Source organism: Hemiscyllium ocellatum, chromosome 35 (assembly GCF_020745735.1).
Source record: "Hemiscyllium ocellatum isolate sHemOce1 chromosome 35, sHemOce1.pat.X.cur, whole genome shotgun sequence".
NCBI classification, from domain to species: Eukaryota; Metazoa; Chordata; class Chondrichthyes; order Orectolobiformes; family Hemiscylliidae; genus Hemiscyllium; species Hemiscyllium ocellatum.
The window spans coordinates 44,188,500-44,332,678 of NC_083435.1; the positions used below are offsets into that span (position 1 = coordinate 44,188,500).

At 42.6% G+C, this 144,179-nt stretch overlaps 2 protein-coding genes across 5 annotated transcripts; one reads left to right on the forward strand and one right to left on the reverse strand.

The window, feature by feature from the left end:
• Positions 1-14,269: 14,269 nt before the first annotated feature.
• On the reverse strand, positions 14,270-72,591 carry LOC132832517 (zinc finger protein 271-like). Of its 3 annotated transcripts, none has more exons than XM_060850593.1 (3): positions 72,567-72,591; positions 66,983-68,841; positions 14,270-20,360 (listed from the first exon to the last, which is right to left on the reverse strand). In XM_060850593.1, the coding sequence occupies exons 2-3, from the start codon at positions 68,392-68,394 to the stop codon at positions 19,409-19,411; spliced, it is 2,364 nt and encodes a 787-aa protein (XP_060706576.1). In that variant the 5' UTR covers positions 68,395-68,841; positions 72,567-72,591; the 3' UTR covers positions 14,270-19,408. The 3 variants fall into 3 exon arrangements, with proteins under 3 accessions (XP_060706576.1, XP_060706574.1, XP_060706575.1); XM_060850591.1 differs by lacking the exons at positions 66,983-68,841; positions 72,567-72,591 and adding exons at positions 22,983-23,088; positions 28,675-28,700 and having other exon boundaries at positions 14,270-20,919; XM_060850592.1 differs by lacking the exons at positions 66,983-68,841; positions 72,567-72,591 and adding an exon at positions 28,675-28,695 and having other exon boundaries at positions 14,270-20,919.
• On the forward strand, positions 48,076-51,439 carry LOC132832518 (zinc finger protein 271-like). Of its 2 annotated transcripts, XM_060850595.1 has the most exons (3): positions 48,152-48,169; positions 48,756-48,825; positions 49,480-51,439. In XM_060850595.1, exon 3 carries the CDS (start codon positions 50,007-50,009, stop codon positions 51,045-51,047), a length of 1,041 nt encoding a protein of 346 aa, XP_060706578.1. In that variant the 5' UTR covers positions 48,152-48,169; positions 48,756-48,825; positions 49,480-50,006; the 3' UTR covers positions 51,048-51,439. The 2 variants fall into 2 exon arrangements, with proteins under 2 accessions (XP_060706577.1, XP_060706578.1); XM_060850594.1 differs by lacking the exon at positions 48,756-48,825 and having other exon boundaries at positions 48,076-48,169.
• Positions 72,592-144,179: the final 71,588 nt, after the last annotated feature.

The following is a 144,179-nucleotide window of genomic DNA, read 5'->3' on the forward strand; positions in this document are numbered from 1 at the left end:
TCCCAAAAGTAAGTTAAGTTGTGCACCTTCTCTACTAGGTATATCCACATGTTGAATCAGAAAATGTTCTTGTACACACTTAATAAATTCCTCTCCATCTAAACCCTTAACACTATGGCAGTCCCAATCTATGTCTGAAAGTTAAAATCCTCTACCATAACCACACTATTATTCTTTCAGATAACTGAGATTTCCTTATAATTCTGTTTTTCAATTTCCCTCTGACTATTAGGGGGGGTCTATAATACAATCCCAATAAGGTGATGATCCCCTTCTTATTTCTCAGTTCCACCCAAGTAACTTCTCTGGATGCATTTCCGGGAATACCCTCCCTCAGTCCAGCTGTGATGCTATCCCTTATCAAAAGCGTCACTCCCCCTCCTCTCTTGTCTCCCTTTCTGTCCTTCCTGTAGAATTTGTATCCTGGAACATTAAGCTGCCAGTCCTGTCCATCCATGAGCCATGATTCTGTAATTGCTATGATCTCCCAGTCCCATGTTCCGAACCATGCCCTGAGTTAATTTGCCTTCCCTGTTAGGCCTTCTGCATTGAAATAAATGCAGTTTAATTAATCAGTCATACCATGTTCTCTGCTTTGTCCCTGCCTGCCCTGACTGTTTGACTCGCTTTTGTTCTCAACTGTATCAGTCTCAAATTGATCTCATTCCTCACTATCTCCCTGCCTTCCCCCCCCCACCCCCCACCTTACTAATTTAAATCCTTCTGAGCAGCTCTCGTAAATCTCCCTGCTCTTCTATTCATCCCCTTCCAATTCAGGTCCAATCATTCTTCCTGTATAGGTCACTTCTACCCCAGAAGAGTTTCCAATGATCCAAAAATGTGAATCCTTCTCCCATACACTAGCTCCTCAGTTATGCATTCATATGCTCTATCCTCCTCTTCCTGCCCTCACTAGCTCGCAGCACCGGGAGTAATCCAGATATTACTCTCAAGGATCTTCTTTTTAAATTCCTGCCTAGCTCTCTAAAATCTCCCTTCAGAATCTCATCCTTTTCCCTTCCTATGTCATTAGTTCCTATGTGTACAATGACCTCCTGCTGGTCCCTTTCCCCCTTGAGAACATCCTGCACCCTCTCTGAGACATCTTTGATCCTGGCACCAGGGAGATAACACAACATTCAGATTTTTCCCTGCTGGCCACAGAAACATCTGTCTGTACCTCGGACTACAGAGTTCTCTAACACTCTTGGAACCCACCATACCCCTCATTGCATTAGACCCAGTCTTGATATCAGAAACTTGGCTGTTCTGGCTACATTCCCCTGAGAATCTATCGCCCCCTACATTTTCCAAAACAGCGTACTTGTTTGAAACGGGGATAGCCACAGAAGATTCCTGCACTAGCTGCCTACCTCTCTTACCTGTTGTGGAGTGAACCCATCTACGTGACGGTATCTGCAACTCTTTTTTCACTTCCTTTAACTAATATCCATCACATCCCCTTGCTCTTGTAAATTCCTTATTGCCTGTAACTGTCTCTCCAACTGATCCATTCGATCTTATTGTGATGGAAGTTTCCCATTTTTATACATATAATTATACAATGGGCTTGACCAACGTACACAACATCTTTGACAAGAACACGTTGGCTACCCTGACAACAAACATCATCAACCTTTAGAATTAGACTCCAATTTCATTTGCATAATTGTCGTTCCATTCAAAGGGGTGAAAATGTAGCAGCCTCCTGGTTGCTAAAACACAGATAGATTGTTAACTTGACCATACCGAAAAGGATGCTGGGGACATTGGCCAGGTAAAAACTCTGAAGTCACAAAAACCCACACACCAGGCACAGTGCAAAGATAGCCACTGGGTGCTAATGATATTAGCATAATGTAAAAGGCAACGGTTTTCCTGGACAGATATGCCCCAAACAATTTATCCACCAAACAAGGGCCCAGTCTGAAAGGCACCAGGTACTGCTACACATAGACACCATCAGTAACAAGCTATCCAAATGATTGGGAATGTTTCAAACTATTAGGCGTGTCTCCCTGATTGGACAGAATGAAAGAAAAATTCCAGAAAACCATCCAATAACCATATAAAAACAGGGTTCACCTGCAGACCACACTCTCTTGAATCTTGGAAGCCGTCTGAGGAAACCACTGACGATCCAGAAAGCGAAAGTGAGAGCAAGAACGAGAGCGAGAGCAAGACTCCAGAGCGACAGAGACAGAGACAAAGAGAAAGACATGGACAGGGACAGAGACAGAGAGGAAGCGGCTGTGTAAATCTATAATAGACTCAGGAAGTATTGTAAGCTTAAGGGACAAAATAGGATTAGAGATAGTATGTTTAGTGTCAAAGGTTATTCTAATTTTTTTCCAAATAAAGTTGGGACTGTTTTACATTGATACCTAAATTTTAGGTATCAATTTACATTGATACCTAAATTAGATTACTTACAGTGTGGAAACAGGCCCTTCGGCCCAACAAGTCCACACCGACCCGCCGAAGCGTAACCCACCCATACCCCTACATTTACCCTTACCTAACACTATGGGCAATTTAGCATGGCCAATTCACCTGACCCGCACATCTTTGGACTGTGGGAGGAAACCGGAGCACCCGGAGGAAACCCACGCAGACACGGGGAGAACGTGCAAACTCCACACAGTCAGTCGCCTGAGGCGGGAATTGAACCCAGGTCCCTGGCGCTGTGAGGCAGCAGTGCTAACCACTGTGCCACCGTGCCGCCCTGTTTGTGTTCATATTGATTTGACTGCTTTGGTGTTATGCGACACCTGGACAAATTCATTGGCTTGAAGGTAGAAGACAGAATGTGATGTTGGAAAGTTGCCTTTCAGACTAGAGGTCTGTGACCAGTGGTGTGCCACAAGGATCAGTGCTTTTTGTCATTTATATAAATGATTTGGATGTGAACTTAGGAGGTATAGTTAGTAAGTTTGCAGATGACACCAAAATTGAGGGTGTAGTGGACAGTGAAGAAGGTTATCTCAGAATACAACAAGGTCTTGATCAGATGGGCCAATGGATTGAGGAGTGGCAGATGGAGTTTAATTTAGATACATGTGAGGTGCTGCATTTAGGAAAGGTAAGTCAGGGCAAGACTTATATACTTAATGGTAAGGTCCTGGGGAGAGTTGTTGAACAAAGAGACCTTGGACTGCAGATTTGTAGCTCCTTGAGAGTGGAGTCGCAGGTTGATAGGGTCGTGAAGAAGGTATGCTTTCTTTTATTGTCAGAGCATTCAGTATAGGAGTTGGGAGGTCATGTTGTTGATGTACATGACATTGGTTAGTCCACTTTTGGGATATTGTGTGCAGTTCCGACCTCCCTCCTAAAGAAAGTGTGAGAAACAAAGCTCACTCACTTCAATAATTTCAGTCCGAGACAAGATCTGAATCAGTAGTGTCATTTATTTCACACTTGCAAGTGGTTGCGATGTCCACTGTCCACAAGGCAGGGACAAACACACCCTGAATTCAATGAATACACGGAGAGGGCGGAGAGGTCGATGCTGCCTGGCCTGCTGTGTTTTTCCAACACATTTTTCAACTCCGGTCTCTGGCATCTGCAATCCTCGCTTTCTCCTAGGAAGGAACTAGACAACACAATGCTGAGACTGTGTGTTCAAATCTTTCTGCATGTATCCTAAATTAACCAAGTCGTGTTCACTCAGACCTGTTCACTGTCCTGTTGTCACTCCAGTCTTGACAATATTTCATTTTAAGATTCTTATCCTTGTCTTTAAATTCCTTCATGCCTGCACTTGGGATAGTGTAGGGGGACGAGCTGAGAATAGTTCACAGGTTGGCGCAATATCAAGGGCCGAAGGGCCTGTTCTGCGCTGTATTGTTCTATGTTCTCTCTTCCTCCAGGGTCCTGAACAAAGATGAAGGAGGTAAAGCCATACTGAGCGTTTTACTTCCACTGACGAGAGAATGGGATGACAAGGGACCTACATTAGTTTCCACCAGTCTTTTTCTCTTTACATGCCTACAGAAACCTTTGTAGTCTGTTCTTATGTTCTCTGCAAATTTAATCTTATGCTGTACTTTCCCTTCCTTAACTAATCCCTTTGTCCTCCTTTGCTGACATCTAAACTTTACCCAATCCTCAGACATATTGTTTATCTTGCCTGTTTTTTTGCATCAAAGACTATCTTTAACTTCCCTTGTATTCCATGGTTTGGTCACTTCTTTTTGCATTCTTACTCCAGGGAGGAATGAACAATTTTTGTCATTCACTCATTCTCTCTTTGAACGTTTGCCATTGCCTATCCAGTGTTATTCCTGTTATATCCAGTGGTAACATATCCCAATCCATCATGCCTAACTGACCCCATCCATACCATCGTCATTTCCTTTATTAAGCTTCATGGCCTGAGTGTCAGAATCAACCGCCCCACGTTCCATTTTGATAAAGAATTAAAGGAACCACACAAGATTGTACATTTTAAGATTTACTGATCAAACAGCTCGAAGCAACTTTGATTAAACATTGCCAAGGAGACAAATAATACATTAAACTAGAGAAAATGTACCTCGTTTTAAAATTTTTAACAGAATCGAATACCCTAGATCGATGTTATGCTTTATTTCCTGCTAATTGCAGAATCACAGTTTTTCTTGAAATCAGTTTCACCACACCCTGACCTTCCAATTAATTTGCTGCTCCCTTGTCTTGCTCAACTGTAACTTTCAGTGACCATCAAAGCCATGTCTCTGAATTCCTACAGCAACTCTGAAATGACTACCAACACAGAGACCCTCTCCAGGAATTCCTTTTACGCAATTGCCAGGACGAATCTCCTGGAATCTTTAAATTGTCTCAAGATGCGCCTCTTCAACCAGAGACTGTATTTCTTTCCATGTTCTACCTGGTAGCCCATAGGAAGTACATCCTCTTCTCTCTGCTGACAATGCTGGCTGCAGTCTCTCTCTCTCTCTCAGACTTGTTTCTAGTGTTCTTTCTTTTTCTGCCAAAAGGAAGTTCTGTCTTGTCAGCCCCAAATCATCTTCCAGTTATGTGTTTGCATTTTATATCTTGCTTCGCAAGTCCCACTATATGACCATCCATTTTGGCCTCACAAAATTTCTCCCTTCCAAGGCATTCTATTTCACCTTTAATCATAAACATATTTTTCAAAAATTCCTTAACTCCACAATCACAACACTGTCCTGACTTGAGCCTTCCCAAGAGAGGGGGAGATTGGAGTGATCTGGAGGGGAGTTCTCCAGCTCCTCAGGAGGAGGTTGAATTTGATCATCCACTTGATATTTTTTGGCTGAAGATACTTTGACCTTGTGTCTCACTCTCCTGAGCTGGGTCTCAACATTGTTGTGAATGGATGTGTTATGCAGTTGCCATCTTTTACCGGACTGGTCATCCAGAATTATCAAGAAGATATGGTAGGATGACAGTTTTGTTCTGATATGTTGGGTTGAGGGCTTGGTAAGCTCTTTCCTATCTTCTACTTTTGTTTAACTTGCACGTAGCCCCATTCACTAAGTTTACTTCTGTGTCTAATTCCTGGTGATGATTAGCATGCTCAAGTCCTCATTCGGGAGGTAAGTGGACATTTTCATTGAACGTATTTGACCTGAAACCGTGAGGCCACATGGAGTTAATATTCTGGGAAAGGATATACCCAGGGAGGTGACAGAGGAGTCTGGGATGTTTCTGGATTGACACAATTCAGTGACACATGCTCACATTGAATTCATTGCATGTTTTACACTCTGCCTGACTCAATTTTCTATTGCCCTCACGGTGTCTGGAAAGATGTGGGACGAGACAGAGCAAAGGAAGTATCCATATTGTCTGCTCCTAGTCACTATCCAGTGTCCTTGCTGGAAACAGAGGGTGTGTGACAATCAAGTGAGGAAAAAGAAAAGACTTGTATCAGATTCCCCCAAACAGGGGAGTAACAGGCTGGCACTCACTGTGGAACAGTCCCTGATTGAGGAGTTAGTCCTTTGACAGGGGAGGAGAAAGAGTTGGAGGAAATTATGTTCCCTTTTCTTGTGTTACAGAGGGATTGCACTGTACTGCACCAGAGAATACAGAGAGGATTGATACAGCAGAAGGATCCTGACCATCACCCAAGGGACAACTGCAAAACTGTAGGAAGACATTCAGTCCCTTCACATCATTGCTGAACACAGAGAACGTCAGGCAGAGAAACCATCATCTGGAAATCGGTCAGTTCAGGGAAGCTTTGACATATCACCAGATCAGAAACTAGTCAGTGGTGTGGAGCATTTTATCAGAACTAGCCTTTCTGAAGATTGCGATGCGTGCGAGCAGTCAGGGTGGGGCTGGGAAGAAGTGTGAAAGGGTTCCAAGTGTGGTGAGAGCTTCAATCATTCATCGAGCCGCAGAAACCGCTGACTTATTGCTAGAGGTAAGAGGCTGTTCCAGTGGAACGTTGTTCTCACTGCCTGGGGGTTACTCCAAGTTCTGTTTCACTGACATCACACTGCAGGGTGACTCCATTGTTACATCATCATCCCTCAGCACTGGTGATGTCATGCTCAGTTTGGAAGAACCTTTGCCCGAAACATCGATATTCCTGCTCCTCGGATGTTGCCTGACCTGCTGTGCTTTTCCAGCGCCACACTCTTGATTGGTGATTTCATCACTAGTTGTTTGATGGGAGTGAAAACTGCTTCTGTCCCAGTCCCACTGAACATCCTGCATGATGAGACTGTGTATATACTCTGAGGACAAGATGGGCAAAAATGTAGGTTGATGTTCTAGGAAGTATAAAGATTTTACTACAGAACTCACACTAATAAGCTTCCTCCCCTGTGTCAAGGCTCCCCTGGATCAAGACATACCCTGACGATGGAAAATAATGCATCTGAAGAGTTTCACCATTGTGTGAATTGTGTTTTTTTTAACCATTTAAGTCAGTGTGAAACGTCATAAACGTCACACTTAACCCCCTTACCCGGCAAGATGCGTTAACTTGTCTTCACCTAATTTGTCTTTTTCAGAGTGCGACGAGTAAACTCGTCTGAAACATATAATTTCTAAAAGAGCACAGATGAGTTTATACGTCAATTCTTGGCATTTCTGGCCCTTCTCAGCTAGAAACGAGCATATTCAGTGACTCATACATCTGGTAGCTGTGTCTCTTCTGCCTCAGGCATTGCAAGTAGTGTCGACGCTCCGCTTTTGGGCACACATATCATTCGGTTTTTTTCTGGTTTTCTTTTTACAATTTACGCCCAGATGTCGAGCTCAGAAGATGACAATGAGTATGAACCTTCTATTAGAAGCTTGGATACATCAGATAAGAGTGCGAGCTCGTCTGATAATGGCTATTCTCTCTCAAGTGAAGAGGAGGAGGAGGAGGATGGACAAATTTGGTGTCGACATGTGGTGTCGGAAGAATGCATGCTTCCTCCGCCACCACGCTTCCCATTCACTGGAAATTCTGGAATATCAATTGATCAAGACACAGCTGATATGACTCCTTTGGATTTTTTTAGTCTTTTATGTGACAACAGAATTATTGATCGAGTTGTGGACGAAACTAATCGCTTTGCTGAAAAAACTGGAGAAAGAGATTATATGTGGCGCCCTGTAACAAAGGCAGAAATTTGTGTGTTTTTCGCCGTGAAAATGCTTTGGGGGTATTGTGAAAATGCCAGATCAAGAAATGAACTGGTTGAAAGATGAACTACTGGAAAGACCAAATTTTCGGAAGCTGATCAGTTTGAAATGCCATAATAAGATAAAACAGTATCTTCATTTTGTGAATACTGAAACTTTTGATGCAGAAACACATCCCAACCCATGAAATTGTATTAAGTTTATGATGTGTTTATGATGTTTAGTGAGAACTTTATGAAGTGTTATACCCTTAATCAAGATTTATCTATAGATGAAAGCCTTATGCTGTTCAAGGGGATGGGTGCAGTACATATCTCTAAAAAGGAGAAGGTTTGGAGTGAAGTTTTTTTTGTGTGAAGCAAAGACTGGATATGTGTATAGAGTAATCATTTATTTTGGCAAAGGAACACAGTTTGATTCAGAATATAGTGAATATCCCATGAGATCTCATGTTGTGTTGTCTCTGATGAAGCCTTTACTTGGTAAAGGTTATTGTGGTACTGTGGATAACTTTTACACTAATCCGCAATGAGCTGATACTCTGGTTAGTCACTACACTGATATTTATGGAACTCTCCTTTTGAATAGAAAGGAAGTGCCTGAACAGCTGAAAAGGGCAAAATTGAAAAGTTGCAGCATTTCAGATAGGTAAGGTAATGATTCTTCGTTGGAAGGACAAGAAGAACATTGCAATGCTTTCAACCATTCACAACCCCACTGTGAAGGATGTTGAGACAAGACAAGGGCCTGTGAAGAAAGCAACAGTTGTATATGATTACAATTTTACAATGGGTGGAGTTGACAAGGTGGACCAACAACTAGTAGATTATCCCATCACAAGAAAATGGGGTAAGAAATATAACAACAAAGTCTTATTCCATTTAATGGATCTTGCGGTATGGAATTCTTACATCTTGTACAATGTAGCAGTCACTGAGGCAGGAATAAAAGCCCTCACACACCTGAAATTTCGTATGCAGATTATCCGAGATATCATCGCAAAATATGGGGCAGATTTACAATCTACTAAGGTAATAGGGAGACCTTCAACTTCACCAGGATGTTCACGTTTTACGCCAGGACATTTTCCAATGGAAGTCCCAGCAATAGAAAAGAAGTCAAATCCAACAAGAAAATGTGCAGTGTGTTGTCTGAAACGCGACCATAGAAGGAAACCAGTCAGGAAGGAGTCACGATATATGTGTAAACTCTGTAATGTACCTTTATGTGCAGTACCATGCTTTGAAAAATACCATACCAAATAATCATTCATAAAATGCCAGAGAAAATAAGATGTATGGGAAGATGAGGTAAAATAAAAGACAAAATAAATACAGTATTTTATTTACATTTACTTTTGGTTATGAAAATTGAAAAAAAAAGATTTTTGAGAAGACATGCTAAAAAAAGAGTAAAATAAATGTGTGATTCCCCTTTACTTTTGATGATAAAGTTGGAAAAAAAAGCAATAAATAAAAAAAATTTAAAAATATGGGAAGACGAGTTATCTCGTTTTTGCCGAAAATGGTATATTTAAAATAAAATTTCAAGTAAAATATTGGAAATAGATAAAAACAAAAATTGTTTCCATAATCAGCATTAAAAATACTATAAAAGAAAGCAATAAAAAAAATTGTCTGAAAATGAAACGTTTTCTCCAAAAAATGTCGCCGGGGAAGGGGTTAAAACAGTTACTCCCACATGTGAATTTTCCAATGGAGCAGAAGACTCCATGATCTCAAGATTGATTTGTCACACACCTCATACATGAATCCTTCCTTCTTGTGTGAACACATTGGTAAACAAGGAGGATTGCTGACTTAGTGAATAGTTTGTCACATACCTCCCACCTAAACAGATTTTCCCCAATGTGAATATGCTGGTGTTCACGGAGGGTTGATGACTGCAAAAATGACTTGTCACACTCATCAGACATAAATGATTTTTTGCCCATGCAAAATGATGCACCAGACCTGACAACTGTGTAAAGCTCTGGTTACATATCTTGCATGCGAATAGTTTCTCCCCATGTGAATGAGTTGATCATTAGGAGGTTCTCTGTCCTTAAGGATGATTTGTCATACACCTTGAATCTAAATAGTCTCCCCTGTGTGAATGCGTCAGATGTGAAGATTCTCTGACAGAATGATTTGTTTCACACCTCACATGTGAATGGCTTTTCTCCTTGCATGAATTCATTAGTGCATGAGGAAGCTGGATAACCATGAAACAGATTTTGCACAGACCTCATGTCTGAATGGTGCTTCCTCTCTATGAAAGGGCTGGTGATTCAGCAGGCCTGATAGCTGTGAGACCCTTGTTACATAACTTCGATTTGAATGGCTTCTCCCCAATTTGTATATGTTGGTGATTTGTGAGTGTTGGTGACCTTGCAAAAGCTTGTTCACACACCACACATTTGAATGGTTTCTCTTTCATGTATCTGCCTTTCTCTTAACAGTTGTACTGCAGATGTACCTTGTCTGTGCAGAGACTTTGCATGTTTGTGTAGCCCTCCTCACACACCTCTCATTTGATATGGAGATGTCTGTGTTGGATTGGGGTGGACGAAGTCAGAAGTCACACGACACCAGGTTATAGTCCAACAAGTCTATTTCATGTCATAAGCTTTTAGAGTACTGCTCCTTCATCAGGCGAAGTGCAAACACATGGGGACCTCTCACTTGAAAAGCCTCACACCTATAGCTGTAAGTCACCGACTCACAAAGTCCCTACTGTGTGGGAACAGGCCATTTGGCCCAACACGTCCATACCAACCTTCTAAAGAGTATCCCACCCAGACCCATTCCCCTACCCTATTATTTTACATTTCTCCTGACGCATACATCTAGCCTACACATCACTGAACACTATGGGCAATTTAGCATGGCCAATTTGCCGAACCTGCACATCTTTGGATTGTGGGAGGAAACCTGAGTACTGGAAGGAAACCCACACAGACACAGAGAGAATGTGCAAACTCCACACAGACAGCCACCGGAGGCTGGAATTGAACCCGGGTCCCTGGCATTGTGAGGCAGCAAAGCTAACTACTTAGCCACCATGCCACATGAATCAGTGGCTTTTGATACATCAAAGTTCCTGTGACTCAACTGACTTCCAGACAGTAGTTTCACAGCACAACCTTCTCTGTGTTGAACAATATTGTTAAGAAATTGGATGTCTTCCCACAATTGTGCAGTTGTTTCTTAGGTGATGGTCAGGATCTATCTGTGGTGTCTATCCTCTCTGATGCAGTGTGATGCAATCTTCTGTAAAACAGGAAAAGGAAAGATGATTTCCTCCAACTCCGTCTCCTTCTTTGATGAAGGGGCTGACTACTCAGTTCTTTCATATTCTTACTTTCAGAGATTCTTGGATGCATAGAATCACGGATATTGAAGAGACCCGTTGGCCTGAGTGTGTGCCGCCAAAAGACTATGCTCAATCTATACGAGTCCCACTTTCCAGTACTTGGCTATACCCTTGAAGGCTATGACACTGTGGCTAACTCAGCATTGATTGCCCAACCCAAATTGCCCTTGGTAATGATCTGCCTTCTTGAAACACAACAGTTCACTGAGTCACAGGTGTAGGTACACCCACTGGCAGTTAGGAAGGGAGTCCCAGTCTTTCCCCCCAGTGATAGTGAAGGAATGATGGAGTAGTTCCAACTCAAGGTATTCTGTGGCTTCTCTGGGAATGTCCACAGGATGGTATTGGTATTCATCTGCTGATCTTGTTCGAGTCACAGAGATTTACAATGTGGAAAATAGCCCTTCGGTGCTCGTCATCAAGGGCTTATCTGCTGTAATCACATTTTCCAGCACTTACCCCATACTATTTTAAGTGTTCATCTAAATATTTAGAAATTCCCATCTCAGGCTGTGAATTTCACACTCTCTAGGTTTTTTCTTTCCTGTCAAATCTTCTCTCAACCTTCTACTTCTTACATTGAATCTCTGCCTCCTGGTTACGGAGTTCTTTGCTAAGTTTCTTTCTATCAACTCTCTCTTTGGTCCTCATAATGACATACAACTCAGTCAGGTGCACTCTTAACCTTCTCTGCTCTAAGGAAAACAAATACAGCCCATCAAGTGTCTCCTTGTAGCTGAAACACTCCAAACCAAGCCCACATCCTGGTGAACCTCTTCTGCATTCTCTGTTGTGCAATCACACCCTTCCTATAGTGGGGAAGCCAGAACTGCACCCAGTACTCCAACTGTGGCTTTACAAATGATTTATAGAGCTCCATCAAAACTTCCCTGTTCTGATATTCAGTGCCTCAACTAATGAAAGCCAATATCACACATGCTTTCTTGACCTGTCTTGATGTCTTCAAGGATCTATGGAGATGCACACCAACGTTGCTTTGATTCTCTGCACTTCCAAGGGTCCTATCATTCATCCTGTACCTACTTGGCTTTTTAATTCCTCCCAAAATGCACAATTTTCAAGATTAGATTCCATTTACTACTGTTCAGCCTATCTATATCATCTTATGGTCTAAAGCTTTCCTCCTCACTGTTTGTCCAGTCAGCAATTTTCATGTCATCTGTGAAGTTATACTGACATACCTTCTCCATTTAACAGCAATGGACCCAGCAGTGAACACAGGCTTCTAGACACAAAAACATCTTTGAACCATAATCCTCTGCTTCTTGCCATTGAGGCAATTACTTCTGAACAAGTCTCCCATGCGAAATCTTGCAAAAAGATTTATCAACTGCATTAGCTTCATCGACACACCAAGTCACTTCCTTGTCAAGTTCAATCAAGGTTTTTGGTCATAATCTCCCACTGACAAAGCCCTACTGACCATCCTTGATTAATCCATGTTTCTCCAGATGGAAATTAATTCTGTCCGTCAGTCATTTTGTCCAGTAGTTTCCACAATGTTGATGTTACTGGCCTATAGATCTCTGATTTATCCCTCCAACCCCTCTTGAATAATTGTACAATATCAGCTATCCTGCAGTCCTCAGTCACCACTCCTGTGTGCAGAATTTATTTGAAAATTAAAGTCAGAGGCTTTGTAATCTTCACCCTTGCCTTACATAGCAGCTGAGAATATGTCTCATCTGAGCCTGTATATTTATCCATCGTTTAACCCACTAATAATGAGTACATCCTCCCGTTCGATATCGATTTGTTAAATAGATTGATCCCCTTCCATGATTTCTATACCTACACTGGCCATCTCTACATGAACACTGAAGCAAAATCCTCATTTGAATCCTCACCCTCATCTTCTGGCTCTACATGATCGACTGTAAAGTTGAACAGTATTTCTTTATTTTTTCTGCTTTTATGTTCTAATTTTTGGTTTATTTTTCTGTGTTTTAAGGTGGCACTGAAGAATGGGAGCATAATACAGATTTTTTTTGTGACAAAACACATGACAATAAAACAAATCCAATCGAATTTCTAATTCGAAAGACAGTGCACCTCCCAAGTAATTGCACCTCACCGTCTTACATTCAGGAATAAGCCATCAATAAAACTCAGCCTGTAGATTACACTCAGTATCCAACACAAAGCTTGGATCTTCTCACTAATCATAAGGGGCATTTCCACCTTGACTGAAGATTGATGTGGATACTATGGGATACAACTTGTAAAACTGCTCCTTCACTCATTATCTACTCACTTGGTTTTCAGTCCCTATAGTCAGTGAATCAGCTCTGGAAGAAGAATAGGAGACAACGGACAGAGTGGGTGAACTTTCTGTTTGATGTATCTCACAGTCATAGCGTCATAGAATCAAAGACATATACAGCATGGAAACATTTGGTCCAACTTGTCCATGCCGACCAGATTTCCCAACCCAATCTAGACCCATCTGCCAGGTACCCGGCCCATGTCTCTCCAAACCCTTCCTATTCTTATACCCATCCAAATGTCTTTTAAATGTTGCAATTATACTAGCCTCCACCACTGCCTCTGGCAGCTCATTCCATAACATGTACCACTTCCTGCGTGAACAAGTTGCCCCTTAGGTATCTTTTATATCTTTCCCCTCTCACCCTACCAATCCAAATATTTCTGGAACAAAGTGAGTTTTCTGAGACTTGGTAAAGTGACCTGGGAAATGGAGGTGACTTTGAGCAGTCAATCCCATTTCCTGTCAACTATTCACTATCCTTTCCACTGAACGTTCTGTACTCAGCAAAGTTCTCAGCTTTATCCCTCTGCATTAATGAATCTCGGGCACGACATGACATCAAACTCTCCTTCAGTCATCTTTGCCTCCATGCCCATTTCTTTGGACAAGAGTCCTGTCCCTATCCCACAGACCCTTTCACTGAGCTCCAACATTTCCCCTTCGACTGGATCCCTCTCTTTTACCTTCACTTATCTGTTCATTGAGAATTGTTGTTGTGACACGGGTCACCTCAACTTCTCTGCCCCCTCCTCGCCCAATCTTCCTCTGTACTAACTGTACTCCGTGTGCTGAGGTTCATACCTGGCAAAAAAAAACTGCTCCGAGGAAGGGTCACCAGACCCAAAACGTTAACTCCGATTTCCCTTCACAAATGCTGCCAGACATGCTGAGCTTTTCCAGCAAATTCTGTTTTTATTTGTGATTGGAATGTGTCGGTCTGCAACACTAGGATCTCACAGGTTGTGTGCTTCTTACCATCAGACAAAAGACTCTTCCCAGACTGCTTTACTTTATTGCAAAAATATCTTTGTGTACATATACAGTCACAAATGCAGTTTGTTTCTGTACAGTAGAATATCAAGGAAACAAACACTGGAGTTTACTCAATTCAAACAAACCAAGGACATTTCTTACATAAACAAGATTATATTTACGTGCATTGAGGCACTAGGAGGTCCCGATAACTGAAAGGGCCCCCTCTTCAGCAGAAATGCTTCAGATAATGGTCTTTCGCTACTGCACCTTGGCAGCAGCTGCCTCAAGCTTCAGTGCTGGACCTTGGAACGTGCCAGTCTGCAACATTGGATTGCGGTCAATTCCTTATTTGAGAAGACCAACACGTTTTGGGCAGACCAGAGAGCATCTTTCACTAAGTTGATGGTCCTCCAGAGGCATTCAGTGTTTGTCTTGATGTGTGGCCCAGGGAACACATTACAGTAGACCCCTTCACCACGGAGCTGCTTGGGATGAACCATGACAAAACCACTGGAACTTTCTCAGACTTACTTTGTAAAGGAACATTTGTATGACAATCCCTCATCCTTCTGCAGCTGCTTCACTGCAATGCTGACCGTGGGACACCTTTCCCAGGCTGCTTTACTGCAATGCTGAGTGTGGGACACCCTTCCAGGCTACTTCACTGCAATGCTGACCGTGGGACACACTTCCCAGACTCATTGTTATTGTACTGATTCCTGTAAAAACTCAGAATCTGCAGATTAAAGAAATGCAGCGCAGGGTGTTCAACTGTGTATTTAGTGTTTTTAAAAGATTAGATTACTTACAATGTGGAAACAGGCCCTTCGGCCCAACAAGTCCACACCGACCCGCCGAAGCGCAACCCACCCAGACCCCCTATATTTACCACTTACCTAACACTACGGGCAATTTAGCATGGCCAATTCACCTGACCAGCACATCTTTGGACTGTGGGAGGAAACCGGAGCACCCGGAGGAAACCCATGCAGACACGGGGAGAACGTGCAAACTCCACACAGTCAGTCGCCTGAGTCGGGAATTGAACCCAGGTCCCTGGCGCTGTGAGGCAGCAGTGCTAACCACTGTGCCACCGTGCTGCCCTTCAAAAGTTACAGGATCCTTTTAAAATTGCCCAATAAGCACCAGCATAAAACAGACTGTCTGGTCATTATTACATTGCTGTAATGGAAGCTTGCTCTGCACAAATCATATGTTTCCAACAGTGACCGTTCTTAAAAAAAACTACATTTTTGGATATACTGTACTCTGAGATGACTCAAACCTCGCTTTTGAAACCTCAGTCTATGGACGACAATGCCATCTCTAATCTCTCAGAAGAGAGTCATCAAGCCTCGCTTAACACTTGTGCAGAAGTATACAGAAGAATTGGTCGCAGCCTTACTCTCAAAAATCTCTCAAATCCTGAAGCAACCTGTCACAAGTCAAGTTCCAGTCCTTTCTTCCATTACGATCAATGGATAAATCTTCTAAAACGTGGAACAATTCTCCCACCTGAGAAGGTACTCTCATCCACAGCTGACATCAATGTGGAGATTCAACATTCCATCCAACCTGCCAGCCTTTTAACACCTAAGGATGAGTCTTCGACAACTGTGACATCTCTGCTGATACCAGAATATTCCCCACAAACTATCAAGGAATCGAGTCTAGTCTGAAGAAGGTAAGAGATATGATCTACTGGCCAAATGTGAGAAATAAGATGAAGGATCACATCAGCGAGTGCAATGCTCAGTAGCAAAAATATCCCAGCCCAGAATGACATTGACCAATTTATTATGTGCAAAACTGTTACGTATGATCCTGAATCATTCATGAATAGGAACACACCATGTTGATGGATGATGAAAAATTGTGATTTATTATTGATTATAAGTATATAGAGAAGATCAGCCATGATCTTATTGAATTGGGGAGTGGGCTCAAAGGGCCAGATAGCCTATTCCTGCACCTGGTTCTTAAGTTAGAACATAGAACAGTACAGCACAGAACAGGCCCTTCAGCCCACGATGTTGTGCTGACCATTGATCCTCACGTAAGGTAAATCTAATGTACGAACCCTCAAATTTCTGTGACCATATGCATGTCCAGCAGTTTCTTAAATGTCTCCAATGACCTCGCTTCCACAACTGCTGCTGGCAACGCATTCCATGCTCCCACAACTCTCTGTGTAAAGAACCCGCTTCTGACATCCCCTCTATAGTTTTAAGCCGTTTGGCGGAAAGTATGACCCCTCGTGTTAACAATTTTTGCCTTGGGAAAAAGTCTCTGGCTATCAACTCCACCTATGCCTCTCATTATCTTGTACACTTCAATTAGGTCCCCTCTCTTCCTTCTTTTTTCCAATGAAAAAAGTCCAAGCTCAGTCAACCTCTCTTCATAAGGTAGGCCCTCCATTCCAGGCAGCATCCTGGTAAACGTTCTCTGAATCCTCTCCAAAGCAACCACATCTTTCCTATAATAGGGTGACCAGAACTGGACACAGTATTCCAAGTGCAGTCTAACCAAAGTGTTATAGAGCTGCAACAAGATCGCACGGCTCTTAAACTCAATCTCCCTGTTAATGAAAGCCAAAACACTATATGCCTTCTTAACAACCCTGTCCACTTGGGTGGCAATTTTAAGGGATCTATGTACCTGCACACCAAGATCCCACTATTCCTCCACACTGCCAACAATCCTGGCTTTAATCCTGTACTCAGCTTTCAAGTTCGACCTTCCAAAATGCATCACTTTGCATTTATCCAGGTTGAACTCCATCTGCCACCTCTCTATCCATCTCTGCATCCTGTCAATGTCACAATGCAGCCTACAACAGTCCTCTATACTGTCAACGACACCTCCAACCTTTGTGTCGTCTGCAAACTTGCTAACCCATCCTTCAATTTCCTCATCCAAGTCATTAATAAAAATTACAAAGAGTAGAGGCCCAAGAACAGAGCTCTGTAAAACACCACTCACCACTGGCTTCAAGGCAGAATACTTTCCTTCCTCTGCCACTCGCTGTCTTCTGTCGACCAGCCAATTCTGTATCCAGACTGCTAAATTTCCATGTATCCCATTCCTCCTGACCTTCTGAACAAGTCTACCATGGGGAACCTTATCAAATGCCTTGCTGAAGTCCATATATATCATATCCACTGCTCGACCCTCATCAACTTGTCCAGTAACATCCTCAAAGAACTCAATAAGATTCATAAGGCATGACCTGCCCCTCACAAAGCCATGCTGACTGCATTTAATCAAGCCATGCTGTTCCAGATGGTCATAAATCCTATCCCTCAGAATCCTTTCTAACACCTTGAAGACGACAGACGTGAGACTGACTGGTCTGTAATTGGCGTGGATTTCCCTATTTCCTTTCTTGAAGAGAGGAATTACATTTGCCTCCCTCCAGTCCTCAGGTACAACTCCGGTGGAGAGCGAGGATGCAAAGATCTTCGCAAGCGGCGAAGCAATCACATTTCTCGCTTCTCAAAGTAGCTGAGGATAAATCTGGTCTGGCCCTGGCGACTTATCAATCTTAATGTTTATAAAAATTTTCAGCACATAGCTTCCTCAATCTCTATCCGTTCCAGCATGCTTACCTACTCCTCAATGGTTTCATTCACTACAAGGTCCTTTTCTTTTCTAAAGACAGAAACAAAAATCTCATTTAGGGCTTCCCCTACCTCCTCAGACTCTATACACAAGTTCCCTATGTTATCCCTGATCGGCCCTACTCTTTCTTCGATCATTCTCTTATTCCTCACAGACGTGTAAAATGCCTTTGGATTCTCCCTAATCCTTCCTGCCAAGCCTTTTTCATGCCCCCTCCTGGCTCTCCTCAGACCATTTGTGAGCTCCTTCCTCGCCTGCCTGTAATCCTCTAGAGCTGAGCAAGACCCTTGCTTCCTCCACCTTACGTAAGCTGCCTTCTTTCTTTTGACAAGAAGCCCCTCCGCTCTCGTCATCCAAGGTTCCTTTATCTTACCCCTTCTTGCCTGTCTCAGAGGAACGCATTTATGTATCACTCTCAACAACTGTTCCTTAAACAGTCTACACATGTCTATAGTGCCCTTTCCATGGTACAATTGCTCCCAGTCCATGCTTCCCAACTCACGTCTGGTAGCATCCCAATTAAATATCCTCCCATTGTGCCTGCTTCTCTCCTTCTCCAGAGCTGTGTAGAACGTGAGGCAGTTGTGGTCACTAACACCAAAATGCTCTCCCACCGCAAGATCTGACACCTGCCCCGGCTCATTGCCGAGCACCAAATCCAAAATGGCCTTTCCCCTCGTTGGCCTGTCAATGCACTGAGTTAGGAAACCCTCCTGAACACACCTTACAAAAACATCTACTTCCAAACCATCTGCTCGAAGGAGGTTCCAATCAATATTGGGAAAGTTAAAGTCACCCATTACAACAACCCTACTACATTCACACTTTTCCAAATCTGCCTACCTATGCTTTCTTCAATCTCCCTGCTGCTATTGGGGGGCCTGTAGTAAACCCCTAATGTGGTGACTGCTCCTTTACTGTTATTTCCAACATATTAATGTACTAATTTCCACCATACTGACTCAGTAGGCAGACCCTCCTTGACAATGGTAACTTCTCTAGCTGTGAAGTTGTTAATGCAAGAACAGCAGGCAAGCAGAACAATATTCAGCTTGTATCAAAACACAAAAGCATTTCAAAATGATTCAAAATCCCTCTCAGAACTTTAATTTAAACTTGGAAGAAGGGGCACAGCATTAAAATTAGAACAAGGTTGTTCAGAGGTGATGTAAGCAAATAGGTCTTCACAAAAAAAGTGACTGGGATTCTGGAATTCTGACACCAAAAATCAGTTGTGGCTGTGGTCAATTGAACCTTTAAACCCCAGATTGATAGGAATATTGTTACCGTTTCAATTACAGATTGACAAGAACTTGGCAAGTTTTGATGATGTACCATGAGGTCCAACAACTGTATGAACCCTTTATTACTCAACTCAGATTGACAGATTTTCTCCCCGTTTGAGTAAAGGATTGTTTAATTATCTGAGAGCCTTGCCACAACAAATGTAACTGAAGAGCACTTTGTGCATCTCCTGCATGTCCCAGGAGATTTGAAGATGTTAGAAAAGTTTTGTTACAAACACTTGAATGGTTACTCTCTTGTGTGAATTCTCCAATGAAGCAGGAGATTTGATGACCTTGAGAATGATTTGTCACATACCTCGCATGTGAATGGTTTTTCCCCTGTGTGAATGCGTTGGTGGAGGCGAAGGGTTGATGACGTTGAGAATGATTTGCCACACACATCGCACCTATATGGCTTCTCCCCCGTGTGAATGCGTTGGTGTACACGGAGGTTTGATGACTCTGAGAACGATTTGTCACACACTTTGCATGAGAATGGTTTCTCCCCCGTGTGAATGCGGTGGTGCACAAGGAGGAGTGAAGACGTTGAGAATAATTTATCACACACTTCGCACTTGAATGGCTTTTTCCCTGTGTGCAACCTCTGATGGACTAGGAGGTTCGATGACCTTGAGAAAGTCCTGTCACACACCTTGCACGTGAATGGTTTCTCCCCAGTGTGGACACGTTGATGGACAAGGAGCTGTGATAGTGTGGAGAACAATTTGTCACACACTTCACAGGTGAACGGTTTCTCTCCTGTGTGAATGCGTTGATGTCCGCGAAGGTTTGATGAATCTGAGAATGACTTGTTACACACCTTGCACACGAATGGCTTCTCCCCAGTGTGAGTGCGTTGGTGTCTGCAGAGGCTTGATGAGTCTGAGAATGACTTCTGACACACCTCACAAGTGAACAGTTTCTCTCCTGTGTGAATGCGTTGGTGTCCATGGAGGTGTGATGATGATGAAAATGATCTGTCACACACCTCACATGTGAATGGCTTCTCTCCTGTGTGAATGCGTTGGTGTTTGCGGAGGTTTGATAAGTCTAAGAATGATTTGTCACACACCATACATGTGAATGGTTTCTCTCCTGTGTGAATCCGTTGGTGTACCCGTAGGTTTGATAAGATCGAGAATGATTTATCACACACCTCACATGTGAATGGTTTCTGCCCTGTGTGCATTCTCTGGTGCCTCAGCAGTTGGGAAGAAGAGGTGAAAGCCTTCTCACAAACCTCACACCTGAAGGGTTTCTCCCCCGTGTGAATCATCTGGTGTGCCAGGAGCCTTGTAGAAGTCACAAAAGATTTAGCACAAACTGCACACTTGAATGGTTTCTCTTCCATGGATGTGTCTTTGCGTTAACAGTGCAACTTGGTTGTCACGAGATGTTATGAACCTGTGGAGCCTCAGGCTCGACGAATGATTGAAGCTTTCACCACACGGAGTCCATTCATACTTCTTCCCAGCCTCACCCTGACTGATCACCCACTGCTGAACCTTCAGAAAGGCTGATTGTAATGGAAGGCTATACACCATTAACCACTTCCAGACTGATGATATGTCAAAGCTCCCCTTACCTAACCAATTTCCAGGTGACGGTTTCACTGCATAAACTTCTCTGTGTTCAGCAGTGCTGTCAAGGGACAGGACGTCTTCTCATAGTTGCGCAGCTGTTTCTTTGGGTGAGGGTTAGGATTTACTGTGGTGTCTATCTTCTGTATACTCTCCAGCATAGTACGGTGCAATCCTTCTGTAAAACAGTAAAAGGAAACATAATTTTTTCCAATTCCCTGAGTGACAATCTCAGTTCAGTTTGGTCAATGCCATTGTACTGCTTCACACGAGCCACCCTGCACCCTTCCAGCATACCCTTCTGACCCTTTTCCCTTCATGTGCTTATCTCTACTTTCCCCCTGAAAGGCATCTCTGCTGTCTGCCTCAACCATTCCATGTGAAGGTGAATTGAAGAAATTTTGGAATTTGCTGAATATATTCAGAGCAAAAACATGAGAACTTCCAGCTTGTCCTAAAAACCCAAATATTATCCTTCAGCGAAGGAAACCTACAACAAACCACCTGGTCTCATCTTCATGCAACTCCGGTTCAACAGAACCTGGTTGACCCAGCACTGCTCCCTGAAGTGACTGAACAAACAATGTTAAACAATCACTACAAAGCCCAATAATAAGAGGAAAATCAGACAGAAGTTTGGATAATCTGTCAGAATATGAAGATGAACCTGATCTCAGTTCCAAGAAATCTGTTACATCTCTCCTTCCAAGATCTGAAGACAAGTCCTTAAGTGAAGGAGAGTTGCTCACAGACTCGTCAAGTAGCAGAGATACTCAGATCAATCTGGAAACATCCTACATTCCTCCGTCACCATCCCTGGATACGTCCCATTTAACAAGCAGTTGGGGAAGTCCTCAATATTGAGTCCATGAAGTCTTATGGCTTCAGGTCAACAAGGAAAACTATCACACCCACCACTACCAAAGATGTATTTTGGCAGGATGAAGCAAAAAAATAAGCATATTATCATCAAAATGTTGACAGATTGCAGAGCTCTGAGATAGAGGGCGCTGGGTTGCTTCATGCATGAAATGCAAAATGGTCCTCTGCAGGCACATCGAGTAATTTGTAATAGACCATTATCATTCACCATGATGGGAAATGAACGCAAAAGTAGGGAGGGTATGCTTCAGTTATACATAACCAGCACACTGATAAAATCACATCTGCTGTCCTCTACATAAGAGGTACAGTTAGTAGGTTTGCAGATGAGACCAAAATTGGAGGTGTAGTGGACAGCAAAGAGGGATACCTCCAATTACAACAGGATCTTGACCAGATGGGCCAATGAGCTGAGAAGTGGCAGATGGAGTTTAATTCAGATAAATGCGAGATGCTGCATTTTGGGAAAGCAAATCTTAGCAGGACTTATACACTTAATGGTAAGGTCCGAGGGAGTGTTGCTAAACAAAGAGAACTTGGAGTGCAGGTTATTCACTCCTTGAAAGTGGAGTCGCAGTTAGATAGGCTAGTGAGGAAGGCGTTTGGTATACTTTCCTTTATTGGTCAGAGTATTGGGTACAGGAGTTGGGAGGTCATGTTGCGGCTGTACAGGACATTGGTTAGGCCACTGTTGGAATATTGCATGCAGTTTTAGTCTCCTTCCTATCGTAAGGATGTTGTAAAACTTGAAAGGATTCAGAAAAGATTTACAAAATGTTGCCAGTGTTGGAGGATTTGAGCAATAGAGAAAGGCTGAACAGGCTGGGACTGTTTTCCGGAGAGTGTCAAAGGCTGAGGGGTGACCTTATAGAGGTTTACAAAAGTATGAGGGGCATGGATAGGGTGAATAGGGAAAAGACTTTTCCCTGGGGTCAGGGAGTCCAGAACTAGAGGGCATAGGTTTAGGGTGAGAGGGGAAAGATATAAAAGAGACCTACGGGGCAACTTTTTCACACAGAGGGTGATACGTGTATGGAATGAGCTGCCAGAGGAAGTGGTGGAGGCTGGTACAATTGCAATATTTAAGAGGTCTTTGGATGGGTATATGAATAGGAAAGGTTTGGAGGGATATGGGTTGGGTGCTGGCAGGTGGGACTAGATTGGATTGGGATATCTGGTTGGCATGGATGTGTTGGACCGAAAGGTCTGTTTCTATGCTGTACATCTCTATGACTCTACAACTGATCACATTCTTTAAGCAAGGATGTAAACACTTTGGAAGCAGTTCAGGACCAAGTATTACCAGACCAATAATGGAATGGACAGGTTTTTTTAGGAGAAGATATTGGACAAACTGACCTTGTTTCTTCTAGACTTTAGAAGAAATGGTGATTTGATTGAAGCCTGATGACTCTTGAAAGGGTGGATGTGTAGAGGATGTTTTCTCTTGTTGGAGAATCCAGAACTGGAGGACATTGTTTGAAAACATGTGAGAGAATTATCATGTGTCTTTGAACTCTCTTTCGCAAAAGGTAGTGGTAGTTCTTGAATATTTAAGATGTGGAGGTCTTGGACTGGGGTGGACAAAATCAGAAGTCACACGACACCAGATTATAGACCAACAGACCTATTTTAAATAACAAGCTTTCACAGTCCCCTTTGAGCTGAATGGATGCAGGACAGACGAATATATGCAGGCTAAACACCAACAATAACAGCTAATAAACAGAGCTAAACACCCCTTAAAATCACAGATCAAAGCTCTTTCACCCGACCTCACCTTGTTGAAAACTGTAGACAACCAGTCCAAAACAGTTACCTCGTTGATTTTAACCCTACTGCGAGTCCTCTTGCAAGGATGCCTGCCTTGAAGAAGTTTTCCTCCTCTCTCTACAAGAATCTCAGGGAGCCCCTCTCCCACTGCAACTCCCAGGTCATTTCCTCTGCCCTGAAGCTCTTCAACCATGTCGTGAAACAAACTCGCTACCACAGCCACATTTGCTTCCTCAGTGCCTGCCTCCGTAACCAACTCATCCCACATGGACTCCGGACCACCTTTAAACCAGCAGAGTTCGGACCCGAACAGGACAAACAGTACAGACTACAGATTCAAAACACCAGCAACAGTTCTCCAGTCCTCCACTCCACGCTCGCAGCAATGCGCCGGCATCTAACCTCTCTCCAGTCAGCCCTGCCTCAGCTGAGGGGCCACACTCTCTCAGAATCGCAAAGGGCCCACTCTGTATTACATCCTCAGGAGAATTCATACTCTCAACAAACAGTATTTCAATTCCATCTCAAACATCAAAAACTGTAAGTACAACAAACTTTTATCGCCCCACCTCCATAACCAGCGCTCCTCAACATTCCAGAAGATTCCCCTGGCCTCGGAAACACCATGAGCCACGCAGCTGATGCAGCTACCACCCCCACGCTGATTGATGATGTCACTTCCGCCCCCATCATGGCCGCTCCCACAGCCACTTCCACCCCTCACAATTCCTCATGCATCGCACGTGACATCACGTCCGCCTCTCACATCATCGCTGATGCCACACAAACAATGACTTCCGCCACCCCTACTGCCGCGGTCACCACCACTTCCGCCCCCAGCAGCGCCACTCACCTGCATTCTGCTGACACGCCCCCCACAGACCCCACTGTCACTATCCCCACCCCCCCAGAATCCCGAGGGGAACACTACCCCTGCTCATGACTCCACCCCACTATCACACCCACTCCAGGTACTGGCTCCGACCCCACTCCCAGCTCCACACCCACACCGATCCCAGCTCCCAGCCCTGCTGAGTTTTCACCATCCCTCCAGACCACCCCCTCATGAGCACGAACATTCAGTCCTCAGCAAAGGACTCACCTTTATCCCCCTCCATCCACGCATCAATGAATTTAATACACGCCGTGACATCGAACAATTCTTCCGTCGCCTCCGCCTCCGAGCTTACTTTCACAATCAGGATTCCCGCCCACCTTTCGAGGACCCCTTCGCCCACCTCCAACACACTGCATCCACCTGGACACCCCGTGCTGGCCTATTACCTGCCCTCGACCTCTTTATTTCCAACTGCCGCCGGGACATTAACCGCCTCAACCTATCTACCCCCCTCCCCCACTCCAACCTCACCCTCACAACGCGCAGCCCTCCAATCCCTCTGCTCCAATCCCAACCTCACCATTAAGCCAGTAGATAAAGGGGGCGCAGTGGTAGTCTGGCGCACTGACCTCTACACCACTGAAGCCAAATGCCAACTTGAGGTCACCTCTTCCTACTGCCCCCTCGACCATGACCCCACCCCCCATCACCAAACCATCATCTCCCAGACCATACAGAACCTCATCACCTCAGGAGATCTCCCACCCACAGCTTCCAACCTCATAGTCTGGGAACCCCGCATTGCCCGGTTCTACCTCCTTCCTAAGATCCACAAGCCTGACCACCCAGTGTCTCAGCATGCTCCTACCCCGCTGAACTCATCTCTACCAACCTCGACACTGTCCTATCCCCCCCAGTCCAGGAACTCCCCGCATACATTCGAGACACCACCCACGCCCTCCAGCTCCTCCAAGACTTCCATTTCCCCGGCCCCCAATGCCTCATCTTCACCATGGATATCCAATCCCTCTACACCTCCATCCGCCATGACCAGGGCGTCCAAGCCCTCTGTTTTTCCCTCTCCAGACGTCCCCAACAGTACCCTTCCACCGACACTCTCATTCATTTGGCCGAACTGGTCCTCACCCTTAACAATTTCTCCTTTGAATCCTCCCACTTCCTCCAGACCAAAGGGGTTGCCATGGGCACACGTATGGGCCCCAGCTATGCCTGTCTCTTTCTTGGCCACGTAGAACAGTCGATCTTCAGTAATTACACCAGCACCGCTCCCCACCTCTTCCTCTGCTACATTGATGACTACATTGGCGCCACCTCGTGCTCCTGCGAGGAGGTTGAGCAATTCATCAACTTCATCAACACATTCCACCTTGACCTTAAATTCACCTGGACAATCTCTGACACCTCCCTCCCCTTCCTGGACCTCTCCATCTCCATTAATGACGACCGACTTGACACTGACATTTTTTACAAACCCACCGACTCCCACAGCTACCTGGATTACACCTCTTCCCACCCTACCTCTTGCAAAAATGCCATCTCGTATTCCCAATTCCTCCGCCGTATCTGCTCCCAGGAGGACCAGTTCCACCATAGAACACACCAGATGGCCTCCTCCTTTAGAGACCACAATTTCCCTTCCCACATGGTTAAAGATGCCCTCCAACGCATCTCGTCCACATCCCGCACCTCCGCCCTCAGACCCCACCCCTCCAACCGTAACAAGGACAGAACGCCCCTGGTGGTGCTCACCTTCCAACCTACAAACCTTCACATAAACCAAATCATCCGCCGACATTTCCGCCACCTCCAAAAAGACCACACCACCAGGGATATATTTCCCTCCCACCCCTTTGCGCCTTCCGCAAAGACCGTTCCCTCTGTGACTACCTGCAACCCACCCTCCCATCCTGGCACTTTCCCCTGCCACACGCCCCCCTACAACCCACCCTCCCATCCTGGCAGTTTCCCCTGCCACCGCAGGAACTATAAAACCTGCGCCCACACCTCCTCCCTCACCTTTATCCAAGGCCCTAAAGGAGCCCTCCACATCCATCAAAGTTTTACCTGCACATCCACTAATATCATTTATTGTATCCATTGCTCCCGATGCGGTCTCCTCTACATTGGGGAGACTGGGCACCTCCTAGCAGAGCGCTTTAGGGAACATCTCTGAGACACCCGTACCAATCAACCACACCGCCCCGTGGCCCAACATTTCAACTCCCCCTCTGACACTGCCGAGGACATGGAGGTCCTGGGCCTCCTTCACCGCCTCTCTCTCACCACCAGATGCCTGGAGGAAGAACGCCTCATCTTCCGCCTCGGAATACTTCAACCCCGGGGCATCAATGTGGACTTTAACAGTTTCCTCATTTCCCCTTCCCCCACTGCACCCTAGTTCCAAACTTCCAGCTCAGCACTGTCCCCATGACTTGTCCTACCTGCCTATCTCCTTTTCCACCTATCCACTCCACCCTCTTCTCCCTGAGCTATCACCTTCTTCCCCTCCCCACTCACCCACTGTACTCTATGCTACTTTCTCCCTATCCCCACCCCCCTCTAGCTTATCTCTTCATGCTTCAGGCTCACTGCCTTTATTCCTGATGAAGGGCTTTTGCCCGAAACGTTGATTTCGCTGTACTTTGGACGCTGCCTCAAGTGCTGTGCTCTTCCAGCACCACTAATCCAGAATCAGGAACAGGAGAAGGCAGCCCCAATAATACGGGGTTAAAAACAAGGACAGCAAATGCTGGAAACCAGCTCCAATAATACCTTCATTTACAGGCATGTTGGGCCCAGTACGTGAGAGTGAGGTACAATTTTAAACAGCCTTCAGGAAAAAAACATTGAGTGGATGATCAAACTCAGCCCCCTCCTGAGGAGCTGAGAGAACTCTCCTACAAACCACTGTTCTCCCCACTATCAAGGCGGCACATATCAGGACTGCATTACTAATACAAAGCTGACAAGACTATTATGTTTTAAACTTTCTTTAGAATGTTAGGAAAAACAGGATACCCCCAAAACAGGGGCACAAAGAAATTGCAAAACTCTGCCTGGGAAAGGTTAAGGAGTCCGGTTACCATCAGGATACGTTCGGACTTTGAGCAAAATACAAAGTTATCACACCTGAAAACAAAGGTAAGAGCAGTTAGAGTTAACTGGATAGTCTTTCTGTTTCTGAAATTACAGAGAGAGACAGACAGTCAGGTCTACGGGAGAGCAAAAGGACTGCAATGTAGTCACTGGGAAGAAGAGGGTGTCCTTTCTGTGGCCTGCAAGGTAGAATATGGGAGGGAACATGGTCTCTGGTTGAAGAAACATATCCTGTGACAATCAAAAGTCTCTTGAAAATTTGTCTTGGGGAGGCCAAGAACGAAATTGCTCGAGGTGACCTCACTGTTGGCAGTCGGTTCAGAATTTCTTAGGAAATTCAGAATTATGGCTTTTGACAATTTTTGAAACAACAATTCAGCAAAACAGGGAGAAACAATTGCAGAATTTGAGGGTGATGTTGGATGAGTCTGCAAAAACTGTGATTCTGTAGTGAGCAAGACAGAAAGTATGAGAGAGGTGTGGAGTATTTGGTCATGTTAAATTTGAAGGGGATATTTTTTCAGTCATTTCAATACGTTGGTTGGTATAATTTAGCCAAATTCCTTTCAGTGGGTTTGTTTGATTGAGTTCTGAAGTTTTTTCATGTGATTCCTTCATGTTAGTCACTGGGAATACACACCTGTTTTATCGTTTTTTAAAGTCGACATAAGTTATTATCGCTCAATTGACAGCATAGAAAATGATCTGATCACAATCAAATCGCTATTGATGGGATCTTCCTCTGCACACTTTGGCTGCCATATTTTCTTTATGACAACATTGACCACACTTAAGATGTACTTCATTAGTTATAGAATACTTTGAATTATGTGGGGTTGGTAAAGAGATGTCTGTAAATGCAAATCTTTCTTTTTGTGGGGAGGTGGTTACAGAGGTGTTGGGCGATCATGGAGGGATTTGGAAAGATAGGAAACATCCAGATCCCATCACACACTGAGTGCAGTTCACACGATAATAACCAGCTCCCAACTCAACAACAGAAAATCAGTCAGATTTCTCAGAGCCTCTGCACGTCCCAGATAATGACACCTCACTCTCTCACATTCAGGAATGTGGCATCAACAAAACTCAGCCTGGGAATCAGAGGGAAATGCTTCCAATAAACACACTCAATATCCAACACACAGCTCCAGTCACACAGTTCAGCTCAAAGCACCGGGTAAACAGCTCTCTCAGCTGGATCTTCTCACACAGCATAAGGGACATTTCCACCCCTGATTACCCACAGGATAGTCAGACTGCCTGAAGATTGGTGTGGATATTATGGGATACAATTTGTATAAAAGCTGCTCCTTCACTCACCATCTCCTCACTTGGTTTTCAGTCCCTATAGGAAGTGAACCAGCTCTGGAAGAGGAAGAGGAGACAATGGGCAGAGTGGGTGGGCTCTCTGATTGACGTCTCTCACAGTCAATACAAATATTTCTGGAGCAACCTGATTTTCTGGAAGTGTCTTCCTGATTTCCAGTGGCTGCGAGTCCCGTGCAGGTGAAGCCAGGTTCTCACCACTCCGAACTACAAATCCCAGACGGCATATCAAACTCGCGACTGCGCACTGACGGGCAGCAATGTGGATTTCGCGGTCCACGTGGCCGCGGTGCCTCACGGGAGTGGTAGTTCTGACCTGCGCAGTGGCGGTTGCCGGACAGTGTTCAAATCTGAGCGCGCGAACCCAAGCAACGATGACGTTGGCGTTGCTGGAATGGGAGGTGCGCCCCTGGAAGTGGCGACACGAGCCAGGGTTGCAGCCTCTTCCCACTTTCTCTTTCACCCTTGACCCTCCTCCAACCTCCTCCTAATTCTGGTCTCCCTCCAGCTCCTTGTCATGATCGTCATCACTCATCCCAATTTGTCCATTAGGAGAAAGTGAGGTCTGCAGATGCTGGAGATCAGAGCTGAAAATGTGCTGCTGGAAAAGCGCAGCAGGTCAGGCAGCATCCAAGGGGCAGGAGAGTCGACGCTTCGGGCATGAGCCCTTCTTCAGGATTCCTGAAGAAGGGCTCATGCCCGAAGCGTCAACTCTCCTGCCCCTTTGGATGCTGCCTGACCTGCTGTGCTTTTCCAGCAACACATTTTCAGCCCCAATTTGTCTATTGTCTGGTTACATATTCTCTCTCCTATTGGTTCTCATTGAATTCGATCAGGACATAATGAGACCATGCAGCCAGCCGTCTGTGTGCTGACCTTCTCAAATTGCATTTCATCGCGTGCAACTCCGCTGCTTCACCCTTTATATTTTCAATAATCATCTAATTCTTTCCTCAATGTTGCAATGGAGTCTGACTGTGCCAGAGTTGTTCCAGTTCCTGACTACTTGCTATATGGAGAGGTTTCTCCTCAGGTCACCATCGATTCACTAATTCCCTGACATCTCAGCCCTCCAGCTCTCCATCATCCATCAGTCAAACCAGTTTCTCCCTCCCTGCTCTGTCCAAACCCCTCCAAGGGCAACAGTCCCAAATTCTCTACTCTCTCTAGAGCCAAAATTCCTCATCCCTGGAATTATTCTCGTGAATATTTTCTGCATCCTCCCAATAACTTCATATCCTTCCCAAACAGTGCTGCTCAGAATTAGAACCAATACATTACTTCAGTCAAGACCAAGCCTGATTTTTCTACAGATTTAACATAACTTCTTGTTTTTGTGCTCTCTGTTCCTGTTGATAAAATCTGTTTGCTGTGTGTTTTATTAATTTCTCTGTAAACTGGTCCTGCTGCTTTCTTCTGGAATTGATGGGGAGAACTATCATTTCTGTGTGTCTAGTACACTTTATTGTTGTAATGCTTAGTTGTCTTTTGGTCTGATGCCTCAGTCTAATCTAGTTTGTTTGACACAATAACCATGAACTTCTTTGTTCAGTATTTTGAGTACAGGAGTTGGGAAGTCACGTCGAGATTGTACAGAACATTGGTGAGGCCTCTTCTGGAATACTGTGTCTCGTTCTGGTTGCCCAGTTATAGGAAGGATATTATTAAGCTGGAGAGAGTTCAGAAGAGTTTGTGGGTGGCATGGTGGCACAATGGTTAGCACTGCTGCCTCACAGTGCCAGTGACCTGGGTTCAATTCCGGCCTCAAGCGACTGACTGTGTAGAGTTTGCACATTCTCTCCGTGTCTGCGTGGGTTTCCTCCGGGTGCTCCATTTTTCTCCCACAGTCCAAAGAATGTGCAGGTTAGGTGAATTGGCCATGCTAAACTGCTGTAGTGTTAGGAAAGGGTTATATGTAGGGGAATGGGTGGGTTGCGCTTCGGCTGGTCGGTGTGGACTTGTTGGGTCGAAGGGCCTGTTTCCACACTGTAAGTAATCTAATCTAATCTAAAGAGATTTACCAGGATGTTGCAGATTATAGAAGGTTAGACTTCTAAAGAAAGGCTGGATAAGCTGGGCTTATTTCACTGGAGCACAGGAATATGACAGATGACCATATAGAAGTTTATAAAATAATGAGGGATGTAGATAGAGTTAATTGTAATTGTCTTTTCCCTAGTATGAGAACTTTCAAGAATCGGGGACACATTTTTAAGGTGAGAGGAGAAAGATTTAAAAAAGAAAAAGGAGCCAATTGTTTCCACAGAAGGTGGTTCCCGAGGAAGTGGTAGATGTGGGTACAATTACAGCGTTTAAAAGACATTTGGATAAGTACATGAATAGGAAAGGTTTGGAGGGATATGGGGCAGGGGCAGGCAAGTGGGACTAGTTTAGTTTGGGATTATGTTCAGCATGGGCTGGTTAGACCAAAAGGTCTGTTTCGGTGCAGCATGACTCTATGACCATGTCATTGCTTATTTAAAATCCATCCCAATCCTCACATCACCAGCTTTATCAGTTACCCACTTTGTAAATCTCATTGTACATATACAGATATACTCAGGTCATGAACCATGCTCCTATGATGCCCACACCAGTCCAACAGCCACCATTTACTGGTGATTAACTCGACGCATATGATATGCGGGAGGCTTTTCTGTTTCCACACCTATCCTTCATGAAACTGTGATGCCTCATGTGGCTTCATTTCAACTGCTACTTGATTCCATTTGATGCAGCCATTGTGATAGGCTGAGAGCTCGCCCCATGAAATGCAGGAAGAAACAGACCTCAGGGAATAGGAGATGGTGAGGAAAAGGATCCACCATTTGAGGAGTTTGTCTTACTTACTGAAACTGAATAAGTATTTTGCGAAGGTTTGTAATTTCTGTGATTGCAAATATTTGTTTTTGAGGTGCAACTTTGGGTTCAATATGCTCCCAGCAAAGAGGTAGCTGCTCCACATTAGCTGTAGGATCCAGGGTGGAATGGGAACAGGAGGATTTGCACAATCAGCTAAGATCCTTCATACCAAAAGCAGTGATTGGTATTAATCCAGTGATCTATGCTCTGTTCTGCTACTATCATTGCCCATTCCTCTCCTCACCATGTAGTCTGAGGATTTCACCCCAGTATCTCAGGGACATGAGCTCCACAGTGAGGGGAGAGTGGAAGCCCTTACCCAGACCCTTGCTTAGTTTATGATTCCACAGCTCTTTACAGATGATACAGTAAAATCACCACACTGTTGAATGCGGATTACAAAATCCTGTCAAAGGTAATCGCCAACCGGGTCGGGTCTGCTCTGGGTCGGTGATCCACCCTGACCAAACCTGTGCTGTGCCGGGCAGGAAGATCGCTGAGAGTCTCGCACTCCTCAGGGATACGATCGCCTACGTGCAGGACAGAGGGTTGGACACCTGCCTGATCAGCCTGGACCAGGAGAAAGCCTTTGATAGGATATCACTCAGGTATATGAGAGATGTTCTCTCCAAAATGGGCTTTGGGGAGGGAATCTGCAATTGGATCAGACTGCTCTACACCAACATTGTCAGTGCAGTCTCAATCAATGGGTGGGAATCAGATAGCTTCCCAGTCAGATCTGGAGTCAGGCAGGGCTGCCCTCTCTCTCCTGCCTTGTTTGTGTGCTGCATAGAGCTATTTGCCGAGTCCATCAGAAAGGATGCGAGCCTGAGAGGGGTGACTATTCCTGGCAGCGGGGGCCTGCAAGTTAAGGCCTCCCTGTACATGGATGACGTCGCCGTTTTCTGCTCGGATCCGCTGTGTGCGCAGACGCATGTGCATTTGTGACCAGTTTGAATGGGCCTCGGGGGCCAAGGTAAACCGAGGCAAGAGCGAGGCCATGCTCTTCGGGAACTGGGCCGACCAATCCTTGATCCCCTTCACCGTCAGGACCGAGCATCTTTGGTTCGGAGGTGGGCTGCTGGGGCTTGCGCCAAGTCTTGGGAGGAGTATATAAGCAAAGTAAGGCAGAAACTGGGCAGATGGAAGCTACGGTCGCTCTCCATCGCAGGAAAAAACCTGGTCAACAGGTGTCATTGCTGTTATATGTGGCACAGGTCTGGCCTATTCCCAGAACCTGTGCTGCTGCAGTCACCCGGGCCATCTTCCAGTTTATATGGAGATCAAAGATGGACCAGGTCTGAAGGGACTCGCTGTACAAAGATCTGGGCAATGGGAGAAAAAATACACCCAATGCCACCCTCACCCTGATGGCCACCTTTGTGTGTGGCTGCATCAAGCTGTGCGTGGATCCCCGGTACGCAAACACCAAGTGTCAGTACGTACTGAGGTTCTACCTGTCTCCGCTTTTGCGAAGGATGGGCCTGGCCTCGCTGCCGCGGAACGCTCCGAATAGTTGGACCATTCCATATCACCTGTCCTTCGTGGAGAAGTTTATGAAGAAAAACATCTTTGACCACAAGTCCATCAGGAAGTGGTCAGCACGTAGTGTCCTAGGGACCCTTCGGGAAAAGGAGAGGGTGGATCCTATCGAGCAGTTCCCTGAGCAGACTGTCAAAACCATTTGGCAGAATGCCTCATTGCCAGAACTTTCCAACAAGCACCAAGACATGGCTTGGCTGGTGGTGAGAAGGGCTCTGCCTGTGAGATCCTTTATGCACGCCCGGAGTCTCAGCCTCACCACACGCTGCCCTCGAAGCGGCTGCGGGGGGGACGAGACTGTCACCCACCTCCTTCTGGATTGTGCCTATGCAGAGGAAAGGAATACAGTGGTGTTTGTTGAGGTTCGTCCCGAGCAACGCCGTGACGTTGGATTCCTTGTTCTACGGCCTGTTCCCCGGGACGCACACTGAGATGAACATCAACTGTGCCTGGAGGATCATCAACTCGGTGAAGGACGCTCTCTGGGCGGTCCGAAACCTGATGATCTTCCAGCTGAAGGAGTTGACCCCGACTGAGTGTTGCAGACTGGCACATTCTAAGGTCCAGAACTACGTGTTGAGGGACGCGCTGAAGCTTGGGGCAGCTGCTGCCAAGGCGCAGTGGGGAAAGACCACTGTGTAACAGCTGCCTGCCTAAGAAGAACAGGGGGCCCACGTAGTCTTTTGGGCTCTGCTGACGCCTCAGCTAAATATATGGATATATGATAGATAACGTACAGACCTGTATATACAAATGATAAATTCTGATCTCTGTATGTAAATGTTTATGTATGTATAGCATGACCAACTGTACAGACCATCAAATTATTTTTATGAATAAAGTATATTTTTGAAATTAAAAAAAACATATCACCGCTTCCCAAACCTGTCAAAGGAAGAGGCTTTCTCTAGTTTTTCCCAACTGTCAGTTCAAATTCCTGACCATTATTGAATGAGTGTTTTCTGGATATCTCTCTCACTCACCATCTTTGATCTGTCCTGTATCAATGTCAACTCTTTCTCCTGGATAGACTGAGCATCTGGAAAAGCTCACCTCATCACAATGCTTCTCAAAATTATAATCCTCTCACATTCTGTTATTCGATACCATATTCCCAACTTTAAACAATCTTTCATAACCCTGAGCCTTCCAGGAGGAGCACTGCTTCGGTGAAAATGGCTTCTGGAGGGCTGATCGTCAGTGGTGAGCGAAACAAAGAGATCTGAGTTCATATTAGTTCCTCTGTGTTTCAGCTGGTTCTGATGAGATTTGCTTTGGGTAGATCAGTAAAGGTTATTTAGAGCAAATCCCAGTGACAATCATGTCTGAACAAATGAAAACAGCAAAAGCCAAGAAAGTAGGAAATCCAAACTAGAAACAATCAGTTGAGTTGCTGGATGAAACATTTGGAAGAAAATCTCAACCATGTTGAGGCAAAATGTCAAGCTGAACAAAGGAAAATAGTCTAGGCCAGTCCTGATGGTAGCTTCGTCTACAGCATTTGTGCTGAAGCTAAAATATCAGCAATGTCATTCTTCACAATAAATGTGGGGTGGATAGAGGTTGGACCAGGTGAACAGGCAATTATCGAGCAGGAGTTATTCTCACAAGTAGAAATTCTCAGCTACTGGGATTTGACCCACAATTCATTGTTTTAGAATAATGAACTATAGACAGAAGAGATTGGAATTGATAAAAGGAGCATGTTCAAAGCCAGAGGAAAGCAAGGTTTGCCCAGACAGTGTTCTGCCTGCGGTACAATGAGCAGCTCCATGAACGGTGTAATCTTATGGCAAAATGTCAGCATTTCCCAGAGTGCTGGCATAACATGAAAATACTTTTGAATTTTGGGAGTAAACGTCAGTGTTGCCCATGAAATCAAAGAGGCTGGCCTGGCTGCTGTGGTGTATTTTATAATTACATTGGACTGTCACTTTAAGAGTCTAATCACATGATGACATCATCACCCATTTTGGATGGATAAAGTTAAAATTCACACAATACAAGGTTATAGTCCAACAGGTTTACTTGGAGCCACAAGCTTTCAAACCCAGCCAGGTGTTAGATTTGGAGGTGAGTGAGCACTTTGGTGATAGTGACAATAATTTGGTTATGTTTACTTTAGTAATGGAATAGCTATAAACTGCAGGGCAAACGTTATACCTGGGGAAAGGCAATTACAATGCCACTAGGCAAGATTTAGGATACATAGGATGGGGAAGGAAACTGCAGGGGATGGGCACAATTGAAAAACGGATCTTATTCAAGGAACATCTACTGCATGTCCTTGATAAGTATGTACCTGTCAGGCAGGGAGGAAGTTGTTGAACATGGGAGCCGTGGCTCGCTAAGGAAGTTGAATCTTGTCAAGAGGAATAAGAAGGCTTATGTTAGGATGAGATGTGAAGGCTCAGTTAGTTCACTTGAGAGTTACAAGTTAGCTAGGAAAGACCTGAAGAGATAGCTAAGGAGAGCCAGGAGCAGACATGAGAAGTCTTTAGCGGATAGGATCAAGGAAAACCCTAGGGATTTCTGTAGGTATATCAGGAATAAAAGAATGACTAGAGTAAGATTAGGGCCAATCAAGCAGAATGGGAAGTTGTGCGTGGAGTAAGAGGAGGTGGGGGAAGTACGAAATGAATACTTTTTGTCAGTATTCCCACGAAAAAAAGACAATGTGGTCGAGAACAATACTGAGATGCAAGCTACTGGACTAGATGAGATTGAGGTGCATAAGAAGGAGGTGTTAGCAGTTCTGGAATGTGTAAAAATAAATTAGTCCCCTGGGCCAGATGGGATTTATCCTAGGATTCTCTGGGAAGCCAGGGAGGAGATCGCAGAGACTTTGGCTTTGATCTTTATGCCATCATTGTCTGCAGGAATAGTACCAGAAGACTGGAGGATAGCAAATGTTGTTCCCTTGTTCAAGAAGGGAAGTAGAGACAGCCCTGGAAATTATAAATATGCGACTCTTACTTTGGTTGTGGGTAAAGTGTTGGAAAGGATGATAAGAGATAGGGTTTATAATCATCTAGAGAGGAATAGGCTGATTAGGGATAGTCTACACAGTTTAGTGAAGGGTAGGTCATGCATCACAAACCTTATTGAGCTCTTTGTGAAGGTGACCAAACAGGCAGATGAGGGTAAAGCAGTTGATGTGGTGTATATAGATTTCAGTAAGGTGTTTAATAAGGTTCCCCATGGTAGAATATTGCACAAAATACAGAGGAATGGGATTGAGGGTGATTTAGCAGTGTGGATCAGAAATGGGCGAGCTGAAAGAAGACAGAGGGCGGTAGTTAATGGGAAATATTCATTCAGGAGTTCAATTACTAGTGGAGTACCGCAAGGATCTATTTTGGGTTCACTGTTGTTTATCATTTTTATAAATGACCTGGATTATAGCTTAGAAGGATAGGTTAGTAAATTTGCGGTTGTCACTCAGGAGAGTAGAGTTGTGGATCGTGACGAAGAATGTTGTAGTTTACAGAGAGACATAAATAAGCTACAGAGTTTGGCTGAGAGGTGGCAAATGGAGTGTAATGTGGAAAAATGTGAGGTGATTCACTTTGGAAGGAGTAACAGGAATACAGAGTATTGGGTTAATGGTAAAATTCTTGGTAGTGTAGATGAGCAGAGAGAACTCGGTGTCCAGGTACATAGATCCTTGAAAGTTGCCGCTCAGGTTGAAAGGTTTGTTAAGAAGGCATATGGTGTGTTAGCTTTTATTGGTCGAGGGATTGAATTTTGGAACCATGAGGTCATGCTGTAACTGTACAAAACTCTGGTGTGGTCACATTTGGAATATTGTGTATAGTTCTGGTCACCACATTATAGAAAGGATGTGGAAGCTTTGGAGAGGGTTCAGAGGAGATTTACTAGGATGTTGCCTGCCATGGAGGAAAGGTCTTATGAGGAAAGGCTGAGGGACTTGAGGCTGCTTTCATTAAAGCAAAGAAGGTTGAGAGGTGACTTAATTGAGAGATGTAAGATAATCAGAGGGTTAGATAGGTTAGACAGTAAGAGCCTTTTTTCCTTGGATGATGATGGCTAGCGTGTAGCTTTAAACTGAGGGGTGATAGATATAGGACAGATGTTAGAGGTAGTTTCTTTACTCAGAGAGTAGTAGGGTCTTGGAATGCACTGCCTGCAACAGTAATAGACTCGCAAACTTTAAGGGCATTTAAATGGTATATGGACGAGAAATGAATCGTGTAGGTTAGGTGGGCTTCAGATTGGTTCCACAGCTTGGGCAACATCGAGGACCAAAGGGCCTGTCCTGCACTGTTATGTTCCATGCTCCTCAAGGCAGATCTGGAATGTGTTTTGATAAAAGGAAATAAAGAAATAAAAGGACACGAGTGCCACACCAAAGCAGATACAATCAACGAGGATAAGAATTTCCCCTCCAGTGAAGAGGAGAACAGTGCCGAAGAAGCTCATCATATGGTTCAGTCTGGAGGACTCAGAGGGAAATATCTTGACCCATAGTTGTAGACTCAAAAAAGAATCAGGCAGCCTGAGGAATACCTTGTTTTAAACAACAGGGGCATGGTGGTGCCAAAATCTTTGTACGATGTCATGCTCTGCAGGGACTTCCTATTTCTAATAACGCATAAGGTGACTGGGAAGGTTTGATGCTGTAGGACAATATGATAAAAACATAGAACTGGAACTCTATACATAATGTTCCATGATTTTGTTCTAGCTACCAAAATTAAAGCAGACGTAGTTCTCCCTACAACCTGAGGATCGTGGGGATGAAATATTAGCCTCTTGAGGAATTTGGTGTGGTTGGAGTAGCAGAGTTCATAAGAAAACTTATGAAAAAAGAATCCTACAGAAGCCTTTTTCATCAAACCGTTGGTGATAGCTGAAAGCTTCAGGTCAGCCACCAGTATCACGGTGAATCTTTTTCCTACTTTATGGCAAATATTAAAATGTTGGCAGAACTTTACAAATTCAGGGACACCTTAAACGATGCTATCAGAGACAGACTGGTGTATGGTTTGAGATGTGAAGAAATCCAAGAGAGATTACCGATGAAAAGTAACCGAGACTTCAAGAAACTTTAGTCTTAATGCAATTAGCAGCCAAGGAAGTTCAACAGCTAAGCTTGAACATGCGAGTTTATGTGTCGATGGTCAATGACCTTGCAAATGATTTGTCACACACCTCACATGTATATGGTTTCACGCCTGTTTGAATCCTTTTGTTAAATAGATGTCTTGGTGATTCAGAGATTAGTTTGTCACACACTTCACATTTAAATTGTTTTTCCTGTGTGCGTGTACTGCCATCTGCAGAGCTATCTTCACTGTGAGAATGATTTGTTACACAACTTACACCTGAATGGTTTTTGCTGTGGAAACACATTAGTGTATCCAGAACTCTGATGATGATGCAAGTAATTTGTCTCAAATCAGGAAGGGCTGATTCCTGATGAAGGGTTTTTGCCCAAAAGGTCAATTCTCCTGCTCCTCGGATGCTGCCTGACTTGCTGTGCTTTTCCAGCACCACATTCTCGACTTTGATCTCCAGCATCTGCAGTCCTCACGTTTTTCTAGTGGTTTATAAGGACTTCAGTCAGGCATTTGATGAGGTTCTGCATGGTAGACAGGTTAACAAGGTTACATTATGTGGAATTATGTGGACTCCCGATGAAGGGCTCTGGCCCGAAACTTCGAATTTCCTGTTCCTTGGATGCTGCCTAACCTGCTGTGCTTTAACCAGCAACACATTTTCAGCTACATTATGTGGAATACAGGGAGAACTATCCATGTGGATACACAACTGGCTTGAAGGTAGGAGATAAAGGTGGTGGAGGGTTGCTTTTAGGACAGGAGGCCTGTGACCAGCGGTGAGTCACAAGGGTCGGCACTGGGTACAGTTTTTTTTATATAAATGTTTTGGATGTGAACATCGGAGGTATAGTTAGTAAGTTTGCAGATGACACCAGAATTGGAGGTGTAGTGGACAACCAAGAAGGTTACCTCAGAGTACAACAGGATCTTGATGAGATGGACCGATGGGCTGGGGAGTAGCAGGTGGAGTTTAATTTCGATAAATGTGTAGTGTTGCATTTTGAAAAGGCAAATCAGGGCAGGATGTATACACTAGGAGAAAGTGAGGACTGCAGATGCTGGAGATCAGAGCTGAAAAATGTGTTGCTGGAAAAGCGCAGCAGGTCAGGCAGCATCAAAGAAGCAGGAGAATCGACGTTTTGGGCATAAGCCCTTCTTCAGGAACCTGTCGAGGGAGGAGGAGGATGTATACATTTAATGGTAAGGTCCTGGGGAATATTACCAAACAAAGAGACATTCTTTAAAGTGCAGTTGAAGATTGACAGGGTAGAGAAGAAGTATTTTGTACTCATGTATTTATTGGTCAGTGCATTGAGTGTAGGCATTGGGATGTAATGTTGCGGCTGTATAAGACATAAGTCAGGCCACTTTTGTGATACTGTGTTCAAGTCTGGTCTCTCTGCTTTAGGAAAGATGTTGTTAAACTTGGAAGGGGTCAGAAAAGATGTACAAGACGGTTGCCAGAGTTAGAGGGTTTGAACTGTAGGGAGAGGCTGAATAGGCTGGGACTGTTTTCCTTTGAGTGTTAAAGGCTGAGGGATGACCTTCTAGAAGTTTATAAAACCATGAGGGGCAGGTATCATCTGAGCAGCCAAGGTCTTTTCTCTAGTGTAGTGAAGTCCAAAACTAGAGGGCACAGGTTTAAGGCGAGAGGGGAAAGATTTAAAAGGCACGTAAGGAGCACCCTTTTCACGCAGAGGGTGGTATGTGATGAAATGAGCTCCCAGAGGAAGTGTGGAGGCTGGTGCAATTACTACATTTTAAAGGGCACCTGGATGGGCACTTGAACAAGAAGGGTTATAGGGACATGGGCCGAATGCTGGCAAATGGGATTAGATTAATTTAGGATACCTGAGTTGGTATGAATGAGTTGGACCGAAGGGCCTTTTTCCATGCTGTACATCTCCATGATTTCATAATGGTACAATTCTAAAAGGATGCAGTAATACTACGCTAAAATACTGAAGGTGGCAGGAGGACAGGTTGAGACAGTAGTTTGTGGCCGGATATCTCAGGGCCTGAACGGCTAGGCCCAGAGCCAGAATGGGCCTCATTGTCAGAAGTTTCCAACAAGCACCAAGACAGTGGCTGGTGGTGACAGGGGCACTACCTGCGAATCCTTTCATGTGTATCCAGACCCTCTGTGCCTCTGTATGCTGCCCCCAAAGTGGCTGTGGGGAGGGTTGGGGGAGTGGACGGGGGAGTTAATGACTGGGTCACATCTCCTTCTGGAACATATCATTGCAAAGGAGGTGTGGAGGGAGATGCAGTGGTTTCTCTTGAGGTTTATCTGAGCACGACTCTGGGACGAACATCGATTGTGCTTGAAAGACCATCATCTCAGTGAAAGATGTTCTTTGTTCTACCCGAAATGTGTTGGTCTTCCAGAGCAAGGAGTTGACCTCCATCATGTATTGCGAACTGGCATGTTCCAAGGTCCAGGACTGCATGCTGAGGGATGCACAAAAGCTAGGGACAGCTGCTGCCAAGGTGCAGTGGGGAAACTCTGAGGTCTTTCTGTCAAAGTATAATTGTGGTCTGTTCAATTGTCAGACGATGTCATTGTCTCAAATATATGTAAATAGTATCCTGCATAAGTAACTCGGAAAAATTGAGGACTGCAGATACTGGAGAGTCAAGCACAGCAGGTCATGCAGCATCCGAGGAGGAGAGTTGACGTTTCGGGCATAAGCCCTTCATCAGGAACGTGGAGGGGGAAGGGGGCTGAGATAAACAGAGGTATGAGGGTGGGGCTGGGGGGAAGTTGGGTAGGAAGGTGATAGATAGGTGAAGGTTGGAGGTGCTGGTGGAGATAGGTGAGAAAGAAGAGGGACAGGTCAAGAGGATGGTGCCGACTTTGAGGGATGGATTTGGGATGAGGTGGGGAGAGGGGAGATTTGGAAACTGGTGAAATCAATGTTGATGCCGTGTGGTTGTAGAGTCTCAAGGCAGAAGATGAGGCATTCTTCCTCCTGTTTGGCGGATGGCTTTCATTTGACAGTGGAGGAGGCCCAGGACTTGCATGAGCTTGGGGGAGTGGGATGGTGAGTCAAAGTGGTCAGCCAAAGGACAATGGGGTTGTTGGGCGTGTGTATCCCAGAGATGTTCCATGAACTGATCCACGAGTTGGTGTCCTGTCTCCCTGAGACCACACCGAGAGCAATAGTCACAGCAGATGAGGTTGGTGGATGTGCAGGAAAATCTCTGCTAAATGTGGAAGGATACTTTGAGTGGTGGTGAGGGGGGAGGTGTGGGTGTAGGTTTTACACCTCGTGATGGCAAGGGAAGGTGCAGGGTGTGGAGAGTTAATTGGTGGTGGTGGTGATGGTGATGGGGTGGGGGGGGGGTTGGCCTCTGCGGAATGCAGATAGGGTGGGGAGGGAAATATATATTTGGTGGTGAGATCTAACTGTAGGTGGCAGAAATGATGGAGGATAATGCACTGTATCCACAGATTTCTGGGGTGGAAGGTGAGGACTGGGAGGGTTCTATCCTTCTTGCGGTTGCAGGGGTGGGGCTCAAGGGTAGAGGTGCTGGAATTGGAGAAGATGTGCTGGAGGGCATTGTTGATCACGTGAGAGGTGAAATTGGGAAGTCTTTGACTGGAATTGCTCCTCCCGGGATTAGGTACGGTGGAGGCACAGGAATTGGGAGTAGGGGACTACGTTTTTAGAGGGGGGGTGAAGTTGGGAAGACATGTAGTCAAGGTAGCTGTGGAGTCAGTGAGTTTGATGTAGATATCGGTGTCGACTTGGTTGCTGGAGATGGAGAGGTCCAAGAAGGGGAGGGAGGTGTTGGAGAAGGTCCATGTGAACCTGAGGCCAGGGTAGAAGGTGATTATTAGGTTGATGAACTGTTCAACCTCTTCATGGCAGCATGTGGAGGCACCGCTACAGTAATCAATGAAGCTTTTAAAAAGGTGGGGATGTTGTGGGTCTCCTCCATCGCCAAATCAAAGCCACCCGGTTTGATTCATCTTCCGCCTTGGGAACCCAAAACCATGCGGCATCAACGGCATCTCTACTAGTTTCTAAATCTCTCCTTCCCCCAACACATCCCAGATCCAACCATCTGTGGGATATAGGAAATTTATGTTTCTTCTGCAATTCTAAAATTCATTTAATTCTAAAACATAACTGAACTCCATCAGTGCGTAATTGTTTCAGCCAAGAGCTGAGTCAACAAGAATGTGAACTCTGTGGAGGAAATACTAATTGGTTTGCTAAGAATGTAACAAATGGTAACCCTAGTTAGAAGGGCTTCGTGATAAGATGCTGTGAAAACAGACAGTTAAACTCAATATGCCTGTATAAACAGTTGATATAAACATCTGTTTCCCACTTTTACAGAAACACAGGAACAAAACACAATTAAACGAATCTTAATAATAAGATGCTGAGAGGAGCAGCACCAATGGAAGGAGTAAATAATGGTTAGGGAAGCAGGGAAAGGGCAAACAGCCCTGAGAATAGGAATGAGCATGTTTTTCACAGACAAGACCGGATAAGACATGAGGTAAGCAGGAGGGTCTCAGGGAAGTGGAGGATGTAAACAGGGGGGAAACAATGAAATAAGAAAAAAACATATAGGAACCAAATTGTATAAATATCGAGTATTTGTTGAATTTGGGGTGTGTTTTGTCCCTGCCTTGTGGACATCACACCCACTTGCAAGTGTGAAATAAAAGAGCTCTGCTGATTCAGATCTTGTCTCGGACTGAAATTATTGCAGTGAGTGAGCTTTGTTTCTCACAATTGGCGCCCAACGTGGGGCTGTCCGGGATGTTCTTCCATCGCCGGGGGGAGTGGCTGGCCCTGGACACTGGGAAGACGCGTCCCGTTCCCCATTGAGGAGCGGTCTCGTGTCCCGGTTTGGTCCACTCCCTTGGGCGACTGGTACGAATCCCACAAGAGAGACATCTGAATCAGACAGTGACAGGCAGTTGATAGAATATACGGCGGAAAAGGGCAGGCAACTCTGTGCACAGACCAAGGTAAGAAAAGTGACTTTTAAGTATTGCCTTGGTGGCTGGGATTGAGTTTTAGTAGTTAATAAGGCACTAACGAAGGAACTCAATATGGATTGTGCCGTGGGTAAGGGACAAGCCTCTGGGGATAACAAGGCAATGAAAGAGGAGGCGGGGTCCCTTGCAGTATACCTCCTGAAAGTTCGTTGGGGAGGATGTTGCGCGAATGGACACGCAATACTTGTACAAGGGTAAAGGATAAAAAGAAAATGATTAAATATTGTTGCTTTGTATGGACTAAGGAATCCATTTTTCGTCCCGCCGTCTTCTGGCCAAAGTATGGTTCAGACGAGGATTGGGTATGTCAGTATTTAGGATGTATGTGCATGCAAAGCAATCTTTTAGCCAAGAGGAGGCGGACTATGCATCCTGTTGGAAAGGCAGTTTGGGAATGCTGGTAGTGAAGACAAAGGATTCCCCCTCTGCCCCACCCAGTCCCTGGGATCCTCTTAGCTGTTTGCCCCCCCCCCCCCGCCCCCGTACCATAGAGTCAGATTAGGTGAAGATGGGGGAGGAGGGAGACAGACAGACAGGGACAGGGTCACAGGGGAATTGTTGTATATCCCCGATATAGGAAGTAATTTATGAGGGAGAGATTTAATTATCCTCTTAGGACTGGAGATTGGAATTCAGGAAAAAGAATTAGTTGTATAAATGGCAATGTTGACAGAGGATATGGAGAGAGAGATAGACCCTATTGTATGGGCTAGGGAAGGGAATCGTGGAGAACTACAGATCCCTCCCCTTGAAGTAAATTTAGAAAGGAAAGGGGACATTGTCTGTGAGCGACAATATCCCATTTCCACAGAAGGTAAACGAGGACTGCAGCCAGTAATTGAGGGACTGATTATAGATTGAGTAAGATCCCTCATGACCACAAATGGTTTAGTGTGATAGATTTAAAGGATGTCTTTTGGGCTTGTCCCTTGGTGGAGGAAAGTAGGAATTTGTTCACCTTTGAATGGGAAGACCCCAAGACAGGACAGACACAGCAATACTGGTGGACTGTGCTCCCCAGGGGTTTACAGAATCCCCAAATTTATTTGGACAAATGTTGAACAAAATGATGATGCGAGAGATTATGGCTGTCCTACACCAAGGCAGTCATTGGGGAGTACAAGCAATGTGTGATTTAGTTCTTAGGGAATATGGATGTAAAGGAATATATACAAGTGATAATCAGCAGAAAAGTAAATAAAAAAGTCTTGAGAAAACAGACCCCAGGAGGAAGAGACCCAGGATTGAGACCCTTCCAGAGTATACAAGTAGATTATACTGAGTTACCCAGGGGAGGGAGACTAAAATATATGTTGGTCATAGTAGATCATTTATCCGGTTGGGTTGAGGCATACCCCCTAGCTACTGCCACTGCGAGTGGGGTATCTAAAACAATATTGGAAACACTCAAACGACAGCTCTCTAACTTGATAATAAAAACCAGACTCCCTTGGACCAAATGTTTACCTATAGCTCTTTTGCGAGTACGAACAGCCCCAAGGAAAGATTTGGGACTATCCCCCTATGAAATCTTATTTGAATGACCTTATCTGGGAACGAATGGAGAATTGCCAATTCCTGAAACTAAAAATTTGTTCTTAAAGAAGTATATACTGGGCTTGTCCTTCTCTTTGTCTTTCCTCAGGAAACAGGGTTTATTGGCACAGACTCCACCCCTGGAATTCACCGTTCATCCCATCCAGCCGGGAGATTGGGTCTGAGTAAAATCATGGACAGGGACTAAATTGCAGCCGGACTGGGAAGGGCCGCACCAGGCTCTTTTGACCACCGAGACGGCGATACGGACAGCGGAGAAAGGCTGGACTCACTACAATCGGATCAAAGGGCCAGTGGAATCTCCAGTTGAGGAAGAGGTCTGGACAGCCGAATCAACGCAAGACCCGCTGAAACTCAGACTAAAGAGACTTTGAGTAACTGATTATACAGCGGCGACGCGAGCGCGGGATTATTTCTGTAGGATTGTATATTAAGTTGTTTTGTGCATCAGCATGATGTTTAAAGTACCGGGACTGTTTAGAGTTATGATGCTTGCCCTCTTAGTATTGGGATTTTGTCAAATATCCTTTTCATATGTATTATAAATGGTTCCTGAGTCAGATAATCCACAAGTAATAGACGCTGATGCATGCAGCTTAGTCAATTGTGGGAATGTAGATAATCAAAGGCAGTACCACAGCTCTGAGATACATCTTAAGTCCTACGGGGATGGCCTTGGGGATGGTCCTTGGTATAATGGTCTCGTTACAGTACACCGGACCCCCTTTCCACCAGCTCACGATTGTCCCGATTAAAAAGTGTAACCCGATATACCTAACGATAAAGAAAACCACAGGGCACAAGGCAATTCTGGTGCGGCGGGGGCACCTCTCAGATACAATTAAATGAAACATTTGGGATACAAATGAAAGCAAGTGGAAAACATTTCGTGGGCTGTTGTTTTCGAATTAGCGTAGGACAGGGAACATGGGCGGAATTACTGGGTAATGAGATACAACCTTTCACCCCTCCCACTGATCCGAAAGTAGTAAAAATTATAGAGGTAAAGGAATTGAAACAGACTATCGAAATAGAAACTGGGTACGGGAATGCAAATGCCTGGGTTGAATGGGTAAAGTATACTGTAAAAAAGTCTGAACAAAAGCAATTGCTATGCATGTGCCTCCGGTAGGCCAGTGGCCCAGGTGGTTTCCTTTCCGCTCGGGGTGGAAGCGAGACAGGCAGGGCATGAAATGTATGATAGCCCTGTATCAGGATGAAACTGCATGGAATGATAGGAACTGTACCTCCCTATCTCTGACGTTCCCTCCCTTGGAGAAGAAAGATGCAAAAGTTCCCCCCACATTTTCCTCCACAGTTGGAAATCACACGACGTTTGTGCATAGACGAGGAACAAGTCGGTCTAGAGATTTGGGGGAGCTGAAATTGTGTACAGAGATTAAAAATGTTACCAAAACGAAGAAAGGAGGGAACTATTCAGCACTAAAGGTTCCCCGAGCGGATCTGTGGTGGTACTGTGGAGGCAAAATGTTGAGACCCACCCTCCCTCCGGATTGGAGAGGGATATGTACAATTGTACAATTGGCAATTCCATTTACCCTGGCATTTGAGAAGGAAAAGATAGTAGGGAAAAAGGGAAGGGGTAAGAGATCACTGTTAGACACTTCTTTCGATGACAGGATTTATCTCGATTCGGTAGGAGTCCCTAGGGGGGTACCTGATGAGTTCAAGGCTCGTAATCAGATTGCAGCAGGCTTTGAGTCAGCTCTCTTTTGGTGGGTAACAATTAACAAAAATGTAGATTGGATAAATTACATTTTCTATAATCAACAGCGATTTATAAATTATACAAGGGATGCGGTTAAAGAAATATCAGACCAGCTTGATGCAACAAGTAGGATGACATGGGAAAATAGAATGCCCTTGATATGATTTTAGCAGAAAAAGGGTGTGTGTGTGAGATGTTAGGAGGAAGCTGTTGTATCATACCCTGTATACGAGGGCTCACCCAGAGACTGATTGAGACAGCCTTAATGAAACAGATGTCCTTAAAAGGAAATCAGACAGAAGAACTTTATCAACTAAATATTAAGGAGATGAGTGAGACCAAGATGGATGAAATTTCCTGAATGTGGCTTGCGAATTTCGGGAGCAATGCTTAAAAGAACAAAATGCAGAAGGTAACAAATGGTAAAGAATGAAAAAGGGGCAATTGTGGGATATAGGAAATTTATGTTTCTTCTGCAATTCTAAAATTCATTTAATTCTAAAAAATAACTTAACTCCATCAGTGCGTAATTGTTTCAGCCAGGAGCTGAGTCAACAAGAATGTGAACTCTGTGGAGGAAATGCTAATTGGTTTGCTAAGGATGTAACAAATGGTAACCCTAGTTAGAAGGGCTTCGTGATAAGATGCTGTGAAAACAGACAGTTAAATTCAATATGCCTGTATAAACAGTTGATATAAACATCTGTTTCCCACTTTTACAGAAACACAGGAACAAAACACAATTAAACGAATCTTAATAATAAGATGCTGAGAGGAGCAGCACCAATGGAAGGAGTAAATAATGGTTAGGGAAGCAGGGTAAGGGCAAACAGCCCTGAGAATAGGAATGAGCATGTTTTTCACAGACAAGACCGGATAAGACATGAGATAAGCAGGAGGGTCTCAGGGAAGTGGAGGATGTAAACAGGGGGGGGGGAAACAATGAAATAAGAAAAAATATGTGGTAACCAAATTGTATAAATATCGAGTATTTGTTGAATTCGGTGTTTTTTGTCCCTGCCTTGTGGACATCACACCCACTTGCAAGTGTGAAATAAATGACACTACTGATTCAGATCTTGTCTCGGACTGAAATTATTGCAGTGTGTGAGCTTTGTTTCTCACACATCCAACTCAGCACAGCCCTCTTGACCTGCCTAACTTCCTTCCCACCTTCCTGCTCCACCCTCCCCACTGACCTATCACAATTATTCCCCACCTGTATGTATCCATCACCTTCATATGTATCTTCCCCCAGCCCCAACCCTCTATTTATCTCTAAGCTCCCTCTCCTTTCACATTCCTGATGAAGGGCCCCCGTCCTTCAATTTTCCGGATGAAGGGCTTATGCCTGGAATGTCGACTCTCCTGTTCCTCGGATACTGCTTGACCTGCTGTGTCACACATTTTGAATTCAGCAGAAGAAAGAAATGCATTTGGCTTTTGCAACTGCGAGGAATATCAGATCAACATTTGTCTTTCTTGATATGCAAAGATTATAGAGAACTTCCCTAGCACCTGTGTAAGATTTGTGTTACGCATATTTTTGCAGTAAAAAAGTTGCTCCAGAAATATTTGGATTGACTGTGAGAGACGTCAATCAGAGAGTCCACCCACTCTGCCCATTGTCTCCTCTTCCTCTTCCAGAGCTGGTTCACTTCCTATAGGGACTGAAAACCAAGTGAGGAGATGGTGAGTGAAGGGGCAGCTTTTATACAAATTGTATCCCATAATATCCACACCAATCTTCAGGCAGTCTGACTATCCTGTGGGTAATCAGGGGTGGAAATGTCCCTTATGCTGTGTGAGAAGATCCAGCTGAGAGAGCTGTTTACTCGGTGCTTTGTGCTGAACTGTGTGACTGGAGCTGTGTGTTGGATATTGAGTGTGTTTATTGGAAGCAAATCCCTCTGATTCCCAGGCTGAGGTTTATTCCTGAATATAAGAAGGTGAGGTGTCATTATCTGGGAGGTGCAGAGTGTCTGAGGATTCTTACTGATTTCCTGGTGTTCGGTTATATGTGTGTTGGGAGCTGGTTATTCTCCTGTGGACTGTTTTTTTTCTCTGGGGACATTTCCGAGAACTTCCTTCCTAGCTGCGTTTAGGGTGGAACTGTTCTGTTTGTGTGTGTAGGATCCGGATGGTTCCTGTCTTTTCAAATCCTGCTAAGTCCTCCAACCACCCAATCTCTACCATCTCATTAGAAAAGAGAAAAAAGATGTGTGTCTATATATTTTCGCTCAGCTCCTTGCATCCAATTTTCATTTTTCATTCACAGAATGTGGATGTCGCTCACTATGGCATCATTTGTTAAGAATTAACTAACCACTGTGGATCTGGAGTCACATGTAAGCAAATATCCTTCCCTGAAGAAGGGCTTGTGCCTGAAATATCGATTCTCCTGCTCCTCGGATGCTGCCTGACCTGCTGTGGTTTTAAGGCACCATACAAAATTCAAATGTTGTTGAATATATTGAAAAATTTCACCTGAAAGCCTCAGATGTATCCAAAGCTTGGGTTTGGATTTATTTGTTTTCCTAGTGCTGTACCTGATAGATTGCACGCACCAAATTCAGCTAAAAGGGTGCAGTATGTCTACTTTCCCGAGTTAAAGCAGAATCTTTGAATCTGTTGCACTGAAGCAATATTATCCTCAGCGTCTCGGCACTTCCTGCCCAGTGTGTTCACTTCAAATAATATTGGGAAACAAAGGAGAAATTTCTAAATCTGCACTAAACTGTCTTTCTCCTGAGTGTTTTTTAAACTGAAATGGTGAAACTGGTCTTTGCCAGTATGACACAAGATCATCATGAATTGAGAGCCCGTTTTACAGTCTGTCCAACTGTCTCTTCCATTGTCCTCATGGCGTCTAGGAAGATGCAGTCTGGGCTGAGGAAACAAAGTAGCCACATTGTCTGCCATGGTCACTATCCAGTGGCAGGCCCTTCAGCAAAGGGGGGAAGGAGTTGAAGGAAATCATGTTTCCTTTTCCTGTTTTACAGATGGTTTGCACTGTGCTACACCACAGAAGAAGGACAGGATAGACCTTGCAAACAGAGGTTGATCATCACCCAAGGAACAGCTGCAAAGCAGATAGATACTGACCACTACCTAAGGAACAACTGTGGAAAGGCATTCAGTTCCTTCATAGCGTTGCCCAACACAGAAGGCTAGGCAGTGAAACATCATCTAGAAATCTGAAGGGTCGGGTGGACTTTGACACATCATCAGATCTGAAACTGGTCAGTGGTGAGCAGCTTTCTATTCGAACCAAGCTTGCTGAAGGTTGGGCTGTGGGTGATTGGTCAGGGTCAGGCTGGGAAGAAGTGTGAGTGACCTCAAGTGTGGAGAGAGCTTCAGTCATTCATCGAACCTCATGAACCACTGACTCACTCCTGCATGTGAGAAGCTGTTCCCAAGTGAGGAAGACTCCACAGGCTGATCAGATCTCTGACCAGACAAGCTTCCTCCGTTATTCATACAAACTGACCAGACAAGCTTCCTTCGTTATTCATACAAAGTTAGCAACATGGAAGGAAAACCATTTAAGTGTGAGGTGTGCAATAAATCGTTCTCCCATTCGTCTTACTTTCGCATACATCAACGCATTCACACGGGAGAGAAACCATTTGAGTGTGGGGAATGCAAAAAATCGTTTGTCCAGTCGTCATACCTCCGCAGACACCAACGCAGTCACACTGGGGAGAAACCATTCACGTGTGAGGTGTGTAACAGAGGATTCTCCGAACTATCAAGCCTCGTGAATCACCGACGTATTCACACAGGAGAGAAACCATTCATGTGTGAGGTGTGTGACAAATCATTCTCGAGGTTATCAAATCTCCTTGCACACCAACGCACTCATACAGGGGAGAAACCATTCAAATGTGAGGTGTGTAACAGAGGATTCACAGAACTCTCAAGCCTCATGAATCACCGACGCATTCACACAGGAGAGAAGCCATTCACTTGCGAGGTGTGTGATAAATCATTCTCGACATCATCAAACTTCCTTGCACATCAACGCACTCATACAGGGGAGAAGCCATTCAAATGTGAGGTTTGCAATCAAGCTTTTGTGAAAGCATCCAATCTCCTGATACACCAGAGAATTCACACAGGGGAGAGACCTTTCAAGTGTGTGGTTTGTAACCAATCCTTTTTGAAATCTGGGAACCTTCGTGTCCACCAACGCATGCACACAGGGGAAAGACCATTCAAGTGTAAAGTGTGTAACAGGGACTTTGCGCAGTCATCGGCTCTTGTAGGTCACTACCGCCTTCACACAGGTGAGAAGCCATTCAGGTGTGAGGTGTGTGACAGATCATTCGCAAGATCATCAACGCTGCGCACCCACCAACGCATTCACACTGGGGAGAAGCCGTTCATGTGTGAGGTATGTGACAAATCCTTCTCGAGGTCATCACAGCTTCTGCTGCATCAGAGGATTCACACAGGAGAGAAACCCTTTAAATGCGAGGTGTGTGACAAGGCTTTCACACTGGCATCGACACTCGGGAATCACCGACACAGTCACGTTGGAGAGACGCCGTTCGGATGTGACGTCTGAGAAGACTCTTTCCTGAAGTCGTCACACCCTGTGTGTGTACCAGTGCATTCACACAGATGGGAAACCATTCAGGTGCAATATTTGTGATGCAGTTTTCACCCTCTCCTCCGTTCTCCCAAATCAGCAGCGGATCCACATGGGAAAAGCAATTCAAATGTGAAGCATGTGACAAGTCATTCTCTTACTCATCAACAGACCGCGTGTTCACATGGGATAGATGATCATGGCTGCGTATGCTGCGAATCTTCCCTTCTGGGAGGCAATGGCCAAGTGAAATTATTGCTGGACACCCAGCTAGAAACCCAGCTAATGTTCTGGGGACCTGGATTTAAAACCCACCATGACAGATGGTGGAATTTGAATTCAATAAAAATCTGGAATTAAGAATCTAATATTGACTACAAATTCAATGTTGACTGCTGGGAAAAATCCATCTGGTTCACGAGTGTGCTTTATTGGAGGAAACCGCCATCCTTACCTGGTCTGGCTGGCATGTGACTCCAGACCCACAGGTCTGTGGTTGACTCGACAATTAAGGATAGATTAGATTAAATTCCCTACAGTGTGGAAACAGTCCCAACAAGTCCACACCGATCCTCCAAAGAGCAACCCACTCAGACCCATTTCCCTCTAACGATTAGACCTAACACTATGGTCAATTTAGCATGGCCAATTCACCTAACCTGCACATCTTTGGACTGTGGGAGGAAACCAGAGCACCTGGAGGAAACCCACGCAGACACAGGGAGAACATGCAAACTCCACACAGACAGTTGCCCGAGGCTGGAATTGAACCTGGGTCCCTGGTGCTGTGAGGCAGCAGTGCTAACCACTGAGCCACCGTGCTGCCCATAGACAATAAATGTTGGCCTAGCCAATGAAACCCTCATCCTGATGTAGGTTTGCTCACTGAGCTGGAAGGTTAATTTTCAGATGTTTTGTCACCACACTAGGTAACATCATCAGGGATCCTCCGGATGAAGCACTGGTGGTATGGCCCACTTTTTCTTTATGCTTGTAGCTTTCCTTGGGTTGGTGATGTCATCTCCTGTGGTGATGTCATTTCCTGATCGTTTTCTTAGGGGGTGGGAAATGAGATCCAAGCCAATGTGTTTGTTGATAGAGTTCCGGACTTTATCCAACTGGAACTCTACCAACAAATACATTGATTTGGATCCCATTTACCACCCCCAGAGAAAAAGATCAGGAATTGACATCACCACAGGAGATGACATCACCAACCCAAGGAAACCTAAACCCATAAATAAAAAGTGGGCGATACCACCATTGCTTCATCCGGAGTCTCAATGATAATGTTATCTAGTATGGTGATGAGCCATCTGAAAACGAACCTTCCTGTTCAGCGAGTGAACCTACATCCAGAACCTCAACCTGAGCTACAAATCTTCTCAAATCTTGCGAACATCCTCATCCCATGATTACATTTAAAAAAATTAAAAAGGTGATTGCTGCAGAGGATCCACATGGGGGAGGTATCTTGTGGTCTGAGATTTGTGCAAAAGCATTTGGAACATCTTTGACCCATCTGGGATATGGGCTAAGTGACAGATGGATGAACACATCCAGTATGATCTTTGTGGTAAGATTTTCACTCAGTCTTCTGGTCACCTCAAGCATCAGTGGGTCCAGATTTCGGAGTGAAACCATTCAAGTATGAGGTGTGTGACAAGACTTTCACAAAGTCAGCATATCTCCGGGTCCATTAAACAGGGGAGAAATATTTCCAGTGTATGTTCTATAATAAAGCCTCCACATTGTTGCCTGACTTCCTGAAACATCAATGAGACACACAGGAGGTAAACCCTTCCACTGTGACATGTATCAGGATTGTTTCCCCTCGTTTCTCACATGTCACACAGAATTGGAGCCAAGTCACTTGATTCTATTTCAGTGAGAATTGTATGTGTTGTTTACCTTCCAATGAGGTTCCAAATAACTCTCTGAAACCTCTCCAAACATCAGTCCAAATGTTTAAAGAATACCGTTTTAGCCTTTGACTTGATCACGAAACACCAAGAGAAGATATCAATATACATAGAAGCTCCTGTACAAACTGAGCACTTTTTCACAGTAGTATCAGGTACAAATAAGAGGTACAGTCAGTAGGTTTGCAGATGACACCAAAACTGGAGGTGTAGTGGACAGCAAAGAGGGTTACCTCAGATTCCAACAGGATGTGGACCAGATGGGCCAATGGACTGAGAAGTGGCAGATAGAATTTAATTCAGATAAATGTGAGGTGCTGCATTTTGGGAAAGCAAACCTTAGCAGGACCTATACACTTAATGGTAAGGTCGTAGGGAGTGTTGTTGAACACAGAGACCTTGAAGTGCAGGTTCATAGCTCCTTGAAAGTAGAGTCGCAGGTAGATAGGGTAGTGAAGAAGGCATTTGGTATGCTTTCCTTTATTGGTCAGAGTATTGAGTACAGGAGTTGGGAGGTCATGTTGCGGCTGTACAGGACATTGGGTAGGCCACTGTTGGAATATTGTGTGCAGTTCTGGTCTCCTTCCTATCGGAAGGATGTTGTGAAACTTGAAAGGGTTCAGAAAAGATTTACAAGGATGTTGTCAGGGTTGGAGGATTTGAGCTACAGGGAGAGGCTGAACAGGCTGGTGCTGTTTTCCCTGGAGTGTCGGAGGCTGAGGGGTGACCTTATAGAGGTTACAAAATTATGAGGGGCATGGATAGGATAAATAGACAAAGCCTTTTCCCTGGGGTCGGGGAGTCCAGAACTAGAGGGCATAGGTTTAGGGTGAGAGGGGAAAGATATAAAAGAGATCTAAGTGGCAACTTTTTCACGCAGGGGGTGGTACGTGAATAGAATGAGCTGTCAGAGGATGTGGTGGATCTGATACAATTGCAACATTTAAGAGGCATTTGGATGTGAATATGAATAGGAAGGGTTTGGAAGGCTATGGGCCGGGTGCTGGCAGGTGGGACTAGATTAGGTTGGGATATCTGGTTGGCATGGACGAGTTGGATCGAAGGGTCTATTTCCATGCTGTACATCTCTATGACGAAGTCACTGACTCTCACTCTTGAGCAAGAAGACAATCAGATAGAAATACTTCAGCTTCTGATCAACCAACATAAGGGCCCGGGGAGGAGTAGCCATTCTTGTGGTGGTAATGGAATTGACTTCAGTGTCTCTGGTCTATGGAGGAGGAGAATCAGCCAGGAATCCTGTTCTTCATCAGTTGGGAAGGTAGGGAGAGGGCAGGATGTGTCTCGGCTGTGAAGCCAAGTCAATATCTAGAGCTGTCTTCCAGGACAGAATCTTGAGGATTGGATGGAATGTGAGAGGCCAACAGTTGTCCTTTATTTAGGAAGGATATGGACATGTCAGAGTTGAACTGGGGTGGACAAGGTTAAAAATCAAACGACACTATGTTATAGTCTCTGATAGAGAGGTCGAAGATACAGTCCAAGGGCAGCTAGTTTTAAAGTAGTCAACATTTTGCTTATAAATAGTGTATTTTATGCTTCTCCGTTATACCAGGCCTGAGGAAGGAGCTCCAAAAGCTTGCAATTTCACATAAACCTGTTGGAGATATAAAAAGTAGTGAAATAGATGACGACACCTTGCAAAATGTCCATATTGCAGAGGAGGAAGTGCTGGATGTCTTGAAATGCATAAAGGTGGACAAATCCCCAGGACCCGATCAGATGTACTCTAGAACTCTGTGGGAAGCTCGAGAAGTGATTGCTGCTCCTCTTCCTGAGATATTTGTATCATTGATAGTCACAGGTGAGGTGCCGGAAGACTGGAGGTTGGCTGACGTGGTGCCACTGTTTAAGAAGGGTGGTAAGGACCAGCCAGGGAACTGTAGACCGGTGAGCCTGATGTTGGTGGTGGACAAGTTGTTGGAGGGAATCTGAGGGACAGGATGTACATGTATTTGGAAAGGCAAGGACTAATTAGGAATAGTCAACACGGCTTTGTGCTTGGGAAATCATGTCTCACAAACTTGGTTGAGTTTTTTGAAGAAGTAACAAAGAGGATTGATGAGGGCAGAGCAGTAGATGTGATCTATATGGACTTCAGAAAGGGCTTTGACAAGGTTCCCCATGGGAGACTGATTAGCAAGGTTAGATCTCACGGAAAAAGGGGAGAACTAGTCATTTGGATACAGAACTGGCTCAAAGGTAGAAGACGGAGGGTGGTGGTGGAGGGTTGTTTTTCAGACTGGAGGCCTGTGACCAATGGAGTGCCACAAGGATTGGTGCTGGGTCCTATACAGCACCAATTTGTCGTTTACATAAATGATTTGGATGTGAGCATAGGAGGTACAGTTAGTAAGTTTGCAGATGACACCAAAAATTGGAAGTTCAGTGGACAGCGAAGGTTACCTCATTACAACAGGATTTTGATCAGATGGGCCAATGGGCCGAGAAGTGGCAGATGGAGTTTAATTCAGACAAATACGAGCTGTTGCAAAATTTGGGAAAGCAAATCTTAGCAGGATGTATACACTTAATGGTATGGTCCTGGGGAGTGTTGCTGAACAAAGAGACCTTGGAGTGCAGGTTCATAGCTCCTTGAAAGTGGAGTCACAGGTAGATAGGATAGTGAAGAAGGCACTTGGTATGATTTCCTTTATGGGTCAGAGTATTGAGTACAGGAGTTGGGAGGTCATGTTGTGGCTGTACAGGACATTGGTTAGGCCACTGTTAGAATATTGCCTGCAATTGTGGTCTCCTTCCTATCGGAAAGATGTTGTGAAACTGGAAAGGTTCAGAAAAGATTTACAAGGATGTTGCCATGGCTGGAGGATTTGAGCTATGGGGAGAGGCTGAACAGGCTGGGGCTGTTTTCCCTGGAGTGTCAGAGGCTGAGGGGTGACCTTATAGAGGTTTACAAAATTATGAGGGGCATGGATGGGATAAATAGACAAAGTCTTTTCCCTGGGGTCGGGGAGTCCAGAACTAGAGGACATAGGTTTAGGGTGAGAGGGGAAAGATATAAAAGAGATCTAAGGCGCAACGTTTTCACACAGAGGGTGGTACATGTATGGAATGAGCTGCCAGAGGAAGTGGTGGAGGCTGGTACAATTGCAACGTTTAAAAGGCATTTGGATGGGTTTATGAATAGGAAGGGTTTGGAGGGATATGGGTCGGGTGCTGGCAGGTGGGACTAGATTGGTTTGGGATATCTGGTTGGCATGGACAGATTGGACCGAAGAGTCTGTTTCTATGTTGTACATCTCTATGACTCTGTGACTATAACCTGGTGTTGTTTGAATTTTGACTTTAAGTAGTAAAACATCTCAAAGTATTTTATAGCAATGTAATGAGGCAAAAGTGAACACCGAGACTGAGAAGGCAATATTAAGAGGGGATGACAAAAAATATAATGAAGAGCTGGGATTAAAGGATCCTCCTAAATGAGGACAGAGAGACGAAGATGCAGAATGGGTTAAGAAAACAGCTCTTAAGCGTGGAGACTGGGTGTGGCTGTTAATGTTCAGGCTTGGAGGGAAATTGGGCTGGAGGTGACAATGATTGGGAGGGGGTGATGCCAAGGAATAATTTGTCCTTTAACATAAGAATTTTAAATTAGAGGCACTGAGGGCCTGGTAACCAGTGTTGGCCAGTGAGCACAGGGGTCATAGGTGTGTGAGTTAAGTCAGAGAGCAGGGTGTTTGAGCTGACCCGAGGAGAGTGGAAGATGGGAAGCTGACAGAGGATTGGAATGGGCTCATTGAGAATCAGCAACAATCTGAAGGAGAATTTCAACAGGAGTTCAACTGATGTGGGGCGGGACTGTGTAGGAAATGGCTATTGTTACATGGGAGGAAGCAGGTGATCTTTGGGATGGAGAGGGTGTGAGGCCGGGAATTCAGGGCCAGGAAGTTAAAGTGGAAAACACTGACCGATTGTTGTTGGAGTGAGAGTGGAGAGAACATTCAAGAATAACTTAAGGATAGGAACTGGATTAATCCCTTGAGTGTTGTTCATTATTGATTAGAACATGGTGATCCACAGCTACACTATCTACCTACCTTGACTTTAAATATTAATCCCCTTTTCTAAGAATAAGGCTGCATTTGCTGACATCAACGCATATGCTTCAAACATTGTGTGTCTGCATAAAGCTTGGTGGAAATTGCATTTCCGGGAGGGAGAGATTGGGACCCGGAAGAGGGGGGAGATTGGATAGAGATGCCCCATCAATTTATCCCCCCCCCCACCGTCACTCTAACTGGTCAGATCACCCCCTGAACATGTTCTGCCCTCCAGGTCTTCCACTTCTAACTCCACCAGCTCAGTCTGATATCCTGATGTCAACCCCTGCTACACCCGGCTTCCTGGGTCCTTATCTCCCACCCCTCTCTGTCCTGAGTTCTGTTCCACTTCCTGATTTGCCTTCCCTTCCTCTCAATCTCTCCACCCCCTCCAGCATCGAAATTTTCAGTCTCCGAGATCCAGATTGCAAACCCCTTCCCCTCCTGGGTTCTGATTGTCCCACCTCACTCTAGGTAAAGGTGAGATCTGGGGATACAGGTGGGGGGTTAGGAGGCTGAGTGATGATGGAGTCCTGGGAAGACAGGGATGAGGGTGGGCATGGAAACACTGGAGAGAACTGGAGGAATGGTGAAGGTTGGGGGGGTGGGGGGGGGGGGGGGAATGCAAGGATATCTAGGGTGGAAAAAGGATCCTGGGGAGAATGTGAGAAGCACCTTTGATTTCCCTCAGCCACGGGTCTGTTCTGGAACCGTGTGCACATGCAGGCAGAGTGGCAATGCAGTGTCAACAAATACTGCCTGACAATAAACCTAATAATTTCAGTTTTGAAACTTCTCCCAGCCTCCACTGATTTGTGTGGTGAGAATGTTCCGGATCTAGGCCCATTTTAAGACCATAAGAAATAGGAACACAAACTGGCTGTTTGCTCCCTTGAGTCTAGTCTGCCATTCACTAGGATCATGACTGATCTGACATTCCTCACATCTACTTTCCTGTCCTTTCCCTAGAACTCTTGATAATGAGTCTCTGTACTTAGGCCTTAAATATACACAAGGACTCTGTCTCCACAGCTGTCTGTGACAAGAACTTTCATAGACTCAACCCTGTGTGATTAGAGTCTTAAACTGGCAATCCTGTATTCGGACATCATGCCCTCTGCTCCAAGGCTTGAAGCATTAGGGGAAACATCCTCTCAACTTTCACCCTGTCAACCCCGCTAAGAATCCATATGCTTCAATAAAATCACCCCTCGTTCTTCTCAACTCCAGTGAGTCCCAACCTGTTCAGCCTTCTTGTGAAGAAGTGTTTACTGACATCACCTCTGAGCAACCTCGCTCTAACTTTAATGTTCCAACCCTTTTTCTGGATTTGTCCCTAACAGAGGAATGTGATATTCTGTGAGAGTTTCCCTGGATGTGAGTGAGTATGTGTGTGTTAGTAACACAAGCCAGCTGTCTCAGGAGTGGGTCTGGGATAAAATCAGATCCTGCGTTAGTTGGTGATGCAAATACTACAGGGAGGAAGAGGTTCTTGTGTTGCAGTGATAATGTCCATGCCTCTGAGCTTGGAGATTGGGATTTAAGTAATAGCGTCTCTGAACAAATATAAGAAATATCAAAACTACAGGCAATGCTTGTACTCTGCTGTCTGAGAGGAAGGCTATCCTTTTATGAGGGAGTCAGAGTGAGTCTCTACAGATCTGAGTTCCCTCAGCTATTCATATCTTGGTGTAATAAGGGAGTGATAATTTTACTTTACACTCTTCCAAGATGTTGGCCGGATGAAAAAGAGCTTGAGTTATTGTCTTGTTGTTTTGATGTGAGCTAAACAATGTGTTTGTGTTCTTTCAATCCTCTGAATTTGGTTTATTATAAATCATATTTATAAAGAAACAATCTGATCTACAGCCTGGTGTGTTCCTATTCACTGAAAAACTCAGGCTCATACAGGAAGAGTTTTGTAGACAATTTACTGTGGGCTGAGACATTTTCTTGATAAATGGGTTTGTAACTTCTACTTCACACCATCATGTTTGCTGATGATACAAAGAGTTTTGTTTAAATATCAACTTGCTTAAATTCAAGGTGTGTGCAAACACTTTCCAGCCAATGAAATGCTTTCATAGTGTGCTGCCATTGTAGGAACGTAGGAAATGGGTGTGCACAGCAACATCCCAAAATTAGCAATATAATAATATCCAGATAATCTAATTTTGTGAATAACTGCAGAATCTATATGCACTAAGATATTAGGGATCAATCTGCTACTTATCTTCAGCATGGAATGTTTTACATTCGCCAGAGAGTGGATGGAAATTTGGATTCACTAAGCTGAAAGACAGTACACCACATAGTACAGCATTCCCTCAGGTCTGGACTGAAGTATCAGCCTCTGTATTCATGTCAATGGAGTGAGGCTTGAAGTCACTACCTTTAAGTCAGAGGTGAGATTCATTACTGAGTCAGATCTGACAATACTTACAATATTTCATAGGAACTAATAGCAGGCCTTTCAACTCATTGAGCCAGTTGTTTTAAACAGATCATGGCCAGTCAGCTATCTCTCTGCCTCCCCGCGCCCTCTGCCCCCTCCAACTACACCTTTGATGTACTTTGTATCCAGAAGACTATTGATGCTCATTCTCAGTCATTTCAGTTGTATTCATTTCAGTTTCTTTGGAGTTCAGTCCCACCTGTGTACAGATCCTTTCCTGCAAAAAATCAGCAGCTTGAAAGTTTGATTTGATTTGACGTGGTTACTACTTAGAGCTTAGGTGTCAGTGTGGTCTTTCTGTCTGGGTTCATGAAGCTGTAAAAACTGGTCAAGTCCCTGGGGTCAGTTGGAGTCAACATCTTAAGGGATTGTCTTCAATCAGTACTGTTGATGCACCATTTCATTTTCCTTCAATTAGGCTGAATCCCAACAGTGTGGAAACAGGCCATTCGGTCCAGCAAATCGACACTGACCCTCTGAACAGCATCGCCCCCAGACTCACCCTTCAACCCCATCACTGTAACCTTATATTATCGGCTAATCCACCTAATCCACACATCCCTGGATGCAATGGGCAATTTAACATGGTGAATCTCCCTACCCTGCACATCTTTGGACTGTGGGAGGAAACCGGAATACCCAGAATGGCAGCACAGTGGGACAGTGGTTAGCACTGCTGCCTCACAGTGCCAGAGACCCGGGTTCAATTCCCGCCTCAGGCAACTGTCTGTTTGGAGTTTGCACATTCTCCCTGTGTCTGCGTGGATTTCCTCCGGGTGCTCCGGTTTCCTCCCACAATCCAAAAATGTGCAGGTTAGGTGAATTGGCCATGTTAAATTGCCCGCAGTGTTAGGTGAACGGGTAAATGTAGGGGAATGGGTTTGGGTGAGTTGCGCTTCGGTGGGTCAGTTTGGACTTGTTGGGCCGAAGGGCCTGTTTCCACACTGTAAGTAATCTAATCAAGACCTGAACGCATAACCCTCTGACTCAGAGAACAAGGATTTAAGGTTGTTGCCAGGGTCGCACAAGCAGTTCCTCAGGTCTTGGGCCCCTGAATAAACATTCCCCAGCATCATTTATTGAAACATGTTATAAAATGTGGAAAAAATTAACCAATTATTGTTTATATACTGCATTGGTCATTAGGCAAAAGTGCAGATGCTGGAAACAAGAGTTTAGATTAGAGTGGTGCTGGAAAAGCACAGCAGGTCAGGCAGTATCTGAAGAGCAGGAAAATCGACGTTTCGGGCAAAAGCCCTTCATCAGGAATGGAGCATCATTAACCTAATCAAAGTTGCTTCGTTAGTCAAATGATTTTTTTTCAAAGTTTGCTTCAGAAAACCTCCTTGAAGAACAAAAGGTACAACCACAAGCGCAGGTTCTGACTCGGTGCTTACCTGATCTTGTGTTCGTTTTAGCAACATAATCCAACTGAATTTGACTGCATCAAGAAATTTAAATGTAAATTACATCAAGCGTAAATTGAGTTTTTGTAATCTTTGACACTGGTTTATTAAACAGAAGCCAGAAAGCTTGTACTAACCAAAGAAATGATCACAGCGCCAGATGGGAATAATGAGAGTGAGGACTTCCTGCCGATTGCACCTGTTTGAGTTAGCTCTTCAACTAGTCTGGGTTTTTGGGTGTTCAGCCATATTCATGACTCTAGTCTACCTGCTGAGGCTAACAACTATTCCAGCAAACTACAATCCACAGTCAATAGTTTATGTCAGTTGTGTTGTCTGGCCCAATCCAAACCCCGTTAGGGCGGCACGGTGGCTCAGTGGTTAGTACTGCTGCCTCACAGCACCAGGGACCCAGGTTCGATTCCAAACTCGGGCGACTGTCTGTGTGGAGTTTGCGCATTCTCCCCGTGTCTGCGTGGGTTTCCTCCGGGTGCTCCGGTTTCCTCCCACAGTCCAAAGATGTGCAGGCCAGGTGAATTGGCCATGCTAAATTGCCCGTAGTGTTAGGTGCATTAGTCAGAGGGGAATGGGTCTGGGTGGGTTACTCTTCGAAGGGTCGGTGTCGACTTGTTGGGCCGAACGGCCTGTTTCCACACTGTAGGGAATCTAGTCTAATCTAAACAAACCCCCTCAATTTACATTAAGAATATAGCCTCAACTCTAACTTTTTAAAATTTTAAATGTGAATGCCAGGCGTTGCATTCTGGATGCAATTCAATTGGTCAGACTGCCAGATTGAAGCAAAACACACTTTATTCATACACTGTAGTTAAAATACATCAAAAGAAAGAAGGAATTGGAATAAATTTTCAGAAAAGTTAACAAAATAATCGATTATTTACTACGATTCCACTGTTTCAGTGTAGTAACATCCCATGAGAGCATCCTTGACACAGGCAAATTCAGGAAAATGGATTATCTTATGTGTCATTCTAGCAGCAGGAAGAAAATCCCCCAGGTTTTAGCTGTAACTAAGAGGGGAAGAAACACAAGATCCTAGCAGCAGCTGCCACCAAAAAACCTAAAACTGAAAATCCCTGTTCTGACGGAGCTTTCCCCAGCCATTCAGGCTGCTTCTATACTTCCAACTTTGTTAAAAAAAGCCCCAAGCTGTTTATGAGCTTTCAGTTAACAGCTGAAACCTTTATCTAAAAACCTCTCTTCAAACAAAAGGACAAAATATACCTCTTAAACCTATAGTTTTGTCACAATGTCCCATAAATAGGAGAAACAGTTAAAATTAGTATTGTTACATTATTCCCTTAATAATGTAGAATGTTTTCTGCTACGTATAACTTAATACAGTGCATATTTTATTAATACCAATCATCTTTACAACAGTAGATGACACTGGATTCGGAAGAGGGGAGATAGATGAGAACAAAAGAATCAGGAAGGAGGGTTGACAACAAGGCGGGGGGGGGGGGAGAGGAGTAGAAAATAATGAGAATAGAGAGATAGAAGTGAGAGAGAACATAGAGGAAAGAGATATATGAAGGAGGATAATGTGGAAAGAAGACAGAGGGTGATGCCTAGGAAATGAAGACGCAATAGGAGGTGGAGGAACAGAGCAAATTAGCTTCTGATGAGAAACATCTACTCTCATACAAGAAATTTCTGTCAAACGTTTCCCGGGGGAACTGAGCAAAGCTGCACTAGGTGGGTAACATTCAAATGGGACATTGTCAAACTTAAATCCTCATCTTATCCTTGGTCACCTCCATTTAGAGTCATAGAGGCCTATAGCACGGAGACAGGCCCTTTGGCCCAACTGGTCCATGCCGACCAAAATGTCCAGACATGCTAATACCATTTTGCTGCTTTTAGCCCATATCCTTCTAAACCTTTCTATCCATGTATTTGTTAAATGCTTTTTAAATGTTGTTAACGTGCCTGCCTCAACTACTTTCCACTGGTAGCTCATTCCATATGCATACAACCCTCTGTAGAAAAGTTGCTCCTCAGGTTCTCTTTTATTCTTTCGCCTCTAACTTTAAACGATGCCCTCTAGTCCTTAATTCCCAGCCCTGGGAAAAAGACTGAGTGCATTCACCCTATCCAAACCTCTTATGATCAATATATCTATATATCATAACCTCAAGATGGTCCTACCTCAGTTTCGTATGCTATAAAGGAAAAGTCCTAGCTTGTCCAACCTCTCCCTATAACTCAGACCACTGAATCCTGGCAATATCCTTGTACATTTCATCTGCACTCTTTCCAGTTTAATAACATGCTTCCTATAACAAGGGGACCAAAACTGAACACAACATTCCCAAGTGTGGCCTCACCAACGTCTTGTAAAACTGCAACATAACTTCCGAACTTCTATACTCAATGCCCTGACTGATGAAGGCCAGTGTGCCAAAAGCCTTCTTCACTGCCCTGTCTCCCGTGACTCCACTTTCAGAGAACTGTGCACCTGAACTCCAAGGTCCCTTTGTTCCACTACACACCTTAAGGCCCCCCCCCATTCACCATGAAACTCCTGCCTTGATTTGACTTTCCAAGATGTAAGATCTCACACTTATCTATATTAAACATCATTTGCCATTTCTCAGCCCACTTCCCCAGCTGATCAAGGTCCTGCTGTAATTTCTCATGACCTTCCTTACTATTCACAATACCGCCTATTTTAGTGTCATCTGCAAACTAATTAATCACGCCTTGTATATTCTAATCAAAATCATTGATATAGATAACAAGCAGTAAAAGGCCAACACTGACTCCTGAGGCACTCCACTAGTCACAGGTCTCCAGTCCAACAAGCATTCTTCCACTATTACCCTCTGCTTCCTACAATTAAGCCAGTTTTGTATCCAATTTGCCAGCTTGCCCTAGATTTCATGCGATCTAATCTTCCAGAGTAGCCTATCATGTGGAACCTTATCAAAAGCCTTACTAAAATCCATATTGACTATGTGTACTGCCCTGCCCTCAATAACCTTCCTGATCACTTCTTCAAAGAACTCTTAACAAAATTGTGAGGCATAATCTCCTACTCACAAAGCCACGCTAACTACTCCTAATCAAACATTTCCAAATTTATGTATGTCTTATGTCAGAATCTTGTCAAGTAACTTATCCACCACAGATGTTAGGCTTACTGCTCTATAATTCCCAGGTTTTTCTTTGCAGCCCTTCAGAAATGATGGCACAACATTCGCTACTCTCCAGTCTTCCAGGACCTCATCCATGGCTAATGAAATGCAAAATATCAGCTAGGACCCCTGCCATTTCTTCTCCTGCCTCTTGCAGTGTTCTTTGATATATCTGGTCAGGGCCAGGAGATTTAACCACCTTCATAGATTCTAATACATATAACACCTCCCCTATTGTGATATGGACTGTCCCCAAGATATCGTCACTAACTTCCCAAGTTCCAAAATCTTCATGTCTTTCTCCACAGTAAACATAGAGGAGAAATATTCATTGAGGATCTCACCCATCTCCTGTGATTCCACACCCACATGTCCACTTTGTTCCTTGAGGGGCCCTATTCTCTCTCCAGTTATTCTTTTTCCTTTAATATTCTTAAAATACCTCTTTAGATTCACCCTAATTTTCTCAGCCAAGGCTATATCCTGCACCCTTTTCACCCTCCTGATTTCCTTCTTCAGTAAACTACATTCCCTGTATAGCCCCAGGGATTCCCTTGATCCCAGTTGCCTGTACCTGAGCATGCCTCTTTTTTCTCTGGTCAAAGCCTCAATATCTCTTGTCATCCAGGGTTCCCTATTCCTGCCAACCTTGCTTTCCACCCTCCCAGGAACATATAGACCTTGACCTCGAGCTAATTCACTTCTAAAGGCCTCCCACTTGCTGGAGGTCCCTTTACTTGAAAACAAACTATTGCAATCAACCCCTGCTGTCTAATTCCATCAAAATTCGCCTTGTCCCAATTTACAGCTTGAACGTGTCAGTTTCCAAAGTTTCAGGAAACTCTTGCTTTCCATATTTTGAGCAATATGAATTTCAAACATTTCATCGAATCCCTACAGTGTGCAAATAGGCCCTTTGGCCCTACAAGTCCTCATTGACCCTCTGAAGAGTAACCCACCCAGACCCACCCCCCTACCCTATTATCCTGCATTTACCCCTGACTAACGCACCTAACCTACACATCCATGAACACTATGGGCAAATTCGCATGGCCAATTCACCCAACCTGCACATCTTTGGATTGTGGGAGGAAACCGGAGCACCTGGAGGAAATCTACACACTACAGTGTACAGAGAAATTTATGCAAACATAAATTTATTTGTATAAAAAAAAGAAAATAATTGCATTCCCTTACGTTTAAAATTTATTTCATCTTCATAGTCTGTAAAGAAAATGGTCAAACATGAAAAACAGTCAATATTGTTCTTGTATTTCCCAATGTCATCCTTCCCTACAAAAACATTGCATACATGTAACCTTGCACTTAGTAGGATGTTCTTATCGTAAGGATGAGAGCTGTCGGAAACTCAGCTGGTGTCAGCTGGTTACTGAGGTGACTTTGTCTCTGGGGAATACTCTGGCAATGTCAGTACTTCTTTGAATTCATTCTGGGATTTGGACATCTGTGACTGTGCCTGAATTTGTTGCTGAATCACTGATATCTCTTGAGAAGTTGGTGGTGAGCTGCCATCTTGACAGTCTGCAGTGGTGTCAGGAACGGATTGTTACTGTGATAACTGCTTGCATTTGTTGGAGGATGGATAACCTCTGGGACTGATGGTCATTCAGTTTCTCACTTAGTCAATGATCTGCCTCATCGGCAGTCCGCAATGAAGGAGCTTCTCTGGCTGCATGCTGGGGACTGCTGTTTCGATAACAGGTGTGACAGTTCCCTTTCCCCCTGCATGATCACAGTGTCCAACCACTTGACACAGGTCTCAAATTACCACACTGGCTGGCTTTTCGGGAATACATCGAACATCTGCACTCTGGCTCTCCAACTCTCAGTTTTGGCAATCATATTTACACTGGATCAGGTTGATTTTGATGATCCCTTTGACAATTTTCACCAGTTCCTCATTCTTTCTGTTTGACTGGAGATGATGTGTGGTTCTGAATTAATTTCCTAATCAATGGTGTGATGTCTGAATTCTTCCCTTGTGAATTGAGGTCATTATCACTGATCACAATGTCAGGAATGTTAGGACGGACTAAAGGGAGTTTTCAGACATTCTGCAATCTCACTGGGAGTCACTGACCTCAGCTGCTCTCAATCCCCACTGCCTGAATGCGTTGACTGTGACGAGATAATCAGTTCCAGTGGGGGTGAAGCAGTCTACAAACTTCATCCATGGACCATCTGGGATGTCACGAATCGTGAGCAAATCTTTATCTTGTTTAGCTTGATGTTCATTCCAAGCCCTGAACAGGATGATGTGGTCTTTCAAATCATTACTAATGTTTGGCCAGGTCAGCACTTTGCTTACCTTCCTCAGGCGAGACTCAATTCCTTGATTGTTTTGTGCGAGATGTGCTTCAGCATCTCGTTTCTCAGGAATGGGAACGAGATGCTGATCTTGCTCCCTTTGTACAAGATGCCATTTTGGGTAATCACTTGTCCAGTATTCTTACAGGAACAGATGTGTACTTGATGGATTCGGTCCATCCTTTCATCATTAGCGTAGTTGGAGAGCTGCACCTCATTGGGCATTTTGCTTGTTTTGTTAGTAAGATGCTTGTCTCAGATTTATTCCAAATCGTGGAGTCAGATTGGCAGTTTCTATACCGATTTGCTAATATTCCTGGAGACTCTGAGGCCTTATTACTGAAGTAGCATTAATAGAATTCCTCCTGTCTATGTGCGAATTCATGAGGAAGAAGCTCAATTTGATATGCAAGACCCAACTTGCACATCTCATATTTGAATAGTTTAATGTTCCGCATGAATCCTTTGGTATACCAGGAACACTGAAGACATTATGAGAGCTTAAGCACAAACCTCACACTTCAAAGGTTTACTCTCCTGTGTGGATTCTCTGATGCAGCAAAAGATAGGATGACCTTGAGAATGAGTTGCCACACATATTACACGTGAATGGTTTTTGCTCCGTGTGAACATGTCGATGTATACGGAGGATTGATGATTGTGAGAACGATTTGTCACACACCTCGCACGTGAATGGTTTCTCCCTGGTGTGAATGCGATGGTGTGTGCGGAAGTTTGTTAAGTGTGAGAATGATTTGTCACACACCTCGCACGTGAATGGTTTCTCCCCGGTGTGAATATGTTGATGTATGCGGAGCATTGATGACTGTGAGAATGATTTGTCGCAGATCTTGCACACGAATGGTTTCTCACCTGTGTGGACGCGCTGATGTGTGTGAAGGTTTGTCAAATGCGAGAACGATTTGTCACAAACCTTGCACAAGAATGGTTTTTCTCCGGTGTGAACGCGTTCATGAGCACGGAGGTTTGTTAAATGCGAAAATGATTTATCACACACTTTGCATGTGAATGGTTTCTCTCCTGTATGAATGTGTCGGTGTGCGTGGAGGATTGACGACTGTGAGAATGATTTGTCACACACCTCGCACTTGAAGGGTTTCTCTCCAGTGTGAATGCGTTGGTGTGTCTGGAGGTTTGTTAACTGCGAGAATGATTTGCCACATATCTCACATGTGAATGGTTTCTCTCCTGTGTGAATGTGTCGGTGGACACGGAGACTTGATGACTGCGAAAATGATTTGTCACACACCTCACACACAAATGGTTTCTCCCCTGTGTGAGTGTGTCGTTGGGCACGGAGGTTTGTTAATTGTGAGAATGATTTGTCACACACTTCACATGTGAATGGTTTGTTCTGGGTGTGGAGGCTTTGGTGTTCACAGAGAGCTGCTATGTCTGAGAATGATTTGTCACATCCTTTACACACAAAGAGTTTCTTGCCTGTGTGCGTGTGTTGGTGCACATGTTGACCTGCTACATCTGAGAATAATTTGTCACACACCTCACACAGGAATGGTTTCTCTTCTGTATGACTGCATTGGTGTTTGTGGAGGACCAATGAGTCTGAGAATGATTTGTCACACACCTCACATGTGACTAGTTTCTCCCCAGCGTGAACATGTTGGTGTCTACGGAAGGTCGATAAGTCTGAGAATGATTTATCACACAACTCACAGGTAAATGGTTTCTCCCCTGTGTGAATACGTTGGTGTTTGCGAAGGGCCGATGAGTCTGCAAATGATTTGTCACACACCTCACATGTAAATGGTTTCTCCCCTGTGTGAATTCTCTCATGCTTCAGAAGATCCGAAGATTGAATGAATGCTTTTTTACAAACCTTACACCTGAAGGGTTTCTCTCCTGTGTGAATCCTCTGGTGTCTCAGGAGGTTGGACGAAGCCACAAAAGTTTTGTCACAAATTTCACACTTGAACGGTTTATCTTCCATTTAGCTGTCCCTGTGTGAACAGTTGTGCGACAAGCATGTAGAGCTCCTGTCTCTCACCTCACATGCAAACAGCCTCTTCCCTGCAGGAATGAGTCAGTGGTTCATGAGGCTTGATGAATGATTGAAGCTCTCACCACACTTGGAGCCACTCACACTTCTTCCCAGCCTCACCCTGATCGATCATCCACAGCCGATCCTTCAGAAAGGTTGGTTCTGATGGAAGGCTCCACACCACTGACCAGTTTCAGATCTGACGGTATATCAAAACTCCCCCGATCCGACTGATTTCCAGATAAAGGTTTCACTGTCCAACCTCCTCAGTGTTGCACAATGCTGTGAAGGGAAACAGTGTGAATGTTTTTCTACATTTATTCCTCAGGTAATGTTCAGGATCTATCTGTGGTGTTTATCATCCCCGTTTTCTCTGGTGTAGTACAGTACAATTTTCTGTAAAACAGAGAAAGGAATATTGAGTTCCTAGAACTCCCTCTCCTCCTTTGCTGAAGGAGCTGTCTCATCAGCTAGAGACTGTTCCACAGTGACTACTAGTCTGCTATACCTGCGTGTGTGTGTTGGTGGGGGGTGAGGTGGTGGTGGGGTGCAGCACTCAAATGCAAGGATGTCTGGTCAGCATGGACAGGTTGGACCAAAGGGGTTGTTTCCATGCTGTACATCTCTATGACTCTATGACAGTCACCCCCCCCCCCCCACCCTCTTTTTCCAGCAGGTACACTGGATAGTGACCAGGAGCAAAGAATGTGACTACTTTCTGTCTTCCACCCAGACTCCTGTCTTCCCAGGCATCGTGAGGGGAATGGGAAAGAGAGTTGGCTGAATTGTAAAACAGACTTTCAATTCATCACGTGCTTGTGACATGCTGGTGTGCATTTTATATAAAAACATACATGAAAAATGATCATTCAATACAGATTGTCAACTTTCTCCCTTTAGATTAACAATGCAGAGATCGAGAGTTAGAATCTTGCTGCCTCTATCCTATTTCACACTAAGTTCTGTTCATTCATCACTGTCATGGTCACTAACTGATTCATTACTACCAGTCTAACAACAGATCACTTTTAAAAGTCTCATTGTTATCTTCAATTCCCTCCACGGTTTCATTCTTTCCTAACTCTATCATCTCATTTCGCATGACCAGATCTCTGCACTCCTCCATTCTGGACTCTTGAGCATCTCCCATTTCAATGTCCCACCAATTGGTGTCAGGAGCCACCACTAATGCCATCATCTGCCGAGCCTCCACACTCTGGAGTTCCTCCTGTTAGGACCTTTTTGTGAATCAACATCACTGCCCAGGCCTTGGATAATGTCCTAATACCTCTGCCTGTGATTCAATGTTAGTGTTTGGGTGGTAACTGATTAGTGGGTGGTTATAACAAGGTCAGTCGAGTTTTATGGAGCTCACCCCCTCATGTTATTTTCAAGCCTAGATTGTGTGAACTTCAGAGACTGGGGATGCTGTCTCAGAGAAGTTTAGGTTTTTTGACCAAGACGTTTCTTCTTGATGAAAACTGTTTGTTGTGTCGCAGGGATTAATCTCCAGCTCATTGGGCCAGATTTCCTGGGGAGAGGCAACCACATTCAGATTGTTGCTCAAGCCCTTCTTTTGTTGTGAAAGAAGGGAACTCCACATTTCTGAGAGGACTGTCAGAGGAAGGCCCCCTTTCCACAGCTGCTGCATTTAGAAATGTAAAGGCCCTGGCAGTCACTTGGACAGTGATGTGAAAGGACAAGTATATAAGGTAAGTGTGAGGAAATGGTGAGGTGCAGCAGATGTGTCCCGACCTCTAAACCAGGAGGCTGGCTTCAAGTCCTACCTGCTCCACAGATGTATAAAACCATCTCTTAAAGTTGATTTGAAAACATAAAGTGAGCGTGATATTAGGTTGCTGGGAGGGTAAGTGCCAGCGAGATACAGGTTACAATGCCAGATAACAGGGTGCCAGCTGGTGAGGGGGTAGGACAACAGTATGGGGTATCAGGTGCTGGGTTTCCCAATGGGAAGGCAGTAACATGCCAGCTGTGTAGAGTGGCAGTTGGGGAAGGGCAGGGGAGGGGTAGGTGCCATGTGAAGTATTTTTATTCATTCGTGGGACATGGGCTTTGCTGGCTGGATAACATTTACTGCCCATGCTAATTGCTGTGGGGAAGGTGATAGTGAGCTGTTTTCTTCAACCACTGCTCTCCATGTGCTGTAGGTCAACCCTCAATGCCCTTAGAGAAGGAATTCCAGTGTTATGACCCAGTGATAGGAAAGGATTTACCTGCTGCCTTTGTCCAGCTAGATGGAAGTGGTTGTGGATTTGGAAGGTGCTGTCTCAGGATCTTTGGTGAGCATTTTGTGGAGAGGTCACACTGCTGCTACTGAGCATTGGTGATGGAAGGAGTGGATGCTTGTGGATGTAATGCCAATGGAGTGGTTGGTTTGACCGGATGGTGTCAAGCTTCTCGAGTGTTGTTGGAGCTGTACCAATCCAGGCAAGTGGGGAGTATTCCATAGCACTCCTGACTTATGCCTTGTAGATGGTGGATAGGCTTTGGGTAATGAAAAGGTGAGTTAGTCATTGTAATATTTGGAGCCTTTGACCTGCTCTTGTAGATGAGAAAGGGAGATGGTTAGATCAGCTGTTATTAGAGATATTCAGTGCAAATGTTACTTGCCATTTGTCAGCACAAGCCTGGCTATTGACCAGATCTTTTTGCATTTGAACATGGACTGCTTCAGTATTTGAGAAGATATTCAATGGTGTGACCATCACTGAATCTCCCATTATCACCATCCTGGAGATTACCATTGACTAGAATATAAATACAAGAACAGGTCAGGAGCTCCGAATCGAACAACAAGTAACTCACCTTCGACTCCAAAGCTGAACATGCATGAACCAAGTTAGGGGTCAGTTGAACAGATATTTAGGGTTTAGGCTATGTATTAATTTATCTCTTCTTGCCTAAGTATTTTTCTGAATTTCACAGAGCCATCTGAGGTCTCCTTTTTTAAGAAGACCTTTGGAGGATTGTTGGTAGTGAGGAATTGCCCAGCAGAGAGAAATAAAAATTCCCAGGAAATTCCTGCAGAGTCTGCTCAGATGGAGTTTTGTAGGCTACCCAGACTCAGATCCTATATACACTGGAATAATGGCTGTCTGGCCAGTGGTAAACCTGCCCCATTATTTTCCCAGTAGTACACACTGAGATGAGAACCACTGCTGGGTAATATCAGGGAGGAGGGCTGCAGCTTAAAGGAACACCTTTCAGTGCTCCTTGACAAAATTTAAACCATGTTCCTATCCTCCTCTGCTGCCATTTGAGGTTCTAACCCCACCTCCCTTTACAGTGGATCTATCTGCTCACTGGCAGTGTTTCGGATTGACAGGTCAATCAGATAGTGAGCAATAAGGGGAGTCACGCTGAATACCTGGTCACTTTCTGCATGTTACACACAAACAATAGACAACAACCTGCATTATGGAACACCTTAAGCATCCTTTAGTGACCCAAGGTGCAGTGCAGGAGTCTTAACTAAATTTGGGTGCGTTCTGTGCACAGACTTCCTGCTACATTTCCTACGATGGCTAAGGAAGCACACTTTAAAAGCACTTCATTGTCTGTAAAACACTTTGGGACATCGGATATTCGTGAAAAGGTTCTGTATAAATGCCAGCCTTTGTTTCCTTTTCTCCAGAGGTTACAGAGAGAAGACGGTGGGAAGTCTCGGAGGGATAAAAAAACGGGCAACAAATAAATCCCAACACACAGAAAGATCTGACGATTTACAGTACACAGAGTAAGAACCAGTGCCAAACACAAACACAGAACTTAACACCAGGAAATCAGTGAGAATCCTCAGACACTCTGCACCTCCCTGATAATGACGCCTCACCTTCTCATATTCAGGAATGAGCCATCAACAATACACAGCCTGGAAATCAGAGGGAAATGCTTCCAATAAACACACTCAATATCCAACACACAGCTCCAGTCACACAGTTCAGCTCAAAGCACCGAGTAAACAGCTCTCTCAGCTGGATCTTCTCACACAACATAACGGACATATCCACCCCTGACTGCCCACAGGATAGTCAGACTGCCTGAAGTTTGGTGTGGATATTATGGGATACAATTTGTATAAAAGCTGCTCCTTCACTCACCATCTCCTCACTTGGTTTTCAGTCCCTATAGGAAGTGAACCAGCTCTGGAAGAGGAAGAGGAGACAATGGGCAGAGTGGGTGGGCTCTCTGATTGACGTCTCTCACAGTCAATCCAAATATTTCTGGAGCAACATGAGTTTCCTGAAATAAATCAGAAATTCCAGGAGAAACTCAGCAAGTCTGGTAGCATCTGTGGAGAAAAAAAAACAGACTGAACTTTCGAGTGCAGTGATCCTTTGTCAGATTTGATAAGCTTCCTACTGGTGAAACGAGTTGACTTGAGCAGCAGATCAGGTGAAGATTTAAAGTTGTCATTGTTCCACCTTAATAAACCTCACTTATTGCAACTGCTACCTCTGTTTCCCTGGTAAATGTTAAACAGAGCTTTCTCATGTGGAAATAGCATTCTTCATCTTCAGAGGTTTTCAAAGTGACAATATCAGGTGAAGTGTGTGTAGCCTCCATCTGTTGGCCAGCAGATCAGAAAGAAAAGTGTCCAGGACAATGATGGCATGCGGTGGTTGGATCAGCACATGAATTGGAGGGAAGGGGACAAATTGTTCTATATTAGTCAAACTAAATGGCTTTGCAAAAAAAAAATTCGATTCCCTACAGCGTGGAAACGCCCTTCGGCCCAACCCGTCCACACCTCCGAAGAGTAACCCATCCAGACCCATTTCCCTCTGATTAATGTACCTAACACTACGGGCAATTTAACATTGCTAATTCACCAGATCTGCACATCTTTGGACTGTGAGAGGAAACCGGAGCACCGGGAGGAAACCCACGCTGACACAGGGAGAAGGCGTAAACTCCACACAGACAGTAACCCTAGGCTGGAATTGAACGTGGGACCCTGGTGCAGTGCAAGTTCTGACAATTATTTCACTAAAGTATTCTCAATGTCAGTGATTGAGTTTGTAATAAATATTGACCACATTTTATTCCCAAACTCATCTTGACATTGGACATCTTTTCACTTCTCTGATTGGTTCACATTCCAGTGTGCTGATTGGTTACTCAGTCAGAGCATTTTTTTGGACCCTCAGTGATTGGAGGTATGTTCTTGTGTGACATCAGTTTGAACACATTTTCGTGCATACGATGGAGTAGTGGAAGGTTGAAAGAAATCATGGATCTGACCAAAATGTATTCGGTCAGGGAATCAGCTCAGAGAAGATAATCACTCTGAAGGAGAAGTGGAAATGTTTGTGAGAGAATCTGGGAGAAAGGAGATTGTGGGAATTTTTGAAATCAGAAGGAGAAAGTGAGGACTGCAGATGCTGGAGATCAGAGTCGAGAGTGTGGTGCTGGAAAAGCACAGTAGGTCAGGCAGCATCCGAGGAGCAGGAGAGTTGACATTTCGGACATAAGCCCTTCATCAGGAATTTTTGAAATCAAACCATTAACATTGAGTCTGTGACTTGCTGAGAGACAGATAGTGGAATCACAGGAGGGAATATTTTTGAGTCATTGAAGGTGATATATAAGAATAAAGAATGATCTTCTCAGTGGTTAGCACTACTAGCTCACAGCACCAGGGACCTGGGTTTGATTCTCGGCCTCAAGTGACTGTTTATGTCGAGTTTACACATTCTCCCTGTGTCTGTATAGGTTTTCTCTGGATGCTGTGGCTTCCTCCTTCAGTCCAAAGATGTGCAGGTTAGGTGGATACACTGTGCTAAATTGCTCACAGAGTCTCGGGATGTTCGTGCTAGATGGATTAACCATGAGAATTGCAGGGATAGGGAAGAGTGGGCGGGTCTGGGTGGGATGTTCTTCTGAGGTATCTAAAACCTGATTCCTCAGCTGTCAAATCAGCAAAGATTAACTAACATTAAAGTAAGGGGCTAGGTTAGAGTGGTGTTGGAAAAGCACAACAGGTCAGGCAGCATCCGAGGAGCTGGAAAATCGACATTTCAGGTAACAGCCCTTCATCAGAAATAGAGGCAGGGTGCCTGCAGAATGGAGAGATAAATGAGAGGGGGGTGAGGGTGGGGAGAAAGTAGCATAGAGTACAATATGTGAATGGGGGTGGGGATGGAGGTGATAGGTCAGAGAGGAGGGTGAAGGAAGGTAGCAAAGAGTACAATGGGTGAATGGTGTTGGGGATAGAGTTGATAGGTCAGAGAGGAGGGTGGAGTGGATAGGTGGGAAGGAAGATAGGCAGGTAGGACAGGTCATGGGGACAGTGCTGAGCTGGAAGGTTGGAGCTGGGGTGAGGTGGGGGAAGGGGAAATGAGGAAACTGGTGAAATCCACATTGATGCAGTGGGGTTGAAATGTTCTGACGCGGAAGATGAGGCGTCCTTCCTCCAGGCATCGGGTGGTGAGGGAGCGGCGATGGAGGAGGCCCAGAACCTGCATGTCCTCGGAACTAATAATAGTAAAACTTTCAGAATTGATTCACAACATATTTACCACCCCAGGAACTCCATTAATTCTGAAGATGTTGTCCTAAAAATGAAGGACAAAGGTTGAAAGGAAGGACACATTGAAAATAACAGAATCTGAATAACACAAAATAATAGTTCTCCATGAGGTGTCTAAGAGTGTTTGTGCCCTCTGCAAGTCTGGGTGTAAACTCCAGGATTGTGGTGCACTCCTCCCTGCTATGCTGTGGACCTGGAGACCAAACCAACCAGAGATTCAATTCCGAGCTTGCAGCTTGAATCTCCCCCCCCCTCACCAAACCTTGCTGCTTATATTATGAGAAAATCAAAAGTACTGATTAACCATCAAACCTCATCAATGGATGATTGGTTTTTAATGAGGCACTGATGTAATTTTTTCCGGTGGGACAACAATAAACATTGGACAGTGATTACGTCTCTGTACAAGCCATGCCTACAACTTCCACATCAAAGCGACCATTCAAGCAGATTTCACACAAAACAATCTAAAATGTGAAGTTCTTCCTCCCAAAAATATCCCTGTAGTTAGTTTTAAAATGTTTTATTGTTTAGACAGTTATATCACTAATATGGGTTCTGTCCCGAAATCTTTGAAAACCCAACATCTCCAACAATATCTGGTACATTCTAGCACAAACTCACATTGGTTATAAAATATTTGTGACATTTTCGTTTCAAGAAAAGAACTGGGAGCAATTTAGCCCCTTGAGTCTTCTGCACCATTTAAGGTGGTCATGGCTGATCTCATGTTGACCTCAACTCCACTTCCCTGCTCCCTCCCCATAGCACTTCAACCCAAAAATATGTCTGTCTCCTCTTTATATTTCCTCAATGTCCTAGGTATCCACCACACTCAGGGATAGTGAAGTCCAGATTAATGCCCCTTTGAGAGAGATAATTTCTCCTTATCTCTGTTTTAAATCTGTCATACTTTCACCTAAAATTATGATCTCTCCTAGAAAGCCTCACATGAGGAAATGTGCACTTTGTCAATAAAGCGGATGCCACAGATCTGAAACAAAAACTTAAATTGTTGACAAATCTCAGCAGACAAGCAGCATCTGTGGGAAGAAAGCATAATTAACACTTTGACTCTGGTAACTTTTGATTAGAACTGTTAATAACTAGGAAAATAAGGTGGTATTTATACTGAAGTTGAGATATTAAAGGAGATAAGTTAAGATCGTGGATAGCAGGTCAGGACAGAAGAAAAGCTGAATGAGTGACAATGAATTGAATCGAATTGAATTGAATTGAATTGAATTTATTGTCAAGGGTACCAAGGCAAAGCAAAATGCTTTGTCTTGCAAGCAATACAGGCAGATTGTACAGCTAAGGAGCATAGATAATAACAGGTAAACAGTGGCAAAATCAAAAACACAGGTACAGGCGAATATTAAGAGTTTGTGAGTCCATTCAGTATTCTAACAACAGTAGGTTACAAACTGTTTCAAAACCGGCTGATGCATGTGTTCAGGCTTCTGTACCTTCTCTCCACTGGTAGAGGTTGTAGGAAAACATTGCCAGGGTGTGATGGATCTTTGTGAATGCTGTTGGCCTTTCCTTGACAGCGGGCCTGGTAGATGGATTGTATAGTTGGGAGGTTGGCCCTTGCGATTGTCTGGGTCAGGTTCATCAGTCTCTGGAACTATCTCTGATCTTGAATGGTACATTTGCTATACCAGGTAGTGATACATCAGGCAGAATGCTCTTGATGGCGCACCGATAAAAGTTGGCAAGGGTATTCGCCGTCATGCCAAATTTGCTCAGCTGCCTGAGGAAGAAGAGACATTGTTGGGCCTTTGTCAGGGTTATCTGTGCTGAATGCAACCTAGTTAATATGATAATGGGTCTAGGAGTACATGGGAATGCGTGACTGTGCTAAAAGCAACCCGTGTCATGACAGGACTGGGTGTAAAAAAAAGAAATGGAAGAATGAAAGCAGGCTCTCAACTCATTGAACTCAGTGTTGAGTTCCAGAGGTTGCAGAATCCCCAAGCAGAAAATGAGGTGTTGTTCTTCCAGCTTCTTTTGAGCTTCACTTATTGGTTAGGCCACTGTTGGAATATTGTGTGCAATTCTGGTCTCCTTCCTATCGGAAAGATGTTGTAAAACTTCAACGGGTTCAGAAAAGATTTACAAGGATGTGGCCAGGGTTGGAAGATTTGAGCTATAGGGAGAGGCTGAACAGGCTGGGGCTGTTTTCCCTGGAGCATCGTAGGCTGAGGGGTGACCTTATAGAGTTTTACAAAATTATGAGGGACGTGGATAGGGTAAATAGACAAAGTCGTTTCCCTAGGGTCGGGGCATCCAGAACTAGAGGGCATAGGTTTAGAGTGAGAGGGGAAAGACAAAAAGACACCTAAGGAGCAATTTTTTCACACAGAGAGTGGTACAGGTATGGAATGACCTGCCAGTGGAAATGATGGAGGCTGGTACAATTGCAATGTTTAAAAGGCATTTGGATGGGTATATGAATAGGAAGGGTTTGGAGGGATTTGGGCTAGGTGCTGGAAGGTGGGACTACATTGGGTTTGGATATCTGGTCAGCATTGACAGGTTGGACCGAAGGGTTTGTTTCCATGCTGTACATCTCTATGACTCTGTTACAGTAAGACTGAGTTAAAGATGCCAGTCAGGGAACATGGTGATGTGTTGGAGTCTCTGGCATCTGTCTCGTTCTATCTATTTACCCTTCACTGTCACCATCGTGCCTCCAACCCCAACCACCCACCCCCCTCCAACCCTTCACCTCACCCATGCTTCAGCTTCACTTTAAGGAACATTTCTTCCAAACTACGATCACTCTGAAGAAGTGTCATATGACCCTAAACTTTAATTCTGCCTTTTATTCACAGTTGCAGAGATTAATTTGGATGACTGTAAACGTAAAATGTTGCAGTTTTGGTCAGACAAACCAAGGACAGGACTTACCCAGTTAATGTTAGACCTTGGGGAGAGTTGTTGAACAAAGAGAGCTTGAGCTGTAGATGCATAGTTCCTTGAAAGTAGTGTCACATGTAGACAGGGTGGGAAGAAAGTGTTTAGTGAACTTGCCTTCATTGGCCTGAGTGTTGAATACAGGGCTTGGGCTACCACATTACAGCTGTACAAGATATTTGTAAGGCTACGTTTGGAGTACTGCGGAGAATTCTGGTCACCCAGCTATACGAAAGATTTAATTAAACTGGAAAGGGTGCAGAAAAGATTTACAAGGATGTTACTGCGACTGGAGGGTTTGAGTTTCAAGGAGAGACTGGATAGGCTGGGACTTTCTTTCCCTGAGGGGTGACCTTTTAGAGGTTTATAAAATCATGAGGGGCAGAGATAGCCAAGATCTTTTCCCCAGGGTTGGGGAGTCCATGACTCGAGGGCAGAGGTTTGAAGTGAGCGGGGCAAGATTTTAAAAAAGGACCTTAGGTGTAACTTTTCAGAGAGTGATGCACATATGGAACTAACTGCCAGAGGAAATGGTAGAGAAGGATGCAATTACAACATTTAAAGCACAACTTGACATGGACAGAAAATTTTTACCTCTTCATTATCACTTTTCTGTACTGGCCTGCTAGCTATAATCTCCTTGTTTGCATCTTTCCTTTCTTCAACTTCTACGTAAATACCACTTTTCTTTTCCCTGCTACTAACAGTTCTGATTAAGAGTCACCAGACTCGAAAAGTTGACTGTGCTTTCTTCCCACAGATACAACTCCACACCTACAGAGTTTCTCCAGCAAATTCTGCTTTTGTTTTAAATCTCCAACATCTGTAGTTCCTTATTTTATGAGCAAAGCAGATGTTTCCTGTTGTGGGACATTCTAGGAGGAGAGATCAAGGTTTTAGAAGAAAGGATGGAAGATTTAAAACAGTGATGAGGAGACATTATTCCCCTCAATGGGTCGTGTATCTGTGGAACTCACTACCCCAGAGTGTGGTGGATGCGAGAACATTGAGTAAATTTAGGGAGAAGACAGACGGATTTTAACTATTAGTTAAAGTGTTATGGGAAGAGAGCAGGAAAGTGGAGTTGAGCCCAATATGAGCCCAATATGTTAAATGTTGGAGTAGATTCAAGGGGCTGAATTGCCCACTGTTGCTCTTCATTTTTTTTTGTTGAATTAAAAATCTCTCAAACATTTTATAATGAGTTTTTGTTGAAATGTCCTAGATATTGCTGAAGATGTTGGGTTTTCATAAGATGTTGGGACAGACTGATAAATTTTGGCATTTATTCTTCCATTAGGAATATTGCTGTCAAAAAACAAAATATTTTAACACAAATTACAGGGACATCTTTTGCACGGAACAACTTTTAATTTTGGATCATTTTGTGTGAAAGCCACTCTAATGATCACTGGAAGTTGCAGGCATGGCTTTTATAGAGACATCGTCAGTTTTGCCAACATCTATTGTTGTCTCACCTGATAGGTTGCATTCCCACATTAGGGATCATTGAAAACCAACAATCTGTTAATGATGTGTCCTTTTGACTTTCTGGTTCATTTCAGCGGCAAGGTGAGGGGTTCGAGCTGTGGCCTTGCAGCTGAATCCCTGGTTGGTTTGATCTCCAGGTAGAGCATGGCAGGAGGGAGTGCACCACAACCCTGGATATTACACCTCGATCTTGTGGAGGGCACACACACTCTTATACACCTCATGGAGAACTATTGTTTCGTAATATTCAGATTATTATTTTCAATATGGGCCACTATTTTTGTTCCTTGTTTTTAGGTCAATTTCTCAGAATTGAAGAAAATGTACACACTCGGAGTTGCTGGGATGGTGAGACTGTTGTGAATCAATTCTGAACATTTTGCTAATACGAGGGTAATGTTAGTTAATCTTTGCTGTTCTGACAGTTGAGTAATGAGGTTTTGCACAGGAAAATTTAGTCAAGATGAATCCTTATTCCTATATATCACCTTCAGTGATTTGCAGAGATTTCCTCCAGTGATTCCGCTGTCAGTCTCTCAATAAGTCACAGACTAAATATGAACTGCATGGTTTCCAAAACTTTCCACCATCCCCTTCCCTTGATTCCCTCATAGACATTTCCCCTCCCCCTTCTGAGTGATTGTTTTTTCTGAGCTGATTTCCTGAACTGATACATTTTGGTCAAAACTGTGATTTCTTTTGACTTTCTGTTACTCCACTGCATCGCATAAAAACATGTTCAAACTGATATCACAACACCCGCCTGGAACCCTGAAACCCTGATTATCCGATGAGATCTTTCTGACTGACAGGTGGGCGGCACGGTGGCACAGTGGTTAGCACTGTTGCCTCACAACGCCAGAGACGCGGGTTCATTCCCCAAAAAAATATTTTGGGGAAAAATAATCCGATCATTCACCATTTTTATGAAGCAGTATAGTTTGAGTAATACGTTGTCCCCTTCTTCCTAATCATTGCTGATCCCATCACTGCATGCCTTCACTGTCTTAGAAGACTGCAGCAGTTTACTGATCTGCTGGCGCGTACTTGGAGGCTACTGCTCCCACACTGTGTCAGCTTGAAAGTCACTGAGCAACAAGAGTGCTATTCCCACACGAGAAATCTCTGTCAGACACTTACTAGTGGAACTGAGATAGTGTCCCTTATACTTTGTGTGCAGACCCACCTGAGGGAGCTGTTGCTTTGGTGGTATGTGCTGAAGCTGTGTTTGGATATTCAGTGTGTTTATTGGAAATGTTCACTTCAGGTTTACAAGCTGAGTTTTGATGATGGCTTATTCCTGAAGATGAGAGGATGAAGTGTAATTATCTGGGAATTGCAGAGAGTGTGATGATTCTTACTAATCTCCTATTTTTGAGTTTTGAGTGTGTGTTGGAAGTTGGAAGTTGTTATCCCATGAACTGAGAAAAGTCACACTGTGTTGGGATCTGGATATGGTTTATCTTGTCAAATTCCTCTAAGTTCTTCACACCTCCCCTCCAGCCTAACCCGTGACCCGAGCAACCTCCTCTGAAAAGATTGGAACAGGTTGTGTTGATGACAGAGCCTTTTGGAACAACCAGATGTCCCAAAGCATTTTACTGTCAGCAAAGTACTTCTGAAGTCTGTTTACTCTTGAAACGTTGGAAATGTGACATCTAATGTGTGTGCAGCAAATATCAAAAATAACAATGTGATAATGACCAGATAATCTGCTTTTTAAAGCTATTGATTGAGCAAATTGTACATTCATTGTAGAGAGTGAAAAAGTTTAAATCAGATTTGAATTCCTAGTAACTGAATTAAAGCAATCATAAGAACATAAGAAAAAGGATCAGGAGTAGGTCATCTGGCCCCTTGAGTTTGCTCTGCCTTTCAATAAAATCATGGCTTATCTTTTCATGGACTCAGCTTCACTTACTGAACTGTTCACAATAACTCTTAATTTCCTTAATGTTCAAAAATCTATCTATCTTTGCCTTAATAACATGCAACAAGGTAGCCTGAACTGCTTCACTGGGTGGGGAATTCTACAGATTCAGAACCCTTTGGGTGAAGAAATTCCTTCTCAACTCAGTCTTAAATCTGCTCCCTCTTACTTTGAGTGTATGCCCCCTAGTTCTACTTTCACTTGCCATTGGAAACAACCTCCCTGTTTCTAATCTGATTTATTCCCTTCAGAATTTTCCAAATTGCATTCTTCCAAATTCCCATCAGTATAGTTCCAGTCTACTCAATCTCTCCTCATAAGCCAACTCTTTCAATGTCAACATCAACCTAATGAATCTCCTCTGTTTCCCCTCTATGTCAGAACATCCCTTCTCAACTAAGGAGACCAAAACTGTACAGCGTGCTCCAGAGGTAGCCTCACTATTACACTATACAGCTGCAGCATAATCTCCTTGTTTTAAACTCCATGCCTCGAGCAAAGAAGGACAGTATTCTATTTGCCTTCTTAATTACCTGCTGCACGTGCAAACCAACTTTTTGTGATTCATGTACAAGGACACGCAGGTCCCTCTGCACATCAGCACGTTGTAATTTCTCACAATTTAAGTACTGTCAATTTTGCTGTTATTCCCACTAAAACGGATGACCTTACATTTACCAACATTGTACTCCATCTGCCAGACACTTGCCCACTCATTTAACCTATCTCTCTGCAGACTTTCAGTGCCCTCTGCACACTTTGATGTACCACTCATCATAGTGTCATCTGTGAACCTTGACACAATACACTTGGTCCCCAACTCCAAATCATCTGTGTAAACTGCACACAACTGTGGTCCCAACACTGACCTCTGAGGCACTTCACTGATTACCAACCTGAAAAACACCTGAATATTCCTCACTCTTTGCTTTCTGTCAGTTAACTAATTCTCTATCATACTAATACATTACTCATAACACAGTGCACCTTGATCATATACAGCAGCATTTTGCATGGCAACTTGTCAAATGCCTTCCTGAAATCCATCATGTCCCTGTTGTCCACTGTACTCATAACGTCCTCACAGAATTCCAGTGAATTAGTTAAATATGACGTGCCTTTCATGATCCCATGCTGCCTTTGTCAGTTGGGACAATAGCTTGCCATTTCTTCCTTTATAATAAATTCAAGCATTTCCCCCACTACAGAACTTACACTTATAGTTACCCACCTTTTATCTCCCTCCTTTTTTAAACAGTGACATCATATTTGCTGTTTTTCAATCTGCTGGAACTGTCCCAGAGTTTGGTGAAATTTTTGTAAATTACCAAAATTGCATTTCCTATTTCACCACCATCTCTTTTAGTATTCTGGGACACATTCCATCAGGGCCAGAAAACTTCTCTATCTCTAGCCCCATTAGCTTGCCCAACACTACCTCTTTAGTGTTAATGATCATTTCTAGGTCTTGACGTACTGTAACCTCCTTGTCATCAATTATTAGCATTTTATTTGTGTCTTCTACTGTGAAGACCGATGCAAAGTACCTGCTCAATGCCTTGGCTATTTCCTCATTTCCCATTATTAAAACCCCCTTCTCATCCTCTAAAGGACCAATGTTTATCTTAGCCACTATTTTTCATTATATACAATTGTAGAAACTTTGTTGCTCTCTGTTTTTATGTTCTGAGCTAATTTACTCTGACAATCTATCTCACCATTCGTTATAGCTTTTCTTGTGGCTTTCTGTTGACCTTTAAAGTTTTCCCAATCCTCTAGTTTGCCACTAATCTTTGCCACTTTGTATGCATTAGATTTCAATTTGATGCTGTCTTTGCTTTCCTTCGTTATCTATGGCTGATTGTTCCTTTTCCCACAGTCCCTCCTTTTCACTGGTACGTACTTTGCTAAACATTATGAAAAATCGCTTTGCAAATCCTCCACTGCACCTCAATTATTCCATCAGATAGTCTTCACTCCCAGTCTCCCTCAGCCAAATCCTTCCACATCCCATTGTAGTCTCCATTGTTCAAGCACAAGACATAGGTATTGGTTTTACCTTCTCACCCTCCTCCTGTAATTTAAATTCAACCATACTGTGATTGTTCCTTCCGAGAAGATCCCGAACTATGAGATCATCAAATATTCCTGTCTCAATAGGCAGGACCAGATCGAGGAATAACTTACTTCCCTGTAGGTTTCAACACCGTGAGGAAACTATCACGGGACCTTCTATGAAGTCCTCCTCAAGGTTGCCGTCAACTACTTGGTTTGATCAATCACTATGTAGATTAAAATTCCCCGTGATAATTGCTGCACCATTTTTACATGCATTAGTTATTGCTTTGTTTATTGCCTGCCCCATAGTGACATTATTATTCGCAGGCCTACAGACTATGCTAAACAATGTCTTTTCCCCTTACTATTTCTAATTTCCACCCACATTGATTCTATAGAATCTGTATCATCTCTTACAACTACCCCGATGTCATCCTTAAATATCAGAGTGACACCACCTCCCATTTCTTCCTCCCTGTGATTCCAAATAATCTGATACCCTAGGATATTTAACTCCCAGTTGTGACCAACCTGCAGCGATGTCTTTGGAACGGCCATTAAATCATGTCCATTTGTGATGATCAGTGCCATCAACTTATTTACTTTGTTTTGAAAGCTACAAGTATTTAGATAAAGTGGCCTTAAGCTAATTTTTATACCTTCTACATGAATCCCAACACGTCCACCAAAAATACCTTTGTTTTTCAACATTCTCTCTTTTTCTCTCACTACCTGGTTTCCAATCATCTTACTTTTCCACTCTCAACTGCTTCTTGCTTTTTATTTACTTTCTTGAGTCTCTATTTCCTTAAGTCCTCACTTACTTTCGCTAACTCAGAGTATTCCCTTAATTTCCCATCCCTGTCGCAAACTAATTGGAAGTCCACTCTGTTGTACGGGAATTGTACATTTTAAGATATATTTGAACAAAACAACTAAAAGCAACTTTGAGTAAACAGTACAAAGGAAACAACTAATGCATTAAACTGGGAAAAATGCACCTTCCTTTTAACTTTTCATAGAATTGATGACCCTATGTCAATGTTATGCTTTATATCCTGATAACTGCAGAATCGTAGTTTTTCCAAGAACCAGTTTCATGACACTCTGACCTTCCAATTAGATTATATTTGATTTTATATTGTCATGTATATTCGAGAACAGGAATACGGGAGTACAGTGAAAATGGCAAAGAATCACTCTCCAGCGCTAACTTACAATTCAAAGCAAGAAGCAGAAATTAAAGAAACAAAATCAAAAGCAAAAGAAATGCCCAGATCTGTCTAGGCAGCTCCTGGCTCACGCTCTGAATTCTGGAAATTGGCTGGGCCCTTGAACCTTTATCATCGTTGGGGACCTCGGCAGGGTCTTGGTTCAGAGCTTCATCCCTCTGACGCCAGGAGTCTTGTGCTGGGCCCACTCACGCAGCTGCTACTGGAGCAAACAGTCATCACTCTCAAGTGCCACCTCACATCTACTACCACTGGCTTGAGTCACCTCTGCCACCTCCTGGGCTAGGCTCACCAACACTGTCTCCGCTGCAGCCACCACGTTGCTGCACCTGTGCCAGGCCGCACAACATGTGGTGTATATGGATTTTAGTAAGGCGTTTAATAAGGTTCCCCATGGTAGGCTACTGCAAAAAATACGGAGGTATGGCATTGAGGGTGAGTTGGAGGTTTGGATTAGGAATTGGCTGGCTGGAAGAAGACAGAGGGTAGTAGTTGATGGTAAAGGTTCATCTTGGAGTGCAGTTACCAGCGGTGTTCCGCAAGGATCTGTTTTGGGACCATTGCTGTTTGTCATTTTTATAAATGACCTGGAGGAGGGGCTAGAAGGTTGGGTGAGCAACTTTGCAGATGATATGAAAGTCGGTGGAGTTGTTGACAGTGAGGAAGGATGTGGCAGGTTACAACGGGAAGTAGATAAGATGCAGAGCTGGGCAGAAAGGTGGCAAATGAAGTTCAATGTAGCTAAGTGTGAAGTGATTCACTTTGGTAAGAGTAACAAGAAGATGGATTACTGGGCTAATGGTCGGATACTTGGTAGTGTGGATGAGCAGAGGGATCTTGGTGTCCATGTACACAGATGTCTGAAAGTTGCCACCCAGGTAAATAGTGCTGTGAAGAAGGCATATGGCTTACTGGCTTTTATTGGTAGAGGAATTGAGTTCCGGAGTCCTGAGGTCATGTTGCAGTTGTATAAGACTCTGGCGCGGCCGCATCTGGAGTATTGTGTGCAGTTTTTAGATTAGATTAGATTACTTACAGTGTGGAAACAGGCCCTTTGGCCCAACAAGTCCACACCGACCCGCCAAAGAGCAACCCTCCCATACCCCTACATTTACCCCTTACCTAACACTACGGGCAATTTAGCATGGCCAATTCACCTGACCCGCACATCTTTGGACTGTGGGAGGAAACCGGAGCACCCGGAGAAAACCCACGCAGACACGGGGAAAATTTGCAAACTCCACACAGTCAGTCGCCTGAGTCGGGAATTGAACCTGGGTCTCATTCGTGAGGCTCTGTGAAGAAAAGATATCAGAGGAATTTTCTTTATGACCAGACATGTCTCTGAACTGAGCATGACTGTCAAACAGTGAATCAATCCAGGTTCAATGAAACGTGCAGAAGGGAACGCCAGAAGTAGCACAGGGCATGCTCAAAGTTGAGGTTTCACCTGGTGAAAAAGAAACCAGGACGAATTGCGCGCCAAACAGTCTAAGCAGCAATTGAAAGACCAAGTTAAATAGATTATACGACCAACGGATCAGATCCACCCCCAGCAGTCCTGTCACATAAACTTATCATTGATTATGGTAAGTTCAACAAAGGAAGTGTGGTCATATTCCACAATTCTCACAACTCCTCAGTGATTGGGGAGAACAGAACATTATTGCAAGATAACTGTGGATCAGGATTAGACCGAAACTTGAGTGCCAGTGCTAAATTAGAGAAATTAATTGCAACTGTATTGGGCAGGAACTGGAAAAATTGGATTGCAGACATCAGTTTGAGGATAAATCCAGGCGTGACATGTTGAAGACTTCGAAAGAAGTTGATCAGTGTTCAAGACCAGAGTACTCCTGTGAGGATGAATGATAATGATGACAAAATTCGTGAACGCTGGATGACAAGACACATTTAAAATTTATTCACAAAAAAAACACGAGCACGTTTTAAGAAACTGACATTTCATAAGGGTCAATAAGGAATATAAAGTGTAATGATACTGTCACACTAACAAGGTAATTTAGTCCTTTTTTTTGTTAAAGAGTTATCAAATGGATAGTTTGCAAAATGTCTATTTTCACAATAATAGGGGTGCGGCCAGTTCTCCCAGTTCAGTTTTTTTTCTAGTTTTGTTTACTTATAAGAGCAGAGAAACCGCTGCATTCCAGAAGGTTACTTACTTAACCAGATGATTCCAATTGACTTTTCTCTCTGCTATATATTTGGATGCTATTTCCTCCTGCATGTAAGAACTTATGTTTAAATTTAGTTTGGACAAGGGGCGTGCTAATGGGATGTTACACAAATTGGAACTGCTCCTTGCTGTGTCGGGTCAGTTCAGTTTTCCAATGTGTAAATTCTTTTAAATTCCATTTTCTTTTGCTCTTGTTTCAACTGGAATGTTTAAATAAATTCTGTTTTGCTTAAAGCTGAGTGGTTTGACCAGCTACTTAACACCTTGAATATACACCGCAATCTGCCTTTAAAATAAGAAAATGTTAGGATCTAGGCTACTTTCTAAAAATATTTGAGGAGGTCTGGATTGATGCATCACAAGGAAATCAAGAAATTCCTTCAACGAGGAGGGATAGTATTAGCCAGGAAATGTTGTTAGGGTTGAATTAAACAGAATTTCAAGGACTTTATATATGTATTAGGAGCGCGAGAGTATCTGCGGAAAGAGTAGGCCACCTCGTGGAGAAAAGGAGGTAATTTATGTATGGAAGCAGAGAACATAGGTGAGGCCATTAGCGGGTACTTCACATTTATATTGAACAAGGAGAATGACATAGATGATTGTACTATTCTGGTGGGGTACAATAATATTCGAGGATATGTCAATATTAGGAAGGAGGTTGCGTTGGGTATCTTGAAATGCATGAAGATAAATGTTCAGGGTCAATCGCAGAATACTGAGGGAGGCAATGAGGAGACTTTTGGGGCTTTGACAGGGATATTTTTATTCTCTTTAGCCATAAGTGACGTATCAGAAGACTGGAGAATACCTACCATTTTCACTTGTTTGAGAAGGGCAACAGCAGTAAGCCAGGAAATTGTGGGCCAGTGAGCTTTGCATCAGTCGGAGGGAAATTATTGGAGAAGATTGTAAGGGAACAGATTCATTTATACTTTGGAAAGCTTTTGCTTTTGCAGAGCACGTCTTGTCTCTGATGTGATGAAGTATTTTCTTAGGAAATGAGAATGATTGGTGTGCGTAGTGCAGTGGATGTTGTGTACGCAGACGTTTCTAAAGCTTTGATAAAGTCACCCATGACAGGCTGGTCCAGAAGATTCGTTGGTACAGGATCCAAGTAAATTTATTAAAGTTGGAACCAAAATTATTTTTGACATAGATGACAGAAGGTAGTAGTGGAATGGTGTTTTTCGGACTGGATGTCAGGGGCCAGTGTTCCTGTTCCCATGTTCTGATCAAGCAAGTCACCCAAAACTAACCTCGTTCGCTTTATTCAAAAGAACTGCTCTCGAAACGGTAGCTGAAATAAAACATCGAAAAATCGAATATAAATTGAGGTGAGCGGCAGAAAATTTGTTTAAAAATATTTCTGGTCAAATCCAATGTGAGCTGGGGGCTTAAATTTATTTGACATAGTGACAAAATTGTATGTTAAAAGAAGCAACGAAATAAAGCGTTCATCAGAGAACATACAGCTGAAAATCCTACACATGTTAAGTAGGAGTAAGATGATTGGGAAATAATTTGCAGACACTAATGGGAGTTGAGAAGGAGTGCAGGGAAACCTTTATACTTTGAAATGGTCCTCATCAATCGTTCAAGTGGAGGATAGAGAGTCCTACACAATAATTTCCATTCTAATTCACTATGAGAACAGATTCGCTGAGGTGTGCCTGCCTTGGCATGATTTGAAGTATGTGAATCTGAAGGCGATGGTTGCAAGGGGTGCCAATTCATTGTTTACTTCGAACTTCATTCTCTTCTGGCCTGTTTTGTCTGCAATTTCATCCTTTTTATTGCTGTGAGCTATTCAGGAAGCAAATGGCAGACCATGATGCTCTCATTCTGAAATGTAGTACAGAGTGGAGCTTAAGTATCCTGTTAACAGTGTTCGGTATAATTGCTTCTTTCTGTGAATTGAATTACTGTCTGCTGATGCATGCATTGCGCCTAGCTCAGAAAAGCATTCCAAAATAAATATGGAATTATTCCAATTTAGGTACATATAAATATTGAAATATTTCATTTTCCATTTGTATTCTCAAGTTTTTATTTCATGTTATGCACAAGTTCTTCCTCCTCCTTATCTCCATCAAGGTCTGGTTTAAATATTTTCACAGTTATCCAAAAAAATTGTTGGACATAATAAATCTGCTATTTAACCTTCACCTGAACATACATGGTTCAGGACTATAAAGGACAGTTAAAGTTATAACCGCTGATCCAGTTCGATTCCAGTTTTCTGCTGTTTACATAATTTCCCATTGAGTGTAAACAAATATATTACACCGTTTTGAAGCTCCTCTCGGAATTTTCTCTGAGTCAGACCATAGATGCAAGTGTTTGTGCAGCAACTGAGAAGCTGCAGCATGAACCCAACTTGCTGTGTAATGTAAATCGGGTTGCTATAATACTTATCTGTGTAGAAAAAATTGATAATGGGCCAGTTATTTGAATGTACAATATGCACAATCCACAAGAGTATGAGATTGCCAGAAAGACTGAAAAGTAAAATCATGGATTTTCTCCGATTTGCCATCTCCGAATCATTGTGATTCTCAGTTGTTCTCTGAAGACCCCTGCGGACTCTATTCGCAACAATAATATTTCTCACGGTGAAAGCATTGAACAGGATAATTAACAGGATTGGTGTTAGAGGCGTTATGATGTTGTCTATCCACTCGAATGCCTTCCATAAAGGTGAAATGAGATAATCATCAGTTACAACGCACTGCCATGGCATGTTATCAATGATATAAGCAGGTTCAATTATAAAGTAAAATGGAATGCTCCTCATACAACTGATCACAAACACCGAAGAAATAACCACCTTTGCTCTTTTTGCAGTGCAATGTCTTGATTGCAGTTTCTGGCTGCAAATAGCTACAAATCTGTCAAATGTGAAAGTGACAGTGAACCACACCGAGCAGTCAATAGCTACAATATAGGCAACAAGATTTACTTTGCAAACTGGAGTCAGACGGAGGAAACTAACTGGTAAATACATGTTATTAATCCGGTGTAATATGACATGGATGACAAGCACTGTCAGATCCGCTCCGGCCATGGCCACCAGATAGTGTGTGATGCATTTGGAGAGACCACATTTGCCTCGTAATAGGATCAGAATTGCCACCAGATTAACTGTAACAAGCAGGAGGCAGGAGACTTAACAACATGACTAATATAACTGATAATACTTGCCTACCATGTGAAACATTGTTAATTTAAAGACAATCCTATTCACGATTAGGAAAATCTGGTGAGTACAACAAATAAACTTATGTGATGTCATAGACAGGAATAAACGTCATGATATCAATTGATACAAAGATGGTGGATTAAAAAAAACAAATACCAGTATCTCTGAAGTAATTGGTTAACATAAACTGACAGGTGTTACCACACAATTGTCGACAAATCCAATTATTTCTCAATGCTTACCTCCTGTTCACTGATAGTTTTCACGTACATGAGACTAAAATAATATTTAGGTGCTCTTTGACGTGTAAAGCACTTTGCCATCCTATTACTAATAATTTTGTAATGATGATGTTGTGCTTTCACCCTTTTGCCTAATGGACTGTGTAATTTGTGAGCGTTCATCATGGTGACTGCACTCTTACCTTATTCAACAGTCTGCACACGAGAGATTGCGTTGTCATCCTGTCGTGAATCCTGAGCACAACATGGAGGGTTGAGAAGCTTGCTGAAACCAGTTACGCCTCCTCTCTCACACAATAACAATTCATTCAAATATATCACAGTTCCCTACTCACTGATATCTATACCTACATGGTGCTTCTCTACAATGAACATGGATACAGTTTAAAACATCAGCCATAACTTCTGGTTACCACATACTGATTGCTATTTTGATCTCTGTTGAAACCTACCCTTTGATAAATCAATGAACTGTGGCTGCTGGAAATTTCTAACACAGGTATATGCGAAAGGCATCTTGACATTATCTTTGAGTCCTACTCTTTCTCCGATTATTCTCTTGCCCTTAACAAAATTATAAAATGTTTTAAAATTCCTAAATATTGCCCACTAGTATTCTTTTCATGTCTCCCTCTTCAACCTCGAGAGTTTGTTTTAGGCAAGACATTTTATGCTCGTCTTGAGTTTTCTGCATCTGTGATCGCATTCGTGCGTTTTTCATTATGCAGTCCTTTACAATCATTGATATCTAGGGATTTCTACTTTTTTCAATCTCACCATTCACCTTTGTTGGATATGTTCTTCCATTATTACCTTTTGAATACCATCTGCCGTTCACTGATGGATTTTCCTGTACCTTCATGGTCTCAATCCACATTTGTCAGGTTATGTTTTAACAGATAATCATATCTATTCCCGATTCTTTATTTCCTTTCTACATTTGATACTTTCCAGAGTTTTCTTAAATCCTGCTGAATTATTTTTGCTGTCACGAAACTCATTTCCCACTGCTCCACCTAGGCTTGGCACGCCTTCATTCAGCAGAACTGTCCCTTGTTTTAGGGTTCTGTATGCACTTAAGAAGTCTTCTGGACACATTTCTTGAAATCTGCCACTTCTAAATCCATTTCACTTAATCAATTCCAGTTAATGCTCAGTAAAGTTAAATCTGAATTCCTTAGTTTATACTTCTTTGCGATTTGATGGCACATTTGTCTTTCCATTTCCCTCAGGCTGTTTGTGCCTCTTCAATGTACCCAACAATGTGATTGCCTACTTTTTCAATCTTAATTCTGGCCACATGCCTCACTTGAAGTAATAATTGACATCTTGATCAATATTGCATACCATGTCTTATTTGCTTGCAGTTGCACTGCTATCCAACTGATGTTCAAGTACAAAATCCAGGTGGTCAATCAGATGAAGTCTACACTTCTTCCAGATGTGTTCATCTAGTTACTCAGGTGGATTTTATATTTTCCACATATTACAGATCCCGCAGCACAAGGTTCTGAGCTCCCCTTCTATACATAGTCATAAAAACATTTACCGTCAGTAAACGTTACTCACCTTCCTTTACCCTGCATTTGGTTCAGTTCTGCAGAGCACGCGTCATAGAATTCCTTATTCAGATAATATACGATGCATATACATTGAAAGTAAGAGTGAACAAACGACAACATTGCGCAAGTAAGCATATACAAACACACCTTGGACTTCGATGTTGTGGCCATTTCGGAGATATAGATAGAACGGGAAAGGACTTGGCAGTTGCAGGTTCCGGAATTTAGATGTTTCAGTAAGAACAGAGAAGCTTGCAAAAGAGGGGGAGATGTGGCATAGTTAGTTAAGGACAGTATTACAGTGGCAGAAGGGACGTTTTAGGACTTGTCTACTGTGATAGACTAAGGTGAGAAACATGAAAGAAGAGGTCACACTGTTGGGAATTTTCTATAGGACTAGGAATAGTTCTAGAAATAGAGAGGAAAGGATAGCAAAGATAATCATTGGTAGTAGCGAGAGTTACAGGGTAGCTGTTCTGGGGAGCTTGAACTTTCCAAATATTGACTGGAAATGCTATGGTTCGAGTACGTTTTGACCAATGTGTGCAGGAAGTTTTCTGACACAAAATGAAGACAAGCCAGCAAGGGGCCAGGCCACATTCGATTTGGTACTGGGCAATGAACCAAGCCAGGCGTTACGTTTGGAGGTAGGTGAGCACCTTGGTGACAGTGAGCAAAATTCGGTTATGTTTATTTTAGTGATGGAACGGGAAATGTATAAACCGCAGGACAAGAGCTATAGCTGGGGGAAAGGCAATGATGATGAAATTTGGTAAGACTTAGGATGCTTGGAAAGGGGGAGGAAATTGCAAGGGATGGGCATAATTGAAATGTGGAGCTGATTTAAGGAACAGCTACCTTAGTAAGTATGTACCTGTCAGGTAGGGAGGAAATGGTAGAGCGATGGAGCCGTTGTTTAGTAAAGAAGTTGATTATCTTGTGAAGAGGAAAAAGAAAGCTTATGTAAGCATAAGACGTTAAGGTTCAGTTCAGGCACCTCAGAGTTACAAGCTAGCCAGGAAATACCTAAAGAGAGAGCTAAGAAGAACCAGGGGATGGGGGAGCATAAGAATACTTTCAGAAGGCAGATTGGATCAACGAAACCCCTAAAGTTTTCTATATGCATACCAGGAATGAAAAATTGGTTGGTGTAGGATTAGGGCAAATCAAGAATAGTAGTGGGAAGTTGTGCGTGGAGTCCAAGGAGACAGGAGTAGTGCTACATGAATATTCTTCATCAGCAATCAAACTGGAAAAAGACGCTGTTGTCGAGAAGAATACAGAGATACAGGTTACTAAACACAGGAGATTGAGGTTGACGAGGAGGGGGTGTTAGTAATTCTGGAAAGTGTGAAAATAGATACGTTCCCGGCCAGATGGCATTTTCTCTGAATCCCAGGGAAACCAGGGAGGAGAATGCAGAGCCTTTGGCTTTTCTGTCATCGTTGTCGGAAGGAATAGTGCCAGTAGACTGGAGGAATATAAATACTGTCCCATTGTTCAAAAAGGAGAGTAGAGACAACACTGGTAATTATAGACCAGTGAGACTTACTTAAGTTGTGGGTAAAGTGCTGCAAAAGGTGATAAGAGGCAGGATTTATAATCATTTAGTAAGGAATAAGTTGACTGGGGTTAGTCAACACGGTTTCATGCAGGGTATCTGGTGTCTCACAAATCTTTTTTGAGTTTTTTGATATGGTGAATAAAGAGGTGGATGAGAATAAAGCGGTTGATGTGGTGTATATGAATTTCAGTAAGGCGCCTGATAAAGTTCCACAAAGTGGGTTATTACTGAGAATGCAAAGGCAGGGGATTGAGGGTGATTTGGATCAGAAATTAACTAGCTGAAAGAAGACAGAGGATAGAGTTTGATGTGAAATGTTCATCCTGCAGTTCAGTTTCTAGTGGTGTAGGGCAAGGATCTGTTCTGGAGCCACTGTTATTTGTCATTTTTATAAATGACCTGGATGAGGGTGTAGAAGGATGGGTTTTTAATTTGCAGATGACAATACCGTCAGCGAAGTTGTGGATAGTGACGAAGGATGTTGCCATTAACAGAGGTACATAGATATGCTGCAGAGTTGGGTTGAGAATTAGCAAATGGTGTTTAATGCCGAAAAGTGTGAGATGCTACACTATAGAAGGAGCAACAGGAATACAAAGTACTAGGCAAACGGTAAAAGCCTTGGTACTGTAATGAGCAGAGTTCTCAGTGTCCGTGTACATCGAATCCTGAAAGTTGTCACTCAGGTTCATGGGTTGTTCATAAAGGCATATGGTGGGCTCGCCTTTTTTGGGAGAGGGACTGAGTTTCAAAGCCATAAGGTCATGTTGCAGCTGTATACAACTGTATTGCGGCTGCACCTTGAGTATTCAATACAATTGTGGTCACCACATTATCAGAAGGATGTGGAAGCTTTGGAAAGTCTTCAAAGGAGATTTAGTAGGATGTTGCCTGACATGAAGGGAAAGTCTTATGAAGAAAGGTGAGCGAGTTGAGGCCATTTTCGTTAGAGAGAAAAAGGTTGAGAGACTTTTTCAATCTTTAACTGAGGCATGTATGATAACCAAAAGGTTTGATAAAGCGGACAGTGAGAGCCAATTTCCTTGTTAGTGGTGGCCAGCATGAGGGGACATGGTTTAAAATTGAGGGGCGATAGGTATATGACAGATGCTGGAGGTAGTTTCTTTGCTCAGAGAGAAGTGGGTGTGTGGAACGCCCTGCCTGCAACTGTAGTAGACTCGACAACTTAAAGAGCTTTCATTCGGTAAACATCAGGATGAAAATTGAATAGTGCAGGTTAGATGGGCTTGAGCTTGATTTCACAGGTTGGCGCAAGATCGAGGACCAAATGACTTGTACTGAGCTGTAATGTTGCATGTTCTATGTAAAATAAATTTCAAAAGCTTTATTACTTCTTAAAATGCCCGCATGACAAATGTAACCCCCTGATGGAAATCAGGACATTAAGGAAACTGACCGATTCCTAAATTGATACTTGTTTTACTTCTAAGTATGAATGTCAATGTTGCTTCAACATTCGCTTCACATCTGGAGAAATTATAATTTCGTTATTAAAACTCGCACGAATAAAACAAAGCAAATACATTGCATTTGACTCACACTGCCAAATAGTGAGTAGATGACTTAAAGGTCCCTCACACAGTTTAATGTATACTACCTTGCATCATTGCCTTACCTGGAATACTGATGGCAGCCAGCATTGGGTAATAAATCCAATCTATCCTGTAAATTATAGGGTATTCCATTGCTTGTGCTCAACATAAATGTCTGCCTTGTCAGGCGAGGACTCTGACAATATGCGCAGAGAACAGCTCTGAGGGAGACTTATTTCTACCAAAAGGATTTCCCATAGGGACAGCCAGATAGGCAGTTTAAGCAAAGCTGTTCGTAACACACTAGAGAATAAACTGATTTGAAAAATCACCATTACTCGAGAAATTTATGTTTTATAAAATTATTGGACGTGTGAAAAAAAATGAACCCCTAATTCAGTTGTGTAACTGAAAAATATATGGGTTTTTTTCAACAATCTGATAACTAATAAATTAGATGTTTGTGGTTGATGTGATGAACATTCTTCATAACAAAAACGTTAGTACTGAGGTGGCAAACGGTCTGACGAGTGATTTTTCCTGGCGTTGACGTGATAGCCAGTCTCAGTAACATCAACCCTCGCACATTTCTCATAGTCTCAGTGGTAATAGTGCGCTGTTGATTTTGGACTAAGTGACAGGAAAATTTCCTTGGTATTGACTTGGAGGACAGCCTCAATAACAATAGCTCCAATGTCGATTTCTGGACAGTTCGATTCATAATGTGCCCTTCTTGTCAAAGTGATGGAAAAACAGCCCTTGAGGAAAACAAAAGAAGGAAGGAAAGAGAAAACATCAGGAAAATTCGGTAGACCACGGAATTTGCTAAGTTTCTTCTTTAAGTTTTCCCCTGGTTCCTTCGAATTAGACTTAGAAGAATTAGAATCGAGTTCATGATCACGTGTGTACACAAGTACAGAAGTACAGGACAGGCAAAAGTGAGGACTGCAGATGCTGGAGATCAGAGTCTAGATTAGAATGGTGCTGGAAAAGCACAGCAGGTGAGGCAGCATCAGAGGACCAGGAAAATCGACCTTTCAGGCAAAAGCCCTTCATCATGAATCAGATACAGAAGTACAGGAGTACAGTGAGAGGTGTACAATGTCGTCCCACAGGGCGCTGGATTAGATACAATCACTTCGTTCCAGCCCTTAGCTGCTCCAACCTAACTTTTCTTCACAACAAAAACACGCTATTTTTATTTGAAAAAAAAGACAGAGGGAAAAAAAGGAAAAAAAATGAAAACGTGGACGAATGTCCGAGGACTGGGCTGAGGATTCCAGCCACTGCATTTCAATTGACATAAGGTTGTTTTCATGTTGATGCTTGCTTTCATTCATTAGTTGAGCATTTTACATTTTCACTGTCTTTGAATGATTTTTATATTTCCTTCAAAAGGGAATTTGCAGAAGAAGGCGATGAGGAGATAATTCTCTCTTTGCATAATCCCTGCAGTGCAGGTCGAGGATCATCGAATCTTCAAAAAGCATCTTATCCACCACTGACACTGTAACCCTGCAATGAGCTTGCTAATCCACCTAGCCTGCCCATGCCTGGACCAGTGCAATTTAAAATGGTTCATACACCGCACCTTCACATCTGTTACTAAGGCATGGCGAGTACGTGCAAACTTTACAAGAGACCCAAGGCTGGAAGTAAAAAATGAGGTCTGCAGATGCTGGAGATCACAGCTGAAAATGTGTTGCTGGTTAAAACACAGCAGGTTAGGCAGCATCTCAGGAATAGGGAATTCGACGTTTCGAGCATATCCTGATGAAGGGCTTATGCTCGAAACATCGAATTCCCTATTCCTGAGATGCTGCCTAACCTGCTGTGCTTTAACCAGCAACACATTTTCACCCAAGGCTGGAATCAAATCTCGGTTCCTGACGCTGTGAGGCAACATTGTTGGCCACTGAGCCACGGTTCAAGACTCTTACTTGAGACGAGCTGGTACCACAATGCAAAAAGGAGAGGGAGACGTGCACTTTCTTTTTAATGACTCTTTGCTGGATAGGTGTTTTTCTTTTACAATAGCCCCACACCTCAAAAGTCACCTCGTTAGAAGCCAATGGAAATGTTGCTCTCAAATACATAATCTTTTACTTTGAATCTGACAGTTTTTGGATGACTGGTTTTGCTTTCACTGTTTCTGCAAAACCATGAAATTGAACGTGCACCACGAAATGGGAATTTTGAAGCTGCAACCATTTGTTTTGACAGTATCCCTGGTTTAAAGCAGTGTCTTTATTTTTTTAAAGACAAAATGAACAAAATCAAATGACAGGGTATTTTACATAACATACTCAAACAACACCTGTCAACTCAAATTAAGCAAATGGGGTCTTGCAGCTGTATTCATTGCTCAGCTGGATGTACAAATGAGGTTCTTTGTAGACCACAGAGAAATAAATGGAGAACCAGATTCGTACCCAGTTCCTCTGTGTGAATATTGTCTCCACAGGGTTGGTAGTGCCTTGTTTCTTTCTAAAATAGATCTACTGAAGGGGTGCTTTCAGGTGCACTTAATATCAAATTCTACAAAGATATCCACTTTCATCATACGAAATGAGTTATATTCATGTAAGAACATGGCTTTGAGTTTAAATCACCGCATTCCAAATATTTATGAATCAGGCCATAGCTGACGTTCTGTTGTTTACTTCGACAAAGTCATTAAAATGCACTTACACAGGCGAAGAATATATCAGATGATTAGAGAATATATTTGACCTATTGTGTTTTACTGGTTTGAACTTAAAAATAACTAACGAAAAGTGAATACACATGTACAAGGGCTAATTACCTCGGTCATATCACAGGACAAGGTTAAATATTGTGTAGAGTTTCAAACACAAAGGCTGTGTTGAATTCCTGTTCCTAAAACTATATATTCAAAATATTAAATGGCAAACAAAAGACGTTTTTGAATATAAACCTGTGTCAATGCGATGAATCTTGTCACTAATAATTGCTGTGTTACTGACGTGCTGACCAGGCTCCATGACTATCCTTAATGTTTATGTGCGGACAGATGCAGTGACAATGATCCTGGTGTTAAGATTTTTACTTTAACTATTCAGCCCTTGTTTGCTCTCGTTCTTTCTCTGGGGCGCAGTTTTGGGGTTATGTAAAAGTGAATTATTAGCTCCTTTTGATACTATGCGTTCGTGTCTTCTGGTCTCAAACATCAATCGGACAAGAGTTGGAAATCTAGAATGTAAACAGGAAGACTGCAGTGATAAGCTGGTTTGGCATTTTCTGTGGTGAAAATAACAAAATCTACGTTTCAGATCAGTCCTTACTTAACAGTCATCAACATTAATGCTTTCTCTCACTATTTCTCTATTTTTTCTCTCTCTCCGCAGGCACTGTCAGCTCACTGGAATATTTTAAGTCCAACGTATCAGTAAGTGAGGAATTTGAGGACAGGTTTGAATGGTTTCATTGAAGAGAAATGTATGAGCCATGATGGATTTGTAGAAATTGATTTTCTATTCACTTTTATGCAATTCTTTTGTGCATTTCCATGTCACAAGTTCATGGTGAAGGAGGTCAGCTTTCCCATTGTTGGAATGACCCTCTACTGACTGTAATTAATATAGTAGAACTGACAGCTGTACACAGTCTCTGGGGATCCGGTGCAGCTCCAGACAGGATCAGCATTGACACTCCAAACGATTGTCAAATGCATGCCTCAAAAAACCTGCAAACTGAAGCTGATGCTGAATGTTGTGAGTATATGGATTGGCAGATTCACTGACTTTACCTTTTTGACGAACTGGCCACTGAAATGAGAAAGAAGTGCTTTAAAACCCAACTTGAAAAGGTAGCTGCAACTTAGAAGGCAAATAACCTCGTACTAGACAATGTAAATAATTGCTACAACAGAAATAGTAATTGAGGCTTGAATTGCAGATGAGCTGGAGCGAAGAATGCATACTGAAGCCAGTCTTGTTAGCAACGAGATATTGATTATTCTGTAGGCAAGCAAGCTATAGTTATCTGTGACAGAGAGCTTTTCCTCGCCTACTGCTGTGTGACTGTTTGTTGGGTGGCCGAACAAGGAGCTGTAGAAAATGTAGAGAGGCACTGGGGAAGGCTGGAAGGAGAAGTGTGCAGATCCTCTCCCATCCCAGAAGCTGTATGCTCTCGATAGCCAAACTGTACTTTCTACCTGAAGTAAGCTGATTATTTTTTCTGCAGTCGTTGCAGTAAACTGTGACTTTAGAATTGATTAAGCAGATACAATTTTTCAAGTGAATATGCCATTCTGTGCTTTGTAGAAATAAATGGAAGCATCAGAGAACAACATCTGAAGAACAACGGGTCTGGTCAGCCAAGGAAAAATCATCTTAAATTTGGAGCAAGGAGGCAAAGACCACTGAATTGTCTTTGCCTCGACTCTGCCTGCCTTCTATTTTTCATATTTGTTTGTCTTTGTCTGTTTGTGAAGAGGTGTTTACAAGCCGCCTACAGTTTAATATTGTGTGCTCATTGTCTCTATCCATTTATCTGTCGTTATAAGCTAATCACTTGCAATAAGTCATCATTCTTGTTCAGTACGGAAACCTGGCCGAGTTTCTATTAGTCTTGTTTTGAAAGTTAGGGAAATTGTGGTGCTGAATTTATCTTTTCTTTAAAATATATGAGGTTTGGTACCATTCTTGGAATTTTGAATCTTGGTTTATGGTGCACTACTTCATTAGTTCATAACATCTGTCACCGAGACTGCAAAGAATGCCTGTGCATTGTTGTGAACATTAGACCGCTCTGGAACTCAGTGCTCAAGCGTGTTCTTCGCCCAATTACATCGTCGTGTTCATATTATAACCAACCAGTATGATCGAACCTTAGAGCAGAGAATGGGACTACTGCATCTCAAACTTCTCACGACTCTCCACCCCTTCATGGGCTTTCTCCTCTTTTAATGAAGTTGTTTGTTTTTGCATCTCAGTGTTGGAAATGTTTCATTGTAAAGCATATGCCAGCTTCCTTGTTCAAAGTTGTGATTGCTTTGAAACCTCCCAGTGCTATGGGGAGGCAGTGATAAAATCATTGGACATTACTTAATTCCTTGATGACATGAGAACAGCTTCCAGAGTTTCTGTGGAAACTGGAAGTAAATTTAAAAAAATCTAATTTATTAAATCTGACACCAGAAATGAAACCGTGAATGATGATGCAGCTGATTGGCTGAAGTGGGCAGTTGGGCCAACTTGTGGGAAATCGAATTGAGTAGAAATGTTCGAGCAGTTTATGATAAAAGGTCACTTGATGTTTCATTGACAGGACCAATGTTGGCATGTTGGCAGCACAGGTAAGGCCTCGCTATTGATTCTGTAATTCCTACTGGAACTGAAGTGGTAATGGTGCACTGCATTCGCTATGGTGTAAGTGCATCCATAATCTATTCAGAGTCACAGCGTGATGATCCAGTAACTGAAGGAACGATGAATATTTACAGTCAAAGTGGAGGTTACGATTTCAATGAAATTATGCTATTAAACATGTTTCTATGCGTCTCTTACTTTTCCTCCAGGCTGCATTCGGTGAAACATGATGGAAATTGCTTTGGAAGGCATTTTGACAAGTTCCAATCTGAGCAACACCCCGACAGTTGTTTCCTAGAATCAGATAGGGTATTGTTTTTTGAGAATTATTTCTACTACACACTTTGACCAGTGCTGATCCTACCTTCAATTCGGAAGGTGTTGCTCCTAGAAATGCAACAAAAATATTAATGGGCTTTTGGAAAGTATTGATGAAGTAGGGAAAAAGAAAATAAATTGGGAAATAATTAATTGGTGAGGAAAGAGTATTGTTTAATATTAACAATGAACGAAGACATTAGAAAAACAGCAACAGCACCAGCCAGAGTGGAGGAATAGTTAACAATAATAAGGACAGAGCAAGAAGAACGGTCAACCTGGAAGTTATTTACAGGCTTATTCTTGTTCAAAGTACAGAATCGATTCCAAAGAAACATTGTGTTCAAACAAACAGTAGATTATTAAATGTCAGCAGAGGCCTCACTAGGAAGTTGGTTACCAAGACAATGTTAAAAACAACACAGAAGGTGAAACCAAACTCGGCAATGGCTTTGAAATTCACGTTTTTCTCAGAAGGATCGTGGCTACCAAAGTTATATGATGGAGGTTTGATTTCTCACTGCTAATCCTTCCCATTATCAACTTAAGTACAAATGTCTCAAAGGTAATTGGAAAGTATTTGCATTGACTGGTGTCATCAGAAACCAAACGAGATATTTGACATTTCGGATTGAGAAAACACTGTCTCATTTTTTCATTTGCTATATTCCGTACGTGTGCCTGTATGTTTGTCTCCTTTTCTGTAAGAGGCAACTAAAATAAAAAAAAAGATGAGGCTTAAATGTTGAAGTGGTTGATATGATGAAAACCCTCAGCTAGTTTGACAATAGACAATAGACAATAGGTGCAGGAGGAGGCCATTCAGCCCTTCGAGCCTGCACCACCATTCAATATGATCATGGCTGATCTTTCCTAATTAGTATCCTCTTCCTGCCTTATCTCCATAACCCTTGATTCCACCATCTTTGAGAGCTCTATCCAACTCTTTCTTAAATGAATCCAGAGACTGGGCCTCCACTGCTCTCTGGAGCAGAGCATTCCACACAACCACCACTCTCTGGGTGAAGAAGTTTCTCCTCATCTCTGTTCTAAATGGTCTACCCCGTAGTTTTAAGCTGTGTTCTCTGGTTCTGCACTCACTCATTAGCGGAAGCATGTTTCCTGCTGCCAGAGTGTCCAATCCTTTCATAATCTTATATGTCTCAATAAGATCCCCTCTCAGTCTTCTAAACTCAAGGTATACAAGCCCAGTCACTTCAGTCTTTCAGTGTAAGGTAATCCCGCCATTCCAGGAATTAACCTCGTGAACCTACGCTCCACTCCCTCAATAGCCAGAATATTGGGAGGGTCATAGAGTCATAGAGATGTACAGCATGGAAACAGATTCTTCTGTCCAAGCCATCCACGCCGACCAGATATCCCAATTCAATCTTGTCCCACATGCCAGCACCCGGCCCATATCCCTTCAAACTATTCCTATTCGTATACCCATCCAAATGCCTTTTAAATGTTGCAATTGTACCAGTCTCCACCACATCTTCTGGCAGCTCATTCCATACACGTACCACCCTCTGTGTGAGAAAGTTGACCCGTAGGTCTCTTTTATATCTTTCCTCTCTCAATCTAAACATTTGCCCTCTATTTCTGAACTCCACCACCCCAGGGAAAATACTTTGTCTATTTATCCTATCCATGTCCCTCATAGTTTTGTAAACATGTATAAGGTCACCCCTCAGCCTCTGACGTACCAGGGAAAACAGACCCAGCCTGTTCAGCCTCTCCTCATATTTCAAATCGTCTAACGCTGGAAACATCCTTGTAAATCCTTTCTGAACCTTTTCAAGTTTCACAACATCTTTCCGATAGGAAAAAAGACCAGAATTCCAGGCGATATTCCAACAGTCGCCTAAACGATGCCCTGTACATCCGCAACATGACCTCCCAACTCCTGTACTCAATTCTCGGACCATTAAAGGAAAACATATCAAACGCCTTCTTCACTATACTATCTACCTGTGACTCCACTTTGAAGGAGTTATGAACCTGCACTCCAAGGTGTCTTTGTTCAGCAACACTCCCTAGGAACTTACCATTAAGTATATTAGTCCTGCTGAGATTTGCTTTCCCAAAATTCAGCACCTCGCATTTATCTGAATTAAACTCCATCTGCCACTTCCCTGCCCATTGGCCCATCTGAACAAGATCTTGCTTTAATCTGAGGTAACCTTCTTCGCTGTCCACCATACTTCCAATTTTGGTGTTATCTGCAAACTTAGTAACCATACCTCTTATGCTTGCATCCAAATCATTTATATAAATGACAAAATATAAAGGACCCAGCATTGATCATTGTGGCACTCCACTGGTCAGTGTCTGCAGTAAAGAAACAATGTTACGTTTACAAACTTTTCTGATTCCGGTGCATCAATGTATGTGTTCCTCGACCTGCCCCTCTTTTCTTCTCTCAGCATGTACAGTCAGTCCGTTTGAACATTTTCAGTCCAAAGACGAACCAAGAAACGACGTGAAGTGCAAGCATTGATTGAAGATACATATATAAAGCATGGTATGTTTATTGATTGCAAATTGCTATTTGGGATCTTATCGTGCAGAAAAAACCTTTTGCATCACACAGTAAGGATGAACGAGGTCTGTGTCTTCTTCAGTTTTCTTTCCTTAAGTGAATAACGTGGAAGAAGTGTATTTGTGAAGCATTAGCAGGAAACGTGCTTGCAGCTTCAGCCGAGGACGCTATTAAACACTAAGGTTATTGGTAAGTTGAACGACATTATAGGAGACAACCTGAAACCCCGTAAACTTGCTCTGTTGTCGAATGTTGTGATCACAACGACTAACTGAGCAGCTGCATTTCATCAAGACGGACAGAAGTCAATGTCTATCCCTGTGAACGTCAGGTGCATTAGGAGCTGCCTGCGCCAGCGTCTTTTTGTTTAGTTATATGCAACTTGGCTTCATTTTCTATGCCTTTACAATAGCCAGATAGTACAGGATATAAAGAGATCTTTCCTCAATTCATGAAAATCAAAATCTTTTCGTGTTGGCATTAATGTCTTCTCTCGTCACTGTTGAGAGTACTTTATCCTCGAAATATTTCACTTTGCTTCCACATCCCTGCTGGAAGACACGATTCAACTGATTATTCCAACTTGTTTAGCAACTCAATATTCCAAGTATTCGCTTTGGTAATCATGTTTCTGCAGCAGTGAATCAAAAGACCAGGTCACTGCTTTTTAGGAAGGGAGTCAAGCTTCATTACACGAGCTGGTGAAATTTGAATCATATTAAGGAAGTCGCAAATATAAATGCGAGCCTGTGCGATGGTGAACATGAAACTTTCTAATTCATAAATCGGCTTTGTGACATCAAAAGATCAATTCTGCTTCAAAATGATAGACTGAGTCTGAGTAAACATGCCCTTGGCATAGCGAATATTACATGGAGATTATTTATATACTGCACCTATAACTGATAAAGCAAGTCGGAATAAGTTTCAAATTGTTGGATTTTCTTATTCAAAGTGGGCTGAACATCATGCACTTGCATAAAATAGCCAGAACTTGTGTTATCCAATCTTTAATCCAAACCCATATATGTGGTGTGAACTACAGTAAAAGAGGAAAGGAGGAAAGAAAACTGAGAAAAGGAGCCAACACTCTCGGTTTCCAAAAAAAAACTACTACCGAAATTGTTCCCACTGAAGTCTTTGAAATCATGCAGAACGCCGAAGAGCCACTGAAAATATAATAATGATTCCAATGGTGCAGTGTCAGCAGGAAGCAGAAGATAGAGTCTCGCTTCAGAAGCTACAAATAAGCAAGGAAACAGTCACCCCTGCTGTTTTTATTGCTTGACTGAAGATAACATTATGGATATTCAGCATTCAAGATACTGCGAGCAAGGTTGAGCCTGTCCACCAGACATGTTCCTTTGCTGGTGAGAACTGCTCCTATGGAATGCAAATTCATTGTCGGCTTCTATTGTTTGGAGATCAGGTAAACCCTATAAAGAAAGATGAATTGACATTATTTATAATGAGGACAGAGATTGGAAGAACATTTTCACTGCGATGTATGGCATACATGCTAAGTGGACCATTGACACAATTCGCGAGATCAGCCTGAGTTTCTCACAGTTTTTGACCTAACAAATTAATGCTTATATAATGCTGATTTTGGGGTTTAGACCATTGGGTGATCACCCGGAATTGTAGTTCATGTTTCGTTCGCTTCACTCCAGAACATTCAAAAAAAATTTAGTCTAAACTGTGAAACTCTGCAGTTCCATCCTTTCAGTAAATAAATGGGTTTTCAAATTCTTCTGCTTTTTAGGTCACAGGTATTTACAGAGATTATAACATGTGACTTTTCCATGGATTGTCACCTCCCAACAGTGAAGATGTTCAAGTGTTCCATTGATTCCGCGAATGGTGTCGTTAGGAGTTCTCAACTCCTTATAGGACCACCCATCACAGTAAGGTTTGAGGAAAAGGACTAGACAATTCACAATCCCAAGCAAGTATTGATGTGATTCGAGCAAAGGATATGCATTTGATGTCAGTAGCTGTGATGACAGATGAAGGCTACAGCTTTAGAGAGATCCTCAGTCATCGAGGTTTTCTTGATGCTGGAATTAGTTCAACCTTCTGTCAGCATGTGCAACAACATTCAAGTGTTGAAAGAAGCCCCGCATAAAGCATGTACCAATAGGAATTTAACACCATGCCTCACAACCCCACGACACACATGTTCATACACCCAGCACAACAGAACACAAACCCTGCAGGAAACCACAAGAGTTGACAGGGACAATATTGTGAGATCTGGAAATCCCTAGCTTCAGACTGGCGTGGAGGCAGTAGAGTTGACGCATTCGTTTTGCTCTCAGAATAAGAACAGAATAGAGAATGGCAGCTTTCTTCATGACTAAGCAGACCTCTTCAGGATCCGGTCTGTTTATCCGATCTCACTCTCAACTTCAAGAAGACTCAAGTCCTTTAACACCCAGTTCTAACGCAAGTTCTGGTTTATCTCTCCATTAAGACCAATGGAGAAATCCTCCCAAAATTTGACCATTGCACTACCTGAAGAGCTCCCTTTCATCTAAAACTGACATCGATGCAGAGATCCAAAACCGCATCGTTTTTATACGCCTAAAAATTAGTCTTCAACGACTATGACATCCATATCGATACCATCATCCTTGTGTATAAGGGAGTCAGCCTTCCGACTCCTCTATTTAGGTCTGAAATTTGGTTCATGTATTGATGTCAGCTCACGTCTCTGGAGAAGAACCATCAATGCAGTTTGAGGCGTGTTTGAGACATCATCACGGAGGACAGACGCATGAATATCATTGTCTTGAAGGAGCCAATAGTACCAGCACGGAGGCCATGATTGTGGGAAATTCCGTTGGGCACTCATGTACCGAGGGTGCCTGAATTCAGAATATCAAAGCAATACTTCTTCTAATTAAAGAACGAGAGGAGGACAACCGAAACGTTTGCAAAGGTAAAGGTTTACTTCACGAAATGTAACACAGACATCAAAGCCAGTGAGAAACCCCACCCCCACTCCACAAGACACACACACACACCCTGCTCAGTAGAAATTGACTTCAAGCAATCTCCTGCCAGAAGGGATGCAAGGAGAAAGTACCAAAAACAAACAGAAAGGAATGCCAGTGATCTTGAGACAAAGCATCAATTCTATCTGCGCGAAACAACTGCCAAAAAAGCGGTCGGAGATGCAGCTCCAGGATCAAAGTCTTCGATCAAAGTCTCCATAGAACCAGAAAGGACCTCCGGTCAGTGACAGGATGTTTCCTCTGCACAATCATATTCGTTCAGCAAATAATTGGAATGACGACTCAATGTCAGTCTTTATTACATGGAGTTGGAGTGGACAATCTGAGACACTTTATTCCATTTATCTAAGTTTAAAAACTGCACAGCTGCAGAGAGTTCAATTATTACACTCTATTCTCAAATAAGAATTGAGCCAGAACCACAGATAAGGAACTTTTTGTCCGCAAAATAAAATCTAACATTTTAGTTATGTGCTACTTCAGCAAACCACCATCGCCAACATTTCTCTCTCAGGCTTGCTGCAGTGCTCCAGTGAAGTTCAGCACAAGCTTGGAAAAAACACGTCATTTTCCACTTATGAATTCTGCGTCTTCAGGACTCAATATGAGTTAAATAATTTTAAGTCCATCGGCCATGTCCTTACCACGACACCAGAAGCCAGGCCACGTCATTGCATGGGCGGCTACCACATACAACCTATTGTCAGCTGCAAATGAGACACCAGCATACGTATTCTCCACGAGAAAGTAAAGCATTCCTATTAAATCTTTCGTAAGCTGTAATGGTGTAAAGCAAAGAAGCATTAATTTACATGAGAAAAATGTTGCCGTTTTCTCTTAAAAGCGAAAATGCTCTTTGGCTTTATTTCAGTTAGTGAAAACAGGTAATAATGGAGGTATTTCCTGAAAGCAAAATGGCGTAATACAAACTTTCAAAAAGTGGGGGATTCCTGTCGTAGTTACTAATTTCCCCAGATTGACCTTTCACCACTCCTTTGTCTGTCTAACTGCGTTTCTCTCTCCTTAGCTTCTATCTACACCTATGCTATACTATCCCCATCTCCCCACCCACTCTTCTGCATACATATCAATATTTTCTTAGATATCATCAGTTCTGAAGAAGAGTCTCTAGGTCTGAACTTTTGATTCAAATTTCTCTCTACAGTAGCTCCCAGACCTGCTGAGTTTTTTCAGCAATTTCAGGTTTTGTTTTTGCTTTTGTTTCTGATTTCCAACACTTCTTTCGTTTTTTTTAATATCAACGTTTCAAGAAGGGTGGCAGAGGTAGACCAGAGAATCAGAGAATAGCGCATCACATTGTAAGGGAAAGGATTGGATTCTGTCAGTTAACAAATCATCTCCACTTGGTGAATTAACATTGAATCAGGGATATGTATAATTGATATAGATGAGAATGAAGGAGTATGATAAACATGTGTACCGATATTGCGTAGATTTGTTGAGTGGTTAGTAGTGAGGAGGAAGGTCTTAGGTTACAAAAAATATGGATAGTTTGGCTGGATGGACAGATCAGTGGCAGACGGGTTTCAATCCTCAAAATTGTGAGATATGTCATGGGCCAGACCACACTCTCTCAAACTACATCAAGGATATAACTTATACTCGAACTTTTTACTTTATTTGAAGGCAAATGTTAGGCGCTGTGTTCCAGATGTGATTCGCTTGATCCATTATTAAGCAAAGCACGTCATTGTTAAAACACAGTTAAAGTACAAACAAAAACAACTTTGGCATACTTTAACTCTATTGAAATACTTAATAAAACACCATACCATTTAACCACTAATTATCAACTGTTCCAATATAGCAGCATCACCAATCCATATCTTTGCCAAAGGCAAATTCAGTAATGCAGATTGCTGCCACATGCTATCTCCCTTCCAGTCCATGAAAAAGGAATAATGAAAGAAGCAATCTCACACAAAGGTAAACTAAAGCTTTTCTCTGCAGCAGAGAGAGCTGTATCTGTTAGCATCCACAGCCAACTCCAAGCTCTAACTGAAAGCACAACGAAACCCTGGGTCTGTGTGAGCCTCACTTCACCTATTAGATCTGATAAAGGATCTGAAACGTTAACTCTAATTTCACTGCACAGATGCTGACAGACTTGCCAGCAACGTCTGTTTTTCCTCCTGATTTACAGTGTTCGTAGATATTTCTGTTTTTATTTTGTATTCCAGCCATTCATGCTTCCTTTGTCTAATGAAAAACAAACACTGTGGCGACACCTCTCTGCACGAGAAACAGCACAGAACAAATCTCTCTTAACAGCGTAGACTATCACGGGTGATGCATTATGTACACAGTTACATGACAACGGTGTACTTAATGAATGACAGAACACTACGAATCTCAGGCGAATAGAGGGTATTTGGGATGCTTGTCCATAGATTCCTGAAGGGACAAGGTAGGTCAATGCCGCCAGTAAGGAGGCATATGAGACACGTACCTCAATTAGTCAGGATTTAGATTACAAGAATGCATAAATTATGTTAGAACTGTGCAAAACTTTGATAAAGTCATAGGCTAGTCACCATACTAAACGAATCACGTTATGGCACTGGAGATTATGCAGAAGAGATTCTCTCGGATATTGCTTGAGATGAAGACGACTAGTGATTAAGAAACGTTGAATAGACTCAAGTTTTCGATCAAGCAAACATGAGCTCAGGATACAGGAGAACCTGATTGAGGTTCTCATAAGTTGATGAGGGGCAGGACGGACAGGAAAACACTGTTTGCCTTAGCTTACTGATCAATAACGAAGAAGCATAACTCTAAAATTGGAGGTCTAGAGGGGATTTAAGGGGATATAATTTCACCCAGAGGGTGATGGGAATCTGGAATGCAGCACATGGAAGGGGAGAACTGTCAGAAAACGTCAAAAGCTTTGAAAAGTAAGTGGATGAGCACTTCAAATGCCATATCATTCATTATGGTCCTGTGATATGTCGGTCCAGATTCCATGATTTGAAGAGCCTCTTCTCTGTTATATGATGCAATGACGTCTATTTTCACCTCAGCAATATTTATGTTTTCCTGAATGCCACATGACATTCAAGTATTGATTTCAAGTTTGACTCTGTAATATTACTTTAAAGTGTGAACTTGCTTCATACCTCTGTTTCATCACCGTAAGATTTTGTTCACTGCTTTGCATATACTGCGTTTGCTTTCATTTAATCTGAGGACTCTTTCAGATTCCCATCCCACTGCCAATATATTTGAACCTTTCGCTGACAGCATGGCAAATCTCAACACAAGAATGTTAGCTGCACAGCAGCTTTGTGTGCTGTAGGGAAGTAGATGTGCCCCCAGTGATGCAGATTATCTCCAGCCAAGTCACCACGCAGGTCCCTCTGCTCCCCTGTTTCCTGGCACGTGGAACGAGGATCAATCATGGAGTGACTGATTTACTTTCTTTGCCAATTCTTTAAAATCTACGATGAGGAACTCATCTCCTCCTATCCGTGTTTTTGCGAGCAGTGTGGACTATTACCTCTGATTGTTCATGAATCTCCCCACAACAGCCAACCTAATTCTTCTTGCACAACAACTCCCAGCCCCCTTCCCATATCTCTCTGCCTACTCTCCATACCGCTGTTACCCCACCAGTGTCCACAAGGATATCCTCGAACAGCTTTAAGACTTCCTTGGGACTGATACAATGGTGAAGCACTATGCCATTCCAGAGCATCAACTGCAGCCTTATATCTAGACCGCAAAACAATGGGGAATGGTGCTTTCTGCGTTTTATCAGTCTTTTATGTTTGAAAAATGTGTTTTTATCTGTGAAACTGGCTCTCAGTCTCCGGACTCCAAAGAATACTTCGCCATCTTCCACAATCTCACATTGTAATGTGGTCCCACTAGACCAGGAATTATTCTCATGAACGTCCTGCGTGGCATGCACATCCTTATTTACACAAAGGGTATAGAACTGTAGAAAATACTGTGGCTGACGTCTCATCAACAGTGTAAGAGTTCATTGTGCCTGCACAGAAGTCCTCTTTTTGTGAATTCTAGCATTTTGTTTGCCTTCTGAATTTCTTTCTGCACCTTGTGCCAGATCTCAGACACTTAGGATAAAATATAGCTAGGTCCTTTTGACCATGAAACACATTAATGTCTCTCCATTAAAGAAATAGTTTTTCCTGCCACTTCTCTTACAAGCGTGGCAATCTCACAAATGTCCAAGTTGTAATCCATTTGCAAATTTCTTGCACATTCCTTCGGTTTGTTGAAATTGCCCAAAGACTCTCTGCATCCTCCTTACTTTCCCACCATTTTTTTCTATCATCCACAAACTTGGAAATATCCAAATCTGCATATCCAAATCACTGATCGAGATTGTGAACAATTGTTGCCAAATCATTAAAATTTGCACTGCACCTTCGGCTGTAAACAGTTTCCCTGAGAAAGAAAAGCTTTTTCTTTCTTTCTGTTTTCTGTATCCCATAAACATAAACTTGGCACAGATAAATTCATCAAAATAGTTTGCCTCACGTGCTATTTATCGACCAAAAAGGAAAACCGAAGCAAGCAGTTACGCAGTGGACACAGAACTCAAGCTTTTAGCTGCAGCACAGAGAGCGCTGTCTAGCAGGGATTTTTCTGTCCTCAGTATCAGTTAAAAGTAAACATTTTTTTTCACCAATTCCTGTTCCATGCTAACATGTTAGTCCCAACTCCACGTGCTGTATAATGCCTGCTGAAAATCGAACCACACCAGATCTCCAGGATCCCTCTTTTTAACTGTGCTATGAACGTGTAGAAAGTCTGTTTAGTTTATTAAGGATGATTTCCCCTTCGTGAATCTGTATTGATTCTGCCCAATCAAGCAATTCTTTCCTAAATAGTTTATTTTTTAGTAATTTCTACTTTTCTCGCTATTATCAGGATAACATGTGCAGACTTCCAATCTACAGCAGCATTAATAGAATATGGAAAGATGATAGCCCAGACATCCATTGTCTCTGTCGCAATGTAGCACTCTCCTATGAATGACACAGAGTCCCGGATATTTGTTGACTTTTAGCCCCTTTAAGTTACTTAATGCTAGTAAACCTAATTTCTTTTGGTTCAACATAGTTACTGTATCCGTAAATCACAATTAATTTGGGAGTCTTCTTCTAGCTTTCCTCCATGAAGTACTTGAGTAGGTCTACCATTTCTCATTATCCTGTTATGAATCAATCTATCTCAGGCGACAAGCGACCCATATATGTATCTGGGAGTCTTTATTTGCTTTCTTCATGCATATAGAAGATTTTAAAACCTTGTTTTAGTCTCTTTCTATGTTGTGTTCAGATTTTATGCTTCATTCCTTTGTCTTCATTTGTTGAATTCTGATTTTTTTTGCCAGTCGTCAGATTTGTCTTCGCTTTTACAACTTTTTAAGCTTCCTCTACTGATCAGACACTACACTTAACTACCTCAATTACAACAGCAATTCAATTTAAATTTTGGCCTTTGTTTTATCTGTTGAGATTTCACATATTTTGAAATGGAGCATCAATTATTTCAGTAGAATAGCATTATTGAATGGAATTATATTTATTGTCATGAGCACTCGGATAAATGCAGTGAAAAGGTTGCAATGTCATCACTTACAGTGCCATCTTAGGTACAATATAACTAGGTACAGATACTTGGTACAAAATTGAAACAATAATAAATATAAGTTCAGCTTAAGAAGAAAAAGGAGAGATTGCGTTAGTCTTACAGTCCTTTCACTCCAATCTGTGCCAGTAGGAAGCCTCCAGACTGCAGCGGTCTAAGTCGCCAGACCATGCTGGGCTTAAAAATGCGAGTTATCGCATCCAGTCCCATACTAGCACAGTCATATTTTAAAGGTAGACCTATTTACCAACATCCATTTAGTGTTGTTTTCTATATACCACAGTAAAGTGCTTCTCATACTTTTATCATTTTCCTTGTATCAACTGCAGATTCTTGTTTCAGGGTGCTCAACATTTTCTTCAAATTTAATAGAAAATTGCATTATACTTCACAATATTTTCTTAATTCCTTTTTCCTCATTGCATAATTTTGGACTAAAATCGATGTGCCTTTTTTTGTTCCTCAGCACGTTTGCTCCAGAAATGATCTGAAACCTATTGCAGGAGTTCTTCTGGCACACCTTTCATACTCATTTGATTCACTATAATCATCCACGATTAGGTGATATCCATATTGCCGTCAATTTTCAGATTTATACTATCTCCAACGTTACAATGATTATTTGGCTCAAAAGAGAATGAATAATACCTTGCAACCAACACAACGCATGGATCCTCATAATTTGTCTCCCACATCATGGTTAATTCGTTGCTTTGCCTTTATTTCTCCAAAACAAATGTGAAATCTTAATAAATCGAATCAATAATATTGCAAAGTGCATAATAATTTGAAAAGAAACATCTCACTGGCCATTTTCTGAAGATAATTCATGTGAACGCATGTTATATCACAGAGCACTACGTGAAGATAATATTTAGAAACTTCACTTGTTATTATACGTGATGATGACAAAGGAGGACATGATATGTGCCTAAATTCCGACATCGAGTTACAAGCAATAAAACAAATGTTTCGAGAGAAACCAAAAAATTTAGAGGACAGCAGATGCAGATGAACCATAATTCACCAAGTCAATAATTTCAATAAATTTCAGCTAATATTTCCATTTCTTGATTACACATCAAAGCAATTAAGCTCATCATAAGACGAGGGGAGGAGTCCTTTTATATCTTCATTTTCTTGTACTGGAAAAACATGGAATTCATATTGTTTCTGATCTGCACTCGGCTGAGGAGCCAACTGAATCCTCGAACAAGAGAGGCCAAAGATTTTCCTTAACAAGCTATGGTTTTAAACAGCTATTTGAGATTGATGAAATAAATATGCAGAAACACTGCTGATCCAATTCATAACATCTGGCTTGTTTACTGCTGCCACTTACTGTGTGATTTATGGTTTCAACTAAACACAAATTACCTGTCAATTAATTTTTAAATTATTCAGAATATTAGATTATTAATGATCACTTGAGACTGTATTTCGTGTTTTCTTCATTATTCATGTATTTTAAAAGCGCTTCCTTTTTAATCATGGAAACTTTAAGCATCATCTTTTCAGCAAAATCAAATATTTCATTGGTCCCCAACAAGATCACGACTTTTGCAAAAACAACTCAAAATGAGAAGTAAAATTCAATATCAAGTTTCATTGCAATGTGATCGTCGTTTAAGGAAAAATATGTATTATTACATCTTTTACTGGTTTGGTGTCAGTATTGAAAACAAAAAATGCTGGAAAAGGTCAGAGAGTCTAAAAGCTTCTGTGGAGAGAAATCAGAGTTAACATTTTGTGCCCAATTTCCCTGTCTCAGAACACAATTACATAACTTGTGCTAGACTTCATTTTTCGACACATTCCTATTATTAGTAACATTATTTTATATTTAACTTCAGGAGTAGGAGGTCGGAAGCATGCGTTGGTATTATTGGAATGTTACCAAAAGTAGCTAAGGTGGTATATTTTTCGTTTTCCTGTTCTGAAAAGTTTTTTAAAAAAACATCACGTACCAGTTACAAGTCATCACGGATGAATTGACTGGATCGAAGCTCACAACTTCATAACTATGCAATCTTCAATAATTTATATTTGTATTCACTTCTGGCTGGACAGCATTAATTGCCCAGCCACAGTTGGTCTTGAGGCAATGGTGGTGAGTTGCCTTTTTGAACCGCTGTAGTCCACATGCTCCATTTTGACCCACAATGACGTGAGAGAGGGCATTTTAGGTGGCGATATTCCAATGTATCTTATGCCCGTGTATTTCCTAATGGAAGTGGTCATGGGTTTGGAAGGTATTCTCTTAGGATTAGATTAGACTTACAGTGTGGAAACAGGCCCTTCGGCCCAACAAGCCCACACCGACCCGCCGAAGCGCAACCCACCCATACCCCTACATTTACCCCTTACCTAACACTACGGGCAATTTAGCATGGCCAATTTACCTGACCCGCACATCTTTGTGACTGTGGGAGGAAACCGGAGCACCCGGAGGAAACCCACGCAGACACGGGGAGAATGTGCAAACTCCACACAGTCAGTCGCCTGAGTCGGGAATTGAACCCGGGTCTACGGGCGCTGTGAGGCAGCAGTGCTAACCACTGTACCACCGTGCCACCATCTTTGGTGAATGGTACATACCTCTGCTCCTGAGCATTGGTGGTGACTACACTGGATACTTATGAATGTAACACCACTCAAGTGGCTGCTTGGTCCACGAGGGTGTCAAGTTTCTTGAGCTTTCTTAGAGCTGCCCCAAAAAAAGCCAAGTGAGGAGTTTCCCAGGACGTTCCTGATTCGTGCCCTGTATATGGTGGACAGGTGGGGATTCAGGAGATGAGTTACTGCTGCAGTATTTCTCGTCTCTAGCCTCGTCTTGTGGCCATTACGTTATTTTGTCAGGAGACAAGTTGACTTTCTTCGCAATAGTAACCCCCATGGTGTTCATTGTGGAGGCTTTAATGAAGGGAATACCACTGAATATCGAAGGGCAGTGGCTAGATTGTCTCGCATTCGTGATGGCCATTGCCTGGCAGTTGTGTGGCATGAATGGTACTTGCCAATTGCCAGCAAAAGCCTGGACATTTTGATGCAATTGAACATGGAATGCTTTAGTATCTGAGGAGTCGCAAATGGTGCTGAACATTGTGCAATAATTGGTACACATCCCCATTACTGACATTAGGATGGAGGGAAGGTCAATTATGAAATTGTTGAAGGTTGAATTGTTGAGCCTAGGACACTACCCTGAGGAACGCCTGCAAAGGTGTAATGGAGTTGAGATTAATGGCCTCCAAAAACCACAACCATCTTCCTATGTTCCAGGCATGGATCAAATTAGCGGCACGGTAGCACAGTAGCACAGTGGTTAGCACTGCTACCTCACAGCGCCAGAGACCTGGGTTCAATTCCCAGCTCAGGCGACTGACTGTGTGGAGTTTGCACGTTCGCCCTGTGTCTGCGTGGGTTTCCTCCGGGTGCTCCGTTTTCCTCCCACAGTCCAAAGATGTGCGGGATCAGGTGAATTGGCCATGCTAAATTGCCCGTAGTGTTAGGTAGGGGGTAAATGTAGGGGTATGGGTGGCTTGCGCTTCGGTGGGTCGGTGTGGACTTGTTGGGCCGAAGGGCCTGTTTCCGCACTGTAAGTAATCTAAGCATTTGCCCCGACACATATTGATTCCAGTCTTGCTAGGGCTCCTTGATGCCACACTCAATTGAATGTGGCCGTGATTTCAAGTTCTGTCATTCTCATCTCACATCTAGAACTCAGCTCTGTTGTTCATGTCTGAATCAAGGCTTCATTTGAGATCAGGAGCTGAGAGATACTCGAAGACCCCAAATTGGGTGTCACTGAGTGAGTTATTGTGGAGCACAGGCTACTTGACAGCACTGTTGGTAACACTTTCCATTAATTTCGGCAAATAGACAGATGGGGTGGTAATTGGCCAGATTTGGATTTCGTTTGATTTCATTTGTGGTTTTCAAATAAACCTAGGTACATTGAAAAGTTTTGTGTTGCATGCAGGACAAGCAAATTATACCATACAATCAACATAGCATAATAGAACAGAGTAACGAATAAGATGTTATGACTGCAGAGAAGGTGCACAGGAAGCGAGATCAACATTAAATTTAAAATTTGAGAGATCTGTGCAGAAGTATAATAACCGTGGGAAAGAAGCTGTTCATGAAACTATTCGTAAGTGTATACAAACTTGTATATCTCCTGCCAGATGAAAAAGGGGTGGAAGAGAGTATAACCAGATGGAATGGGCATTTCACTATGCTGGTTGTCTTCCCGAGGAAGCAGGGCATATAGACTGAGTCAATAGATGGGAGGCTGGTTTGCGTGATGGATTGGGCTGCAATGTCTCTATAGTTTCTTGCGGTCTTGTGAAGACCAGTTGACAAAGCGCGCTGTGATGCAGTGCAGATAAAACCTTTTCTATGGAGCATCTAAAAAAAGTTGTAGAAGTACCTACAGGCATACTCAATTTCCTTAGCCTGTTGAAGAAGTAGAGAAAATGTTATGTTTCTTGTTTATTGCGTCGGCGTGGGTGTAGCAGAGCAGATTGTTGGTGATCATCACTCCCCGGCGTCAATGACCAGCTCTTTCGTTTTGTTGACGTTGGTAGAAATATTGTTGTCTTTTCACCATGCCACGTAGCATTATATTCTTTCCTGTATTCTGTCTCATCGTTGTTTGAGATCTGTCCAACAAGAATGGTGTCGTCAGAAAAGTTGTAAATGGAGGTGGCATTTGGCCACACAGTCGTGAGTGTATTGGGAGTCGAGTAGTAGGCTGAGTACGCAGACTTGCGGGGCACCATTATTGCAGATCTTGGTGGAGGACATTGACAAATATCGACATTTTTGGGTTCATGCCAGTGTTGTTGTTAAACTGGAAAAACTCGGCTCAGGGAACAGCAGAATCCAGAGTACATATTTGTAAATGCTTTAGCAATGTCTTTTGCAATGATGTGTTGGATTCTACTACCATTGTACCTGAAGGCATGTATGGAGATGTCCTTGTCAGTAAGTTGGTTAATTGTCCACCACGTTCATAATTGGATTTAACAGAGATTAGATCTGATCCGTTGGTTTTTGGCGACTTAGCTCTTGCTGCTTATTCTATTTGGCACACAAGTTGTCTGTTTGGGAGCTTAACCAGTTTGACACCTCATTGCTATGCATTGCTTGTTCGGTTTCTGGCATGTCCTCCTCCACTCTTCATTGACCGAAGGTTCATTCCCCTGGCTTGATGGTAAAGGAGGTGAAGGAAATGCGTAAAATGATACAATATCATGTTAGCACTCATAAAGGCAATGGTGACATTCCCAATTAGTTTCTTGCCCTGTCGGATGGTAATACCAATCCGAATGATACAGACACCCAAAGAATCTGAACTATCTTGTGGTACCTGGCATTTTCCCAAAATATTTTTAGCAAGGGCTGTTCTTCACATTCTCTGGGGGGCTTATTTTATTGTTCAAAGGATACTTGCCTTGGTTTACAGGAGCTTAATTTCTATTCTTACTCATTTATTTAGTGATGAAGATGCCGAGGAGTCTATGGAGAGTAATGTTTAACAATGGAAGAGAGGCTATTGGTTCTCCCAGTTCAATACTTTCTAAGGGTTTTCTCGCTGTCGCAGTCACAGATGTGTGAGTCCAGAACAGTTGCAAGCTTCAGTAAAAAAATTAATCGATCATAGAAACATAGAATTTCAACAGTGTGGACACAGGTCATTTGGACCAACTGACCCTTTGAAGAGTAACCCACCCATGCCCATTCCCTTATCCTATTACTGTACATTTCCTCTGACTAATGCTAGATTAGAATGGTGCTGGAAAAGCACAGCAGTTCAGGCAGCATCCGACGAGCAGTAAAATCGCCGTTTCTGGCAAAATCCCTTCATCAGGAATACAGGCAGAGAGCCTGAAGTGTGGAGACATAAGTGAGAGGAGGATGGGGGTGTGGAGAAAGTAGCATAGAGTACAATAGGTGAGTGGGGGAGGGGATTAAGGTGATAGGTTGGGGGAGGGGGGTGTGGATAGGTGGAAAAGAAGATAGGCAGGTAGGACAAGTCATGGGGACAGTGCTGAGCTGGAAAGTTGGAACTGGGGTGAGGAGGGGGAAGGGAAAATGAGGGAGCTGTTGAAGTCCACATTGATGCCCTGGGGTTGAAGTGTTCCAAGGTGGAAGATGAGGTGTTCTTCTTCCAGGCGTCTGGTGATGAGGGAGCAACGGTGAAGGAGGCCCAGGACCTCCATGTCCTCGGCAGAGTGGGAGGGGGAGTTGAAATGTTGGGCCACAGGGCGGTGTGGTTGATTAGTGCGGATGTCCCAGAGATGTTCCCTAAAGCGCTCTGCTAGGAGGCGTCCAGTCTCCCCAGTGTAGAGGAGACTGCATCGGGAGCAACAGATACAATAAATGATATTGATGGATGTGCAGGAAAACCTTTGATGGATGTGGAAGGCTCTTTTAGGGCCTTGGATGGACGTAAGGGAGGAGGTGTGGGCGCAGGTTTTGTAATTCCTGTGGTGGCAGGGGAAGGTGCCAGGATGGGAGGGTGGGTTGTAGGGGGCGTGGGCCTGACCAGGTAGTCACGAGGGAACAGTCTTTGTGGAAGGCAGAAAGGGGTGGGGATGGAAATATATCCCTGGTGGTGGGGTCCGTTTGGAAGTAGCAGAAATGTCGGCGGATGATTTGGTTTATGTGAAGGTTGGGAGGGCGGAAGGTGAGCACCAGGGACGTTCTGTCATGACTAATGCACCGAACCTAAACATCCATGAACACTACGGGCAACTTGGGATGACCAATCCACCTAACCTGCTTATCTTTAGACTGAAGGACGAAACTGGAGCACTTGCAGCAACCGGAGTCAGAGATTCCTCTGACTTCCTCTGAACTCCCTCTCTGAGTGTTTTCCCCTCCTGCCTGTAAGTATTAGTGCTTGAATTTACCTTTTTGCCGAGGGGTGTGAATATGGGATGTTCCTGTTAATTAATTAAGTAGCTGTATTGGGCAGGTTAAGATTTTCAATAGTTAGGTTACTCAAAATTCTGCTTTCTTTTGTTCGTGTTTCAATTATAGTATTTAAATAAATTCTATTTTGCTTAAATCTGAGTTGTTTGGCCAATTGCATCACACCTGTGAGGCAGCAATGCTAACCACTGAGCCACCGTGCTGCCCATAATTTTAAGTACATATGAGCTAATGCAAGAAGCCTACAGGCAACGTTTCAGGAAATTAAGGAGAGACCCTTGTCAAACAGATATTGAGATTGAAAAGAAACAAAGTAATTTTGATAGGTATGCAGAGAAACGATAAAACTGGAGGAGTTCTAAAATTCACTTTCTGAGTTAGTCAGAACTTTATGTGGAAGAATACAGAGTTAGAACGACAAGATTGGCAACTGAAGTGGTTGATGATTATGGGTTAGTTCATGAATCAAAGCTGTCTTCAAACATTAATTTCAGTCTGAATTGCGGAAATTGGAGAAAAGAGAAATTCTCAGGACGTATCGGGAACGTAGATCTCAGTGAAGATAATCAAGATAGCTTGCCATAGGGTAAAATGGAAACCAGTGAAAAGGAAAAAGAAGTTGAAAGACTCAGCTGTTTTCGCTGCCCTGAAAACGGCCACATGAAGTCATAGTTTTGGTGGTTTAAAAAAAAACACCAGGAAGACGGATGTAGGAAAACAGGATAAACCATTGAATTTTGTTAAAGTGGTAAAGGGAAGCACAATGGAGGATAAAAAGCTGCACCAGAACGCACAACCTGGTCAGTGGTTGTTTGAGAAGGAAATGCCAGATCTTCTAAAATTATTTAATTGTGATGGTAAGTTTACTTGTATTAGCCTGGAGCAGGATGTAAAGAAGTTACAGCATTAAGAGATACCGGATCATGTCAATCTTTCATGTTGAGATATTTGGAGATCTGTAATACAAAACGTCTATTACCAGAAAAAAAGTGTAATACATCATAAGACGAAAATTACTCTATAATGAAGAGTGAGGTTGGAGTGCCCAGTGAAAAATGGAGAAGTGGTGACAGGAATATTGGAGAAGCTCTCATCTACATGAATGCAATTTGACCTTGGTTACGATACAGCTGGATCACAGTTGGGCTGCTGTCTTGCTACATCGAAAATCCAATGGAAAATCAGGCAGATGAGTTATTACAGCAAGAATATCCTGAGTTTTTTTTTCTGACTGTGTGATAACGAGGTCACAAAGACACCAGTTGAAACAGGAAGACAAATCAACGACTGCAGATAAGGCGGTTGAAATTGAATTATCGGTTCAATTCCATGTGTGAGAGAATGGTTGAGCCAAAACAGGAACAGATGGAGGACAACGTGGTTATTTTATGATCAGTGAAATTAATTGAATTGCAACCGGAAGATGAAACACTGAAGCAATTGTATGAAAAACCGTACACAGAAGAAGAATCTGCGTATATTCCTGAATGCTCCGATCTTTAAAATTATTTCTTGATGAGGAAATGGAGGCCATCAAATCTTAATGCGGATGAGAAATGGGCAGAAAGTGCTATTCATCAAGTACTATTACCAGTGGGTTATAGAAAGAAAATGTTGCGGGTGGGACATGAAATACAAGTTGGAGACCATTTCAGGGTAGGAAAAATTCAAGCCAAAATGCGAGAGCATTTTGATTGGCCTGGAATGCATAAGGATGTTGTTGAATTTTGCCAGAATACTCATATGTGTGAGGTAATTGGAAAACCTGAGGCAGTAATTAAACCAGCAACTTAAGTCCCCATTCCTGCATTTGAGGAATCTTTCACAAGTATCCTAATTAATTGTGCAGCACACCCTACCTTAAACAAAAATGTGGGAATGAGTATTTGTTGACAATCATGGATGTTTTCAGTGGATTTTCAGAGGCCTTTCCATAATGCAATATCATAGCTGAAAAGATCTATGGATGAATTATTCAAATTTTTCATTAGATACGGACTACCTAAGGAGATGCAGTCAGGTTTTTCAACAAAATTATTCGCATAAGTAATGGATGGTTTCAGAATTAAAGAATTTAAATACACCGCATCCCATTCAGAATCACAGGGAACATTGGAACCTTTAAAGACGGTATTATCGACTGTTAGTCAAGACTATCCAGACTTTTGGCATACAGGCATTCTGTTTGTAATTTTTGCCATTGGAGATGGACCAAATCTTTTGACCAAATTAAATTCAATTGAATTAGTTTTTTGGGGCCATGAGCTGACAAGATGACTGAAAGTGATTACAGAGAAATAAGTGATTCAGAATTCGGAAATACACACTTGGACAATGTGTCACGTTTTAGGGACGGTTAAGTCGAGCAGGGGAGTTGGCTAGACAGCATTGAAAATTGTCAAAGCACGTGATGAAACGCGAAACAGACAAGAAATCAAAAACTCGAAATTTTGTTATGAAGAGAAACTGTTAGTTTTACTTCCAGTGATATGTGACTTGCAAAGAAATTGAGTGAGGTGAACTATTTGATAAGGATTCCAAGGATGAAAGTGTCTCACAAAGTGTATCACGTGAATATGCTTAAAAGTATTTTGATGGGGAAGGAAAGCAAAAGGCGGAATGTCTTATTGGTTACAGCACAAAGTGAAGAACGAAGTTTAGAGGATTTCGAATTGGAAGTTTCTCAAATTAAATTGGACAGTGAGAATATTGTCAAGAAATTGGATAAATGATAAGTTACTTTCCTGAAGAAAATCGAAATGGCCTGATAGAGTTATTACTATCACATGGGAAAATATGTGGGAATAAGCTGAAAAGCACTAATCTAACAATACTATATATATAGATAGATAGATAGATAGATAGATAGATAGATAGATAGATAGATAGATAGATAGATAGATAGAGGAAATACTATTCAACTTAGGCAATATCCTTATAGACTTAACCCTCTAAAGTTGTTGCAGGTTCATAAAGAGATTGAATGCATGCTCCAAGACAACAAAATCAAAGTCAGTTGCGGCGACTGGAGCTCATCCATAGTAATAGTGTCACAACCAGATCGTTGCTAACGGTTATGTAGAGTACTGCAATTGCAAACTCTGATTCCTGTCTGATTGGACATTTGGAAGACTGCATTGAGACGGTGAGGTTAGCAACTTATGTTTCCAAGGTTGACTTATTTAGATAACACTGGCATGTACCTTTAATAAAAAGAGCAAAGACCATTGCTGATTTTGTACCACCAATTCGACTTAACCAATTTAAACTGGTGCCAGCTACATTTCAGAGGCTAACTAATAAAGTCAATTCTGTATTACTCAATTATTTGGTATACATCGACAACGTGATGATTTTTGGTCACAAATGGAAGGAACATATGCAACATCCATTGACATTGGTGGGTGGATTGGGGGTGGGGTAGTGTGCGGACTTAGTGATAAACCTGGCTAGGAGTAAAATTGACAATGTCCAAATCACGTTTCTGGACCATGTTATGGGACATGAACCGACGGCCCCACAGAATGTGAAAATAAGCGTTATTAGGTGTTGCCGACACCATGGATGAAGCGAACAATACTACAATTCCTGGGACTGAGACGGTTTCATCGGAAATTCGTAACAGATGTTAGCAGTACATCTGCTCATTCACTGAGTAATTGAAGAAACACAAAACGTTTCATTGGCCGGCAGACCGTCTGAAGGCATTTGACAGCCTGAAAGATGTGTTAACCACTGCCCCAGTGTTAACCACACCTAAGTTTACAAAGCCTTTCAAGGTGGCTCTCATTGCAAGTGATGTGGGTGTCGGTGCTGTATCATTATATGACGACGACGAGAAGCTAGAAAGACCAATTGGATGTTTCTTCAGGAAGTTGAATATTCATCAGCAATAGTATTCCACATTTCAAAATGAGACTTTGAACTTTGTGGTGGAGTTAAAACACGTTAACATTTATATTGCCAACTATGTGCCTGAGTGAATGAATATATTGATCATAATCCATTAAACATTTTGGAGAATGCTTTTGCAGCACGACATTCTCGATTCTGATCTTCTGCAGTCCTCACTTCTTCCTTATGTTTGCTTTAGGTCGGGTGGTTTGATCAGTTACATTACTCCTGGAACCCACTTCACATCTGCCCTTAAAATAAGAAAATATTCGGGACTAGGCTGCCTCCTTAAACTATTTTGAGGGGCGTCAGGCCTGATCGGTAACACGTCCCTGTTGTTTTAGAATTCGTCCATTGTCATGCCAAACTGTTCTACCTCCTGTTCAGCATCCTTCCCAATTCCCTCAGGACCGCCGACAATATTGACTTCTCTCCTATTGCAGCATCGTTCCTCTCACCACCTCTTCCTCTCCCTCCATCCCCGCATCTAACAACACAATTATATTAATTGCCCTTCCATTGCCCTTGCCTTCTCACGCACATTCCCAGCTCTCACTAACAAGGGGCACCCTCTGTTGATCCCCTTGACTCGCTCACTTCAGCCCCTTACCTTTGGCTGGTCTTCTCCGATGTTTAAGCCTGTCAGAATCATTTGTGTGCCGATGAAGTGCAGCTGAGAAACAAATTGTGAATGGAGAAGCATTTGAGATCCAAAACTTTGATAGCAGCTGCAGTTCCTCCAAGATTCTGCGTTTCTCAGGGACAGGGATGGCCTGATTTTATTGCTGGACCCGTCTAAGAGGGGCATGGTGCTCCAAACCGGGCATCCTTGAAGGCTACACTATCTATACCGCCATCTTCCAATTGTTAACATTTCCGGCATCAAACTCTCCTAGTAATCAACAATACCTACAAACAGGCAAAGCAATAACCTACTGGTATTATCTATTAATCTCTACTGTCAATATAGAGACTGTCAATAACGTTCTCAGGGCCTGGATTCGAACCCTACCATATCAGCGGGTAGAACTTCAATTCAGTTTTGAACAAATCTGGAATGAAGAGTCGAATGATGACCATGAATCAATTTTTGTTTGTTTGAAAAGCCCATCTGATTCGCTAGCTGCCTCCCTTTCCTGGCCTGGTTTACATGTTACTCCAGGCACACAGCAATGTGATTCACTCTTAACTGCCCTCTGGACAATTAGCGATGGACAATATATGCTACTGAGACAGTGACGCCCTCATCCCATGAATGAAGAAAGAAAAGAAATGATATGGTGGCCTTCACTTTTATCTTTTTGATCAGTTCAAGTAAATATTCCTGCCAACTCCTGACAATCTCAGTCTCCCTTGTTAGTGAAATTTCAATCCAATTAAAGCATGTCAATGGCTCTATCTTCACTGCTCCCGAAGGAAAGAGAATTCATAAAGTGCAAATTTCAGCAAAAGACGAGTTATAATCAAAGCACACAATATAGGAACATAATGGTGCATACGCATAACTCTTTGAAAGTGGCAGAATTTATAGAGAGTGGCGTGAGCAAAAGACTTCATAAATGCATAGAGAACGAAAGCAAGGACATTGAAATATTGTGCTTGGAACTGGTCAGCTCAGTTTAAGAAAAATATGCCATTCCTTGAGTCGATACAGAACAGATTGACCACAATATGTCCTGGGAATGCAAATTTTATCTAATAGGACATGTTGTATAATTTGGACATTTTATTCTTGAAGAAATTAGGTTTCTTGTGGAGGTACCACAGATCAAGACACTGATGCATGCATTTAAAATGAAAACCTGTTCTCATTTTCTGATCCTGCCAGTGTACCATATTTATCAAAAGCAATATTCACAATAATTAGTCACTAGATTGAGATTCCCTACAGTGTGGACACAGGCCTTTCAAGTCCACACCGACCCTGCAAACAGCAACCTACCCAGGTTCATTCTCCTACATATACATCGTCACCTAACACTGCGGGCAAGTTACCATGGCCAATTGACCCAACCTACATAGCTTTGGATTGTGGGAGGGAAGCAGATCACCAGGGGAAAACCCAAGCAGACACGGGGTGAATGTGCAAACTCCACACAGACAGTTGCTCGAGGTGGAGAATTGAACCCAGATCTCTAGCACTGTTAGATAGCAATGCTAACCATCGTGCCACCGTGCCGCTAAATGCCTGAAAACTGCAAGTAAGGTGCGCTTCAGGAAATTCGTTTAAAAAGGAGTCCTTGCCAAGTCGAAAGTGAGCTGGGTTTTGGATTTAATTGCTATACAGGCAATGGTGTGTGTTGAAAGAAGCAAGAGAAAGGGTTAATTGGTCAAGAGAAAGGGTCAAGTTTACTTCAACTTGATGTAAACTAATTACGTTTCCTGCAGAAGTTGCCGTACGCTGTGGCTTTTGAATTGATAAAATGGATAATTTTTTTTCAAGTTCATTAGGGTCTCTGTGCTTACAACAGAGAAAGCATCGCAGAAAGACATCTGCAAAACACGGGGTGTGGCCTGCCAAAGAAAAAAACATCTCAAAAGACCACTGCACACATTTTCCTGTTTCTTTCTACGTATACCAGTAAATTATTTTCCATTTTCAATAATCATTTCCTATTTGTGATGAGGGGTTTACAAGACGACTAAAGTTTATTTAGTAGTCTTATATGCTAGTTGTTTATATCTGTTTAGCTGGAGTAATCGAATAATTACTGACAATGAGTCATAATTCTTGTTCAGTACAGAAACCGGACATGATTTCTATTGGTCTTGCTTTAAAAGTTTAAGAAATTTGGGTGCTGTACGAATTTTGAAAAACCACTTTAGTACCACTCCACGTACACCATTTATGATGCGCTGCCTCATTAGGTCATAACACCTGTTACGGAGACACGAAGAAATGCCTGGACATTGCTGTGAGCAGAGCTAGAGAGGACTGGAACTCTGTGCGTGGACTTCTCCCAATTACAACCGTATGTTCATAGGATAACCAATCAGCTTGACCGAACCTGAAAGGAGAAGATCAGACAGTTTCACTCCTCCCACTACTCCCCACCTGTTCGTGAGGTTGACCCCAATTTCGAAAGAAAGTTTTTGGCATTTTAGTGCTGAGGTATATTTGGCCTCGAAATGTTTCATTGTAAAGCAGTTTTCCAGTTCCCTGGTAAACGTTGCGATGGCATTGAGAATCTTCCACGCTTCAGAGAGGCAGCAGAGCAGTGATAATATCATTTGACAATTAGTTCAATGACTTTACTGTATTCTCTGATAGCATGAGAACAGCACCCAGAGCTATCGCTGAAAACAACGATTGAACTGATTATTCCAATTCCAAAATATATGATTGCAGAAATTATGCAGTGGTATTCGTTTTTCTGCATTAGTAAATCAAACGCTCTGGTCGCTACCTTTTACAAAGGGATTCAAATCTCACCACAGCTAGTGAAACTTGAATGGTATTAAGTCCCAAATACGAATGTGAGTCTCAGCGATGTAAAACATGAAACTTACAAATTCGGAAAATCTTTTTGTGACATCAGAAGAAGTGGTGGATGGGAGGGATCACATTGTGGTGAGAGCTGCTCTTGGTTTTGGGTTTATTCTGTCCTCAGCTGGATTTACTCACTTTGTTGCTTTTGAAAGTTGTTTTTTGAATATATTTAAATCAAAAAGAAGGAAACTTTAAAAGGGAGGAAGGAGAGAAAGTTTCGGGGAAGCGAGCAGGACTTATACAGTTAATGGTAGGGGCCTGAACAAAGAGACCAAGTGGTACAAGTATGAAGTTCTTTGAAAATGTACTCAAGGTAGACAGCGTGATGATGAAAGCATTTGCGTGGCTTCTTTGGTCAAAGCAGAGAAGATAGGAGTTTTGGTGTCATGTTGCGGCGGTACAGGACATTGGTGAGGCCTGTTTTGAAATGGTTTTCAATTCTCGTATTGTTGCTATAAGGAAAATTTCACACTTAAGAGGTTTGAGATTTACAAGAACGTTACCGGAATTAAAGTGTTTGAATTGTAAGTAGAGGGTGGATAGGTTGTTTTTTTTTCCAGGGAGCATCAGAGTCTGAGGGTCATGGATAGGGTAGTTTCTCCCATGGTACTGGAGTACAAAACTGGAGGGTACAGGTTTAAGTTGCGAAGGGGAAGATTTAGAAGGGATCTGAGGGACAAGTTTTTTCATGCAAAGGGCTCGCAGAGTAAGTGGGAGAGGCGGGTACAATTACGTCATTTGCAAGATATTTCAATGGGTTCATGACGGGGAAAGGTTTCGAGGGATGTGGGCCAACTGCTGGACAAGTGGGACCTGGTCAGCATATAATTTGGAATGAAGGTGCTTCTGTGACTCTATGATAGTGTGATATGGAACTCAAGACCCACAGTTCTGACATTAATGATTAAGCACCCTATAAATTGACTGAAGAAGCCATATAGCTCAAGGGAAGCTGGACTGATGATTTCTGGGATATTTTCTCGAAGATGCGATTCTATGAGTGTCATTGTGTCTGGCTGTTGTAGGCCGTGTCTACCAAACAGCTTTTTGGAACTGTCGCCCAAGTCTTAGTGAAAAAGACTCTGAACTGGGCGAAAGGTCTGTGTTTGCTATTATCATTTTCAGTGCCTCGGTCGGAGTCACTTTTTCCATTTTCTTTTGGTGAGACTGTTGTGTTCTGTGGCTTGCTGGACAATCCATTGTCAATATGCGGATTCACTTGGAGAATGCATTTGGGCCCTGGACAGTCAGAACGGAGAAAGTGAAAGAGCAATTGTTAAGCCTTCTGGGATTGCAAGGGAAGAGTCCTTGGGGGTTCCTGGCAGAGGAGGCAGCAAGAAAATATATCGAGACCCATTTCAGCACTACAATATCAACATAGCAGCGAGAAAGGAGGCACGAACACGATAATTTGAGGTCCAGTGTCAGCGTCCAGCACATCAAACAAAACACACCAGCAAGAGAGCAGACAAAGTTTAATGGCTGCCACGTCGGACAATTGCTGCTTGAGAAAAAAAGCAAACAGTGACATCATAGAGACCTGATGGTTTGTGATTTAAAACATGCATTGCTTTGGAATAAGGCATTTACTGTCAAATTACCGGAATAGATGAAAGTTAAGTTCATTATTATAAAGTCGTATGAATATGAGAAAGTATGGTAAGGGAAGTCGATCAAAGTTCGTGTAAAGGAAGTAAGTTTAATTAGAATTAAATCAGATTTATTGTTTTTTACAATGCTAGAGCACGGAAAGGCAGGTCTACAGTGAAAACTTTACAGAATCAGGACTACATAGCACCATCTTCGAGTATAAAAGACAAAATTAAAAATGAAAGGAGAATTTTTACAAAGGATTAAAATAAACTAAAAGGTAGAATATAAAGACAGAAAATAAAGAAATAACGTTTAGCATTACAGTCCGTCTTGTGAAGTGCTTAGCTACGGTCCTGCATCCGGGTTTCACCACACCAACAATGTGACCAACACTGACACAAAGCAATTAACCATCTATTCGTCCTCTCCCTGCGCTACTGCTGCTGGGAAAAGAGTCCCATTCTTCAGAGCCATCTCGGCTCCACACTCCAGTCCAATGGAAAATTTAGCCTGTAAGATGTAGCAGGTCAGAGACTCCACCGAGATCTCAGAACAACGATATGTGTAACCAGTGCTTCCAGCCAGAGAAATGTGAACTGTGGGATTCAGAGCTTGAAAGACGTCTGCAGAAATTAAGAATTGCAAAGAAGCGAACAGTTACATAGATAGTCCATTCACAGTGGTCGTCACAGAGCAGTTTAAGAGTCTATTTTTGAAACTGATGAGGGCACAGTTTCCTCCAGCTTTGCAGCACATTCTTCTGAGCAAGAATGAACAGCTCAAGTCCCGTTCCGTGTACATGCCAGTGTATTAGGTAGAATGTGGCACTGAAGTCAGAGTTCATTGTCCTAGCTGCAAAGTTAGAAAGCAGAACCTCCAGTTTAGTAATCGCTGGATTACTCCCAGCTACCTATGTGAGTAAATAAATATAAGGAGAAGCAGGTGAATGTTTGATTGGAAAGATTGCTGCTGGAGGGACGATTATAATTTCGGGGACACAAGGACTGGCTAATGTGTTTGGGAAAGCTTGAAAGCAACTTGGCAGGAGTGTGAGAGCTGCAGAGAGAAACAGTGTGAGAGTTGTCGAGATTGTGAGAGGAAAATAGTACAGGAAAGATTAGAGTTCGCATAAGGGTTAGTGATGCAATTGGCACAAACGTATACACAGGAAGTTAATCGGTGAAGTCAGAACAGGAATAAAAAAATGAAGATTAATCTCTGTTCTTCGGGTCTCCGCTGTCCTCTTGATATATTGTGAGGGTGCTTGGTCTAGTCTAGAACAAATATCACCTGACAGATGTTAATTGTAAAACTATACGATAGAATCCTTCGGGTGTATGGAGCAGCAAGGGGCAAATACTCCCGGACTTCATGAAAACGTTCTCCTGTTTCTGGTCCAAAAATAAAGGATGAATTGTTGAATCGTGGTCTGGAAATGAAGTGCACCAAGAGGGTCACGTATCAGTTAGAGAACATTTAACAGACAGTTTTAATTGAATTGCAAAATTTAGGACGATAACAAAGAATGACATATGCAACTATCCACAGTAAACAAATGTCACTTGGTCTCTGGCGAAATTCCACAGGTCAGCCTAAGGCATGGAAACGATTGCCTGGAAGAAGAGGTTTGCAGGACAAACAGAAACTCAACAATAGGTCAACTTCAAATATGACTTGATTTGGTAAAGTTAAGGGATATTTTTGATAAGGGATAGCATTACAGCTGTACTGATGGGGGATATTCCCGGAAATGCATCCACCAAAATATTTGGGTGGAACTGAGAAATGAAAAAAAAGGATGTTCATCTTATTGGGATTGTATTGTCGACCCCTAATAGTAAGGGAGAAATTCGATGTTCTACTGAGAATTTATAAAGCTCTGGTTAGGCCCCATTCGAAGTACTGTGTCGTTTTGATCCCCACACCTCAGCAGGGACATACTGGCACTGGAGCATGTCCAGCAGAGATTCACATGGATGATCCCTGGAATGGTAGATCTAACATACAAAGAACGGCTGAGAATCCTGGGATTGTACTCATTGGAGTTTAGAAGGTTAAGGGGACATCTCATAGAAACTTACAAGATAATACATTGCATGGAAAGGGTAGATGCGAAGAAATTGCTTCTGTTAGGCGGGGAGACAGTCTTAAAATTAGAGGGGGACAACTCAGAACAGAAATGCGGAGACATTTCTTCAGCCAGAGAGTGGTGGACCTGTGGAATTCATTGCTGCGGAGTTCAGTAGAGGCCGTGACGCTAAATGTCTTCAAGGCAGAGATCGATAAATTCTTGATGTCACAAGGAATTAAGGGCGAATGCGGGTAAGTGGAATTGAAATGCCCATCAGTCATGATTAAATGGTGGAGTGGACTCGATGGGCCGAATGGCCTTTCATCCACTCCTGGGACTTATGGTTTTATGGCTTATTCGCAATTTTGCTAGTGGCAGTAAACTGTTAATGTTACTAGTAGTGACAGATGAATTTTTAAAACCAAGGTTTAGTAAGCTTCATCAAATCGAAAGTAAATTGACTGAATTGAACTCTTTAAAAAGATTGCTGGAGAGAAAGAAATGTCAGAGTGTGGCAATCCTCAAAAGTTGCATTGATAGGGAAAGAAAGCAGAAGGGGAATGCATTCGATGTTGCGATACAAAGTTAGGAACCACGTCCAGATGATTCCGAATTGGACATTCCTCCAATTAAATTGAACAATGGCGAAGTTCTCAAAAAATGCAATTAATTATTGAGTTACCTTGCAGATGAAAATTCTAGTGAACTGAATGAGTTATTGCAATCAAATAAGGAGAATTCTCATTTAATTACACATGATAAAGACGACGGAAATACTGTTCCAATTAAGCAATGCCCTTATTGATTTAATCTTCCAAAGTTGGTGCACGTTCCAAACGAGACTGAACTCAGACTCAAGGCAACATATTCAAAGTGAGTTACAGTGTCTGGAGCTCACCCACGTAGTGGTGCCAAAATCAAAGGGAACCTAACGATTATATGTGGACTATTGCAATGGCAATGCCATTGAAAATCCGATTCATATGTTAGAAGACAGTGTTAAGAAGTTTGGGAAGGCAACTTATATTTCTAATTTGGGCTTACTCAGAAGATAATGACAGGTAGCTTTATCAGAAAGAGCAAAGACAAGTTTGGATTTCGTGACACTGAACAGACTGTCCTAGTTCGAAGGCTCAAAATTTGATATGAACAATGCGCTGGCCACATTTAAAGGACTAAATCTTAAAGTCAATTATAGATAACTCAATTGTGTCACGTACATCGACGACCTGACGATTTTTCATCTCACGTGGAAGGGAAATTAGCAGCATTTTCGGAATTGTTTAATCAACTTGTCCAAAGATGAGCAGATTAGGTGAATTGACCATGCGAAATTCTCCATATTTTTCAGGGGTGCGCATATTAAGTGTAAATGTAAAGTCATGGGAAATGGGTTTTACGTGGTATACTCTTTGGCAGATCGGTGTGGACGTGTAGAGCCGAAGGTTTTGCTTCCACACTGTAGGGATTCTATTCTATGAAACTTTGGAAAGCAGGCTTGGTGATTAATCTGATTAACAGTCGGTTCACAAAATCTCAAGTCACGTTCCAGGGCCATGTCATTGGACAAGGAGGTCTGTTTTGTCCTTTATTTTGAAGAAAGGTTTTCCGTCAGAGGTAATGAGCAGTCTCCACAGAACCAGTAGAGTAAATAAATTACTGTCAGGCATTGGGTTCTTCGTTTAAGCATTCTAATTGGTTGTGTTCAAGTTCTCAAAGAACCCGAAAGTTTTGATACTTATTTTTCAGTAGCACTTGCCAAAGCGGTCTTGAAGAAGTGGAAGCTATCTACTCTTTCTCTTAGTTACAAATAAAAGTTGAGATTTCCCTTCCTCTGCTGAAGTTGTTAGTGAGTCAATGTGTGTTTCTGCTACTAAGGCTGTCTGCATGGGATGTTACCATACTGGAACAATTACTTAGTAATAGTTAATATATCTATTATTTTATTAAGTGCTATTCTTTTCTTACAGTTTTTTGTAGTATTTTAACTATCGTGCATGAATAAATTCTGATTTTCTTAATGTAAAGCAGTTTAACGAACCGAATTCCATCTGGAAAGTACCACCATGTATTTACCTTTAAAAAAGAAATAGGTCAAGCCTAGTTAGCTTCTTAACTTATTTTCAAATGGTTGGACTGTTCCATAATATTGGTGGTGAGCACCATTTAAACTGCCTTGTCCAATACACTGGTGATCAGCCCAATCAGTACCACCACTCTCGTCTAGACCTTGATGATCAGCAACATGTGGACCCCCTATCCCACACACTGGTGAGCAACACGATCTGTATTTCCTTCCACTTTAATTCCATCTCCAAAATCCAAGTGATTAATATTGTCTAAACTACCCTGTTTAAGACTCCAGTGAACACCGTTGTCTACACCGCCTCTCCCAGTGAATACTATCACCTCCAGTGCTGCGTCCAAGAGTTATCAGCATGACTAGCATACACTTTCCCAAACACCGGTGAACACCATCATTTGCATGCACCTTCTCCAACGCTGGGTCAGTTCAGTTGGCTGCACAGTTGATTTGCAATGCAAAGTCATACCAACATCATGGAGGTTTTTCTTGTTATAATGTTCCTTACAACATTCCCCTCATCGATGGCATGCTGACTTTCGCCAGCATTCACCTTTCTTTAATGAGAGAGCAGCCCTATGGTTCTTTGAGCTATGTCTCATCAGATCAAGTACACAATCCTGCCAACACCTGATAACTGCTGGTACCCTTGCACCTAATCACTCATTGAATCCGCTGCTTTCACAATTAGCAGAATCCAGAAATTGGAAAATTCAGCGACAGAGGAGTTATGTATCAAGACGGCACTGTTCTGAAGAGTTCCGAGAAAATAGCGACAAAAAGGTATAAGTGCATAAATCATTGAAAGTCGGAGGATTTATTGGAAGATGAATGAGAAATATATTTCAAAAATGAATTGACGGGAAAAGCAAGGAAGTGAACTGCAACTTTATAAACTTTTGCTCAGATCACAACTGCAATACTGTGCCCAGAGCTGATCGCCACGTTTGAAGAACAATACACCAATCCTCGAAAGGATGCAGAGGAGATTGACCAGAATGCGTTTGTGAGTACAGGAAAGGATTGTCTGTAAGGAAAGGATTAAAATTTTGTGTGCGTTATTCTTGGAGCAATGAGGCTTTTTGTGGATTATGACAAGTTTGCATATCTTCCTCAAGGAAAATATGCTCCCGTTTTCAGATTGAGCAAGTGTCTCAGAATTAACTTTGGAATTCATATAACATCAAAAAATCGAATATAAATTGAGATGAGCTGCAGGAAATTCGAATAGAAAATGATTTCTGGTCAAGTCCAGTATGAGCAGGGGGCTTGGATTTCATTGATAGAAGTGCAAAGTTGAATTACAAAAAAACAATGAAAGGATGAATAGAGTGTTCCTCACATATTACATGGCTGAAATTCTCACACATGTTAGATAAGACTAAGCTGAGTGGGAAGGGATATGCAGGGAAAAATGTGAGTCAACAAGGAGTTCAAAGGATAGCTGTGCACTTTGAGATGATCCTCGACAAATGTTCACATAGAGGATAGTAACTCTTACTCCATGATTTCCATTCTGATCCCTTCCAAGAATAGATGCACTCAAGTCTTCCTGCCTTTGCATGTGTGTAAATGAGTGAATCCAAAGCCAATGCTTTACCAGGAAAAGAGACAGTAAAATCAGTGTGGGCATTTACTTGTTTCCTTCGAATGTGCTTCCCTTCTGGTCTCTTTAGACTGCAGTTTTATCCCTTTTATTGCTGTGAGCTGATCAGGAAGGAAATGGCACGGCGTGATGTTATTCTGAAATGTAACTCTGAAATGTAAATCGGAATGGTGCTTAAGGAAATAGGTAAAAGTGTTCGTCATCATTAGTTTTTTTTATGTGAATGAAATTGCTATCTGCTGATACATGCGTTTGCCCAAACTCCTTATATATATTCAGAAAATATACTTTGAAATATCGTATTTCAGACGTATATGAATATGGATATTTCTCCATGTATTCTTCGGTGTTTAATTTCATGTAATTCACAACTTCTTCTCCCATTTATGTACATCAACATTACATCAAAATAATTTGATTATAATACGCAGGTGTTGAAATGTTTCGAATATAATAAATCTTCTATTTAACCCTCACATGACCTCATATGTTGCAAAAGTATAAATCACATTTAAAGATGTAACCTCTGGTTCAGGTCGATTCGAATTTTCTGCTGTTTACATAATCTCCCAGTTAGCGATAAGAAATATTTCACACCATTTACCAACTCCTCTCTGAATTTTCTCTGAATCAGTCCATAGATGCAAGTATTTGTGCAGCAACTCAGAAGCTGTAGCATGAACCCAACTTGCTGGGTAATATAAATCGGGTTACTATAAAATTTGTCTATGTAAAAAAAATTGATCACAGGCCAGTTAATTGAATGTGTAACATGTACAATCCACAAGAGTACGAAATTTGCAGAAAGACTAAAAAGTAAAATCATGGATTTTCTCCGACTTTTCATCTCTGAATCACTCTGATTTTCAGTTGTTCTCTGGAGACCCTTGCGGACTCTATTAGCAACAATAATATTTCTCACGGTTAAAGCATTGAGCAAGATAATTAACAGGATCGGTGTTAGAGGCGTTATGATGCTGTCTATCCACTCAAATGCCTTCCACAAGGGTGAAATGAGATAATCATCCGTTACAACGCAGTGCCATGGTGTGTTACCAATTGTATAAGCAGGTTCAATTACAAAGTAAAATGGAATACTCCTCACACAGCTAATCACAAATACAGAAGAAATAACCACCTTTGATCTTCTTGCAGTGCAATATCTTGATCGTAGTTTCTGACTGCAAATAGCTACAAACCTATCAAAAGTGAAGGTGACAGTGAACCAGACAGAGACGTCGACAGCTGCTTTATAGGCAACAAGATTTATTTTGCACACTGGAGTGAGAAGGAGGAAACTAATTGGTAAGTGCACAATAGTAATCCGGTGTAATATAACGTGGATGACAACTACTGCTAGGTCTGCTCCAGCCATGGCCATCAGGTATTGAGTGATGCATTTGGAGAGACCACATCTGCCTCGTGACAGGATTAGAATTGCCACCAGATTAACTGTAAGAAGCAGGATGCAAAATACGTCACAACATGACTGTTATCACGTGGTAATACTTTCTTTCCACTTCCAAATCAAACATGGTCAATTTAAAGACAATCCTATTCATGATTAGGAAATGTGTAGAGTATAAGAAATTAACTTATGAGATACAATGCACAGGAATAAACTTTATGATACCAATAGATACAAAGATGGTGTATGTAGAGTCATAGTACCACAGAGATGTACAGTATGGTAACAGACCCAGCACTCCAACTCACCCATCCTGATCAGATATGCTAATCTAATCTAATTCTACTTGCCAGCACTTGGCCCATATCCCTCTGAACACCTCCTATTCATATACCCATCTAAATGCCTTTAAATTCTGTAATTGTGTTAGCCTCCACCACTTACTTTCACAGCTTATTCCATACATGCACCACCTTCTGCGTGAAAAAAAAGTTGCCCCTTAGGTCCCTTTTATATCTTTCCTCTCTCACCCTAAACCTATGCCCTCTAGTTCTTGACTTCCTCATCCCAGGGAAAAGATTTTATCTATTTATATGGTTTGGAAGGAGGATTGACGATTTCACACATATTACACTGAGTGCTGCACAAATTCTGAGCTCCCCTGCCATATCCAGTACAAAACTTCCTTCCCTTCTACGAACTTTGCTCTCCTTCCCTGAACCTGCATTTGGCTTATTTCTGTAGAGTTCACATCACAGAATTCATCTGCAGATAATGCAAGAAGCAGATAAGCTGAATTTAAGAGCAGGCAAACAGGCAAAATTATGTACAGAATTCTGTCCAGATATAAGCACAAAATAAAGTTAACAGGCTTTGTTACTTCTAAACATGTGCATATGACAAAGGTAACCCACTGATGTACATCAGGATATGAAATTTTCTGATCGATTCCAGATTTAATGCTTGTCTTACCTCTGAGTATGAGGTTTGCACTTTCTCAATGTTGCTTCAACATTCCCTTCACATTCGGAGAAGTTATTTTAATTAAAACTCACTGAAGAAAACAAAGCAATTACATTACATTCGACTCATGTTGCCAAATAGGCATTTTGTGACGTAAGACTCCCACATAAATATTCAATGTTTCATAACTTCTATCATTGCCTTACCAGGAATACTGACGGCTGCAAGGATTGGATAATAAATCCGATCTATCTGGAAAATTACAGGGAATGCCATTGCTTGTGCTCAACATAAATACTTGTCCTGCAAGCTCTCTGACAGTTACTCTGAAGGAGCCTGATTTATATCAAACGGAATTGTCCACAGAGACCGTCAGCAAACAGCTTGAGCAGAGCTATTGGTAACACTCCAGAGAACAAACTGCATAGATAAAACACCGTTCCTTGAGCAAATTATGTTCAGTATAATATACTCATTAACAGATAAGTGAAAAAAGTTCATAAAATAAGTCAGCTGAATAATCTGAATTATTTATGGTTTTGTAAAACAATCTGGTTACTAATAAATTAGGTGTTTTGTGGCTGGTGGGGTGTGCATTCTTCAAAACAAAAATCTTGATATTGAGGTAGTGAACACTCTAAGCAATGACGTTCCTTGGTGTCAATTTCATGAACAGTGTCATTTTTCGTACACCTAGTGTTGTTGCGAAGAACAACCTCAGTAACATTAACCGTGCTGATAATGCGATGAAGACCTGACGAAGACCAGCCCTAGCGTTTTTCTGGAAGTCTCAGTAACAATGGCCGCACTGTTGATTTCAGGATAACACTCAGGAATAACTTCCTGGTGTTGATTTGAAGTTCAACCTCAGTAACGACTTCTGAACAGTTACACTAACAATGCACTCACCTGTTAAATTCGTAGAACTTAATCCTTGAGATAAACAAAAAAAGGAAGGAAAGGGACAAAATCAGGGAAATTCCATACTTTCACTCTAGACCAGCAAGTTTCGAATTATCTTCTGCTCTTTTTTAAAAGAAATCTCTGTTTCTTTCTAATTAGAATTAGAATCAGATTTATTACCACGTGTACTCAAGTGCACAAGTACAGGCGTACAATAAAAGTTTTCCAATGTCTCCCTCAAGGTGCCAGCTTAGGTACAGCTCCGCTCCAAATGCTTCGCTCCAGCCCTCAATCGTTCGAAGGTAAGTTCACTTTAAAAACAAATGTTAAAACATGGTTTGAAAAAAGAGGAAGAAAAAGAAAAATGAAAAAGTGGCGGATGTCTGAGCACTGGGCTGAGGAACCCAAACGCTGTGTTTCAGTTGATACAAGGTTGCTTTCAGTGTCTTTGAAGCTTTTTGTTTTTTCTTCAGTAAGGGACTTACAGAGGAAGGTGACTAGAAGATAATTCTCTCTTCACATCATCCTTGCAGTGCAGATAGAAGACCATCGAATCTTCGAAGACCATCCCACCCACCATTGACACTGTAACCCTGCATTTGGCACCGCGTCTGCACACACCTGCATAGGTGCAATTTATCATGATTAATTCACCTACCATGCATCTGCATTACTAAGACACTGGGAGATCGTGCCAACTTCATACACTCACACAAGGTTATGCTACGTCCTGAACTTAAGCTGGAAATATATGCACACTGATTTTTAAAAATAATTTCTCTTTGTGTGCGCGGTGTTTTGCTCTGACATGGTCACCTGGTCAGAAGCCAATGGAAATGTTGCTGTCAAATGTGTACTCCTTCGTTTGGAATCAGTCAGCTTTTGGGCATTTGCTTTTGCTCCCACTGTTCTTACAAAACGATAAAACTGAATGCAACTCACAACTTGTGCTACGAAACGGAAATTTTAAAACTGTATTCATTTACTTGGACAGTATTCATGATTTAAAGTAGTATCTTTATTTTTCGCCCACAGTCCAAAATAAATTAAATCAAATGACAAGCTATTTCACATGACACACTGGAAAAACACCTAACTGAACACAGACAAAGGAATTGGAATTATTCAGTGGTGTTTGTTGTTCAGCTACATGTATGAAACCAGATTTTTCACTGACCACAAAAAGGTAAATGTAGAAACAGTTTGGTACCCAGGTCGTCTGTCAGAAGGTTGTCACTACAGAGTTGCCAAGCGCTTTGTTTCTTTCTAAGACTGATGTACAGTCAAGTGCCATTAACAGCAAATTCGAAAAGGTTAGCCATTTATCTCACACCGAGTGGAAAATATTAATGTGAGGTCGTGGCATTTGAGTTTGCCTGAATACTTATGCCTGAATTTTGTCGTTTACTTAGACAATCTAATTAAAATGCAGTGACACAGGCGAAGAACATAAAACTAATTAGTAAAAATATTTAAGCAATTTTATTTTGGCTTTAATAAAATTCAGCAGGTTAAAATTAACTTCATAAAAACAAGGGCAAATTGCCGAGGCCATATCATAGCACAAAGAAGTGTCTCAAATGTGAAGGCTTCTTATGGAATTCCTGTTCATAAAATGTTCCACTCTTGATACCAAATGGCAAACATAAGATTTTTACGAATGTAGACCTGATCTTAATGTGGTGGATAGTTTGACTAACAATGTCCCTGCGTTGATGTGCTTAACGGACTCAGTGGCAATATTTGTTTTACATTTTCAGTAAAGTGGTTTTTCTCGTTCTTTGTCAAATTGAGCTTTTTGTGGGTTATCTAAAAGTAGATGACTTAATTATTTCTGTTCCTGTGCCATGTGGTCTTCTGCTCTCAAAGGTCATCGGAACTAGAGTTGGATATCTGAAATATTAATCGGAATGACTGCACTGATCAGCTGGATTGGCCGTCTCTGTGTTGAAAGTGACAAAAGCCACCTTCAGATCAGTTCCGCATTACGGTCATCAAATTAATGTTTTCTCTCATTATTTCTGTGTTGTTCTCTCTCCAGAGGCATTATCATCCCATTTGGATATTTTCGGCCCAATATATAAGCAAATGAAGAATTCGAGGACAGGTTTGAATGCTTTCCTTCCAGAAAAAAATATGAGCCATGATAGACTTGTTAAATGGATTTTCTATTCACTATTATGGAGTTCTGCGATGCATTTCCATGTCTCAGCTTTAAGGTAAGGGAGGTCTGTTTTCCGTTGTTGTAATGACTCTCTCCTGACTGAGGAATATAGTGGGACTGACTGGTTTTCCCAGTCTCTGGGGTTCCTGTGCAGCCCGAGTAGAATCAGCGTTGTTCACACATTCGAGAAGTGAATCCTCAAAAAGCTATAAACTGAAGCTTGTGCTGAAGGTTGTGAGCAGATGGACTGGCTGGTGTTGAGCCATCACCTGCTTTTACGAACTGTTGACTGAAATGAGAAAGAACTGTTTTAATTCCAAGCTTGAAAGAGTAGCTGTAACTTTGGAAGAAAATAACCTCGTGCTCGGCATTGTAAGGAACTGTTCGAACAAAAGCAGTATTTGAAGATCAAACTGCAGATGATCTGGAATGAAGGATGCAGACTGAAGCCAGTCTTGTTGGCAATGAGAAATTGATTGGTCTGTGGACGACCGAGTGACAGTTATCAATGACAGAGAGCTTTTCCAAGGAAGCAACTGCGTGATTATTTGTTAGGTGGCTGAACAAGGAGCTGGAAAACAGGTACAAAGGAACTGGCGGGGCTAGGAGGAGAAGTATCCAGATCCTCTCCCTGTCCAGAAGCTGCATGTTGTCTGCCGTCAAAACTCCCGTTCCAATGTGAAATAAATCAGTGACTTTTCCTGCAGCAGTTGTTGTCAGTTGTGACTTTAGAATTGATGAAGCAGATATATCTTTCAACTGAACCAACCTCTCTGTGCTTTGTAGAAACCAAAAGAAGCATCAGATAAAGATATCTGAACAATAAGGGGTCTGGCCTGCTGAAGAAAGATCATCTCACAGATAGAAAAGGGAGGCAAAGGCCAGTGCATTGACTTTGCCCCTACCTCCCCACACAATCTAAATTCCGCATTTATTGTCTTTGAATGTTTACGACGCAGAGTTTACAAGATGACTACAGTTCAATTCAGCAGCATTGTATGTTAACTGTCTATATCCAGTTATAATCTAACCACTTGCTCTGATGTAAGTGCACCTATGATGTCTTCAGAGTAGCACCACGTTGATACTGCTATTATGAAGGAATGGTGAATACTTCTAACCACAAGGTATGATTTCGATGGAATTGAACGAGTATACGACTATCCATGGGTCTGTTACATTTCTTTTGCCCCGGGCTGCATTCAGACAAATGTGATGGAAATTACTTTGAAGACATTTTGACGAGTTGCAATCTGAGCAGCATCTCCATCTGCAAGACATCTCTGGTTTCCAACAATCAGATGTGTTATTTCCTGCTAAGAATTACTTCAACTACACATTGTGGCCAACACAGCAGCATTTCCATATATTTCTTTAATTTGCAGTATGCCAATCCTCGATTCCATTTGTAAGGTGTTATTACTAGAAATGCAACAAAAGCATAAAGAGACTTTTGTAAAGCATTGATGAAGTGGGAAAGAAAAAGAAATAAAACGTGAAATGTTTAATTGCTAAGGGAAGCGTACATGTTTAACAGTGACAATGAATAAAGACATTACAAAACGACGAGCAGCCAGAATGGAGAAATGTTAAAAGATTAAAAAGACAGAGCAAGAACAACCGTCAGGCCAGGAAATTAGTTAAACGTTTAGTCTTATTCAACGTACACTATCGATTTCAGCGAGGCAACGTGCTCAAACAAATGGTAGATTTTTGGATATTAGCAGGGATTTCGCGGGAATGTCGTCGGGGCAATGGGATCAAATGAGATACATCGAAGGACTTAAAAGGAATTGAGCGTGTAGAGAAACTGTAGAGGAACTGACCACAAACTTTCAGTTTTCTCTCTACTAAGGGAGAGGTGCCAAAATGCTGAAAAAATGCAAACACTGTGTTCTGATGCAGGAACGTGAATAAAGATAAACTAGTAGTTATAGGCACATCCAGTTCATTTCGGTGGCGGCAAAGATTCGAGAAATACTTATTCAGAATAGATTTAGCAATTACGTGGAACAATGCAGATTGACAAGGAATAAGTCGTGTGGATTTGTAAAGAGGAAGTTATGTCGAACTAATATACTGGACACTTTTTGGTAGATTAGCAGAAGACTCCATAGGAGTAATGTTGTTGATATGGACTTCCAGGAGCACAACAGTGACACAACAGACTTGTGTGGGAAGAGGTATGTCTCACAGAACGAAAGAATCAAACGTAGCATTGATCCAAAATTGCCCGGGTTAGATGAATATTTGTATTAGCGTTAACTGGGGATGCAATTGTGACTTGTCCTGATACACATTAATAATCTAAATGTTGATGTCGAGAGGAAACTTTTAAACTCTTGGAAAGGAAAGACCATATAAACTGGGGTTGGAGGGGGTGGGTGGTGGTGGGTGGGTGGTGATACACTTCTAAGGAAGGTACAGATGTGGTGGGTATATTGTGTGTGTTTTAAATTTATTGAATGGGTATGAAAGGTAGCATACAGCATATTTGGCTTTCTTAACACGGGGATAGACTACTCGACAACGGAGGTGATGCTGAACTTTTACAGGACACCTGTGGGGCATCAGCTGCTGTATGTGATGAGAGTGCAAAAGCGATTTTGAGGAATTGTTCCAGGAAGGAGGTGCATGAGTTATAAAGAAAGATTGAAGAAGTTGGCATTGCTCCCCTTGGAGAAAAGAAGGTTAAGGGTAAATCTAGAGGTTTTCAAAATCATCATTAGGCTAAATAAAATAGATAAGGAGAAATTGTTCCCACTCTGAAAAGAAAAGAGAAAAAGAAGGCGTGGATTTAAAGTGATTCTGCACTGCCTGGAAATTTGTGAGAGGCATATTCAATTCAGCCATTCAAGGAAGCACTGGACGATCATTTGCATAATACATAACATGCGAAGTTTTGAGTTTAAAAAAAGCCAGAGATCGGCACTTCAGAATTTTGCCCATTTAAAGAGTCAGTTCACGCAGAGAGGCACAATCGCCTGCAACTAGCAAGTGATTCCACGATTTCAGAAATTTTAGGAATGATGAAGCAGTATACCATGTAGGACGGCAGCAAAGTGGACCGTACTTGCAGAATTCGAACAGTGAATGGTAGAAGATATGCTTGATAGGGGCATCCTGCTCGAGCTAGCAGAAACGACAGAGGATTTTGAATGCAAAGATGGTGCAGAAAGTAAGAACAAGCAGAGCTCTGTTGCTCTTCTTGTAGGGAGGGCAAAGAGTGACACGGAAATGTGTGATACCTTCAGGATTCCATCAAAAGCTATTCTGGCAGAAAGTGCTCAATAACTTCTGATAGCTGGTGGTCCACTCTACTTTCTTGAGATCATGTCCACTGGCTTCTGGAGATCACACTCAGACTTCGTCATGATCACATTTCCAGCCTGTATGCAGATATCTTGAATCACTAAACTGATCATGCTCCTGAGATTCGCAGAATTCCAGCAACTTAGAACTGCACCAGATGAATGCCGCTTCTTGGTCTCCTTAGCTGTCTTAATTTATTCATGAGACCCAGCTTCCTTTCGAGCAGGCACATACAGAGAAACTATGCGGAAAACATTAGCAAAAAACAATTAAAGCTAGTTGGAAGGATAGCAGACTGGGAAAAAAACAGGTGCGTTCAGAGTGGATAAGATGTGGAGAGGCAAATCGACAGACAATGTGAGAAATGAAATTATTAGAGAGAAATATATCAGATCGTTATGGGAGATGGAATCCAGTTTTCTCTCTCTCTCTCTCTCTCTCTCTCCCCCTCTGTCTCTCTTTGGTTCTCTCTCTTTCTATCTCGCACACACACTCTTTCTCTCCCTCTATCCATTTCTCTCCCTGTGTGTCCCTCTCTTCCCTTTGCCTCGTGTCTATATTGTTATCGCTGTTTCCATGTCGTTGCAATGCATTTCTCACAGTTCTGTTTTCTGTTTTAAATTGTTTCTGTCTCTTGCTTCTCTCACCATCAGCTTTTCCATCTCCATCCATACCCAATTTGCCCGTCGCTCCTGCCCTGTAGTTGAAGTATTTAGCTTTGTTGGTTTGAACATCACATGCTCTACTCCCCCCCTCCCCCGCCCCCGGTTTGGCCGTTCTCTTTTCATTACAGAGAGCACTTGAAGAAGGGACGCTGTAACCAAAGCCTCAACTCTGATCTCTCTCCAGGTGCTGCCAGACCTGTTGTGCTTTTCCAGAACATTCTGATTTCATTCGAGTTCTGTCGTACTAGTGTGCCTTGTCAGTCAGAATATGAAAGGGAACTGTGGCAGAGAGGGCCAGATGAACCAAACAGCCTCCTTCGCAACTGCATGTTGGCACTCACTTGTTAGCACCGCTTCTTCACAGCGCCAGGGACCCATGTCCAATTCCAGCCTCGGGTGACCCACTGTGTCCTCTTTGTACATATTGCCCCTGTCTGTGTAGGTTTCTTGTCGGTGATCCAGTCTTCTCCCACAGTCCATAGGTGTGCAGGTTAAGTGGATTCACCATGATAAATTGCCATTCAATGTGCAAGTAGATTAGCCATGATCAATGTTAGGGTAGGTTATCTATCTGGGATGTGCTTCTGAAGTTCAGTGCTGACTTGCTGGAAGGAATGGCCTCGTTTCGCACTTTGGCAATCCCATAATTCTATATTTATATGTTGCCTTTGCTCAAGTCTCTCTCTTCTCTACTATTTCCCAATCAATTTTTCCGTTTTCTCTCCTTCCCAAACATGTTCTTCCAATACATTTCTTCACCGCTCTGCGTCTCAGCTTAAAGAAAAATCAGTGTTTATGTCTAACCTTACTCCCTCGATCACCCGGTCTTCATTTCTTTGTTATCACTCTCTCTCTCTCTCTCATTTTGTTTATTACCATCTTCCGTTTCTCTCATGAATACTCCAAGCCTTCTGCTTTCATTTCTCCCCTTTCATTTGTCTTCATTTTTCTTCAGGTTTCCCATCGCACTCAGATTTCCTGTTACCCTCTTTCAAATTGCTGATCTTTTACCTTTATCTGAAATTCTTTTCGTATCTCTGACTCTTTTTTTCAAAATTATGCTTACAATTTTTCTCCTTCCAAGACCCCAGTACCCACTCCCACCCCACAACTACATCCCAGGTTGATATTTTCAATGTTTGATCTCTAACTATTTTCACGATTTTCCCTCTCACATATAATTCCTCCTGACTTTCTCAGATATACATTCTCTGTTTATCCAGTCTTCAGTCTGTTATTCGATGCCTCTGTCTCTATCACCTGTTACTCACA

Coding starts and splice junctions, on each gene's coding strand:
- LOC132832518 (XM_060850594.1), top strand. CDS start 50,007: ATGGAAGGAAAACCATTTAAGTGTGAGGTGTGCAATAAATCGTTCTCC.
- LOC132832517 (XM_060850593.1), bottom strand. CDS start 68,394: ATGGAAGATAAACCGTTCAAGTGTGAAATTTGTGACAAAACTTTTGTG. Junction 20,361..66,982: donor AGGTCATCCTATCTTTTGCT/GCATCAGAGAAT, acceptor CCAACTGCTGAG/GCACCAGAGAATGCACACAG.